Raw genomic sequence first — 144,179 nt, 5'->3', positions numbered from 1 at the left:
ATGTGTAGTATACCAGAGCATGGTTCCTGTGGCTGGGCTGAGGATGGCACCTGTAAACAAGTGTTTTATTGTCTAAACTGTTATTTGTATTTCTCTGTACCAGTAATTGGCAGGCAGAGATGGGTTACATGCTTACACTGCACACAACACACTACAGCGACATCTACTGACCGTAGTGGGAACTGCTCTAGGTAGTGTGGTAAGCTTGGAAGTTGCTAGAAGGGGGTGTGGTTATGCAGATAGGCCCCCTATATAAGGCTAGCTGTTGCAGAGCTGAGACAGGAGACAAGAGACCAGTGAGACAAGTGACCAGCTGTAGAGGGGATAACATCACCTCAGGAGATCACCACCGAGAGAGAAGCTGCTGAGGGGAACAAGGAGAAAGATCTTACACAGAGCAGCAAGAGAACAGACAGCTGGAGGTGAGAGAAAGAGAGACCCTGAGAGACAGTTTGTCAGGTGCCCCCTCAGGAAAGGGCCCGCACATATACAGTCAGTGGGAATCCTAAAGACAGACACCCAGTGGAGAGACTTGGCTTTAGGAGGGAGCCGAGTTAACTTAGGCCTCGGCACCCATCTTCCTGACATTCGGGGGGTAGGATTGACTAGGACCCCTGGATCCTCTGGGACCCGAAAGTTGTGGCCTAAGGCCCGGCCCAGTAACCTAAGCAGGAAGCTCCCTGGCAGACAGGGAGGGGAGAAGCAGACTCAAGCACCATTGGGAGAAGTCCACAGGATCACAGTGCTCACCAGCGTCCCACACGTACTGGCAGACCAGGACCTAAGGCAGGTCGTCTCTCTTCACACCACCAGGCTCTCACAAGTACAGTACCTCAGTCACAGCCGCCAGTATTCACCACTGTATGCTAAAGGACTGTATAACACCTGCAAGTCTTACAGTAAAGGAGTTGTTGTTACACTGCCTCCCTCCTTGTCTCCCTGTTGTCTGGTCCACCTGCACCACACCACCATCAAGGGCCATATTACCAGGCAGCAGTATTTTGGGGTTGGCCCCGGGGGAACTACAAGTCCACACCACCGACTACCTTACACACGGGTGCAGCCCCCCTACAGAAACCGCTGCAGCAGCCACAGAAGAGAGAGAGATACCAGGGAAGCGCCAGAGAGTCCCCCTGTACCTGCAGAAGCCCTCGTGCCCACCTGTGACCGTGACAAGTTCCAGCCATCCTGCAGGTATAGCACACTCTCCCCCTGCAGCCCTCAGTGCATCCCCTCACAGAGGAGCTCAGCGCCACACTACCAGGAGAGACTACCATCACCATCATCCTCTCCTCACTCCCCTCACTCTCTTCCCATTACCCCGGCTCGCTGCATAGTTCTCTTTTGGCGTCACGAACAGGATAGGCTGTGTGCCTGTCACAAAGTACCAACACCTCAGCTGTGAGAAAACTGCCCTCAAGTGTGTGCTAACCGCAAAAGAGGGGGAACCCTGTATCCACAGAGACTTTGACTGTATGCTGCTTATGTGAAAAGACTGCTAAAGTGTTTCTGCTACTGTTTTACTGAACTGTTTCGCCTGAGAGAAACTTTGCTTAAAAGAGGGGGAAGATGGAACCCATTTCCCTGTGTGTGGATTTGCAGATGTTCAGCATGGACCTTGCTTTATTGAAAGAGACTTTACAAGCCACCATGTTTGTTTCACTGTGCCACCTTTACTGTGCTCTCAGAGACTTTGCCACTATCCTAAAGAAGAAGGATTTGTTTGCTGCGTCACAGTCGCAGTGCACCGCCCCTCAAGGGGTTAACTACAGCTCCGCTGAAGCGCGGGAAAGAGTAAGTCCCGCCTCACCTCAGAGCAGCTACGCAGCACCACAACAGCAACGGTCGCCCGCCAAGTCTCCTAGAGGTCTGCACAGACAGCGCTTCCGGAGTCCACTGTGTGCCGCCATCTTGGGTGAGTCCGAGCCTCATAGGAAAAAGAGCGCCTCCGTCCCACACAGGAAGTGGGCGGAGCCTGGACCGCCCGGAAGAGGAGGGGGTTCAGTAGCGAGCAGCATGGCGAGCAAGCAGCAACCCGAGACAGGAGTTCACGCATCCGCCATGTCCGCCAACCCGGACGGCATGCCTGAGCCACAGCCTGCCCCACACTCCTCGGAGCAGGTCTGCATTAGTATGCCTCCGGATGCAGCGCTCGAGACAACAGACTCAAATGAGGCAGGGGCGCTAGAGGCTCCACAGTGCCAAGTTCCCGTCATCCCCTGGGAAGAAGGGGCCGCGATACAACCCCGGTTGATGGACGGTCGGCCACCGAGCCCGGAGGAATCCGTGATCCCTAAATGGTGCTTTGGGGACGAAGGCTGCCTGCAGCAGATCCTCACTGAGATCCGGGAAGCCAACACAGTCCAGGGGACCCAGCCCCGACAGCGGCCAAGCACCGACACCGACCAAAAGTATCGGCAGTTTTACCAAGAGAGAGTGGACCGAGAGCGGGAGATCCGCCAGAGGCTGAAGGAGCCCACCGAGAAGGACGCACGCCCCTTACGGCTGCAAGGGACTGTCCGTGAGTTCAGCCGGGACCGGGGGTATGGGTTTATTGAGGACAACCACGGGCCCAAGTGGTATTTTGTAAACCGGGCTTCGGTGAAACGCCCTGACCTGCCGGAACACTTGCACTCCCTGTTCCCAGGAGAACAGGTGGAGTTTACCCCCATGCTGGGACCCCGAGGGTGGTGGGCAGCGGGTGTCACCAGGGTACCGCCCCCACCTTATAGCGGCCTAGATGAGGACTGGTCAGAAGACCCCCACAGACCCTCCGTAGCCCTCCGAGAGACCCCAGAGGGCCTACGTCTGTTGCCGCTACCGCCCCCAGACTCTGATGAGAGTGCTCCCAGCGCCAGCACGGCTGAACCAGCGCCTTCTCCCCCTTCAGCCCCAGCAGTAGCTGCAGAAGCGGCTCCGCCTGCCCCGGTCCCTACTGTCCCAGCTCCAGCGGTACCCACCGTCACCCTAGAGGTACCACCTACGCAAGTAGAGGCCACCCTGGTGGTTGCACAGCCTGTGACCACCGCAACCTGGTCCACAAGCCCTCCGGGTGTCCGGGACGTCGCCACCACCACCATTGTGGAGGCGAATGCCACCTGGCATATGCACTTAGCGCCAGGAGTGAAGGTGCTCAGCGGTCCCAGCACTTCCACCGGAGAGGAGAAAGCAGTGCCTGCAGGGGTCTCGGCCGAGTCCTCCAGCCACACACCATCAGGAGTAGCAGCAGCACAGCTACCAGCGTTTGTGCCACTCCCACCAGGTGAAGAGCGACCACCCTTATCCAGCGCTAAGGGCAGAGCCGCCATCTTGGCTCTCTACAAGTTGCAGCAGCGCTGAGTTTGACTGAGGTACTTTTACCTACTGTTGGCAGGAATGCCCTAGTTACCTCAGGAACTACTACAAGTTAACTGTTTATTGCAACGTTTAAGAACTGTGCCTGGCATCTGCCATGATCCAAAATATGGTTTTATAAAGTTTTATAAGTGCTGCAACGTTCAAGTAAAAGTGCCTGGTCTTTGGACCATGAAAGTTTTGCACTAAAGTGCTATTGTTTGGGGGGTTATGTTTTTGTTGGGGTTTAGTGTGTTAAAAAGACACACATATGCCATGGACTGCCCACTCCAGTGTTCCACTTTAACTCAGAGACTCTAATGGACGCTACCCAGGTTAAGTGCCAAAGAGTTTTGTTTGCACTACTACACTGTTATTGCAGCCATGTGTATTATTTACTCAAAAGAACCACTCTAATATGGACGCTGTGCTAAGTGCCAATAGAGAGACTTTAGGAGTTCCCTGTTGGGCGGGAGCCCACTATGTTTACAAAATTGTTTGCACTATATTTGCCTATGTGCCTAACCAAACTTTTACACTTTTATACAGGTATGGTGCCTTTTATTTGTGTTTCCAGCTTTCATCCTCGCCCCAGCCCGTCGCCGAGGCCGGCTTATTTTTAGAGGGGGAATTATGTAGTATACCAGAGCATGGTTCCTGTGGCTGGGCTGAGGATGGCACCTGTAAACAAGTGTTTTATTGTCTAAACTGTTATTTGTATTTCTCTGTACCAGTAATTGGCAGGCAGAGATGGGTTACATGCTTACACTGCACACTACACAACAGCGACATCTACTGACCGTAGTGGGAACTGCTCTAGGTAGTGTGGTAAGCTTGGAAGTTGCTAGAAGGGGGTGTGGTTATGCAGATAGGCCCCCTATATAAGGCTGGCTGTTGCAGAGCTGAGACAGGAGACAAGTGACCAGCTGTAGAGGGAATAACATCACCTCAGGAGATCACCACCGAGAGAGAAGCTGCTGAGGGGAACAAGGAGAAAGATCTTACACAGAGCAGCAAGAGAACAAACAGCTGGAGGTGAGAGAAAGAGAGACCTTAAGAGACAGTTTGTCAGGTGCCCCCTCAGGAGAGGGCCAGCACATATACAGTCAGTGGGAATCCTAAAGACAGACACCCAGTGGAGAGACTTGGCTGTAGGAGGGAGCCGAGTTAACTTAGGCCTCGGCACCCATCTTCCTGACATTCGGGGGGGTAGGATTGACTAGGACCCCTGGATCCTCTGGGACCCGAAAGTTGTGGCCTAAGGCCCGGCCCAGTAACCTAAGCAGGAAGCTCCCTGGCAGACAGGGAGGGGAGAAGCAGACTCAAGCACCATTGGGAGAAGTCCACAGGATCACAGTGCTCACCAGCGTCCCACACGTACTGGCAGACCAGGACCTAAGGCAGGTCGTCTCTCTTCACACCACCAGGCTCTCACAAGTACAGTACCTCAGTCAAAGCCGCCAGTATTCACCACTGTATGCTAAAGGACTGTATAACACCTGCAAGTCTTACAGTAAAGGAGTTGTTGTTACACTGCCTCCCTCCTTGTCTCCCTGTTGTCTGGTCCACCTGCACCACACCACCATCAAGGGCCATATTACCAGGCAGCAGTATTTTGGGGTTGGCCCCGGGGGAACTACAAGTCCACACCACCGACCACCTTACACACGGGTGCAGCCCCCCTACAGAAACCGCTGCCGCAGCCACAGAAGAGAGAGAGATACCAGGGAAGCGCCAGAGAGTCCCCCTGTACCTGCAGAAGCCCTCGTGCCCACCTGTGACTGTGACAAGTTCCAGCCATCCTGCAGGTATAGCACACTCTCCCCCTGCAGCCCTCAGTGCGTCCCCTCACAGAGGAGCTCAGCGCCACGCTCAGGAGAGACTACCATCACCATCATCCTCTCCTCACTCCCCTCACAGAGGAGCTCAGCGCCACACTCAGGAGAGACTACCATCACCATCATCCTCTCCTCACTCCCCTCACTCTCTTCCCATTACCCCGGCTCGCTGCATATATATACTCCACCCCATATGTATATATACTCCCCCAATATGTATATATACTCCCCCAATATGTATATATACTCCCCCCATATGTATATATATACTCCACCCCATATGTATATATACTCCCCCTATATGTATATATACTCCACCCCCCCATATGTATATATACTCCCCCCATATGTATATATACTCCACCTCCCATATGTATATATACTCCCCCCATATGTATATATACTCCCCCCCAATATGTATATATACTCCCCCCATATGTATATATACTCCCCCCCATATGTATGTATACTCCCCAGGGATTTACGTTGTATTCAGGGATTTACGTTGTTCAGAAGGGACCGGGTGGGCAGGAGGAGGAGGAGTATGTCTGTATGTCAGAAATGATATTAAAGTGAGTGTAAAAGATGCAATAGTGGGCGATGACTGTGATGATGTGGAAGCATTATGGGTAGAACTACAGAAGGAGGTAAAGAGTGAAAAAATTATTCTTGGTGTAATCTATAGACCCCCCAACATTACTGAGGGGATAGATGGCAGCTGAATAGACAAATAGAGCGGGCTGCCCGGGAGGGGACAGTAGTGGTAATGGGGACAACTACCCAGATATAGATTGGGGTCACGGTTCAGCTAAAACCACAAAGGGGGGGAATTTCTTAACCTCCTGCAGGATAATTTTCTGGACCAGTTTGTGGAGGAGCCGACTAGAAGTGATGGCTGCCGGATCTGGTTATTTCTAACACCGCTGAGCTGGTTGGGGACGTCACTGTCCATGAACACCTGGGGAATAGTCACCACAATATTGGGACTTTTAGCTTAAAGTGTAGAAAAGAAAAACATGTCGGGACGGAAAAAACTCTTCATTTTAAAAGGGCCAATTTTCCTGGGTTAAGGGCAGAACTTCAGGGCATAGACTGGGAGCGGCTGCTGTCACATACGGATACTGATAATACATGGGAAATCTTCAAATCCACATTAAATAACTGTACTGCCAAATATATTCCTATGGGGAACAAATATAAAGGGTTAATATCCAATCCCACATGGCGACAACCGAGGTTAGAAGGGCTATAAATGAGAGAAAAGGGGCATTCAAAAAATACAGATCAGGGGGTCAGCTGTAGCCTTTAAACATTACAAAGAAGTCAACAAAACCTGTAAAAATGTAATAAAAGCAGCAAAAATTCACAATAAAAGGCAGGTAGCTATAGAAAGCAAAAGAAACCCCAAAAAATTCTTCAAATATATTAATGCAAAAAAAACCAAGGTCAGAGCATGTAGGACCCCTAAATAATGGGGGCGGGGAGGTAATAACTGGGGATCAGGAGAAAGCTGAGTTACTTCATGGCTTCTTCAGTTCTGTATATACAAAAGAGGATGGAGCTGTGGTGGGTGGGGCCAGTACTGAGGTGGGTGGGGCCAGTGCTGCTAACACATGTAATGTACTGAACTGGTTTACTATAGATTTGGTCCAAGATAAATTAAACAAACTCAATGTAACCAAAGCTCCAGGGCCTGATGGATTACACCCCAGAGTTCTTAGGGAACTCAGTTCTGTAATTTCTCTACCCTTGTATGAAATATTCCGTGATTCTTTGCTTACTGGTATTGTGCCGAGGGACTGGCGTAAGGCAAATGTAGTGCCGATCTTCAAAAAGGGCTCTAGGACTTCCCCAGGTAACTATAGACCCGTAAGCTTAACGTCCATTGTGGGGAAACTATTTGAGGGGCTTATAAGGGACTACATCCAGGAATATGTAGTGGTAATAGTATATAAGGGACTACATCCAGGAATATATAGGGGTAATAGTATATAAGGGACTACATCCAGGAATATATAGGGGGTAATAGTATATAAGGGACTACATCCAGGAATATGTAGTGGTAATAGTATATAAGGGACTACATCCAGGAATATATAGGGGGTAATAGTATATAAGGGACTACATCAAGGAATATGTAGTGGTAATAGTATATAAGGGACTACATCCAGGAATATATAGGGGTAATAGTATATAAGGGACTACATCCAGGAATATACAGGGGGTAATAGTATATAAGGGACTACATCCAGGAATATACAGGGGGTAATAGTATATAAGGGACTACATCCAGGAATATATAGGGGGTAATAGTATTATAGGTGATAACCAGCAGGGTTTTACTAAGGACAGAAGCTGTCAAACCAACCTAATATGTTTCTATGAAGAGGTAAGTAGAAGCCTGGATGGGGGGGGGGGGGCGCGGCTGTGGATATCGTGTACCTGGATTTTGCAGAAGTGTGTGACACAGTTCCTCATGGACGTCTGATGGGTAAGTTAAAGTCTATCGGTTTGGAAAATTTTATGTGTAACTGGATTGAAAACTGGCTTAATAATGGTCCCCAGAGAGTGGTGGTCAATGATTCCTACTCCGAATGGTCCCCGGTAATAAGTGGTGTACCCCAAGGGTCAGTACTGGGCCCTCTTCTGTTTAACTTGTTTATTAATGATATTGAGAATGGAATTAACAGCAATGTTTCTATCTTTGCAGATGACACCAAGCTTTGTAGTACAGTACAGTCTATGGAGGATGTGCAGATGTTACAGGCTTTGTAGTACAGTACAGTCTATGGAGGATGTGCAGATGTTACAGGCTTTGTAGTACAGTACAGTCTATGGAGGATGTGCAGATGTTACAGGCTTTGTAGTACAGTCTATGGAGGATGTGCAGATGTTACAGGCTTTGTAGTACAGTACAGTCTATGGAGGATGTGCAGATGTTACAGGCTTTGTAGTACAGTACAGTCTATGGAGGATGTGCAGATGTTACAGGCTTTGTAGTACAGTACAGTCTATGGAGGATGTGCAGATGTTACAGGCTGTGTAGTACAGTACAGTCTATGGAGGATGTGCAGATGTTACAGGCTTTGTAGTACAGTACAGTCTATGGAGAATGTGCAGATGTTACAGGCTTGTAGTACAGTACAGTCTATGGAGGATGTGCAGATGTTACAGGCTTTGTAGTACAGTACAGTCTATGGAGGATGTGCAGATGTTACAGGCTTTGTAGTACAGTCTATGGAGGATGTGCAGATGTTACAGGCTTTGTAGTACAGTACAGTCTATGGAGGATGTGCAGATGTTACAGGCTTTGTAGTACAGTACAGTCTATGGAGGATGTGCAGATGTTACAGGCTGTGTAGTACAGTACAGTCTATGGAGGATGTGCAGATGTTACAGGCTTTGTAGTACAGTACAGTCTATGGAGAATGTGCAGATGTTACAGGCTTTGTAGTACAGTACAGTCTATGGAGGATGTGCAGATGTTACAGGCTTTGTAGTACAGTACAGTCTATGGAGGATGTGCAGATGTTACAGGCTTTGTAGTACAGTCTATGGAGGATGTGCAGATGTTACAGGCTTTGTAGTACAGTACAGTCTATGGAGGATGTGCAGATGTTACAGGATGACTTAGACACACTGAGTGTTTGGGCGTCCACTTGGCAAATGAGGTTCAATGTGGATAAATGTAAAGTTATGCACCTGGGTACTAATAACCCACATGCATCATATGTCCTGGGGGGAGTTACACTGGTGCAGTCGCTGATGGAGAAGGATCTGGGTGTACTTGTAGATAATAGACTACAGAACAGTACACAATGTCAGTCAGCTGCTTCTAAGGCCAGTAGGATATTGTCATGCATTAAAACAGGCATGGACTCTGGGGACAGGGATATAATATTACCCCCCTATAAAGCTTTGGTGCGGCCCCATCTGGAGTCGCCGTCCAGTTTTAGAACCCGATTCATAAAAAGGACGTTCTAGAGCTGGAGAGGGTACAAAGACGGGCAACTAAACTAATAAGGGGAATGGAGCATCTTAGTTATGAGGAGAGATAATAGAATTACATTTGTTTAGTCTGGAGAAGAGACGTTTAAGGGGAGATATGATTAACTTATTTATATATATATAAATGGCCCCTACAAGAAATATGGGGAAAAGATGTTCCAGGTAAAACCCCCTCAAAGGACAAGGGGGCGCTGCCTCCGCCTGGAGAGACAAGGGGGCGCTGCCTCCACCCGGAGAGACAAGGGGGCGCTGCCTCCACCTGGAGAGACAAGGGGGCGCTGCCTCCGCCCGGAGAGACAAGGGGGCGCTGCCTCCGCCCAGAGATAAGGGGGCGCTGCCTCCGCCCGGAGAGACAAGCGGGCGCTGCCTCCACCCGGAGAGACAAGGGGGCGCTGCCTCCACCTGGAGAGACAAGGGGGGCGCTGCCTCCGCCCGGAGAGACAAGGGGGCGCTGCCTCCACCTGGAGAGACAAGAGGGCGCTGCCTCCGCCCGGAGAGACAAGGGGGCGCTGCCTCCACCTGGAGAGACAAGGGGGCGCTGCCTCCACCCAGAGAGAGAGACAAGGGGGCGCTGCCTCCACCTGGAGAGACAAGGGGGCGCTGCCTCCGCCCGGAGAGACAAGAGGGCGCTGCCTCCACCCGGAGAGACAAGGGGGCGCTGCCTCCGCCTGGAGAGACAAGGGGGCGCTGCCTCCACCCAGAGAGACAAGGGGGCGCTGCCTCCACCCAGAGAGACAAGGGGGCGCTGCCTCCGCCTGGAGAGACAAGAGGGCGCTGCCTCCGCCTGGAGAGACAAGGGGGCGCTGCCTCCGCCTGGAGAGACAAGGGGGCGCTGCCTCCACCTGGAGAGACAAGGGGGCGCTGCCTCCACCTGGAGAGACAAGGGGGCGCTGCCTCCGCCTGGAGAGACAAGGGGGGCGCTGCCTCCACCCAGAGAGACAAGGGGGCGCTGCCTCCGCCTGGAGAGACAAGAGGGCGCTGCCTCCGCCTGGAGAGACAAGAGGGCGCTGCCTCCGCCTGGAGAGACAAGGGGGCGCTGCCTCCACCTGGAGAGACAAGGGGGCGCTGCCTCCGCCTGGAGAGACAAGAGGGCGCTGCCTCCGCCTGGAGAGACAAGAGGGCGCTGCCTCCACCCGGAGAGACAAGGGGGCGCTGCCTCCGCCTGGAGAGACAAGGGGGCACTGCCTCCGCCTGGAGAGACAAGGGGGCGCTGCCTCCACCCAGAGAGACAAGGGGGCACTGCCTCCGCCTGGAGAGACAAGGGGGCGCTGCCTCCACCCAGAGAGACAAGGGGGCGCTGCCTCCGCCTGGAGAAAAAAAGGTTCAATCTCCGGAGGCGACAAGCCTTCTTTACCATGAGAACTGTGAATCTGTGGAACAGTCACCACAGGATCTGGTCACAGCAACAACAGGAGAGACAAGTTCTTAGACCAAAATAATATAGATGCATATGTATAGAACCTATCACCCCTCCCCCTTCCCTGTATGTATAGAACATATCACCCCTCCCCCTCCCCTGTATGTATAGTACTATCACCCCTCCCCCTCCCCTGTATGTATAGTACTATCACCCCTCCCCCTTCCCTGTATCCATCCCCTCCTTGGTTGAACTTGATGGACATGTGTCTTTTTTCAACCGTATTAACTATGTAACTATGTAACTATGTATATATACTCCCCCCCATATGTATATATACTCCCCCCATATGTATATATACTCCCCCATATGTATATATACTCCCCCCCATATGTATATATACTCCCCCCCCATATGTATATATACTCCCCCCCATATGTATATATACTCCCCCCTCCCATATGTATATATACTCCCCCCCATATGTATATATACTCCCCCCCTATGTATATATACTCCCCCCCCATATGTATATATACTCCCCCCATATGTATATATACTCCCCCATATGTATATATATACTCCCCCCCATATGTATATATACTCCCCCCCCATATGTATATATACTCCCCACCATATGTATTTATACTCCCCCTATATGTATATATACTCCCCACCATATGTATATATACTCCCCCTATATGTATATATACTCCACCCCCCCATATGTATATATACTCCACCTCCCATATGTATATATACTCCCCCCCATATGTATATATACTCCCCCCATATGTATATATACTCCCCACATATGTATATATACTCCCCCATATGTATATATACTCCCCCCCAATATGTATATATACTGCCCCCATATGTATATATACTCCACCCCATATGTATATATACTCCCCCTCCCATATGTATATATACTCCCCCTCCCATATGTATATATACTCCCCCTCCCATATGTATATATACTCCCCCCATATGTATATATATTCCCCCCATATGTATATATACTCCCCCTCCCATATGTATATATACTCCCCCATATGTATATATACTCCCCCTCCCATATGTATATATACTCCCCCTATATGTATATATACTCCACCCCCCCATATGTATATATACTCCACCTCCCATATGTATATATACTCCCCCCCATATGTATATATACTCCCTCCATATGTATATATACTCCACCCCCCCATATGTATATATACTCCACCTCCCATATGTATATATACTCCCCCCCATATGTATATATACTCCCCCCATATGTATATATACTCCACCCCATATGTATATATACTCCCCCCATATGTATATATACTCCCCCCATATGTATATATACTCCCTCCATATGTATATATACTCCCCCCATATGTATATATACTCCCCCCATATGTATATATACTCCCCCCCCTATGTATATATACTCCACCCCCCCATATGTATATATACTCCCACCCATATGTATATATACTCCCCCCATATGTATATATACTCCCCCTCCCATATGTATATATACTCCCCCCCATATGTATATATACTCCACCCTTATGTATATATACTCCCCCCATATGTATATATACTCCCCCCGATATGTATATATACTCCCCCCCATATGTATATATACTCCCCCCGATATGTATATATACTGCCCCTCCCATATGTATATATACTCCCCCATATGTATATATACTCCCCCCCATATGTATATATACTCCCCCCCATATGTATATATACTCCCCCCATATGTATATATACTCCCCCCATATGTATATATACTCCCCCCATATGTATATATACTCCCCCATATGTATATATACTCCCCCCATATGTATATATACTCCCCCCATATGTATATATACTCCCCCCCATATGTATATATACTCCCCCTCCTATATGTATATATACTCCCCGATATGTATATATACTTCCCTCATATGTATATATACTCCGCCAATATGTATATATACTCCCCCCATATGTATATATTCTTCCCTCATATGTATATATACTCCCCCCATATGTATATATACTCCCCACCATATGTATATATACTCCCCCCCTATGTATATATACTCCCCCCCATATGTATATATACTCCCCCCCATATGTATATATACTCCCCCCATATGTATATATACTCCCCCCCATATGTATATATACTCCCCACATATGTATATATACTCCCCCCCATATGTAAATATACTCCCACCCATATGTATATATACTCCCCCCATATGTATATATACTCCCCCTCCCATATGTATATATACTCCCCCTCCCATATGTATATATACTCCCCCTCCCATATGTATATATACTCCCCCCATATGTATATATATTCCCCCCATATGTATATATACTCCCCCTCCCATATGTATATATACTCCCCCATATGTATATATACTCCCCCTCCCATATGTATATATACTCCCCCTATATGTATATATACTCCACCCCCCCATATGTATATATACTCCACCTCCCATATGTATATATACTCCCCCCCATATGTATATATACTCCCTCCATATGTATATATACTCCACCCCCCCATATGTATATATACTCCACCTCCCATATGTATATATACTCCCCCCCATATGTATATATACTCCCCCCATATGTATATATACTCCACCCCATATGTATATATACTCCCCCCATATGTATATATACTCCCCCCATATGTATATATACTCCCTCCATATGTATATATACTCCCCCCATATGTATATATACTCCCCCCATATGTATATATACTCCCCCCCATATGTATATATACTCCACCCCCCCATATGTATATATACTCCCCCCCATATGTATATATACTCCCCCCATATGTATATATACTCCCCCTCCCATATGTATATATACTCCCCCCCATATGTATATATACTCCACCCTTATGTATATATACTCCCCCCATATGTATATATACTCCCCCCGATATGTATATATACTCCCCCCATATGTATATATACTCCCCCCGATATGTATATATACTGCCCCTCCCATATGTATATATACTCCCCCATATGTATATATACTCCCCCCCATATGTATATATACTCCCCCCCCATATGTATATATACTCCCCCCATATGTATATATACTCCCTCCATATGTATATATACTCCCCCCATATGTATATATACTCCCCCATATGTATATATACTCCCCCCATATGTATATATACTCCCCCCATATGTATATATACTCCCCCCATATGTATATATACTCCCCCCATATGTATATATACTCCCCCATATGTATATATACTCCCCCCATATGTATATATACTCCCCCCATATGTATATATACTCCCCCCATATGTATATATACTCCCCCATATGTATATATACTCCCCCCATATGTATATATACTCCCCACCATATGTATATATACTCCCCCCCTATGTATATATACTCCCCCCCATATGTATATATACTCCCCCCCATATGTATATATACTCCCCCCATATGTATATATACTCCCCCCCATATGTATATATACTCCCCACATATGTATATATACTCCCCCCCATATGTAAATATACTCCCACCCATATGTATATATACTCCCCCCATATGTATATATACTCCACCTCCCATATGTATATATACTCCCCCCCATATGTATATATACTCCACCCTTATGTATATATACTCCCCCCATATGTATATATACTCCCCCCGATATGTATATATACTCCCCCCGATATGTATATATACTCCCCCTCCCATATGTATATATACTCCCACCATATGTTTATATACTCCCACTCCCATATGTATATATACTCCCCCCGATATGTATATATACTCCCACCATATGTATATATACTCCCCCTCCCATATGTATATATACTCCCCCTATATGTATATATACTCCCCCTCCCATATGTATATATACTCCCCCTCCCATATGTATATATACTCCCCCCATATGTATATATACTCCACCCCATATGTATATATACTCCCCCCATATGTATATATACTCCACCTCCCATATGTATATATACTCCCCCCCATATGTATATATATACTCCACCCCATATGTATATATACTCCCCCCATATGTATATATACTCCCACCCATATGTATATATACTCCCCCCATATGTATATATACTCCCCCCCATATGTATATATACTCCCCCCATATGTATATATACTCCCCCCCATATGTATATATACTCTCCCCCCCATATGTATATATACTCCCCCTCCATATGTATATATACTCCCCCTCCATATGTATATATACTCCCCCCCATATGTATATATACTCAACCCCCCCATATGTATATATACTCCCCCCATATGTATATATACCCCCCCATATGTATATATACTCTCCCCCCCATATGTATATATACTCCCCCTCCATATGTATATATACTCCCCACCATATGTATATATACTCCCCCTATATGTATATATACTCCCCACCATATGTATATATACTCCACCCCCCCATATGTATATATACCCCCCCATATGTATATATACTCTCCCCCCCATATGTATATATACCCCCCCATATGTATATATACTCTCCCCCCCATATGTATATATACTCCCTCCCATATGTATATATACTCCCCCCATATGTATATATACTCCCCCTCCCATATGTATATATACTCCCCCCCATATGTATATATACTCCCCCGATATGTATATATACTCCACCCTTATGTATATATACTCCCCACCATATGTATATATACTCCACCCCATATGTATATATACTCCCCCCATATGTATATATACTCCCCCCGATATGTATATATACTCCCCCCATATGTATATACTCCCCCCATATGTATATATACTCCCCCCGATATGTATATATACTCCCCCCATATGTATATATACTCCCCCCGATATGTATATATACTCCCCCCGATATGTATATATACTCCCCCCCATATGTATATATACTCCCCCCGATATGTATATATACTCCACCCTTATGTATATATACTCCCCCCATATGTATATATACTCCCCCCGATATGTATATATACTCCCCCCCATATGTATATATACTCCCCCCGATATGTATATATACTCCACCCTTATGTATATATACTCCCCCCATATGTATATATACTCCCCCCGATATGTATATATACTCCCCCCCATATGTATATATACTCCCCCCGATATGTATATATACTCCCCCCGATATGTATATATACTCCCACCATATGTTTATATACTCCCACTCCCATATGTATATATACTCCCCCCGATATGTATATATACTCCCCCCCTATGTATATATACTCCCCCTCCCATATGTATATATACTCCCCCTCCCATATGTATATATACTCCCCCTCCCATATGTATATATATTCCCCCCATATGTATATATACTCCCTCTCCCATATGTATATATACTCCCCCCATATGTATATATACTCCCCCCATATGTATATATACTCCCCCCCATATGTATATATACTCCCCCTCCCATATGTATATATACTTCCCCCATATGTATATATACTCCCCCCCATATGTATATATACTCCCCCCCATATGTATATATACTCCCCCCATATGTATATATACTCCCCCCCATATGTATATATACTCCCCCTCCCATATGTATATATACTTCCCCCATATGTATATATACTCCCCCCCATATGTATATATACTCCCCCCCATATGTATATATACTCCCCCCATATGTATATATACTCCCCCCCATATGTATATATACTCCCCCTCCCATATGTATATATACTCCCCTCCCATATGTATATATATTCCCCCCATATGTATATATACTCCCCCTCCCATATGTATATATACTCCCCCCATATGTATATATAGTCCCCCCGATATGTATATATACTCCCCCCGATATGTATATATACTCCCCCCATATGTATATATACTCCCCCCATATGTATATATACTCCCCCCATATGTATATATACTCCCCCCCATATGTATATATACTCCACCCCCCCATATGTATATATACTCCACCTCCCATATGTATATATACTCCCCCCCATATGTATATATACTCCCTCCATATGTATATATACTCCACCTCCCATATGTATATATACTCCACCTCCCATATGTATATATACTCCCCCCCATATGTATATATACTCCCCCCATATGTATATATACTCCACCCCATATGTATATATACTCCCCCCATATGTATATATACTCCCCCCATATGTATATATACTCCCCCCATATGTATATATACTCCCCCATATGTATATATACTCCCCCATATGTATATATACTCCCCCCCATATGTATATATACTCCCCCCCCCCATATGTATATATACTCCCCCCCATATGTATATATACTCCCCCCATATGTATATATACTCCCCCTCCCATATGTATATATACTCCCCCCCATATGTATATATACTCCCCCCTTATGTATATATACTCCCCCCATATGTATATATACTCCCCCCGATATGTATATATACTCCCCCCATATGTATATATACTCCCCCCGATATGTATATATACTGCCCCTCCCATATGTATATATACTCCCCCATATGTATATATACTCCCCCCCATATGTATATATACTCCCCCCCATATGTATATATACTCCCCCCATATGTATATATACTCCCTCCATATGTATATATACTCCCCCCATATGTATATATACTCCCCCATATGTATATATACTCCCCCCATATGTATATATACTCCCCCCATATGTATATATACTCCCCCCATATGTATATATACTCCCCCCATATGTATATATACTCCCCCATATGTATATATACTCCCCCCATATGTATATATACTCCCCACCATATGTATATATACTCCCCCCTATGTATATATACTCCCCCCCATATGTATATATACTCCCCCCCATATGTATATATACTCCCCCCATATGTATATATACTCCCCCCCATATGTATATATACTCCCCACATATGTATATATACTCCCCCCCATATGTAAATATACTCCCACCCATATGTATATATACTCCCCCCATATGTATATATACTCCCCCTCCCATATGTATATATACTCCCACCATATGTTTATATACTCCCACTCCCATATGTATATATACTCCCCCCGATATGTATATATACTCCCACCATATGTATATATACTCCCCCTCCCATATGTATATATACTCCCCCTATATGTATATATACTCCCCCTCCCATATGTATATATACTCCCCCTCCCATATGTATATATACTCCCCCCATATGTATATATACTCCACCCCATATGTATATATACTCCCCCCATATGTATATATACTCCACCTCCCATATGTATATATACTCCCCCCCATATGTATATATATACTCCACCCCATATGTATATATACTCCCCCCCATATGTATATATACTCCCACCCATATGTATATATACTCCCCCCATATGTATATATACTCCCCCCCATATGTATATATACTCCCCCCATATGTATATATACTCCCCCCCCTATGTATATATACTCTCCCCCCCATATGTATATATACTCCCCCTCCATATGTATATATACTCCCCACCATATGTATATATACTCCCCCTATATGTATATATACTCCCCACCATATGTATATATACTCCACCCCCCCATATGTATATATACCCCCCCATATGTATATATACTCTCCCCCCCATATGTATATATACCCCCCCATATGTATATATACTCTCCCCCCCATATGTATATATACTCCCCCCCATATGTATATATACTCCCCCCATATGTATATATACTCCCCCTCCCATATGTATATATACTCCCCCCCATATGTATATATACTCCCCCCGATATGTATATATACTCCACCCTTATGTATATATACTCCCCACCATATGTATATATACTCCACCCCATATGTATATATACTCCCCCCCATATGTATATATACTCCCCCCGATATGTATATATACTCCCCCCATATGTATATATACTCCCCCCATATGTATATATACTCCCCCCGATATGTATATATACTCCCCCCATATGTATATATACTCCCCCCCGATATGTATATATACTCCACCCTTATGTATATATACTCCCCCCATATGTATATATACTCCCCCCGATATGTATATATACTCCCCCCCATATGTATATATACTCCCCCCGATATGTATATATACTCCACCCCTTATGTATATATACTCCCCCCATATGTATATATACTCCCCCCGATATGTATATATACTCCCCCCGATATGTATATATACTCCCCCCATATGTATATATACTCCCACCATATGTTTATATACTCCCACTCCCATATGTATATATACTCCCCCCGATATGTATATATACTCCCCCCCTATGTATATATACTCCCCCTCCCATATGTATATATACTCCCCCTCCCATATGTATATATACTCCCCCTCCCATATGTATATATATTCCCCCCATATGTATATATACTCCCCCTCCCATATGTATATATACTCCCCCTCCCATATGTATATATACTCCCCCCATATGTATATATACTCCACCCCATATGTATATATACTCCCCCCATATGTATATATACTCCACCTCCCATATGTATATATACTCCCCCCCATATGTATATATATACTCCACCCCATATGTATATATACTCCCCCCCATATGTATATATACTCCCACCCATATGTATATATACTCCCCCCATATGTATATATACTCCCCCCCATATGTATATATACTCCCCCCATATGTATATATACTCCCCCCCATATGTATATATACTCTCCCCCCCATATGTATATATACTCCCCCTCCATATGTATATATACTCCCCACCATATGTATATATACTCCCCCTATATGTATATATACTCCCCACCATATGTATATATACTCCACCCCCCCATATGTATATATACCCCCCCATATGTATATATACTCTCCCCCCCATATGTATATATACCCCCCCATATGTATATATACTCTCCCCCCCATATGTATATATACTCCCCCCCATATGTATATATACTCCCCCCATATGTATATATACTCCCCCTCCCATATGTATATATACTCCCCCCCATATGTATATATACTCCCCCCGATATGTATATATACTCCACCCTTATGTATATATACTCCCCACCATATGTATATATACTCCACCCCATATGTATATATACTCCCCCCATATGTATATATACTCCCCCCGATATGTATATATACTCCCCCCATATGTATATATACTCCCCCCATATGTATATATACTCCCCCCGATATGTATATATACTCCCCCCATATGTATATATACTCCCCCCGATATGTATATATACTCCACCCTTATGTATATATACTCCCCCCATATGTATATATACTCCCCCCGATATGTATATATACTCCCCCCCATATGTATATATACTCCCCCCGATATGTATATATACTCCACCCTTATGTATATATACTCCCCCCATATGTATATATACTCCCCCCGATATGTATATATACTCCCCCCGATATGTATATATACTCCCCCCATATGTATATATACTCCCACCATATGTTTATATACTCCCACTCCCATATGTATATATACTCCCCCCGATATGTATATATACTCCCCCCCTATGTATATATACTCCCCCTCCATATGTATATATACTCCCCCTCCCATATGTATATATACTCCCCCTCCCATATGTATATATATTCCCCCCATATGTATATATACTCCCTCTCCCATATGTATATATACTCCCCCCATATGTATATATTCTCCCCCCCATATGTATATATATTCCCCCCATATGTATATATACTCCCCCCATATGTATATATACTCCCCCCATATGTATATATACTCCCCCTCCCATATGTATATATTCTCCCCCCATATGTATATATACTCCCCCCATATGTATATATTCTCCCCCCCATATGTATATATATTCCCCCCATATGTATATATACTCCCCCCGATATGTATATATACTCCCCCCATATGTATATATACTCCCCCCATATGTATATATACTCCCCCCATATGTATATATACTCCCCCCCATATGTATATATACTCCCCCTCCCATATGTATATATACTTCCCCCATATGTATATATACTCCCCCCCATATGTATATATACTCCCCCCCATATGTATATATACTCCCCCCATATGTATATATACTCCCCCCCATATGTATATATACTCCCCCTCCCATATGTATATATACTTCCCCCATATGTATATATACTCCCCCCCATATGTATATATACTCCCCCCCATATGTATATATACTCCCCCATATGTATATATACTCCCCCCCATATGTATATATACTCCCCCCCATATGTATATATACTCCCCCATATGTATATATACTCCCCCCCATATGTATATATACTCCCCCTCCCATATGTATATATACTCCCCCTCCCATATGTATATATATTCCCCCCATATGTATATATACTCCCCCTCCCATATGTATATATACTCCCCCCATATGTATATATAGTCCCCCCGATATGTATATATACTCCCCCCGATATGTATATATACTCCCCCCATATGTATATATACTCCCCCCATATGTATATATACTCCCCCCCATATGTATATATACTCCCCCCATATGTATATATACTCCCCCCATATGTATACATACTCCCCCATATGTATATATATTCCCCCCCATATGTATATATAATTCCCCCCATATGTATATATACTCCCCACCATGTGTATATATACTCCCCCTCCCATATGTATATATACTTCCCCCATATGTATATATACTCCCCCCCATATGTATATATACTCCCCCCCATATGTATATATACTCCCCCCATATGTATATATACTCCCCCCCATATGTATATATACTCCCCCTCCCATATGTATATATACTCCCCCTCCCATATGTATATATATTCCCCCCATATGTATATATACTCCCCCTCCCATATGTATATATACTCCCCCCATATGTATATATAGTCCCCCCGATATGTATATATACTCCCCCCGATATGTATATATACTCCCCCCATATGTATATATACTCCCCCCATATGTATATATACTCCCCCCATATGTATATATACTCCCCCCCATATGTATATATACTCCCCCCATATGTATATATACTCCCCCCATATGTATACATACTCCCCCATATGTATATATATTCCCCCCCATATGTATATATAATTCCCCCCATATGTATATATACTCCCCACCATGTGTATATATACTCCCCCCATACGTATATATACTCCCCCTCACATATGTATATATACTTCCCCCATATGTATATATACTCCCCCTCCCATATTTATATATACTCCCCCCATATGTATATATACTCCCCCCATATGTATATATACTCCCCCCCATATGTATATATACTCCCCCTCCCATATGTATATATACTTCCCCCATATGTATATATACTCCCCCCCATATGTATATATACTCCCCCCCATATGTATATATACTCCCCCCATATGTATATATACTCCCCCCATATGTATATATACTCCCCCTCCCATATGTATATATACTCCCCCTCCCATATGTATATATATTCCCCCCATATGTATATATACTCCCCCTCCCATATGTATATATACTCCCCCCATATGTATATATAGTCCCCCCGATATGTATATATACTCCCCCCGATATGTATATATACTCCCCCCATATGTATATATACTCCCCCATATGTATATATACTCCCCCCATATGTATATATACTCCCCCCCATATGTATATATACTCCCCCCATATGTATATATACTCCCCCCATATGTATATATACTCCCCCATATGTATATATATTCCCCCCCATATGTATATATAATTCCCCCCATATGTATATATACTCCCCACCATGTGTATATATACTCCCCCCATACGTATATATACTCCCCCTCACATATGTATATATTCTCCCCCTCACATATGTATATATACTCCCCCCCAATATGTATATATACTCCCCCCATATGTATATATACTGCCCCCATATGTATATATACTCCCCCTCCCATATGTATATATACTCCCCACCATGTGTATATATACTCCCCCCATATATATATATACTCCCCCCATATGTATATATACTCCCCCCATATGTATATATACTGCCCCCATATGTATATATACTCCCCCCCATATGTATATATACTCCCCACCATGTGTATATATACTCCCCCCATATATATATATACTCCCCCCATATGTATATATACTCCCCCCATATGTATATATACTGCCCCCATATGTATATATACTCCCCACCATGTGTATATATACTCCCCCCATATATATATATACTCCCCCCATATGTATATATACTCCCCCCATATGTATATATACTGCCCCCATATGTATATATACTCCCCCCCATATGTATATATACTCCCCCCATATGTATATATACTCCCCCCCATATGTATATATACTCCCCCCATATGTATATATATATACTCCCCCCCATATGTATATATACTCCCCCCATATGTATATATACTCCCCCCATATGTATATATACTCCCCCTCCCATATGTATATATAATTCCCCCCATATGTATATATACTCCCCCCATATGTATATATACTCCCCCCATATGTATATATACTCCCCACATATGTATATATACTCCCCCCATATGTATATATACTCCCCACATATGTATATATACTCCCCCCATATGTATATATACTCCCCCCATATGTATATTTACTCCCCCCATATGTATATATACTCCCCCCCATATGTATATATACTCCCCCTCCCATATGTATATATTCTCCCCCTCACATATGTATATATATTCCCCCCATATGTATATATACTCCCCCCATATGTTAATATACTGCCCCCATATGTATATATACTCCCCCTCCCATATGTATATATACTCCCCCCATATGTATATATACTCCCCCCATATGTATATATACTCCCCACATATGTATATATACTCCCCCCATATGTATATATACTCCCCCCTATATGTATATATACTCCCCCCATATGTATATATACTCCCCCCATATGTAATATATACTCCCCCCTTCCATATGTATATATTCTCCCCCTCACATATGTATATATATTCCCCCCCATATGTATACTATACTCCCCCCATATGTATATATACTGCCCCTCATATGTATTAATACTACTCCCCCTCCCATATGTATATATACTCCCCCCCATATGTATATATACTCCCCCCATATGTATATATACTCCCCCATATGTATATATACTCCCACCTATATGTATATATACTCCCCCCCAATATGTATATATACTCCCCCATATGTATATATACTCCCCCCAATATGTAGTAGTTACTCCCCACCATTGTATATATATAACTCCCCCTCCCTATGTATATATACTCCCCCTCCTATATGTATAATAGTACTCCCCCGATATGTATATATACTTCCCAGCATATGTATATATACTGCCGCCAATATGTATATATACCTCCCCTCCATATGTAATATATCTCCTCATATGTATATATACTCCCCATATGTATATATACTCCCCCCAGATGTATATATACTCCCCCATATGTATATATACCTCCCCCCATATGTATATATACTCACCCCCATATGTATATATACTCACCCCCATATGTATGTACACTCCCCCCCCATATGTATATATACTCCCCCAATATGTATATATACTCCCCCCATATGTATATATACTCACCCCATATGTATATATAACTGCCCCCTGCATATGTATATATACTCCCCCTCCCATATGTATATATAGCTCCCCCATATGTATATATACTCCCCCCAATATGTATATATATACTCCCCCCATATGTATATATATTCCCCCCATATGTATATATACTCACCCCCATATGTATATATACTCCCCCTCCCATATGTATATATACTCCCCCCCATATGTATATATACTCCACCCCCCATATGTATGTATACTCCCCCCATATGTATATATACTCCCCCCCATATGTATATATACTCCCCCTCCCATATGTATATATACTCCCCCCCATATGTATATATACTCCCCCTGACATATGTATATATACTCCCCCTCCCATATGTATATATACTCCCCCCATATGTATATATACTCCCCCCATATGTATATATACTCCCCCCCATATGTATATATATTCCCCCCATATGTATATATACTCACCCCCATATGTATATATACTCCACCCCCCATATGTATATATACTCCCCCCATATGTATATATACTCCCCCCATATGCATATATACTCCACCCCCCCATATGTATATATACTCCCCCTCCCATATGTATATATACTCCCCCCCATATGTAAATATACTCCACCCATATGTATATATACTCCACCCCCCATATGTATATATACTCCGCCCCCCCATATGTATATATACTCCCCCCATATGTATATATACTCCCCCCCATATGTATATATATTCCCCCCCATATGTATATATACTCACCCCCATATGTATGTACACTCCCCCCCATATGTATATATACTCCCCCCCATATGTATATATACTCCCCCCCATATGTATATATACTCCACCCCATATGTATATATACTCCCCCCATATGTATATATACTCCCCCCATATGTATATATACTCCCCCCCATATGTATATATATTCCCCCCCATATGTATATATACTCACCCCCATATGTATGTATACTCCCCCCCATATGTATATATATTCCCCCCCATATGTATATATACTCCCCCCCATATGTATGTATACTCCCCCCCATATGTATATATACTCCCCCCCCATATGTATATATACTCCCCCTCCCATATGTATATATACCCCCCCATATGTATATATACTCCCCCCATATGTATATATACTCTCCCCCCCATATGCATATATACTCCACCCCCCCATATGTATATATACTCCCCCTCCCATATGTATATATACTCCCCCCCATATGTAAATATACTCCACCCATATGTATATATACTCCACCCCCCATATGTATATATACTCCGCCCCCCCATATGTATATATACTCCCCCCATATGTATATATACTCCCCCCCATATGTATATATACTCACCCCCATATGTATGTACACTCCCCCCCATATGTATATATACTCCCCCCCATATGTATATATACTCCCCCCCATATGTATATATACTCCACCCCCATATGTATATATACTCCCCCCATATGTATATATACTCCCCCCATATGTATATATACTCCCCCCCATATGTATATATTCCCCCCCATATGTATATATACTCACCCCCATATGTATGTATACTCCCCCCCATATGTATATATATTCCCCCCCATATGTATATATACTCCCCCCCATATGTATGTATACTCCCCCCCATATGTATATATACTCCCCCCCATATGTATATATACTCCCCCTCCCATATGTATATATACCCCCCCATATGTATATATACTCCCCCCATATGTATATATACTCTCCCCCCATATGTATATATACTCCCCCTCCCATATGTATATATACTCCCCCTCTCCTATGTATATATACTCCCCCTCTCCTATGTATATATACTCCCCCCATATGTATATATACTCCCCCCATATGTATATATACTCCCCCTCCCATATGTATATATACTCCCCCCATATGTATATATTCTCCCCCCATATGTATATATACTCCCCCCATATGTATATATACTCCCCCCATATGTATATATACTTCCCCCAATATGTATATATACTCCCCCCATATGTATATATAATTCCCCCATATGTATATATACTCCCCCCCATATGTATATATACTCCCCCTCCCATATGTATATATACTCCCCCTCCCATGTGTATATATACTCCCCCTCCCATATGTATATATTCTCCCCTTCCCATATGTATATATACTCCCCCCATATGTATATATACTCCCCCCATATATATATATATATACTCCCCCCATATGTATATATACTCCCCCCATATGTATATATACTCCCCCATATGTATATATACTCCCCACCATGTGTATATATACTCTCCCCCCATATGTATATATACTCCCCCCCCATATGTATATATACTCCCCCCATATGTATATATCCTCCCCCTCCCATATGTATATATACTCCCCCCATATGTATATATACTCCCCCTCCCATATGTATATATACTCCCCCCATATGTATATATACTCCCCCTGTACCACTGTCCTCTCTAATGTCCTGTACCACTGTCCTCTCTAATGTACTGTACCACTGTCCTCTCTAATGTACTGTACCACTGACCCCTCTAATGTCCTGTACCACTGTCCTCTCTAATGTACTGTACCACTGTCCTCTAATGTACTGTACCACTGTCCCCTCTAATGTACTGTACCACTGTCCTCTCTAATGTACTGTACCACTGTCCTCTAATGTCCTGTACCACTGTCCTCTCTAATGTACTGTACCACTGTCCTCTAATGTACTGTACCACTGTCCCCTCTAATGTACTGTACCACTGTCCTCTCTAATTTACTGTACCACTGTCCTCTCTAATGTACTGTACCACTGTCCCCTCTAATGTACTGTACCACTGTCCCCTCTAATGTACTGTACCACTGTCCTCTCTAATGTACTGTACCACTGTCCCCTCTAATGTACTGTACCACTGTCCTCTAATGTCCTGTACCACTGTCCTCTCTAATGTACTGTACCACTGTCCCCTCTAATGTACTGTACCACTGTCCTCTCTAATGTACTGTACCACTGTCCCCTCTAATGTACTGTACCACTGTCCTCTCTAATGTACTGTACCACTGTCTCCTCTAATGTACTGTACCACTGTCCTTTAATGTACTGTACCACTGTCCTCTAATGTACTGTACCACTGTCCTCTAATGTACTGTACCACTGTCCTCTCTAATGTACTGTACCACTGTCCTCTAATGTACTGTACCACTGTCCTCTCTAATGTACTGTACCACTGTCCTCTCTAATGTCCTGTACCACTGTCCTCTCTAATGTACTGTACCACTGTCCTCTAATGTACTGTACCACTGTCCTCTCTAATGTACTGTACCACTGTCCTCTAATGTACTGTACCACTGTCCTCTCTAATGTACTGTACCACTGTCCCCTCTAATGTACTGTACCACTGTCCCCTCTAATGTATTGTACCACTGTCCTCTCTAATGTACTGTACCACTGTCCTCTCTAATGTACCGTACCACTGTCCTCTAATGTACCGTACCACTGTCCCCTCTAATGTACTGTACCACTGTCCTCTAATGTACTGTACCACTGTCCTCTCTAATGTACTGTACCACTGTCCCCTCTAATGTACTGTACCACTGTCCTCTAATGTCCTGTACCACTGTCCTCTGTAATGTACTGTACCACTGTCCCCTCTAATGTACTGTACCACTGTCCTCTCTAATGTACTGTACCACTGTCCCCTCTAATGTACTGTACCACTGTCCTCTCTAATGTACTGTACCACTCTCCTCTAATGTACTGTACCACTGTCCTCTCTAATGTACTGTACCACTGTCCTCTCTAATGTACTGTACCACTGTCCCATCTAATGTACTGTACCACTGTCCTCTAATATACTGTACCACTGTCCTCTCTAATGTACTGTACCACTGTCCTCTAATGTACTGTACCACTGTCCTCTCTAATGTACTGTACCACTGTCCTCTCTAATGTACCGTACCACTGTCCTCTAATGTACCGTACCACTGTCCCCTCTAATGTACCGTACCACTGTCCTCTCTAATGTACTGGACCACTGTCCTCTCTAATGTACTGTACCACTGTCCTCTAATGTACTGTACCACTGTCCTCTCTAATGTACTGTACAACTATCCTCTAATGTACTGTACCACTGTCCTCTCTAATGTACTGTACCACTGTCCTCTCTAATGTACTGTACCACTGTCCTCTCTAATGTACCGTACCACTGTCCTCTAATGTACCGTACCACTGTCCTCTAATGTACCGTACCTCTGTCCTCTCTAATGTACCGTACCACTGTCCTCTCTAATGTACCGTACCACTGTCCTCTAATGTACCGTACCACTGTCCCCTCTAATGTACTGTACCACTGTCCTCTAATGTACTGTACCACTGTCCTCTCTAATGTACTGTACCACTGTCCCCTCTAATGTACTGTACCACTGTCCCCTCTAATGTACTGTACTACTGTCCTCTAATGTACTGTACCACTGTCCCCTCTAATGTACTGCACCACTGGCCTCTCTAATGTAATGTACCACTGTCCTCTCTAATGTACTGTACCACTGTCCCCTCTAATGTACTGTACCACTGTCCTCTAATGTACTGTTCCACTGTCCTCTAATGTACCGTACCACTGTCCCCTCTAATCTACTGTACCACTGTCCCCTCTAATGTACCGTACCACTGTCCTCTAATGTACCGTACCACTGTCCTCTCTAATGTACCATACCACTGACCCCTCTAATGTACTGTACCACTGTCCTCTCTAATGTACTGTACCACGGTCCTCTGTAATGTACTGTACCAGTCCTCTCTAATGTACTGTACCACGGTCCCCTCTAATGTACTGTACCACTGTCCCCTCTAATGTACTGTACCACTGTCCCCTCTAATGTACTGTACCACTGTCCCCTCTAATGTACTGTACCACGGTCCCCTCTAATGTACTGTACCACTGTCCTCTCTAATGTACTGTACCACTGTCCTCTCTAATGTACTGTACCACTGTCCTCTAATGTACTGTACCACTGTCCTCTAATGTACTGTACCACTGTCCTCTAATGTACTGTACCACTGTCCCCTCTAATGTACTGATGGGAGCTATACATAGGGGAGGAGAGGGGCTGATGGGAGCTATACATAGGGGAGGAGAGAGGGGCTGATGGGAGCTATACATATGGGATGAGAGAGGGGCTGATGGGGGCTATACATAGGGGAGGGGAGAGGGGCTGATGGGAGCTATACATATGGGATGAGAGAGGGGCTGATGGGGGCTATACATAGGGGAGGAGAGAGGGGCTGATGGGGGCTATACATAGGGGATGGGAGAGAGGGGCTAATGGGAGCTATACATAGGGGAGGAGAGGGGCTGATGGGAGCTATACATAGGGGAGGAGAGAGGGGCTGATGGGAGCTATACATAGGGGAGGAGAGAGGAGCTGATGGGAGCTATACATAGGGGAGGAGAGAGGGGCTGATGGGAGCTATACATAGGGGAGGAGAGAGGGGCTGATGGGAGCTATACATAGGGGAGGAGAGGAGAGAGGGGCTGATGGGAGCTATACATAGGGGAGGAGAGGGGCTGATGGGAGCTATACATAGGGGAGGGGAGAGGGGGCTGATGGGAGCTATACATAGGGGAGGAGAGAGGGGCTGATGGGAGCTATACATAGGGGAGGAGAGAGAGGGCTGATGGGAGCTATACATAGGGGAGGAGAGAGGGGCTGATGGGAGCTATACATAGGGGAGGAGAGAGGGGCTGATGGGAGATATACATAGGGGAGGGGAGAGGGGGGCTGATGGGAGCTATACATAGGGGAGGAGAGAGGGGCTGATGGGAGCTATACATAGGGGAGGAGAGAGGGGGCTGATGGGAGCTATACATAGGGGAGGAGAGAGGGGACTGATGGGAGCTATACATAGGGGAGGGGAGAGGGGGCTGATGTGAGCTATACATAGGGGAGGGGAGAGGGGCTGATGGGAGCTATACATAGGGGAGGAGGAGAGAGGGGGCTGATGGGAGCTATACATAGGGGAGGAGAGAGGGGCTGATGGGGGCTATAAGGTCACTCTCCCCTCCTCTCTCCCCCTCCTCTCTCTACCTCCTCCTGATCACTCTCCCCTCTTCTCTCTCCCCTCCTCTCTCCCCCTCCTCTCTCTACCTCCTCCCGGTCACTCTCCCCTCTTCTCTCTCCCCTCCTCTCTCTCCCTACTCCCGGTCACTCTCCCCTCCTCTCTCTCCCTCCTCCCGGTCACTCTTCCCTCCTCTTTCTCCCTCCTCCCGGTCACTCTTCCCTCCTCTTTCTTCCTCCTCCCGGTCACTCTCCCCTCCTCTCTCTCCTCCTCTCTCCCGGTCACTCTGCCCTCCTCTCTCCCCCTCTTCTCTCCCCCTCCTCCCGGTCACTCTCCTCTCTCTCTCTCCTCTCTCTCCCTCCTCCCAGTTACTCTCCCCTCCTCTCTCTTCTTCCTCTTTCCCGTCCTCTCTCTCCCTCCTCTCTACCTCCTTCCAGTCACTTTCCCCTCCTCTCTCTCCCTCCCTCCTCTCTCTCCCTCCTCCCGGTCACTCTTTCCCTTCCTCCTGGTCACTCTCTCCCTTCCTCTCTTTCCCTTCCTCCTGGTCACTCTCCCCTCTTCTCTCTCCCCTCCTCTCTCTCCCTCCTCCCGGTCACTCTCCCCTCCTCTCTCTCCTCCTCTCTCCCTCCTCCCGGTCACTCTCCCCTCCTCCTGGTCACTCTCCCCTCTTCTCTCTCCCCTCCTCTCTCTCCCTACTCCCAGTCTCTCTCCTCTCCTCTCTCTCCCTCCTCCCGGTCACTCTCCCCTCCTCTCTCTCCCTCCTCCCGGTCACTCTCCTCTCCTCTCTCCCCTCCTGTCTCTACCTCCTCCCAGTCACTCTTCCCTCCTCTCTGTACCTCCTCCCGCTCACTCTCCCCTCCTCTCTCCCCTCCTCTCTCTCCCTCCTCCCGGTCACTCTCCCCTCCTCTCTCTCCCCCTCCTCTCTTCCCTCCTCTCTCCCTCCTCCCGGTCACTCTCCCCTCCTCTCTCTCCTTCCTCTTTCCCGTCCTCTCTCTCCCTCCTCTCTACCTCCTCTCGGTCACTCTCCCCTCCTCTCTCTCCCTCCTCTCTACCTCCTTCCAGTCACTTTCCCCTCCTCTCTCTCCCTCCCTCCTCTCTCTCCCTCCTCCTGGTCTCTCTCCCCTCCTCTCTCTCCCTCCTCTCTACCTCCTCCCAGTCACTTTCCCCTCCTCACCCTCCCTCCTCTCTCCCCCTCCTCTCGGTCACTCTCCCCTCCTCCTCCTGGTCACTCTCCCCTCTTCTCTCTCCCTCCTCTGAGTCACTCTCCTCCTCTCTCCACCTCCACCTCCTCCCACTCACTCTCCCCTCCTCTCTCCCCCTCCTCCCAGTCACTCTCCTCTCCTCTCTCCCTCCTCCTGGTCACTCTCCCCTCCTCTCTCCCCCTCTTCTCTCCCCCTCCTCCCGGTCACTCTCCTCTCTCTCTCTCCCTCCTCCCGGTCACTCTCCCCTCCTCTCTCTCCTTCCTCTTTCCCGTTCTCTCTCTCCCTCCTCCCGGTCACTCTCCCCTTCTCTCTCTCCTACCTCTTTCCCCGTTCTGTCCCTCCCTCCTCTCTCTCCCTCCTCTCAGTCACTCTCCTCTCCTCTCTCTCCCTCCTCTCTTTCCGTCCTCCCGGTCACTGTCCCCTCCTTTCTCCCCCTCCTTCTGGTTACTATCCCCTCCTCTCTCTCCTCCTCTGCCCCTCTCTCTTCCTCCTCCTCTGCCCTCCCCTCTCCCCCTCCTCTCTCCCCTCCTCTCTCTCCTCCTCTCTTTCCCCTCCTCTCTCTCCCCCCCCTCCTCTCTCTCCCCTCTTCTCTCTCCCCCTCCTCCTCCTCTCTCCTTCTGCTCTCCCCCTTCTCTCTCCCTCCTCTCTCCCCCTCCTCTCTCTCCTCCTCTCTCTCTCCCTCCTCTCTCCCTCCTCACTCTCCCCCTCTCTCCCTCCTCCCGGTCACTCTCCCCTCCTCCTCTCTCCCTCCACCCGGTCACTCTCCCCTCCTCTCTCTACCTCCTCCCAGTCACTCTCCTCTCTCTCCCTCCTCCCGGTCACTCTCCCCTCCTCTCTCCCTCCTCCCGGTCACTCTCCCCTCCTCTCTCCCCCTCCTCCCGGTCACTCTCCCCTCCTCTCTCTCCTTCCTCTTTCCCGTCCTCTCTCTCCCTCCTCTCGGTCACTCTCCCCTCCTCTTTCTCCCTCCTCTCTACCTCCTCCCAGTCACTTTCCCCTCCTCTCTCTCCCTCCTCTACTCTCTCTCCCACTCCTCTCTCTCCCTCCTCTTGGTCACTCTCCCCTCCTCCCAGTCACTCTCCCCTCCTCTCTCTACCTCCTCCCACTCACTCTCCCCTCCTCTCTCCCCCTCCTCCCGGTCACTCTCCTCTCCCTCCTCCTCTCTCTCCCTCCTCTCTTTTCCTCCTCCCGGTCACTCTCCCCCCTTCTCTCTCCCCCTCCTCTCTCTCCCTCCTCTCTCTCCCGCTCCTCTATCTCTCCCTCCTCTCTCTCCCCCTCCTCTCTCTCTCCATCCTCTCTCCCCCCTCTCTCCCCCTCCTCTCTCTCCCTCCTCCTCTCTCTCTCCCCCTCCTCTCTCTCTCCCCCTCCTCTCTCTCCCTCCTCTCTCTCCCTCCTCTCTCTCCCATTTCTCCCTCCTCTCTCTCCCTCCTCTCTCTCTCCCTCCTCTCTATCCCTCCTCTCTCTCCCTCCTCTCTCTCCCTCCTCTCTCTCCCATCTCTCCCTCCTCTCTCTCCCGCTCCTCTCTCTCCCTCCTCTCTCTCTCTCCCTCCTCTCTCTCTCCCTCCTCTCTCTCTCCCTCCTCTCTCTCTCCCCCTCCTCTCTCTCCCTCCTCTCTCTCCCTCCTCTCTCTCCCATCTCTCCCTCCTCTCTCTCCCGCTCCTCTCTCTCTCCCTCCTCTCTCTCTCCCTCCTCTCTCTCCCTCCTCTCTCTCTCCCTCCTCTCTCTCCCATCTCTCCCATCTCTCTCCTCTCTCTCTCTCTCCCTCTCCTCTCCCTCCTCCTCTCTCTCTCTCTCTCTCTCTCCCTCCTCTCTCTCCCATCTCTCCCTCCCTCCTCTCTCTCCCATCTCTCCCTCCCTCCTCTCTCTCTCCCTCCTCCTCTCTCTCCTCTCTCTTCCTCCTCTTCTCTCTCTCCTCTCTCTTCTCTCCCCGCTCCCCCCTCTCTCTCTCCCCTCCTCTCTCTACCTCCTCCCACTCACTCTCCCCTCTCTCTCTCCCCCTCCTCTCTCTCCCTCCTCTCTCTCCCATCTCTCCCTCCTCTCTCTCTCCCTCCTCTCTCCCCCTCCTCTCTCTCCCATCTCTCCCTCCTCCCTCTCTCTCTCCCTCCTCTCTCCCTCCCTCCTCTCTCTCCCATCTCTCTCCTCTCTCTCCCTCCCATCTCTCCCTCCTCTCTCCCCCTCCTCTCTCTCCCATCTCTCCCTCCTCCCTCTCTCCCCCTCCTCTCTCTCTCCCTCCTCTCTCTCCCTCTCTCCTCTCTCCCTCCTCTCTCCCCCTCCTCTCTCTCCCCCTCCTCTCTCTCTCCCCCTCCTCTCTCTCTCTCCCTCCTCTCTCTCCCTCCCTCCTCTCTCTCCCTCCTCTCTCTCTCCCCCTCCTCTCTCTCCTCCTCTTCCCCTCTCTCTTCCTCCTCTCTCTCCTCTCTCCCCCTCCTCTCTCTCTCCCCCTCCTCTCTCTCTCCCTCCTCTCTCTCTCCTCTCTCTCTCTCCCTCCTCTCTCCCCCTCCTCTCTCTCTCCCCCTCCTCTCTCTCTCCCTCCTCTCTCTCTCTCCCTCCTCTCTCCCTCCCTCCTCTCTCTCCCTCCTCCTGGTCTCTCTCCTCTCCTCTCTCTCCCTCCTCTCTACCTCCTTCCAGTCACTTTCCCCTCCTCTCTCTCCCTCCCTCCTCTCTCTCCCTCCTCCTGGTCACTCTCCCCTCTTCTCTCTCCCCTCCTCTCTCCCTCCTCCGAGTCACTCTCCCCTCCTCTCTCCCCCTCTTCTCAACCCCTCCTCCCGGTCACTCTCCTCTCTCTCTCTCCCTCCTCCCGGTCACTCTCCCCTCCTCTCTCTCTTTCCTCTTTCCCGTCCTCTCTCTCCCTCCTCTCTACCTCCTCTCGGTCACTCTTCCCTCCTCTCTCTCCCTCCTCTCTACCTCCTTCCAGTCACTTTCCCCTCCTCTCTCTCCCTCCCTCCTCTCTCTCCCTCCTCCTGGTCTCTCTCCCCTCCTCTCTCTCCCTCCTCTCTACCTCCTCCCAGTCACTTTCCCCTCCTCTCCCTCCCTCCTCTCTCCCCCTCCTCTCGGTCACTCTCCCCTCCTCCTGGTCACTCTCCCCTCTTCTCTCTCCCTCCTCTGAGTCACTCTCCTCCTCTCTCCACCTCCACCTCCTCCCACTCACTCTCCCCTCCTCTCTCCCCCTCCTCCCAGTCACTCTCCTCTCCTCTCTCCCTCCTCCTGGTCACTCTCCCCTCCTCTCTCCCCCTCTTCTCTCCCCCTCCTCCCGGTCACTCTCCTCTCTCTCTCTCCCTCCTCCCGGTCACTCTCCCCTCCTCTCTCTCCTTCCTCTTTCCCGTTCTCTCTCTCCCTCCTCCCAGTCACTCTCCCCTTCTCTCTCTCCTACCTCTTTCCCGTTCTGTCCCTCCCTCCTCTCTCTCCCTCCTCTCAGTCACTCTCCTCTCCTCTCTCTCCCTCCTCTCTTTCCGTCCTCCCGGTCACTGTCCCCTCCTTTCTCCCCCTCCTTCTGGTTACTATCCCCTCCTCTCTCCCTCCTCCTCTGCCCCTCTCTCTTCCTCCTCCTCTGCCCTCCCCTCTCCCCCTCCTCTCTCCCCTCCTCTCTCTCCTCCTCTCTTTCCCCTCCTCTCTCTCCCCCCCTCCTCTCTCTCCCCTCTTCTCTCTCCCCCTCCTCCTCCTCTCTCCTTCTGCTCTCCCCCTTCTCTCTCCCTCCTCTCTCCCCCTCCTCTCTCTCCTCCTCTCTCTCTCCCTCCTCTCTCCCTCCTCACTCTCCCCCTCTCTCCCTCCTCCCGGTCACTGTACCCTCCTCCTCTCTCCCTCCACCCGGTCACTCTCCCCTCCTCTCTCTACCTCCTCCCAGTCACTCTCCCCTCTCTCCCTCCTCCCGGTCACTCTCCCCTCCTCTCTCCCCCTCCTCACGGTCACTCTCCCCTCCTCTCTCTCCTTCCTCTTTCCCGTCCTCTCTCTCCCTCCTCTCGGTCACTCTCCCCTCCTCTCTCCCCTCCTCTTTCTCCCTCATCTCTACCTCCTCCCAGTCACTTTCCCCTCCTCTCCTCTCTCTCCCACTCCTCTCTCTCCCTCCTCTTGGTCACTCTCCCCTCCTCCCAGTCACTCTCCCCTCCTCTCTCCCCCTCCTCCCGGTCACTCTCCTCTCCCTCCTCCTCTCTCTCCCTCCTCTCTTTTCCTCCTCCCGGTCACTCTCCCCCCTTCTCTCTCCCCCTCCTCTCTCTCCCTCCTCTCTCTCTCTCCCTCCTCTCTCTCCCTCCTCTCTCCCCCCTCTCTCCCCCTCCTCTCTCTCTCTCCCCCTCCTCTCTCTCTCCCTCCTCTCTCTCTCCCCCTCCTCTCTCTCCCTCCTCTCTCTCCCTCCTCTCTCTCTCCCTCCTCTCTATCCCTCCTCTCTCTCTCCCTCCTCTCTCTCCCTCCTCTCTCTCCCTCCTCTCTCTCCCTCCTCTCTCTCTCTCCCTCCTCTCTCTCTCCCTCCTCTCTCTCTCCCCCTTCTCTCTCCCTCCTCTCTCTCCCTCCTCTCTCTCCCTCCTCTCTCTCCCTCCTCTCTCTCCCGCTCCTCTCTCTCTCCCTCCTCTCTCTCTCTCCCTCCTCTCTCTCCCTCCTCTCTCTCTCCCTCCTCTCTCTCCCATCTCTCCCATCTCTCTCCTCTCTCTCTCTCTCCCTCTCCTCTCCCTCCTCCTCTCTCTCTCTCTCTCTCTCTCCCTCCTCTCTCTCCCATCTCTCCCTCCCTCCTCTCTCTCCCATCTCTCCCTCCCTCCTCTCTCTCTCCCTCCTCCTCTCTCTCTCCCTCCTCTCTCTCCTATCTCTCCCTCCTCCCTCTCTCTCCTCTCTCCCTCCCTCCTCTCTCCCTCCCTCTCTCCCTCTCTCCTCTCTCCCTCCTCTCTCTCCCCCCTCCTCTCTCTCCCCTCCTCTCTCTCCCATCTCTCCCTCCTCTCTCTCTCCCTCCTCTCTCTCCCCCTCCTCTCTCTCCCATCTCCTCTCTCTCCCTCCTCTCTCTCCCATCTCTCTCCTCTCTCTCCCTCCCATCTCTCCCTCCTCTCTCCCCCTCCTCTCTCTCTCCCTCCTCCCTCCCTCCCCCTCCTCTCTCTCTCCCTCCTCTCTCTCTCTCTCTCTCCCTCCTCTCTCTCCCCCTCCTCTCTCTCCCCCTCCTCTCTCTCTCCCCCTCCTCTTTCTCTCTCCCTCCTCTCTCTCTCCCTCCTCTCTCTCCCCCTCCTCTCTCTCTCCCCCTCCTCTCTCTCTCTCCCTCCTCTCTCTCTCCCTCCTCTCTCTCCTCTCTCCCCCTCCTCTCTCTCTCTCTCCCTCCTCTCTCTCTCCTCTCTCTCTCTCTCCCTCCTCTCTCCCCCTCCTCTCTCTCTCCCCCTCCTCTCTCATCCCTCCTCTCTCTCTCTCCCTCCTTTCTCTCTCCCTCCTCTCTCTCTCCCTCCTCTCTCTCCTCTCTCCCTCCTCCCGGTCACTCTCCCCTCCTTTCTCTCCTCCTCTCTCCCTCCTCCCGGTCACTCTCCCCTCCTCTCTCCCCCTCTTCTCAACCCCTCCTCCCGGTCACTCTCCTCTCTCTCTCTCCCTCCTCCCGGTCACTCTCCCCTCCTCTCTCTCTTTCCTCTTTCCCGTCCTCTCTCTCCCTCCTCTCTACCTCCTCTCGGTCACTCTCCCCTCTCCTCTCTACCTCCTTCCAGTCACTTTCCCCTCCTCTCTCTCCCTCCCTCCTCTCTCTCCCTCCTCCTGGTCACTCTCCCCTCTTCTCTCTCCCCTCCTCTCTCTCCTCCTCTCTCCCTCCTCCCGGTCACTCTCCCCTCCTCTCTCCCCCTCTTCTCAACCCCTCCTCCCGGTCACTCTCCTCTCTCTCTCTCCCTCCTCTCTCCCCTCCTCTCTCTCTCTCCCTCCTCTCTCTCTTTCCTCTTTCCCGTCCTCTCTCTCCCTCCTCTCTACCTCCTCTCGGTCACTCTCCCCTCCTCTCTCTCCCTCCTCTCTACCTCCTTCCAGTCACTTTCCCCTCCTCTCTCTCCCTCCTTCTGCTCTCCCCCTCCTCTCTCTCCTCCTCTCTACCCTCCTCCCAGTCACTTTCCCCTCCTCTCCCTCCCTCCTCTCTCCCCCTCCTCTCGGTCCTCTCCCCTCCTCCTGGTCACTCTCCCCTCTTCTCTCTCCCTCCCCCCTGAGTCACTTTCCTCCTCTCTCCACCTCCACCTCCTCCCACTCACTCTCCCCTCCTCTCTCCCCCTCCTCCCAGTCACTCTCCTCTCCTCTCTCCCTCCTCCTGGTCACTCTCCCCTCCTCTCTCCCCCTCTTCTCTCCCCCTCCTCCGGTCACTCTCCTCTCTCTCTCTCCCTCCTCCCGGTCACTCTCCCCTCCTCTCTCTCCTTCCTCTTTCCCGTTCTCTCTCTCCCTCCTCCCGGTCACTCTCCCCTTCTCTCTCTCCTACCTCTTTCCCGTTCTGTCCCTCCCTCCTCTCTCTCCCTCCTCTCAGTCACTCTCCTCTCCTCTCTCTCCCTCCTCTCTTTCCGTCCTCCCGGTCACTGTCCCCTCCTTTCTGCCCCTCCTTCTGGTTACTATCCCCTCCTCTCTCTCCTCCTCTGCCCCTCTCTCTTCCTCCTCCTCTGCCCTCCCCTCTCCCCCTCCTCTCTCCCCTCCTCTCTCTCCTCCTCTCTCTCCACTCCTCTCTCTCCCCCCCTCCTCTCTCTCCCCTCTTCTCTCTCCCCCTCCTCTCTCCTTCTGCTCTCCCCCTCCTCTCTCTCCTCCTCTCTCTCTCCCTCCTCTCTCCCTCCTCACTCTCCCCCTCTCTCCCTCCTCCCGGTCACTCTCCCCTCCTCTCTCTCCTCCTCTCTCCCTCCACCCGGTCACTCTCCCCTCCTCTCTCTACCTCCTCCCAGTCACTCTCCTCTCTCTCCCTCCTCCCGGTCTCTCTCCCCTCCTCTCTCCCTCCTCCCGGTCACTCTCCCCTCCTCTCTCCCCCTCCTCCCGGTCACTCTCCCCTCCTCTCTCTACCTCCTCCCAGTCACTCTCCTCTCTCTCCCTCCTCCCGGTCACTCTCCCCTCCTCTCTCCCTCCTCCCGGTCACTCTCCCCTCCTCTCTCCCCCTCCTCCCGGTCACTCTCCCCTCCTCTCTCTCCTTCCTCTTTCCCGTCCTCTCTCTCCCTCCTCTCGGTCACTCTCCCCTCCTCTCTCCCCTCCTCTTTCTCCCTCCTCTCTACCTCCTCCCAGTCACTTTCCCCTCCTCTCTCTCCCTCCTCTCCTCTCTCTCCCTCCTCTCTCTCTCCCTCCTCTCTCTCCCATCCTCCCAGTCACTCTCCCCTCCTCTCTCCCCCTCCTCCCGGTCACTCTCCTCTCCCTCCCTCCTCTCTCTCCCTCCTCTCTTTTCCTCCTCCCGGTCACTCTCCCCCCTTCTCTCTCCCCCTCCTCTCTCTCCCTCCTCTATCTCTCCCGCTCCTCTATCTCTCCCTCCTCTCTCCCCCCTCTCTCCCCCTCCTCTCTCTCCCTCCTCTCTCTCACTCCCTCCTCTCTCTCTCCCTCCTCTCTCTCTCCCTCCTCTCTCTCCCTCCTCTCTCTCCCATCTCTCCCTCCTCTCTCTCCCTCCTCTCTCTCTCCCTCCTCTCTCTCCCTCCTCTCTCTCTCCCTCCTCTCTCTCCCTCCTCTCTCTCTCTCCCCTCCTCTCTCTCCCTCCTCTCTCTCCCATCTCTCCCTCCTCTCTCTCCCGCTCCTCTCTCTCCCTCCTCTCTCTCTCCCTCCTCTCTCTCTCTCCCTCCTCTCTCTCTCCCCCTCCTCTCTCTCCCTCCTCTCTCTCCCATCTCTCCCTCCTCTCTCTCCCGCCTCTCTCTCTCCCTCCTCTCTCTCTCCCTCCTCTCTCTCCCATCTCTCTCCCATCTCTCTCTCCTCTCTCTCTCTCTCCTCTCCCTCCTCCTCTCTCTCTCTCCCTCCTCTCTCTCCCATCTCTCCCTCCCTCCTCTCTCTCCCATCTCTCCCTCCCTCCTCTCTCTCTCCCTCCTCCTCTCTCTCTCCCTCCTCTCTCTCCTATCTCTCCCTCCTCCCTCTCTCTCTCCTCTCTCTCTCTCCCTCCTCTCTCCCTCCCTCCTCTCTCTCTCCCTCTCCTCTCTCTCCCTCCTCTCTCTCCCCCTCCTCTCTCTCCCCTCCTCTCTCTCCCATCTCTCCCTCCTCTCTCTCTCCCTCCTCTCTCTCCCTCCTCTCTCTCTCCCTCCTCTCTCCCTCCCTCCTCTCTCTCCCATCTCTCTCCTCTCTCTCCCTCCCATCTCTCCCTCCTCCCTCTCTCTCTCCCTCCTCTCCCCCTACTCTCTCTCTCCCTCTTCTCTCTCTCTCCCCTCTCTCTCCCTCCTCCTGGTCTCTCTCCCCTCCTCTCTCTCCCTCCTCTCTCCCCCCCGCCTCTCCCTCCCCCTCCTCTCGTGCCCTCCTCTCCCTCTCCCTCCTCTCTCTCTCCCTCCTCTCTCTCCTCTCTCCCCCTCCTCTCTCTCCCTACTCCCAGTCTCTCTCTCTCCTCTCTCTCTCCCCTCCTCTCTCTCTCTCTCCCTCCCCTCCCCCCCCCCCCCTCTCTCTCTCTCTCTCCCTCCTCTCTCTCTCTCCTCTCTCTCCCCCTCCTCTCTCTCTCTCTCTCTCCCTCCTCTCTCCCCCTCCTCTCTCTCCTCCTCTCTCCCTCCTCCCGGTCACTCTCCCCTCCTCTCTCTCTTTCCTCTTTCCCGTCCTCTCTCTCCCTCCTCTCTACCTCCTCTCGGTCACTCTCCCCTCCTCTCTCTCCTCCTCTCTCCCTCCTCCCGGTCACTCTCCTCTCTCTCTCTCCCTCCTCCCGGTCACTCTCCCCTCCTCTCTCTCTTTCCTCTTTCCCGTCCTCTCTCTCCCTCCTCTCTACCTCCTCACGGTCACTCTCCCCTCCTCTCTCTCCCTCCTCTCTACCTCCTTCCAGTCACTTTCCCCTCCTCTCTCTCCTTCCTCTTTCCCGTCCTCTCTCTCCCTCCTCCCTCTCTCTCCCCTCCTCTCTCTCCCTCCTCTCTACCTCCTCCCAGTCACTTTCCCCTCCTCACCCTCCCTCCTCTCTCCCCCTCCTCTCGGTCACTCTCCCCTCCTCCTGGTCACTCTCCCTCTCCTCTCTCTCCCTCCTCTGAGTCACTCTCTCCTCTCTCCACCTCCACCTCCTCCCACTCACTCTCCCCTCCTCTCTCCCCCTCCTCCCAGTCACTCTCCTCTCCTCTCTCCCTCCTCCTGGTCACTCTCCCCTCCTCTCTCCCCCTCTTCTCTCCCCCTCCTCCCGGTCACTCTCCTCTCTCTCTCTCCCTCCTCCCGGTCACTCTCCCCTCCTCTCTCTCTTTCCTCTTTCCCGTCCTCTCTCCCTCCTCTCTACCTCCTCTCGTTCTCTCTCCCCTCCTCTCTCTCCCTCCTCTCTACCTCCTTCCAGTCACTTTCCCCTCCTCTCTCTCCCTCCCTCCTCTCTCTCCCTCCTCCTGGTCTCTCTCCTCTCCTCTCTCTCCCTCCTCTCTACCTCCTCCCAGTCACTTTCCCCTCCTCTCTCTCCCTCCCTCCTCTCTCTCCCTCCTCCTGGTCTCTCTCCCCTCCTCTCTCTCCCTCCTCTCTACCTCCTCCCAGTCACTTTCCCCTCCTCTCCCTCCTCTCTCCCCCTCCTCTCGGTCACTCTCCCCTCCTCCTGGTCACTCTCCCCTCTTCTCTCTCCCTCCTCCCGGTCACTCTCCCCTCCTCTCTCTCCCGCCTCCCGGTCTCTCTCCTCTCCTCTCTCCACCTCCTCTGAGTCACTCTCCTCTCCTCTCTCCACCTCCACCTCCTCCCACTCACTCTCCCCTCCTCTCTCCCCCTCCTCCCAGTCACTCTCCTCCTCTCTCCACCTCCACCTCCTCCCAGTCACTCTCCTCTCTCTCTCTCCCTCCTCCCGGTCACTCTCCCTCCTCTCTCTCTCTCCCTCCTCCCGGTCACTCTCCCCTTCTCTCTCTCCTACCTCTTTCCCGTTCTGTCCCTCCCTCCTCTCTCTCCCTCCTCTCAGTCACTCTCCTCTCCTCTCTCTCCCTCCTCTCTTTCCGTCCTCCCGGTCACTGTCCCCTCCTTTCTCCCCCTCCTTCTGGTTACTATCCCCTCCTCTCTCTCCCTCCTCTCTCTCTCCCTCCTCTCTCCCTCCCTCCTCTCTCTCCCATCTCTCTCCTCTCTCTCCCTCCCATCTCTCCCTCCTCCCTCTCTCTCTCCCTCCTCTCCCCCTCCTCTCTCTCTCCCTCCTCTCTCTCTCTCCCTCTCTCCTCTCTCCCTCCTCTCTCCCCCTCCTCTCTCTCCCCCTCCTCTTTCTCTCTCCCTCCTCTCTCCCCCCTCCTCTCTCTCCCCCTCCTCTCTCTCTCCCCCTCCTCTCTCTCTCCCCCTCCTCTTTCTCTCTCCCTCCTCTCTCTCCTCCCTCCTCTCTCTCCCCCTACTCTCTCTCTCCCCCTCCTCTCTCTCTCTCCCTCCTCTCTCTCTCCCTCCTCTCTCTCCTCTCTCCCCCTCCTCTCTCTCTCCCTCCTCTCTCTCTCTCCTCTCTCTCTCCCCCTCCTCTCTCTCTCTCTCTCCCTCCTATCTCCCCCTCCTCTCTCTCCCTCCTCTCTCTCTCCCTCCTCTCTCTCTCTCCCTCCTCTCTCTCCTCTCTCCCCCTCCTCTCTCTACCTCCTCCCGGTCACTCTCCCCTCCTCTCTCTCCTCCTCTCTCCCTCCTCCCGGTCACTCTCCCCTCCTCTCTCTCTTTCCTCTTTCCCGTCCTCTCTCTCCCTCCTCTCTACCTCCTCTCTCTCCCTCCTCTCTCTCCCGCCTCTCTCTCTCCCTCCTCCCGGTCACTCTCCTCTCTCTCTCTCCCTCCTCCCTCCCCGGTCACTCTCCCCTCTCTCTCTCTTTCCTCTTTCCCGTCCTCTCTCTCCCTCCTCTCTACCTCCTCTCGGTCACTCTCCCCTCTCCTCTCTACCTCCTTCCAGTCACTTTCCCCTCCTCTCTCTCCCTCCCTCCTCTCTCTCCCTCCTCCTGGTCTCTCTCCCCTCCTCTCTCTCCCTCCTCTCTACCTCCTCCCAGTCACTTTCCCCTCCTCTCCCTCCCTCCTCTCTCCCCCTCCTCTCGGTCACTCTCCCCTCCTCCTGGTCACTCTCCCCTCTTCTCTCTCCCTCCTCTGAGTCACTCTCCTCCTCTCTCCACCTCCACCTCCTCCCACTCACTCTCCCCTCCTCTCTCCCCCTCCTCCCAGTCACTCTCCTCTCCTCTCTCCCTCCTCCTGGTCACTCTCCCCTCCTCTCTCCCCCTCTTCTCTCCCCCTCCTCCCGGTCACTCTCCTCTCTCTCTCTCCCTCCTCCCGGTCACTCTCCCCTCCTCTCTCTCTTTCCTCTTTCCCGTCCTCTCTCTCCCTCCTCTCTACCTCCTCTCGGTCACTCTCCCCTCCTCTCTCTCCCTCCTCTCTACCTCCTTCCAGTCACTTTCCCCTCCTCTCTCTCCCTCCCTCCTCTCTCTCCCTCCTCCTGGTCTCTCTCCCCTCCTCTCTCTCCCTCCTCTCTACCTCCTCCCAGTCACTTTCCCCTCCTCTCTCTCCCTCCCTCCTCTCTCTCCCTCCTCCTGGTCTCTCTCCCCTCCTCTCTCTCCCTCCTCTCTACCTCCTCCCAGTCACTTTCCCCTCCTCTCCCTCCTCTCTCCCCCTCCTCTCGGTCACTCTCCCCTCCTCCTGGTCACTCTCTCCCCTCTTCTCTCTCCCTCCTCCCGGTCACATCTCCCCTCCTCTCTCTCCCTCCTCCCGGTCTCTCTCCTCTCCTCTCTCCACCTCCTCTGAGTCACTCTCCTCTCCTCTCTCCACCTCCACCTCCTCCCACTCACTCTCCCCTCCTCTCTCCCCCTCCTCCCAGTCACTCTCCTCTCCTCTCTCCCTCCTCCCAGTCACTCTCCTCTCCTCTCTCCCTCCTCCCGGTCACTCTCCCTCCTCTCTCTCTCTCCCTCCTCCCGGTCACTCTCCCCTTCTCTCTCTCCTACCTCTTTCCCGTTCTGTCCCTCCCTCCTCTCTCTCCCTCCTCTCAGTCACTCTCCTCTCCTCTCTCTCCCTCCTCTCTTTCCGTCCTCCCGGTCACTGTCCCCTCCTTTCTCCCCCTCCTTCTGGTTACTATCCCCTCCTCTCTCTCCCTCCTCTCTCTCTCCCTCCTCTCTCCCTCCCTCCTCTCTCTCCCATCTCTCTCCTCTCTCTCCCTCCCATCTCTCCCTCCTCCCTCTCTCTCTCCCTCCTCTCCCCCTCCTCTCTCTCTCCCTCCTCTCTCTCTCTCCCTCTCTCCTCTCTCCCTCCTCTCTCCCCCTCCTCTCTCTCCCCCTCCTCTTTCTCTCTCCCTCCTCTCTCTCTCCCTCCTCTCTCTCCCCTTCCTCTCTCTCTCCCCCTCCTCTCTCTCTCCCCCTCCTCTCTCTCTCTCCCTCCTCTCTCTCTCCCTCCTCTCTCTCCTCTCTCCCCCTCCTCTCTCTCTCCCTCCTCTCTCTCTCTCCTCTCTCTCTCCCCCTCCTCTCTCTCTCTCTCCCTCCTCTCTCCCCCTCCTCTCTCTCTCCCCCTCCTCTCTCTCTCTCTCCTCTCTCTCTCTCCCTCCTCTCTCTCTCCCTCCTCTCTCTCCTCTCTCCCTCCTCCCGGTCACTCTCCCCTCCTCTCTCTCCTCCTCTCTCCCTCCTCCCGGTCACTCTCCTCTCTCTCTCTCCCTCCTCCCGGTCACTCTCCCCTCCTCTCTCTCTTTCCTCTTTCCCGTCCTCTCTCTCCCTCCTCTCTACCTCCTCTCGGTCACTCTCCCCTCCTCTCTCTCCCTCCTCTCTACCTCCTTCCAGTCACTTTCCCCTCCTCTCTCTCCCTCCCTCCTCTCTCTCCCTCCTCCTGGTCACTCTCCCCTCCTCTCTCTCCTCCTCTCTACCTCCTCCCAGTCACTTTCCCCTCCTCTCTCTCCTCCTCTCTCCCCCTCCTCTCGGTCACTCTCCCCTCCTCCTGGTCACTCTCCCCTCTTCTCTCTCCCTCCTCTGAGTCACTCTCCTCCTCTCTCCACCTCCACCTCCTCCCACTCACTCTCCCCTCCTCTCTCCCCCTCCTCCCAGTCACTCTCCTCTCCTCTCTCCCTCCTCCTGGTCACTCTCCCCTCCTCTCTCCCCCTCTTCTCTCCCCCTCCTCCCGGTCACTCTCCTCTCTCTCTCTCCCTCCTCCCGGTCACTCTCCCCTCCTCTCTCTCTTTCCTCTTTCCCGTCCTCTCTCTCCCTCCTCTCTACCTCCTCTCGGTCACTCTCCCCTCCTCTCTCTCCCTCCTCTCTACCTCCTTCCAGTCACTTTCCCCTCCTCTCTCTCCCTCCTCCTGGTCTCTCTCCCCTCCTCTCTCTCCCTCCTCTCTACCTCCTCCCAGTCACTTTCCCCTCCTCTCTCTCCCTCCTCTCTCCCTCCACCTGGTCTCTCTCCCCTCCTCTCTCTCCCTCCTCTCTACCTCCTCCCAGTCACTTTCCCCTCCTCTCCCTCCTCTCTCCCCCTCCTCTCGGTCACTCTCCCCTCCTCCTGGTCACTCTCCCCTCTTCTCTCTCCCTCCTCCCGGTCACTCTCCCCTCCTCTCTCTCCCGCCTCCCGGTCACTCTCCTCTCCTCTCTCCACCTCCTCTGAGTCACTCTCCTCTCCTCTCTCCACCTCCACCTCCTCCCACTCACTCTCCCCTCCTCTCTCCCCCTCCTCCCAGTCACTCTCCTCTCCTCTCTCCCTCCTCCTGGTCACTCTCCCCTCCTCTCTCCCCCTCTTCTCTCCCCCTCCTCCCGGTCACTCTCCTCTCTCTCTCTCCCTCCTCCCGGTCACTCTCCCCTTCTCTCTCTCCTTCCTCTTTCCCGTTCTGTCCCTCCCTCCTCTCAGTCACTCTCCTCTCCTCTCTCTCCCTCCTCTCTTTCCGTCCTCCCGGTCACTGTCCCCTCCTTTCTCCCCCTCCTTCTGGTTACTATCCCCTCCTCTCTCTCCTCCTCTGCCCTCCCCTCTCCCCCTCCTCTCTCCCCTCCTCTCTCTCCCCTCCTCTCTCTCCCCCCCTCCTCTCTCTCCCCTCTTCTCTCTCCCCCTCCTCCTCCTCTCTCCTCCTGCTCTCCCCCTTCTCTCTCCCTCCTCTCTCCCCCTCCTCTCTCTCCTCCTCTCTCTCTCTCCCTCCTCTCTCCCTCCTCACTCTCCCCTCCTCTCTCTCTCTCCCTCCTCTCTCCCTCCTCACTCTCCCCTCCTCTCTCTCCTCCACTCTCCCTCCTCCCGGTCACTCTCCCCTCCTCTCTCTCCTCCTCTCTCCCTCCACCCGGTCACTCTCCCCTCCTCTCTCTACCTCCTCCCAGTCACTCTCCTCTCTCTCCCTCCTCCCGGTCACTCTCCCCTCCTCTCTCCCTCCTCCCGGTCACTCTCCCCTCCTCTCTCCCCCTCCTCCCGGTCACTCTCCCCTCCTCTCTCTCCTTCCTCTTTCCCGTCCTCTCTCTCCCTCCTCTCGGTCACTCTCCCCTCCTCTCTCCCCTCCTCTTTCTCCCTCCTCTCTACCTCCTCCCAGTCACTTTCCCCTCCTCTCCTCTCTCTCCCACTCCTCTCTCTCCCTCCTCTTGGTCACTCTCCCCTCCTCCCAGTCACTCTCCCCTCCTCTCTCTACCTCCTCCCACTCACTCTCCCCTCCTCTCTCCCCCTCCTCCCGGTCACTCTCCTCTCCCTCCCTCCTCTCTCTCCCTCCTCTCTTTTCCTCCTCCCGGTCACTCTCCCCCCTTCTCTCTCCCCCTCCTCTCTCTCCCCCTCCTCTCTCTCCCGCTCCTCTATCTCTCCCTCCTCTCTCTCCCCCTCCTCTCTCTCTCCCTCCTCTCTCCCCCTCCTCTCTCTCCCTCCTCCTCTCTCTCTCCCCCTCCTCTCTCTCTCCCTCCTCTCTCTCTCCCCCTCCTCTCTCTCTCCCTCCTCTCTCTCCCTCCTCTCTCCCCCATCTCTCCCTCCTCTCTCTCCCTCATCTCTCTCTCCCTCCTCTCTCTCTCTCTCCCTCCTCTCTCTCCCATCTCTCTCCCATCTCTCTCTCCTCTCTCTCTCTCCCTCCTCCTCTCTCTCTCTCTCCCTCCTCTCTCTCCCATCTCTCCCTCCTCCCTCTCTCTCTCCCATCTCTCCCTCCCTCCTCTCTCTCCCTCCTCTCTCTCTCCCTCTCCTCTCTCTCCCTCCTCCTCTCTCTCTTCCTCCTCTCTCTCCTATCTCTCCCTCCTCCCTCTCTCTCTCCCTCCTCTCTCTCCCCCTCCTCTCTCTCCCCTCCTCTCTCTCCCATCTCTCCCTCCTCTCTCTCCCTCCTCTCTCTCTCTCCCTCCTCTCTCTCCCCCTCCTCTCTCTCCCATCTCTCCCTCCTCCCTCTCTCTCTCCCTCCTCTCTCCCTCCCTCCTCTCTCTCCCATCTCTCTCCCTCCCATCTCTCCCTCCTCTCTCCCCCTCCTCTCTCTCTCCCTCCTCCCTCTCTCCCCCTCCTGTCTCTCTCCCTCCTCTCTCTCTCTCCCTCCTCTCTCTCCCTCCTCCCTCTCCCTCCTCGCTCTCTCCCACCTCTCTCTCCCTCCCCTCTCTCTCTCCCCCTCCTCTTTCTCTCCCCCTCCTCTCTCTCTCCCCCTCCTCTCTCTCTCCCTCCTCTCTCTCCCCCTCCTCTCTCTCTCTCCCTCCTCTCTCTCCTCTCTCCCCCTCCTCTCTCTCCCTCCTCTCTCCCTCCTCCTCTTCTCTCTCCCATCTCTCCCTCCTCTCTCTCCCTCCTCTCTCTCCCATCTCTCCCTCCTCTCTCCCTACTCCTCTTCTCTCTCCCATCCCTCTCTCTCCCTCCTCTCTCCCTCCTCTCTCTCTCCCACCTCTCTCCCCCTCCTCTCTCTCCCACCTCTCTCTCTCCCACCTCTCTCCCCCTCCTCTCTCTCCCACCTCTCTCTCCCTCCTCTCTCTTCTCTCTCCCATCCCTCTCTCTCCCTCCTCTCTCTCTCCTCTCTCCCTCCTCTCTCTCTCTCCCACCTCTCTCCCCCTCCTCTCTCTCCCACCTCTCTCTCCCATCTCTCCCTCCTCTCTCTCCCTCCTCTCTCTCCCATCTCTCCCTCCTCTCTCCCTCCTCCTCTTCTCTCTCCCATCCCTCTCTCTCCCTCCTCTCTCTCCCTCCTCTCTCCCTCCTCCTCTCCTCTCCTCTGTGCAGTGAGCGGCCCCCAGTGGTGACTGCTGGTATCGCCGCCTGGTTCGGGGCCCCTTGAAACCGCCTGTGGCTTCCATGTTTGTATCGCAGCTGAACTCCATGTTGTAAGAAAGTTTCCAGCGATTTCCCGCTGTGTAGTTTCCCTCCGTCCCGGCGCCCCCCGGACCCCCCGGACCCCTCATGCCTCCCGGAGCCCGCCGCTGCTGAGGGGCCACAGCCGGGGGAGTGATGGACAGCCCGGCCTCCATATTCACCCAGGTCAGCCGAGAGGAGGCCAGCGCCGCCCTGCAGGAGAAGGGTGAGTGCCCGCGGGGGGCCCGGGGGGGAGGGGTGCGGGGGGGCCCGGGGGGGAGGGGGAGGGGTGCGGGGGGGGGGGGCCCGGGAGGGGGGGGGAGGGGTCAGACATCTCGCCTCATATACCACAGGCTGTGAAAGAGTTAACTGGATCAACACACATGTAAAGGGGAAGGTTTGACGGCTAAGGGGGCGTGGCCTGGAAGGTGTCCCCTCCCCCCTCCTCTCTGGTGACATCCGGGCCATCAGGTCTCTTGTTATATGGGGGTGACCCTTAGTGACCCCAGGATTAGTCATTATACTGGTACCACGACCTCTGACCCCGGAGTGAAAACATGAACCTGATCACTGTAGATTCTATTAGACCCCATTATATATCCCATAGGACCCCGCTATATATCCCATAGGACCCCGCTATATATCCCATAGGACCCCGCTATATATCCCATAGGACCCCGCTATATATCCCATAGGACCCCGCTATATATCCCATAGGACCCCGCTATATATCCCATAGGACCCCATTATATATCCCATAGGACCCCGCTATATATCCCATAGGACCCCGCTATATATCCCATAGGACCCCATTATATATCCCATAGGACCCCATTATATATCCCATAGGACCCCATTATATATCCCATAGGACCCCGCTATATATCCCATAGGACCCCACTATATATTACATAGGACCCCATTATATATCCCATAGGACCCCATTATATATCCCATAGGACCCCATTATATATCCCATAGGACCCCATTATATATCCCATAGGACCCCATTATATATCCCATAGGACCCCGCTATATATCCTATAGGACCCCGCTATATATCCTATAGGACCCCGCTATATATCCTATAGGACCCCGCTATATATCCTATAGGACCCCATTATATATCCCATAGGACCCTGCTATATATCCCATAGGACCCCATTATATATCCCATAGGACCCCATTATATATCCCATAGGACCCCATTATATATCCCATAGGACCCCATTATATATCCCATAGGACCCCATTATATATCCCATAGGACCCCGCTATATATTCCATAGGACCCCATTATATATCCCATAGGACCCCATTATATATCCCATAGGACCCCGCTAAATATCCCATAGGACCCCGCTATATATCCCATAGGACCCCATTATATATCCCATAGGACCCCGCTATATATCCCATAGGACCCCATTTTATATCCCATAGGACCCCGCTATATATCCCATAGGACCCCATTATATATCCCATAGGACCCCATTATATATCCCATAGGACCCCACTATATATCCCATAGGACCCCATTATATATCCCATAGGACCCCATTATATATCCCATAGGACCCCGCTATATATCCCATAGGACCCCATTATATATCCCATAGGACCCCGCTATATATCCCATAAGACCCCGCTATATATCCCATAGGACCCCACTATATATCCCATAGGACCCCATTATATATCCCATAGGACCCCATTATATATCCCATAGGACCCCGCTATATATCCCATAAGACCCCGCTATATATCCCATAGGACCCCGCTATATATCCTATAGGACCCCGCTATATATCCTATAGGACCCCATTATATATCCCATAGGACCCCGCTATATATCCCATAGGACCCCATTTTATATCCCATAGGACCCCATTATATATCCCATAGGACCCCATTATATATCCCATAGGACCCCATTATATATCCCATAGGACCCCGCTATATATCCTATAGGACCCCGCTATATATCCCATAGGACCCCATTATATATCCCATAGGACCCCATTATATATCCCATAGGACCCCATTATATATCCCATAGGACCCCATTATATATCCCATAAGACCCCGCTATATATCCCATAGGACCCCGCTATATATCCCATAGGACCCCATTATATATCCCATAGGACCCCGCTATATATCCCATAAGACCCCGCTATATATCCCATAGGACCCCGCTATATATCCTATAGGACCCCGCTATATATCCTATAGGACCCCATTATATATCCCATAGGACCCCGCTATATATCCCATAGGACCCCATTTTATATCCCATAGGACCCCATTATATATCCCATAGGACCCCATTATATATCCCATAGGACCCCGCTATATATCCTATAGGACCCCGCTATATATCCCATAGGACCCCATTATATATCCCATAGGACCCCATTATATATCCCATAGGACCCCATTATATATCCCATAGGACCCCATTATATATCCCATAAGACCCCGCTATATATCCCATAGGACCCCGCTATATATCCTATAGGACCCCGCTATATATCCCATAGGACCCCATTATATATCCCATAGGACCCCGCTATATATCCCATAGGACCCCATTATATATCCCATAGGACCCCGCTATATATCCCATAAGACCCCGCTATATATCCCATAGGACCCCGCTATATATCCTATAGGACCCCGCTATATATCCTATAGGACCCCATTATATATCCCATAGGACCCCGCTATATATCCCATAGGACCCCATTTTATATCCCATAGGACCCCATTATATATCCCATAGGACCCCATTATATATCCCATAGGACCCCATTATATATCCCATAGGACCCCGCTATATATCCTATAGGACCCCGCTATATATCCCATAGGACCCCATTATATATCCCATAGGACCCCATTATATATCCCATAGGACCCCATTATATATCCCATAGGACCCCATTATATATCCCATAGGACCCCATTATATATCCCATAAGACCCCGCTATATATCCCATAGGACCCCGCTATATATCCTATAGGACCCCGCTATATATCCCATAGGACCCCATTATATATCCCATAGGACCCCGCTATATATCCCATAGGACCCCATTATATATCCCATAGGACCCCGCTATATATCCCATAGGACCCCATTATATATCCCATAGGACCCCATTATATATCCCATAGGACCCCGCTATATATCCCATAGGACCCCATTATATATCCCATAGGACCCCGCTATATATCCCATAGGACCCCATTATATATCCCATAGGACCCCGCTATATATCCCATAGGACCCCGCTATATATCCCATAGGACCCCATTATATATCCCATAGGACCCCGCTATATATCCCATAGGACCCCATTATATATCCCATAGGACCCCGCTATATATCCCATAAGACCCCGCTATATATCCCATAGGACCCCGCTATATATCCCATAGGACCCCGCTATATATCCCATAGGACCCCATTATATATCCCATAGGACCCCATTATATATCCCATAGGACCCCGCTATATATCCCATAGGACCCCGCTATATATCCCATAGGACCCCATTATATATCCCATAGGACCCCGCTATATATCCCATAGGACCCCGCTATATATCCCATAGGACCCCATTATATATTCCATAGGACCCCGCTATATATCCCATAGGACCCCATTATATATCCCATAGGACCCCGCTATATATCCCATAGGACCCCATTATATATTCTATAGGACCCCGCTATATATCCCATAGGACCCCATTATATATCCCATAGGACCCCGCTGTATATCCCATAGGACCCCGCTATATATCCCATAGGACCCCATTATATATCCCATAGGACCCCATTATATATCCCATAGGACCCCATTATATATCCCATAGGACCCCATTATATATCCTATAGGACCCCGCTATATATCCTATAGGACCCCATTATATATCCCATAGGACCCCGCTATATATCCCATAAGACCCCATTATATATCCCATAGGACCCCGCTATATATCCCATAGGACCCCATTATATATCCCATAGGACCCCGCTATATATCCCATAGGACAGTGATTTTCAACTAGTGTGCCGCGGGGAAAGTTTCCCAAACTATGGTGCCCCTGTGAAACAGGAGAGAAACATGGGGATGGGGGAGAGAAACAGCGGAGAGAAGTTTGGTGGAGAGAAGTTTGGTGGAGAGAAGTTTGGTGGGGAGAAGCACAGGAGAGAAGCACGGGTGAGAGAAGCAGGGGGGAGAGAAGCACAGGAGAGAAGCACGGGGGAGAGAAGCACGGGGGAGAGAAGCACGGGTGAGAGAAGCAGGAGGGAGAGAAGCAGGGGGGAGAGAAGCACGGGGGAGAGAAGCACGGAGGAGAGAAGCACAGGAGAGAAGCATGGGGGAGAGAAGCACAGGAGAGAAGCATGGGGGAGAGAAGCACAGGAGAGAAGCACGAGGGAGAGAAGCACAGGAGAGAAGCACGAGGGAGAGAAGCACAGGAGAGAAGCACGAGGGAGAGAAGCACAGGAGAGAAACATGGGGATGGGGGAGAGAAACAGCGGAGAGAAGTTTGGTGGAGAGAAGTTTGGTGGAGAGAAGTTTGGTGGAGAGAAGCACGGGGGAGAGAAGCACAGGAGAGAAGCACGGGGGAGAGAAGCAGGAGGGAGAGAAGCAGGGGGGAGAGAAGCACGGGGGAGAGAAGCACGGGGGAGAGAAGCAGGAGGGAGAGAAGCACAGGTGAGAGAAGCAGGGGGGGAGAGAAGCAGGGGGGAGAGAAGCACGGGGGAGAGAAGCACAGGAGAGAAGCACGGGGGAGAGAAGCAGGAGGGAGAGAAGCACAGGTGAGAGAAGCAGGGGGGAGAGAAGCAGGGGGGAGAGAAGCACGGGGGAGAGAAGCACAGGAGAGAAGCACGGGGGAGAGAAGCAGGAGGGAGAGAAGCACAGGTGAGAGAAGCAGGGGGGAGAGAAGCACAGGAGAGAAGCACGGGGGAGAGAAGCACAGAGGAGAGAAGCACAGGAGAGAAGCATGGGGGAGAGAAGCACAGGGGAGAGAAGCACGAGGGAGAGAAGCACGAGGGAGAGAAGCACAGGAGAGAAGCGCAGGAGAGAAGCACGAGGGAGAGAAGCACAAGAGAGAAGCACGAGGGAGAGAAGCACAGGAGAGAAGCACGGGGGAGAGAAGCACAGGAGAGAAGCAGGGGGGAGAGAAGCACAGGAGAGAAACATGGGGATGGGGGAGAGAAACAGCGGAGAGAAGTTTGGTGGAGAGAAGTTTGGTGGAGAGAAGCAGGGGGGAGAGAAGCACGGGGGAGAGAAGAACAGGAGAGAAGCAGGAGGGTGAGAAGCACAGATGAGAGAAGCAGGGGGGAGAGAAGCACAGGAGAGAAGCACGGGGGAGAGAAGCACGGAGGAGAGAAGAACAGGAGAGAAGCAGGAGGGTGAGAAGCACAGATGAGAGAAGCAGGGGGGAGAGAAGCACGGGGGAGAGAAGAACAGGAGAGAAGCAGGAGGGTGAGAAGCACAGATGAGAGAAGCAGGGGGGAGAGAAGCACAGGAGAGAAGCAGGGGGGAGAGAAGCACAGGAGAGAAGCACGGGGGAGAGAAGCACGGGGGAGAGAAGCACGGAGGAGAGAAGCACAGGAGAGAAGCATGGGGGAGAGAAGCACAGGGGAGAGAAGCACGAGGGAGAGAAGCACAGGAGAGAAGCACGAGGGAGAGAAGCGCAGGAGAGAAGCACAGGAGAGAAGCACGAGGGAGAGAAGCACAGGAGAGAAGCACAGGAGAGAAGCACAGAAGAGAAGCAGGGGGAGAGAAGCACAGGAGAGAAGCAGGGGGGAGAGAAGCACAGAAGAGAAGCATGGGGGAGAGAAGCACAGGAGAGAAGAAGTGGGGAGAAGTATGGTGGAGAGAAGAAGTGGGGAGAAGTATGGTGGAGAGAAGTATGGTGGAGAGAAGTATGGTGGAGAGAAGTAGGAGGGAGAAGAAAACAGGCCCAGGTTTCACACTAAGTGAGTATAAATACATTTAGAATCTATATTATTAACTATGTATAATATGTCCTGTTTTAGTGTCATTTTGTGCCATTTTGGTTGGTGGTGTGCCCCAGGATTGTTTAAGTAAAAAAAGTGTGCCGCGGCTCAAAAAAGGTTGAAAATCACTGCCATAGGACCCCGCTGTATATCCCATAGCACCCCGCTATATATCCCATAGGACCCCATTATATATCCCATAGGACCCCATTATATATCCCATAGGACCCCGCTATATATCCCATAGGACCCCATTATATATCCCATAGGACCCCGCTATATATCCCATAGGACCCCATTATATATCCCATAGGACCCCGCTATATATCCCATAGGACCCCATTATATATCCCATAGGACCCCGCTATATATCCCATAGGACCCCATTATATATCCCATAGGACCCCGCTGTATATCCCATAGGACCCCATTATATATCCCATAGGACCCCATTATATATCCCATAGGACCCCGCTGTATGTCCCATAGGACCCCATTATATATCCCATAGGACCCCGCTGTATGTCCCATAGGACCCCATTATATATCCCATAGGACCCCGCTATATATCCCATAGGACCCCATTATATATCCCATAAGACCCCGCTATATATCCCATAGGACCCCATTATATATCCCATAAGACCCCGCTATATATCCCATAGGACCCCGCTATATATCCCATAGGACCCCATTATATATCCCATAGGACCCCATTATATATCCCATAGGACCCCGCTATATATCCCATAGGACCCCGCTATATATCCTATAGGACCCCGCTATATATCCTATAGGACCCCATTATATATCCCATAGGACCCTGCTATATATCCCATTGGACCCCGCTATATATCCCATAGGACCCCGCTATATATCCCATAGGACCCCATTATATATCCCATAGGACCCCATTATATATCCCATAGGACCCCACTATATATCCCATAGGACCCCATTATATATCCCATAGGACCCCATTATATATCCCATAGGACCCCATTATATATCCATAGGACCCCGCTATATATCCCATAAGACCCCATTATATATCCCATAGGACCCCGTTATATATCCCATAGGACCCCATTATATATCCCATAGGACCCCATTATATATCCCATAGGACCCCATTATATATCCCATAGAACCCCGCTATATATCCCATAGGACCCCATTATATATCCCATAGAACCCCGCTATATATCCCATAGGACCCCATTATATATCCCATAGGACCCCATTATATATCCCATAAGACCCCGCTATATATCCCATAGGACCCCACTATATATCCCATAGGACCCCGCTTTATATTCCATAGGACCCCGCTATATATCCCATAGGACCCCATTATATATCCCATAGGACCCCGCTATATATCCTATAGGACCCCGCTATATATCCTATAGGACCCCGCTATATATCCCATAGGACCCCATTATATATCCCATAGGACCCCATTATATATCCCATAGGACCCCGCTATATATCCTATAGGACCCCGCTATATATCCCATAGGACCCCGTTATATATCCCATAGGACCCCATTATATATCCCATAGGACCCCGCTATATATCCCATAGGACCCCATTATATATCCCATAGAACCCCGCTATATATCCCATAGGACCCCATTATATATCCCATAGGACCCCATTATATATCCCATAGGACCCCGCTATATATCCCATAGGACCCCATTATATATCCCATAGGACCCCATTATATATCCCATAGGACCCCGCTATATATCCCATAGGACCCCATTATATATCCCATAGGACCCCATTATATATCCCATAGGACCCCATTATATATCCCATAGGACCCCGCTATATATCCCATAGGACCCCGCTATATATCCCATAGGACCCCATTATATATCCCATAGGACCCCGCTATATATCCCATAGGACCCCATTATATATCCCATAGGACCCCATTATATATCCCATAGGACCCCGCTATATATCTCATAGGACCCCATTATATATCCCATAAGACCCCGCTATATATCCCATAGGACCCCGCTATATATCCCATAGAACCCCGCTATATCCCATAGGACCCCGCTTTATATTCCATAGGACCCCGCTATATATCCCATAGGACCCCATTATATATTCCATAGGACCCCATTATATATCCCATAGGACCCCGCTATATATCCCATAGGACCCCATTATTTATTCCATAGGACCCCATTATATATTCCATAGGACCCCGCTATATATCCCATAGGACCCTGCTATATATCCCATAGGACCCCATTATATATCCCATAGGACCCCGCTATATATCCCATAGGACCCCGCTATATATCCCATAGGACCCCATTATATATCCCATAGGACCCCGCTATATATCCCATAGGACCCCGCTATATATCCCATAGGACCCCGCTATATATCCCATAGGACCCCGCTATATATCCCATAGGACCCCATTATATATCCCATAGGACCCCGCTATATATCCCATAGGACCCCGCTATATATCCCATAGGACCCCGCTATATATCCTATAGGACCCCATTATATATCCCATAGGACCCCGCTATATATCCCATAGGACCCCATTATATATCCCATAGGACCCCGCTATATATCCTATAGGACCCCGCTATATATCCTATAGGACCCCATTATATATCCCATAGGACCCCGCTATATATCCCATAGGACCCCATTATATATCCCATAGGACCCCGCTATATATCCTATAGGACCCCGCTATATATCCCATAGGACCCCATTATATATCCCATAGGACCCCGCTATATATCCCATAGGACCCCATTATATATCCCATAGGACCCCATTATATATCCCATAGGACCCCATTATATATCCCATAGGACCCCGCTATATATCCCATAGGACCCCGCTATATATCCTATAGGACCCCATTATTTATTCCATAGGACCCCATTATATATCCCATAGGACCCCGCTATATATCCCATAGGACCCCGCTATATATCCTATAGGACCCCGCTATATATCCTATAGGATCTTGCTTTAGGTCCAATAAGGGGTCGCTCTAGATGCAGAAAGATCTCCACCGTGTTGCCTTTCCTAACCTGTGGTCTCAGGATATGTATAGGTGTCTGGGTGGTCCCCACAATGCTGCCTGTCCTGACCCGGGGTCTGGGTGGTGCCCACAATGCTGCCTGTCCTGACCCGGGGTCTGGGTGGTCCCCACAATGCTGCCTGTCCTGACCCGGGGTCTGGGTGGTCCCCACAATGCTGCCTGTCCTGACCCGGGGTCTGGGTGGTCCCCACAATGCTGCCTGTCCTGACCCGGGGTCTGGGTGGTCCCCACAATGCTGCCTGTCCTGACCCGGGGTCTGGGTGGTCCCCACAATGCTGCCTGTCCTGACCCGGGGTCTGGGTGGTCCCCACAATGCTGCCTGTCCTGACCCGGGGTCTGGGTGGTCCCCACAATGCTGCCTGTCCTGACCCGGGGTCTGGGTGGTCCCCACAATGCTGCCTGTCCTGACCCGGGGTCTGGGTGGTCCCCACAATGCTGCCTGTCCTGACCCGGGGTCTGGGTGGTCCCCACAATGCTGCCTGTCCTGACCCGGGGTCTGGGTGGTCCCCACAATGCTGCCTGTCCTGACCCGGGGTCTGGGTGGTCCCCACAATGCTGCCTGTCCTGACCCGGGGTCTGGGTGGTCCCCACAATGCTGCCTGTCCTGACCCGGGGTCTGGGTGGTCCCCACAATGCTGCCTGTCCTGACCCGGGGTAATGGACGCTGAGCCTTTCCCTCATTAATATGGTTCTACGTTGCTCATAGTCCTGTGACCGCCCCGCGCAGGATGTGTACCCATCATCCAGTCTGTCAGGATCATACGTGCTGCCGCCACCAGACAATGACATGATGGCTGCAGAATGACACCGGGGTCTCTTATTGCATCACATCAGCCCCACGTACTGAATTACAGCTCAGGAAACGCACAATGGCCGACCCATCCTGCCGCTAATCTACAACTCTGCTCAGCGACTACAAACTCCTATCTGTGCAGGAGAAATCATTGTGGCTACAAACTGTCAGTGACTAATGTGTCCGAGCGAAACAGAAAGTAACACGTCCTGCGGCGAGAATATAAGATCTGTGCGCCACGCGTCAGAGGAGAAAGTGACAACTTTGACCTCATCAAAGATGCTATACACTGTATAATAGAGAGGAGCGAACCTGGAGCAGCTGGAGTCCATCCCAACCCAAGTGTTCGGCATTTGATTAGCAGGGGCGGCTGAACTTGGATAAGCCCTCAGGCTATGTGGAAAACCTGGATAAAGTCATCGGCTGTATCCATGTTTTCCAGATAATCTTAGAGTTTTATCCAAGTTCAGCAGCTGCAGCTAATCAAATGCCGAACGATCGGGTTCGGATGGACTCCAGCTGCTCCAGGGATGCTCATCTCTAGTGTATAATCATACACTTCTACTAATGACTTCTATTATATACTATTATAATACTACCCCTATATACAGGAATATAACTATTATAATACTGCTCCTATATACAGGGATATAACTACTATAATACTGCTCCTATATACAGGAATATACTACTATAATACTGCTCCTATATACAGGAATATACTACTATAATACTGCCCCCTATATACAGGGATATAACTATTATAATACTGCTCCCTATATACAGGAATATACTACTATAATACTGCTCCTATATACAGGAATATAACTACTATAATACTGCTCCTATATACAGGAATATACTACTATAATACTGCCCCCTATATACAGGAATATAACTACTATAATACTGCTCCTATATACAGGAATATACTACTATAATACTGCTCCTATATACAGGAATATAACTACTATAATACTGCTCCTATATACAGGAATATACTACTATAATACTGCTCCCTATATACAGGAATATACTACTATAATACTGCCTCTATATACAGGAATATACTACTATAATACTGCTCCTATATACAGGAATATAACTACTATAATACTGTTCCTATATACAGGGATATAACTACTATAATACTGCTCCTATATACAGGAATATACTACTATAATACTGCTCCTATATACAGGAATATAACTACTATAATACTGCCCCTATATACAGGGATATACTACTATACTACTGCCCCTATATACAGGAATATAACTACTATAATACTGCTCCTATATACAGGAATATACTACTATAATACTGATTCTATATACAGGAATATAACTACTATAATACTGCTCCTATATACAGGGATATAACTACTATAATACTGCTCCTATATACAGGAATATACTACTATAATACTGCTTCTATATACAGGAATATACTACTATAATACTGCTCCTATATACAGGAATATAACTACTATAATACTGCTCCTATATACAGGAATATAACTATTATAATACTGCTCCTATATACAGGAATATACTACTATAATACTGCCCCCTATATACAGGAATATACTACTATAATACTGCTCCTATATACAGGAATATACTACTATAATACTGCCCCCTATATACAGGGATATACTACTATAATACTGCTCCTATATACAGGAATATAACTACTATAATACTGCTCCTATATACAGGAATATACTACTATAATACTGCTCCTATATACAGGGATATAACTACTATAATACTGCTCCTATATACAGGAATATAACTATTATAATACTGCTCCTATATACAGGAATATACTACTATAATACTGCTCCTATGTACAGGGATATAACTACTATAATACTGCTCCTATATACAGGAATATACTACTATAATACTGCTCCTATATACAGGGATATAACTACTATAATACTGCTCCTATATACAGGAATATAACTACTATAATACTGCTTCTATATACAGGAATATACTACTATAATACTGCCCCCTATATACAGGAATATACTACTATAATACTGCCCCTATATACAGGAATATAACTACTATAATACTGCTCCTATATACAGGAATATAACTATTATAATACTGCTCCTATATACAGGAATATACTACTATAATACTGCTCCTATGTACAGGGATATAACTACTATAATACTGCTCCTATATACAGGGATATACTACTATAATACTGCTCCTATATACAGGGATATACTACTATAATACTGCTCCTATGTACAGGAATATACTACTATAATACTGCTCCTATATACAGGAATATACTACTATAATACTGCTCCTATATACAGGGATATAAATACTATAATACTGCCCCCTATATACAGGAATATACTACTATAATACTGCTCCTATATACAGGAATATAACTACTATAATACTGCTCCTATATACAGGGATATACTACTATAATACTGCTCCCTATATACAGGAATATACTACTATAATACTGCTCCTATATACAGGAATATAACTACTATAATACTGCCCCCTATATACAGGAATATAACTACTATAATACTGCTCCTATATACAGGAATATACTACTATAATACTGCTCCCTATATACAGGGATATAACTACTATAATACTGCTCCTATATACAGGAATATACTACTATAATACTGCTCCTATATACAGGGATATAACTACTATAATACTGCTCCTATATACAGGAATATACTACTATAATACTGCTCCTATATACAGGAATATAACTGCTATAATACTGCCCACTATATACAGGAATATACTACTATAATACTGCCCCCTATATACAGGAATATAACTACTATAATACTGCTCCTATATACAGGAATATACTACTATAATACTGCTCCTATATACAGGAATATACTACTATAATACTGCTCCTATATACAGGGATATACTACTATAATACTGCCTCCTATATACAGGAATATACTACTATAATACTGCCCCTATATACAGGAATATACTACTATAATACTGCTCCTATATACAGGAATATAACTACTATAATACTGCTCCTATATACAGGGATATAACTACTATAATACTGCTCCTATATACAGGAATATAACTACTATAATACTTCTATATACAGGGATATAACTACTATAATACTGCTCCTATATACAGGGATATAACTACTATAATACTGCTCCTATATACAGGAATATACTACTATAATACTGCTCCTATATACAGGAATATACTACTATAATACTGCTCCTATATACAGGAATATACTACTATAATACTGCTCCTATATACAGGATTATACTACTATAATACTTCTCCTATATACAGGGATATACTACTATAATACTGCTCCTATATACAGGGATATAACTACTATAATACTGCTCCTATATACAGGAATATACTACTATAATACTGCTCCTATATACAGGAATATACTACTGTAATACTGCTCCTATATACAGGGATATACTACTATAATACTGCTCCTATATACAGGAATATACTACTATAATACTGCTCCTATATACAGGAATATAACTACTATAATACTGCTCCTATATACAGGAATATAACTACTATAATACTGCTCCTATGTACAGGAATATAACTACTATAATACTGCTCCTATATACAGGGATATAACTACTATAATACTGCTCCTATATACAGGAATATACTACTATAATACTGCTCCTATATACAGGAATATACTACTATAATACTCCTCCTATATACAGGAATATACTACTATAATACTGCTCCTATATACAGGGATATAACTACTATAATACTGCTCCTATATACAGGAATATACTACTATAATACTGCTCCTATATACAGGAATATACTACTATAATACTGCTCCTATATACAGGAATATACTACTATAATACTGCTCCTATATACAGGAATATACTACTATAATACTGCTCCTATATACAGGAATATACTACTATAATACTGCCCCTATATACAGGGATATAACTACTATAATACTGCTCCTATATACAGGTATATACTACTATAATACTGCACCTATATACAGGAATATACTACTATAATACTGCTCCTATATACAGGAATATACTACTATAATACTGCTCCTATATACAGGAATATAACTACTATAATACTGCTGCTATATACAGGAATATAACTACTATAATACTGCTGCTATATACAGGAATTTACTACTATAATACTGCTCCTATATACAGGAATATACTACTATAATACTGCCCCTATATACAGGGATATAACTACTATAATACTGCTCCTATATACAGGAATATACTACTATAATACTGCTCCTATATACAGGAATATACTACAATAGTGCTGCTATATACAGGAATATACTACTATAATACTGCTCCTATATACAGGGATATAACTACTATAATACTGCTCCTATATACAGGAATATACTACTATAATACTGCTCCTATATACAGGAATATACTACTATAATACTGCTCCTATATACAGGAATATACTACTATAATACTGCTCCTATATACAGGATTATACTACTATAATACTTCTCCTATATACAGGGATATACTACTATAATACTGCTCCTATATACAGGGATATAACTACTATAATACTGCTCCTATATACAGGAATATACTACTATAATACTGCTCCTATATACAGGAATATACTACTGTAATACTGCTCCTATATACAGGGATATACTACTATAATACTGCTCCTATATACAGGAATATACTACTATAATACTGCTCCTATATACAGGAATATAACTACTATAATACTGCTCCTATATACAGGAATATAACTACTATAATACTGCTCCTATGTACAGGAATATAACTACTATAATACTGCTCCTATATACAGGGATATAACTACTATAATACTGCTCCTATATACAGGAATATACTACTATAATACTGCTCCTATATACAGGAATATACTACTATAATACTCCTCCTATATACAGGAATATACTACTATAATACTGCTCCTATATACAGGGATATAACTACTATAATACTGCTCCTATATACAGGAATATACTACTATAATACTGCTCCTATATACAGGAATATACTACTATAATACTGCTCCTATATACAGGAATATACTACTATAATACTGCTCCTATATACAGGAATATACTACTATAATACTGCTCCTATATACAGGAATATACTACTATAATACTGCCCCTATATACAGGGATATAACTACTATAATACTGCTCCTATATACAGGTATATACTACTATAATACTGCACCTATATACAGGAATATACTACTATAATACTGCTCCTATATACAGGAATATACTACTATAATACTGCTCCTATATACAGGAATATAACTACTATAATACTGCTGCTATATACAGGAATATAACTACTATAATACTGCTGCTATATACAGGAATTTACTACTATAATACTGCTCCTATATACAGGAATATACTACTATAATACTGCCCCTATATACAGGGATATAACTACTATAATACTGCTCCTATATACAGGAATATACTACTATAATACTGCTCCTATATACAGGGATATAACTACTATAATACTGCTCCTATATACTGGGATATAACTACTATAATACTGCTCCTATATACAGGAATATACTACAATACTGCAGTGATTGGAGATCACCATTCTGAGCGGTGACAATGTGATGGCTGATCTCCGGGATTATCAGCCTATTTGTGATCATGAACGCCGATGGGTCATGTGACTGCTATGCTGCTTTCTTATGTACCTCCTTCTCCCCCTTCCCCCAGGTGTGCACAGCTCCTCATCCTCCAAGAAGCCACCAAGACGAAGCATCTTCCACTCTCTGTTCTGCTGCCTGTGCCAGGAAACTGAGCCCCAACCTGTGAATAACAACGCCCCCCTCCTAACCGAGGAGAATGGATCGCTCCAAAAGGTGAGAAACAGAAAGCAGAATAGTGAGTGCAGCTCTGGAGTATACATTACTGATCCTGAGTTACATCCTGTATTAATGTATATACACAGTGACCCCACCAGCAGAATAGTGAGTGCAGCTCTGCAGTAGGGGATCTGCAGTCTGTTATGGTGTCGGACTGTATTGTGAGCTTGTGCTTTGTGTTGGACTGGTTGTCATATATCTGACGCTGTTATGAAATCCCCCATTTACCATAATGTTGCACATTTCTCCAGGGTCCATCTAAGGGTCTTATTAGAGGGCCTGTATACGAGTGCCACTATAACACGGGCAGGAAGTACTGTATATGTGTGTGTATATATGTGTTTATATATATATATATATATATATATATATATATATATATGTATGAGCGGCAGCTTTTACACGAAGCGGCAGCTGTTACACAGAGTGGCAGCTATTACACGGAGCAGCCATTACACGGAGCGGCAGCTATTACACGGAGCGGCAGCTATTACACGGAGCAGCTGTTACACGGAGCGGCAGCTATTACCCGGAGCGACAGCTATTACACGTTGCCGCAACTATTACATGAAGCAGCTACTACACGGAGCGGCAGCTATTACACGAAGTAATTATTACACGGAGCGGCAACTAATACACGGAGCAGTTATTACACGGAGCGGCAGCTATTACACGGAGCGGCAGCTATTACACGGAGCGGCAGCTATTACAAGGAGCGGCAGCTATTACACGGAGAATCTGTTACACGGACCGGCAGCTATTACCCAGAGCAGCTGTTACACGGAGCGGCAGCTATTACACGGAGCGGCAGCTATTACAAGAAGCGGCAGCTATTACACGGAGCGGCAGCTATTACACGGAGCGGCAGCTATTACACGGAGCAGCAGCTACTACCCAGAGCGACAGCTATTACACGGAGCGGCAACTATTACATGAAGCAGCTACTACACGGAGCGGCAGCTATTACACGGAGCAGTTATTACACGGAGCGGCAGCTATTACACGGAGCAGTTTTTACACGGAGCGGCAGCTATTACATGGAGCGGCAGCTATTACAAGGAGCGGCAGCTATTACAAGGAGCATCTGTTACACGAAGCGGCAGCTATTACCCAGAGCAGCTGTTACACTGAGCGGCAGCTATTACACGGAGAGGCAGCTATTACAAGGAGCGGCAGCTATTACACGGAGCAGCTACTACACGTAGCGGCAGCTATTACGCGGAGTGGCAGCTATTACAAGAAGTGGCAGCTATTACACGGAGCGGCAGCTATTACAAGAAGCAGCAGCTATTACACAGAGCAGCTACTACATGAAGCGGCAACTAATAAACGGAGCAGCTGTTAGAGCGGCAGCTATTCCAAGGAGCGGCAGCTATTCCAAGGAGCGGCAGCTAATACACGGAGCGGCAGCTAATAAACGGAGCAGCCGTTAGACAGAGCGGCAGCTATTACACGGAGCGGCAGCTATTACACGAAGCAGCCGTTAGACAGAGCGGCAGCTATTACACGGAGTGGCAACTAATAAACGGAGCAGCTGTTAGAGCGGCAGTTAATACACGGAGCAGCTATTACACAGAGCGGCAGCTATTACACGGAGCTGCAGCTATTACACGGAGCTGCAGCTATTCCAAGGAGCGGCAGCCATTCCAAGGAGCGGCAGCCATTCCAAGGAGCGACAGCTAATAAACGGAGCAGCTGTTAGACAGAGCGGCAGCTATTACACGGAGCGGCAACTAATAAACGAACCAGCTGTTAGAGCGGCAGCTAATACACGGAGCAGGTAATACACGGAGCAGGGAGCGGCAGCTATTCCAAGGAGCGGCAGCTATTCCAAGGAGCGGCAGCCATTCCAAGGAGCGACAGCTAATAAACGGAGCAGCTGTTAGACAGAGCGGCAGCTATTACACGGAGCGGCAACTAATAAACGAACCAGCTGTTAGAGCGGCAGCTAATACACGGAGCAGGTAATACACGGAGCAGGGAGCGGCAGCTATTCCAAGGAGCGGCAGCTATTCCAAGGAGCGGCAGCTAATACACGGAGTGGCAGCTAATAAACGAAGCGACAGCTAATACACGGAGCGACAGCTAATACACAGAGCCGCAGCTAATACACGGAGCGACAGCTAATACACGGAGCGGCAGCTATTACATGGAGCAGCTGTTAGACAGAGCGGCAGCTATTACATGGAGCAGCTGTTAGAGTGGTATTACACGGGCCGATGGGGGCCAATAATACCTGTAAATGAACAGCGATCTGCTAGATCGTTACTCGTTTACTGGACCTATTACACGGCCCGATAATTGTTAAACAAGGGCTGCAGGGACATTGTTACCGATGTCCTTGCAGCCCTTGCTTAACTATAAAATTTTCCTATCCACATTCCAGGGCTGCTGCTGTCTTCTTCTCCACGGGTCCCGCGCGCTTTAACTTCAGAGTGGCCTGTCAGCTAACAGGCCGCTCAGCCAATCACAGGCCGGGACCGCCACGGCCTGTGATTGGCCAGGCGGTCTGTCAGCTAACAGGCCACTCCGAAGCTAGAGCGCGCAGGACCCGGGGAGAAGAAGACCGCAGCAGCAGCCCTGTAATGTGGATAGGTAATGTATATCGTCAGTCACCGGCTGCACACCGCTATTACACGTAGCGGTGTGCAGTCGCGCCCGACGAAAATAGGTCCAAACCTATATCAGCAATCATCGGCTGATCGTTGTATTTATTACATGGAGCTATAATTGGCCGAATCGGGCCGATTTGGCAGATTATCGTTCCGTGTAATAGTACCCTTAGGCAGAGCGGCAGCTATTACATGGAGCGGCAGCTAATACACGGAGCGGCTATAACACAGAGCAGCTGTTAGAGCGGCAGCTATTACACGGAGCGGCAGCTATTTCACGGAGCGGCTATAACACGGAGCAGCTGTTAGAGCGGCAGCTATTACATGGAGCGGCAGCTATTACATGGAGCGGCAGCTATAACACGGAGCGGCAGCTGTTCCATGGGGCGGCAGCTATTACAAGGAGCGGCAGCTATTACATGGAGCTGCAGCTATTACATGGAGTAGCTGTTCCACGGAGGGGCAGGTATTACACGGAGCGGCAGCTATTACACGGAGCAGTACTTAGTCTGATAATCAGCAGATTATCGCTGTGTTTTTGGGTCCTTCGGTTAACGTTCCTATAGCTCCTCCTAATGGTGCGCTCTTCTTAATACCTGAAGTGGATCTAGCAGTAAGCAGAAGTATAAATCCTTCCTTTATAGTCCACATGCAGCTTTGTCACAAAAACTACCATGTATGGAACTAGCGTGACAGTACAGGGTCATGTGATGTAATACTGGGGGTAACCAGCAGGGACACTAGTGATGTAATATTGGGGGTAACCAGCAGGGACACTAGTGATGTAATACCGGGGGTAACCAGCAGGGACACTAGTGATGTAATACTGGGGATAACCAGCAGGGACACTAGTGATGTAATACTGACTGTAACCAGCAGGGACACTAGTGATGTAATACTGACTGTAACCAGCAGGGACACTAGTGATGTAATACTGACTGTAACCAGCAGGGACACTAGTGATGTAATACTGACTGTAACCAGCAGGGACACTAGTGATGTAATATTGGGGGTAACCAGCAGGGACACTAGTGATGTAATACCGGGGGTAACCAGCAGGGACACTAGTGATGTAATATCGGGGGTAACCAGCAGGGACACTAGTGATGTAATACTGACTGTAACCAGCAGGGACACTAGTGATATAATACTGACTGTAACCAGCAGGGACACTAGTGATATAATACTGACTGTAACCAGCAGGGACACTAGTGATGTAATACTGGGGATAACCAGCAGGGACACTAGTGATGTAATACTGACTGTAACCAGCAGGGACACTAGTGATGTAATACTGACTGTAACCAGCAGGGACACTAGTGATGTAATACTGACTGTAACCAGCAGGGACACTAGTGATGTAATACTGGGGATAACCAGCCGGGACACTAGTCATGTAATACCGGGGATAACTAGCAGGGACACTAGTGATGTAATACTGACTGTAACCAGCAGGGACACTAGTGATGTAATATCGGGGGTAACCAGCAGGGACACTAGTGATGTAATACCAGGGGTAACCAGCAGGGACACTAGTGATGTAATACTGACTGTAACCAGCAGGGACACTAGTGATGTAATACCGGGGATAACCAGCAGGGACATTAGTGATGTAATACTGGGGATAACCAGCAGGGACACTAGTGATGTAATACTGACTGTAACCAGCAGGGACACTAGTGATGTAATACTGGGGATAACCAGCAGGGACACTAGTGATGTAATACTGACTGTAACCAGCAGGGACACTAGTGATGTAATACTGGGGATAACCAGCAGGGACACTAGTGATGTAATACTGACTGTAACCAGCAGGGACATTAGTGATGTAATACCGGGGATAACCAGCAGGGACATTAGTGATGTAATACCGGGGGTAACCAGCAGGGACACTAGTGATGTAATACCGGGGATAACCAGCAGGGACACTAGTGATGTAATACCGGGGATAACCAGCAGGGACATTAGTGATGTAATACCGGGGGTAACCAGCAGGGACACTAGTGATGTAATACCGGGGATAACCAGCAGGGACATTAGTGATGTAATACCGGGGGTAACCAGCAGGGACACTAGTGATGTAATACCGGGGGTAACCAGCAGGGACAATAGTGATGTAATAAACTCCTCCCATGTAGAGCACCAAGTATCTGCTGCAGGAGGTGAAGCCGCAGGACGCCGGGAGGATCTGCGTGGTGATCGATCTGGATGAGACGCTGGTTCATAGCTCGTTCAAGGTAATTTGTGATCAGTTACAGCGACCGCGGCCATCCGGGTGTCCGGTATCCATATCTGCTGTCTGGCAGTGCTGATCACCTGGCTCTGGAGCAGGTACCGGGCCCCTGGCAGTGCTGATCACCTGGCTCTGGAGCAGGTACCGGGCCCCTGGCACTGCTGATCACCTGGCTCTGGAGCAGGTACCGGGCCCCTGGCAGTGCTGATCACATGGCTCTGGAGCAGGTACCGGGCCCCTGGCAGTGCTGATCACCTGGCTCTGGAGCAGGTACCGGGCCCCTGGCAGTGCTGATCACCTGGCTCCGCAGTAGGTACCGGGCCCCTGGCAGTGCTGATCACCTGGCTCCGCAGTAGGTACCGGGCCCCTGGCAGTGCTGATCACATGGCTCCGCAGTAGGTACTGGGCCCCTGGCAGTGCTGATCACATGGCTCTGGAGCAGGTACCGGGCCCCTGGCAGTGCTGATCACCTGGCTCTGGAGCAGGTACCGGGCCCCTGGCAGTGCTGATCACATGGCTCTGGAGCAGGTACCGGGCCCCTGGCAGTGCTGATCACCTGGCTCTGGAGCAGGTACCGGGCCCCTGGCAGTGCTGATCACATGGCTCTGGAGCAGGTACCGGGCCCCTGGCAGTGCTGATCACCTGGCTCTGGAGCAGGTACCGGGCCCCTGGCAGTGCTGATCACCTGGCTCTGGAGCAGGTACCGGGCCCCTGGCAGTGCTGATCACCTGGCTCCGCAGTAGGTACCGGGCCCCTGGCAGTGCTGATCACCTGGCTCCGCAGTAGGTACTGGGCCCCTGGCAGTGCTGATCACATGGCTCCGCAGTAGGTACCGGGCCCCTGGCAGTGCTGATCACCTGGCTCTGGAGCAGGTACCGGGCCCCTGGCAGTGCTGATCACCTGGCTCCGCAGTAGGTACTGGGCCCCTGGCAGTGCTGATCACATGGCTCCGCAGTAGGTACCGGGCCCCTGGCAGTGCTGATCACATGGCTCCGCAGTAGGTACTGGGCCCCTGGCAGTGCTGATCACATGGCTCCGCAGTAGGTACCGGGCCCCTGGCAGTGCTGATCACATGGCTCTGGAGCAGGTACCGGGCCCCTGGCAGTGCTGATCACCTGGCTCTGGAGCAGGTACCGGGCCCCTGGCAGTGCTGATCACATGGCTCTGGAGCAGGTACCGGGCCCCTGGCAGTGCTGATCACCTGGCTCTGGAGCAGGTACCGGGCCCCTGGCAGTGCTGATCACCTGGCTCCGGAACAGGTACCGGGCCCCTGGCAGTGCTGATCACCTGGCTCCGGAACAGGTACCGGGCCCCTGGCAGTGCTGATCACATGGCTCCGCAGCAGGTACCGGGCCCCTGGCAGTGCTGATCACCTGGCTCCGGAACAGGTACCGGGCCCCTGGCAGTGCTGATCACATGGCTCCGCAGCAGGTACCGGGCCCCTGGCAGTGCTGATCACCTGGCTCTGGAGCAGGTACCGGGCCCCTGGCAGTGCTGATCACCTGGCTCCGCAGCAGGTACCGGGCCCCTGGCAGTGCTGATCACCTGGCTCCGCAGCAGGTACCGGGCCCCTGGCAGTGCTGATCACCTGGCTCTGGAGCAGGTACCGGGCCCCTGGCAGTGCTGATCACTTGGCTCTGGAGCAGGTACCGGGCCCCTGGCAGTGCTGATCACATGGCTCTGGAGCAGGTACCGGGCCCCTGGCAGTGCTGATCACATGGCTCTGGAGCAGGTACCGGGCCCCTGGCAGTGCTGATCACATGGCTCCGCAGCAGGACCTCTGGCAGCGCTGATGGCAGTTCCCCACATGACCTGTGCAGAGGGGTGGCGCTGTTCTCATCTGTGTTTCCCTCTTTTGCAGCCGGTCAGTAACGCCGACTTTATCATTCCGGTAGAAATCGATGGAACGGTCCATCAGGTAAATGGCGGCTCTATCGTCCCTCCTCTGTGTTCGTCCTTCAGGGAGGACGCGGCGGCCATACTGCAGCCTGGCATCCATCTCCCCACCGGTCGCTGCTAGCTTCAAGTAATCCAGGATAGGCTGCGCTCTCACCTCTCAGCCTTTTCTCGGTTACTTGTGGTCAGCCACGGCCACAAACCACCAGAAGAGGCAGAATCCTGCGCTTCAGAGCTGGAATCTCCTGTCACCAGGCTGTTCTCACTAGTTACCCCAGGTAGGAATCCAGTGGCCTGGCTGCTCCTCCCCTCCTGGCTACTCCTCCCCTCCCAGATGCTCCTCCCCTCCCAGATGCTCCTCCCCTTCCACCTTCTCAACCTTTCCACCCCATACCCACACAGGTTCATATAGCTCCTCCCCTCCTGGCAGGGTCCTGTAACTCCTCCCCTCATGGCAGGTTCCTATAGCTCCTCCCCTCCTGGCAGGCTCCTATAGATCCTCCCCTCCTGGCTGGCTCCTGTAGCTCCTCCCCTCCTGGCAGGCTCCTGTAGCTCCTCTCCTCCTGGCAGGCTCCTGTAGCTCCTCCCCTCCTGGCAGGTTCCATGGCTCCTCCCCTCCTGGCAGGTTCCTATAGATCCTCCCCTCCTGGCAGGCTCCTGTAGCTCCTCCCCTCCTGGCAGGCTCCATGGCTCCTCCCCTCCTTGCAGCTTCCTATAGCTCCTCCCCTCCTGGCAGGCTCTATGGCTCCTCCCCTCCTTGCAGCTTCCTATAGATCCTTCCCTCCTGGCAGGCTCCTGTAGCTCCTCCCCTCCTGGCAGGCTCCTGTAGCTCCTCTCCTCCTGGCAGGCTCCTGTAGCTCCTCCCCTCCTGGCAGGTTCCATGGCTCCTCCCCTCCTGGCAGGTTCCTATAGATCCTCCCCTCCTGGCAGGCTCCTATAGATCCTCCCCTCCTGGCAGGCTCCTGTAGCTCCTCCCCTCCTTGCAGGTTCCTATAGATCCTCCCCTCCTGGCAGGCTCCTGTAGCTCCTCCCCTCCTGGCAGGTTCCTATAGATCCTCCCCTCCTGGCAGGCAGTTATAATGGTGTCAGAGGGATATATACTGACCGGGGTCACAGCTAGAATACAGAGGGATAGGGAGGAGATATAACATCACAGCTAGAGTACAGGAGGGAGAGGGGAGGAGCTATAACATCACAGCTAGAGTACAGGAGAGAGAGGGGAGGAGCTATAACATCACAGCTAGAGTACAGGAGGGAGAGGGGAGGAGCTATAACATCACAGCTAGAGTACAGGAGAGAGAGGGGAGGAGCTATAACATCACAGCTAGAGTACAGGAGAGAGAGGGGAGGAGCTATAACATCACAGCTAGAGTACAGGAGAGGGGAGGAGCTATAACATCACAGCTAGAGGATCGGGAGAGGGGAGGAGCTATAACATCACAGCTAGAGTACAGGAGAGAGAGGGGAGGAGCTATAACATCACAGCTAGAGTACAGGAGAGGGGAGGAGCTATAACATCACAGCTAGAGTACAGGAGGGAGAGGGAGGAGCTATAACATCACAGCTAGAGTACAGGAGAGAGAGGGGAGGAGCTATAACATCACAGCTAGAGTACAGGAGAGAGAGGGGGGGAGCTATAACATCACAGCTAGAGTACAGGAGAGAGAGGGGAGGAGCTATAACATCACAGCTAGAGTACAGGAGAGAGAGGGAGGAGCTATAACATCACAGCTAGAGTACAGAAGGGAGAGGGGAGGAGCTATAACATCACAGCTAGAGTACAGGAGAGGGGAGGAGCTATAACATCACAGCTAGAGTACAGGAGAGGGGAGGAGCTATAACATCACAGCTAGAGGATCGGGAGAGGGGAGGAGCTATAACATCACAGCTAGAGTACAGGAGGGAGAGGGAGGAGCTATAACATCACAGCTAGAGTACAGGAGGGAGAGGGGAGGAGCTATAACATCACAGCTAGAGGACCGGGAGAGGGGAGGAGCTATAACATCACAGCTAGAGTACAGGAGAGAGAGGGGAGGAGATATAACATCACAGCTAGAGTACAGGAGAGGGGAGGAGCTATAACATCACAGCTAGGGTACAGGAGGGAGAGGGGAGGAGCTATAACATCACAGCTAGAGTACAGGAGAGAGAGGGGAGGAGCTATAACATCACAGCTAGAGTACAGGAGAGAGAGGGGAGGAGATATAACATCACAGCTAGAGTACAGGAGAGGGGAGGAGCTATAACATCACAGCTAGGGTACAGGAGGGAGAGGGGAGGAGCTATAACATCACAGCTAGGGTACAGGAGAGAGAGGGGGGGAGCTATAACATCACAGCTAGGGTACAGGAGGGAGAGGGGAGGAGCTATAACATCACAGCTAGAGTACAGGAGAGGGGAGGAGCTATAACATCACAGCTAGAGTACAGGAGAGGGGAGGAGCTATAACATCACAGCTAGAGGATCGGGAGAGGGGAGGAGCTATAACATCACAGCTAGAGTACAGGAGGGAGAGGGGAGGAGCTATAACATCACAGCTAGAGTACAGGAGGGAGAGGGGAGGAGCTATAACATCACAGCTAGGGTACAGGAGGGAGAGGGGAGGAGCTGTAACATCACAGCTAGAGTACAGGAGAGAGAGGGGAGGAGCTATAATATCACAGCTAGGGTACAGGAGAGAGAGGGGAGGAGCTATAACATCACAGCTAGAGTACAGGAGAGAGAGGGGAGGAGCTATAACATCACAGCTAGAGTACAGGAGGGAGAGGGGAGGAGCTATAACATCACAGCTAGGGTACAGGAGGGAGAGGGGAGGAGCTGTAACATCACAGCTAGAGTACAGGAGAGAGAGGGGAGGAGCTATAACATCACAGCTAGAATACAGAGGGAGAAGGGAGGAGATATAACATCACAGCTAGAGTACAAGAGGGAGAGGGAGGAGCTATAACATCACAGCTAGAATACAGAGGGATAGGGAGGAGATATAACATCACAGCTAGGGTACAGGAGGGAGAGGGGAGGAGATATAACATCACAGCTAGAGTACAAGAGGGAGAGGGAGGAGCTATAACATCACAGCTAGAGTACAGGAGGGAGAGGGGAGGAGCTATAACATCACAGCTAGGGTACAGGAGGGAGAGGGGAGGAGCTATAACATCACAGCTAGGGTACAGGAGGGATAGGGGAGGAGCTATAACATCACAGCTAGGGTAAAGGAGAGGGGAGGAGCTATAACATCACAGCTAGAGTACAGGAGGGAGAGGGGAGGAGCTATAACATCACAGCTAGAGTACAGGAGAGGGGAGGAGCTATAACATCACAGCTAGAGTACAGGAGAGGGGAGGAGCTATAACATCACAGCTAGAGGATCGGTAGAGGGGAGGAGCTATAACATCACAGCTAGAGTACAGGAGGGAGAGGGGAGGAGCTATAACATCACAGCTAGAGTACAGGAGGGAGAGGGGAGGAGCTATAACATCACAGCTAGAGTACAGGAGAGAGAGGGGAGGAGCTATAACATCACAGCTAGAGTACAGGAGAGGGGAGGAGCTATAACATCACAGCTAGAGTACAGGAGAGGGGAGGAGCTATAACATCACAGCTAGAGGATTGGGAGAGGGGAGGAGCTATAACATCACAGCTAGGGTACAGGAGAGGGGAGGAGCTATAACATCACAGCTAGGGTACAGGAGGGAGAGGGGAGGAGCTATAACATCACAGCTAGGGTACAGGAGAGGGGAGGAGCTATAACATCACAGCTAGAGGAGAGGGGAGGAGCTATAACATCACAGCTAGAGGATCGGGAGAGGGGAGGAGCTATAACATCACAGCTAGGGTACAGGAGGGAGAGGGAGGAGCTATAACATCACAGCTAGAGTACAGGAGGGAGAGGGAGGAGCTATAACATCACAGCTAGAATACAGAGGGATAGGGAGGAGATATAACATCACAGCTAGAGTACAGGAGGGAGAGGGAGGAGCTATAACATCACAGCTAGAGTACAGGAGAGAGGGGAGGAGCTATAACATCACAGCTAGAATACAGGAGGGAGAGGGAGGAGCTATAACATCACAGCTAGGGTACAGGAGGGAGAGGGGAGGAGATATAACATCACAGCTAGAGTACAGGAGGGAGAGGGAGGAGCTATAACATCACAGCTAGAGTACAGGAGAGGGGAGGAGCTATAACATCACAGCTAGAGTACAGGAGGGAGAGGGGAGGAGCTATAACATCACAGCTAGGGTACAGGAGGGAGAGGGGAGGAGCTATAACATCACAGCTAGGGTACAGGAGGGAGAGGGGAGGAGCTATAACATCACAGCTAGGGTACAGGAGGGAGAGGGGAGGAGCTATAACATCACAGCTAGAGTACAGGAGGGAGAGGGGAGGAGCTATAACATCACAGCTAGAGTACAGGAGGGAGAGGGGAGGAGCTATAACATCACAGCTAGAGTACAGGAGGGAGAGGGGAGGAGCTATAACATCACAGCTAGAGGACCGGGAGAGGGGAGGAGCTATAACATCACAGCTAGAGTACAGGAGAGAGAGGGGAGGAGCTATAACATCACAGCTAGGGTACAGGAGGGAGAAGGGAGGAGCTATAACATCACAGCTAGAGTACAGGAGGGAGAGGGGAGGAGCTATAACATCCCAGCTAAGGGAGAGGGGAGGAGCTATAACATCACAGCTAGAGTACAGGAGGGAGAAGGGAGGAGCTATAACATCACAGCTAGGGTACAGGAGGGAGAAGGGAGGAGCTATAACATCACAGCTAGAGTACAGGAGAGAGAGGGGAGGAGCTATAACATCACAGCTAGGGTACAGGAGAGGGGAGGAGCTATAACATCACAGCTAGAGGATCGGGAGAGGGGAGGAGCTATAACATCACAGCTAGGGTACAGGAGAGGGAAGGAGCTATAACATCACAGCTAGGGTACAGGAGAGGGGAGGAGCTATAACATCACAGCTAGAGTACAGGAGGGAGACGGGAGGAGCTATAACATCCCAGCTAAGGGAGAGGGGAGGAGCTATAACATCACAGCTAGGGTACAGGAGAGGGGAGGAGCTATAACATCACAGCTAGAGTACAGAAGGGAGACGGGAGGAGCTATAACATCCCAGCTAAGGGAGAGGGGAGGAGCTATAACATCACAGCTAGAGTACAGGAGGGAGAGGGAGGAGCTATAACATCACAGCTAGAGTACAGGAGAGAGAGGGGAGGAGCTATAACATCACAGCTAGAGTACAGGAGGGAGAGGGGAGGAGCTATAACATCACAGCTAGAGTACAGGAGGGAGACGGGAGGAGCTATAACATCACAGCTAGGGTACAGGAGAGGGGAGGAGCTATAACATCACAGCTAGGGTACAGGAGAGGGGAGGAGCTATAACATCACAGCTAGAGTACAGGAGGGAGAGGGAGGAGCTATAACATCACAGCTAGGGTACAGGAGAGGGGAGGAGCTATAACATCACAGCTAGAGTACAGGAGGGAGAGGGGAGGAGCTATAACATCACAGCTAGAGTACAGGAGAGAGGGGAGGAGCTATGACATCACAGCTAGAGTACAGAAGGGAGAGGGGAGGAGCTATGACATCACAGCTAGAGTACAGGAGAGAGAGGGGAGGAGCTATAACATCACAGCTAGAGTACAGGAGGGAGACGGGAGGAGCTATAACATCACAGCTAGAGTACAGGAGGGAGAGGGAGGAGCTATAACATCACAGCTAGGGTACAGGAGAGGGGAGGAGCTATAACATCACAGCTAGAGTACAGAAGGGAGAGGGGAGGAGCTATAACATCACAGCTAGGGTACAGGAGAGGGGAGGAGCTATAACATCACAGATAGGGTACAGGAGAGGGGAGAAGCTATAACATCACGGCTAGGGTACAGGAGGGAGAGGGGAGGAGCTATAACATCACAGCTAGGGTACAGGAGAGGGGAGGAGCTATAACATCACAGCTAGAGTACAGGAGGGAGAGGGGAGGAGCTATAACATCCCAGCTAAGGGAAAGGGGAGGAGCTATAACATCACAGCTAGGGTACAAGAGGGAGAGAGGAGGAGCTATAACATCACAGCTAGAGGACCGGGAGAGGGGAGGAGCTATAACATCACAGCTAAAGTACAGGAGGGAGAGGGGAGGAGCTATAACATCACAGCTAGGGTACAGGAGGGAGAGGGGAGGAGCTATAACATCACAGCTAGAGGACCGGGAGAGGGGAGGAGCTATAACATCACAGCTAGAGTACAGGAGGGAGAGGGGAGGAGCTATAACATCACAGCTAGAGGACAGGGAGAGGGGAGGAGCTATAACATCACAGCTAGGGTACAGGAGGGGGATGGGAGGAGCTATAACATCACAGCTAGGGTACAGGAGGGAGAGGGGAGGAGCTATAACATCACAGCTAGAGGATCGGGAGAGGGGAGGAGCTATAACATCACAGCTAGAGTACAGGAGGGAGGGGGGAGGAGCTATAACATCACAGCTAGGGTACAGGAGGGAGAGGGGAGGAGCTGTAACATCACAGCTAGAGTACAGGAGAGAGAGGGGAGGAGCTATAACATCACAGCTAGAGGACAGGGAGAGGGGAGGAGCTATAACATCACAGCTAGGGTACAGGAGAGGGGAGGAGCTATAACATCACAGCTAGAGTACAGGAGGGAGAGGGGAGGAGCTATAACATCACAGCTAGAGTACAGGAGAGAGGAGGAGCTATAGCATCACAGCTAGGGTACAGGAGGGGGAGGGGAGGAGCTATAACATCACAGCTAGGGTACAGGAGGGAGAGGGGAGGAGCTATAACATCACAGCTAGAGGACAGGGAGAGGGGAGGAGCTATAACATCACAGCTAGAGTACAGGAGGGAGAGGGGAGGAGCTATAACATCACAGCTAAGGGAGAGGGGAGGAGCTATAACATCACAGCTAGGGTACAAGAGGGAGAGAGGAGGAGCTATAACATCACAGCTAGAATACCGGGAGAGGGGAGGAGCTATAAAATCACAGCTAGAGTACAGGAGGGAGAGGGGGAGGAGCTATAACATCACAGCTAGGGTACAGGAGGGGGAGGGGAGGAGCTATAACATCACAGCTAGAGGACCGGGAGAGGGGAGGAGCTATAACATCACAGCTAGAGTACAGGAGGGAGAGGGGAGGAGCTATAACATCACAGCTAGAGTACAGGAGGGAGAGGGGAGGAGCTATAACATCACAGCTAGAGGACAGGGAGAGGGGAGGAGCTATAACATCACAGCTAGGGTACAGGAGAGGGGAGGAGCTATAACATCACAGCTAGAGTACAGGAGGGAGAGGGAGGAGCTATAACATCACAGCTAGGGTACAGGAGAGGGGAGGAGCTATAACATCACAGCTAGAGTACAGGAGGGAGAGGGGAGGAGCTATAACATCACAGCTAGAGTACAGGAGAGAGGGGAGGAGCTATGACATCACAGCTAGAGTACAGAAGGGAGAGGGGAGGAGCTATGACATCACAGCTAGAGTACAGGAGAGAGAGGGGAGGAGCTATAACATCACAGCTAGAGTACAGGAGGGAGACGGGAGGAGCTATAACATCACAGCTAGAGTACAGGAGGGAGAGGGAGGAGCTAAAACATCACAGCTAGGGTACAGGAGAGGGGAGGAGCTATAACATCACAGCTAGAGTACAGAAGGGAGAGGGGAGGAGCTATAACATCACAGCTAGGGTACAGGAGAGGGGAGGAGCTATAACATCACAGATAGGGTACAGGAGAGGGGAGGAGCTATAACATCACGGCTAGGGTACAGGAGGGAGAGGGGAGGAGCTATAACATCACAGCTAGGGTACAGGAGAGGGGAGGAGCTATAACATCACAGCTAGAGTACAGGAGGGAGAGGGGAGGAGCTATAACATCCCAGCTAAGGGAAAGGGGAGGAGCTATAACATCACAGCTAGGGTACAAGAGGGAGAGAGGAGGAGCTATAACATCACAGCTAGAGGACCGGGAGAGGGGAGGAGCTATAACATCACAGCTAAAGTACAGGAGGGAGAGGGGAGGAGCTATAACATCACAGCTAGGGTACAGGAGGGAGAGGGGAGGAGCTATAACATCACAGCTAGAGGACCGGGAGAGGGGAGGAGCTATAACATCACAGCTAGAGTACAGGAGGGAGAGGGGAGGAGCTATAACATCACAGCTAGAGGACAGGGAGAGGGGAGGAGCTATAACATCACAGCTAGGGTACAGGAGGGGGATGGGAGGAGCTATAACATCACAGCTAGGGTACAGGAGGGAGAGGGGAGGAGCTATAACATCACAGCTAGAGGATCGGGAGAGGGGAGGAGCTATAACATCACAGCTAGAGTACAGGAGGGAGGGGGGAGGAGCTATAACATCACAGCTAGGGTACAGGAGGGAGAGGGGAGGAGCTGTAACATCACAGCTAGAGTACAGGAGAGAGAGGGGAGGAGCTATAACATCACAGCTAGAGGACAGGGAGAGGGGAGGAGCTATAACATCACAGCTAGGGTACAGGAGAGGGGAGGAGCTATAACATCACAGCTAGAGTACAGAAGGGAGAGGGGAGGAGCTATAACATCACAGCTAGAGTACAGGAGAGAGGAGGAGCTATAGCATCACAGCTAGGGTACAGGAGGGGGAGGGGAGGAGCTATAACATCACAGCTAGGGTACAGGAGGGAGAGGGGAGGAGCTATAACATCACAGCTAGAGGACAGGGAGAGGGGAGGAGCTATAACATCACAGCTAGAGTACAGGAGGGAGAGGGGAGGAGCTATAACATCACAGCTAAGGGAGAGGGGAGGAGCTATAACATCACAGCTAGGGTACAAGAGGGAGAGAGGAGGAGCTATAACATCACAGCTAGAATACCGGGAGAGGGGAGGAGCTATAAAATCACAGCTAGAGTACAGGAGGGAGAGGGGAGGAGCTATAACATCACAGCTAGGGTACAGGAGGGGGAGGGGAGGAGCTATAACATCACAGCTAGAGGACCGGGAGAGGGGAGGAGCTATAACATCACAGCTAGAGTACAGGAGGGAGAGGGGAGGAGCTATAACATCACAGCTAGAGTACAGGAGGGAGAGGGGAGGAGCTATAACATCACAGCTAGAGGACAGGGAGAGGGGAGGAGCTATAACATCACAGCTAGGGTACAGGAGAGGGGAGGAGCTATAACATCACAGCTAGAGTACAGGAGAGGGGAGGAGCTATAACATCACAGCTAGAGTACAGGAGAGGGGAGGCGCTATAACATCACAGCTAGGGTACAGGAGAGGGGAGGAGCTATAACATCACAGCTAGAGTACAGGAGAGGGGAGGAGCTATAACATCACAGCTAGAGTACAGGAGAGGGGAGGCGCTATAACATCACAGCTAGGGTACAGGAGGGAGAGGGGAGGAGCTATAACATCACAGCTAGGGTACAGTAGGGAGATGGGAGGAGCTATAACATCACAGCTAGAGGATTGGGAAAGGGGAGGAGCTATAACATCACAGCTAGAGTACAGGAGGGAGGGGGGAGGAGCTATAACATCACAGCTAGGGTACAGGAGGGAGAGGGGAGGAGCTATAACATCACAGCTAGAGTACAGGAGAGAGAGGGGAGGAGCTATAACATCACAGCTAGAGGAGAGGGGAGGAGCTATAACATCACAGCTACAGTACAGGAGAGGGGAGGAGCTATAACATCACAGCTACAGTACAGGAGAGAGGGGAGGAGCTATAACATCACAGCTAGGGTACAGGAGGGAGAGGGGAGGAGCTACAACATCACAGCTAGGGTACAGGAGAGGGGAGGAGCTATAACATCACAGCTAGGGTACAGGAGAGGGGAGGAGCTATAACATCACAGCTAGAGTACAGGAGGGAGAGGGGAGGAGCTATAACATCACAGCTAGAGTACAGGAGGGAGAGGGGAGGAGCTATAACATCACAGCTAGAGTACAGGAGGGAGAGGGGAGGAGCTATAACATCACAGCTAGAGTACAGGAGGGAGAGGGGAGGAGCTATAACATCACAGCTAGGGTACAGGAGGGAGAGGGGAGGAGCTATAACATTACAGCTAGGGTACAGGAGGGAGAGGGGAGGAGCTATAACATCCAAGCTAGGGTACAGGAGAGAGAGGGGAGGAGCTATAACATCCAAGCTAGGGTACAGGATGGAAAGGAGAGGAGCTATAACATCACACCTAGGGTACAGGAGAGGGGAGGAGCTATAACATCACAGCTAGAGGATCGGGAGAGGGGAGGAGCTATAACATCACAGCTAGGGTACAGGAGAGGGGAGGAGCTATAACATCACAGCTACAGGATCGGGAGAGGGGAGGAGCTATAACATCACAGTCTGGGTTTAGGGTGTCAGTTAATGAACCCCGGTCCTGGCACTTGTAGTCCCCCCCCTTCCTTAGATCCCAGGGGACCCCTCTGTTACCACTCTGCGGGATTCCTTCTGTTGTCCATTGCTCCCTCCCACCCGGGGTCTTGATCTTTCCCCCCAGGTTTACGTGTTGAAGCGGCCGCACGTGGATGAGTTCCTGAGGCGGATGGGGGAAATGTTCGAGTGCGTCCTCTTCACCGCAAGCCTGGCAAAGGTGAGCTATAAGTGTGAAGCTGTAGAAGGGGAATTCCCCTAAAAAATCTGTCCTAGAATGACACTGAGGGGGCCCCAGCAGCGCGGCTCCCCCCATCACATCCCTCAGTGGAGCCTTCCATAAATCTCTCACACATCAGAAATATGCAAAAAGCTTGGTGGAGCCTCAGAACACCGGACTAGTCACATATCCCTCCAGGGAAGGACCTAGCAAAGGGGTGGCCACTGTGCGGAGGCCACCAGCACCACTGGTAAGGGGACCACCAACACCACCGATACGGGGACCACCAACACCACCACCACAGAGACCACCAACACCACCACCACCACAGAGACCACCAACACCACCATTACGGGGACCACCAACACTACCGGTACAGGGACCACCAACACTACCGGTACAGGGACCACCAACATCACCGATACAGGGACCGCCAACACCACCAGCACAGAGACCACCAACACCACTGTCACGGGGACCATCAACACCACCATTACGGGGACCACCAACACCACCGGTACGGGGACCACCAACACCACTGCTACGGAGATCACCAACACAACAGTCACGGAGACCACCAACACCACCACCACAGAGACCACCAACACCACTGTCACGGGGACCACCAACACCACCATTATGGGGACCATCAGCACCACCATTACGGGGACCACCAACACTACCGGTACAGGGACCACCAACACCACCGATACGGGGACCACCAACACCACCGTCACGGAGACCACCAACACCACCGTCACGGAGACCACCAACACCACCGTCACGGAGACCATCAACACCACCGTCACGGAGACCACCAACACCAACGTTGTGGAGACCACCAACACCACCCTCACAGGGACCACCAACACCACAGTCACGGGGACCACCAACACCACCATCACAGGGACCACCAACACCATCGGTACGGGGACCACCAACACCACCGTCACGAAGACCACCAACACCTCCGTCACGGGGACCATCAACACCACCATTACGGGGACCACCAACACTACCGGTACAGGGACCACCAACACCACCGGTACGGGGACCACCACCACAGAGACCACTAACACCACTGTCACGGGGACCACCAACACCACCGGTGCGGGGACCACCAACACCAACGTTGCGGAGACCACCAACACCACCTTTACAGGGACCACCAACACCACCGTCACAGGGACCACCAACACCACCGTCACGGAGACCACCAACACCACCGTGACGGAGACCACCAACACCACTGTCTTGGGGACCACCAACACCACCATCACAGGGACCACCAACACCATCAGTACAGGGACCACCAACACCACCGTCACGAAGACCACCAACACCTCCGTCACGGGGACCACCAACACCATCGGTACGGAGACCACCAACACTACTGGCACGAAGACCACCAACACCATTCAGTCAATATTGTATTGAGCGCTGTTACAGTGATCAGTTTATTCATTCAGAAAATAAAGGGCAAAAGGTTTAGGTACCATATAGATGATGGGGGGCAGTATAGATGATGGGGGGCAGTATAGATGATGGGGGGGTAGTATAGATGATAGGGGGGTAGTATAGATGATGGGGGGCTTTATAGATGATGGGGGGCAGTATAGATGATGGGGGCAGTATAGATGATGGGGGGGGCAGTATAGATGATGGGGGGCTTTATAGATGATGGGGGGCATTATAGATGATAGGGGGGTAGTATAGATGATGGGGTAGTATAGATGATGGGGGGCAGTATAGATGATCGGGGGGTAGTATAGATGATGGGGGGCAGTATAGATGATGGGGGGGCAGTATAGATGATGGGGGGCAGTATAGATGATGGGGGGTAGTATAGATGATGGGGGGCAGTATAGATGATGGGGTAGTATAGATGATGGAGGGCAGTATAGATGATGGGGACAGTATAGATGATGGGGGGCAGTATAGATGATCGGGGGGTAGTATAGATGATGGTAGGCAGTATAGATGATGGGGGGGGCAGTATAGATGATGGGGGGGCAGTATAGATGATGGGGGGTAGTATAGATGATAGGGGGGCAGTATAGATGATAGGGGGGCAGTATAGATGATGGGGGGCTTTATAGATGATGGGGGGCAGTATAGATGATAGGGGGGTAGTATAGATGATGGGGGCAGTATAGATGATGGGGGGCAGTATAGATGATGGGGGGGGCAGTATAGATGATGGGGGGGCAGTATAGATGATGGGGGGGCAGTATAGATGATGGGGGGCAGTATAGATGATGGGGGGGCAGTATAGATGATGGGGGGCAGTATAGATGATGGGGGGCAGTATAGATGATGGGGGGGCAGTATAGATGATGGGGGGGTAGTATAGATGATGGGGGGCAGTATAGATGATAGGGGGGTAGTATAGATGATGGGGGGGCAGTATAGATGATGGGGGGGCAGTATAGATTATGGGGGGCAGTATAGATGATGGGGGGCAGTATAGATGATGGGGGGCAGTATAGATGATGGGGGGGCAGTATAGATGATGGGGGGGGCAGTATAGATGATAGGGGGGTAGTATAGAGATGGGGGGTAGTATAGATGATGGGGGGCAGTATAGATGATGGGGGGGCAGTATAGATGATGGGGGGGCAGTATAGATGATGGGGGGGGGGCAGTATAGATGATAGGGGGGTAGTATAGAGATGGGGGGCAGTATAGATGATGGGGGCAGTATAGATGATGGGGGGGGGCAGTATAGATGATGGGGGGGCAGTATAGATGATGGGGGGTAGTATAGATGATAGGGGGGCAGTATAGATGATAGGGGGGCAGTATAGATGATGGGGGGCTTTATAGATGATGGGGGGCAGTATAGATGATAGGGGGGTAGTATAGATGATGGGGGCAGTATAGATGATAGGGGGGTAGTATAGATGATGGGAGGCAGTATAGATGATGGGGGGTAGTATAGATGATGGGGGGTAGTATAGATGATAGGGGGGCAGTATAGATGATGGGGGGTAGTATAGATGATAGGGGGGCAGTATAGATGATAGGGGGGCAGTATAGATGATGGGGGGCAGTATAGATGATGGGGGGCAGTATAGATGATAGGGGGGTAGTATAGATGATGGGGGCAGTATAGATGATGGGGGGGTAGTATAGATGATGGGGGGCAGTATAGATGATGGGGGGGCAGTATAGATGATGGGGGGCAGTATAGATGATGGGGGGGCAGTATAGATGATAGGGGGGCAGTATAGATGATGGGGGGCTTTATAGATGATGGGGGGCAGTATAGATGATAGGGGGTAGTATAGATGATGGGGGCAGTATAGATGATGGGGGGCAGTATAGATGATGGGGGGCAGTATAGATGATGGGGGGGGCAGTATAGATGATGGGGGGGGCAGTATAGATGATAGGGGGGGTAGTATAGAGATGGGGGGCAGTATAGATGATGGGGGCAGTATAGATGATGGGGGGGGGCAGTATAGATGATGGGGGGCAGTATAGATGATGGGGGGTAGTATAGATGATGGGGGCAGTATAGATGATGGGGGGGGGGGCAGTATAGATGATAGGGGGGTAGTATAGAGATGGGGGGCAGTATAGATGATGGGGGCAGTATAGATGATGGGGGGGTAGTATAGATGATGGGGGGCAGTATAGATGATGGGGGGCAGTATAGATGATGGGGGGGCAGTATAGATGATGGGGGGCTTTATAGATGATGGGGGGGCAGTATAGATGATAGGGGGGTAGTATAGATGATGGGGGCAGTATAGATGATAGGGGGGTAGTATAGATGATAGGGGGGTAGTATAGATGATGGGGGCAGTATAGATGATAGGGGGGTAGTATAGATGATGGGGGCAGTATAGATGATGGGGGGGCAGTATAGATGATAGGGGGGTAGTATAGATGATGGGGGCAGTATAGATGATAGGGGGGTAGTATAGATGATGGGGGGCAGTATAGATGATGGGGGGGCAGTATAGATGATGGGGGGCTTTATAGATGATGGGGGGGCAGTATAGATGATAGGGGGGTAGTATAGATGATGGGGGCAGTATAGATGATAGGGGGGTAGTATAGATGATGGGGGGCAGTATAGATGATGGGGGGCAGTATAGATGATGGGGGGGCAGTATAGATGATGGGGGGGCAGTATAGATGATGGGGGGCAGTATAGATGATAGGGGGGTAGTATAGATGATGGGGGGGCAGTATAGATGATGGGGGGGCAGTATAGATTATGGGGGGCAGTATAGATGATGGGGGGCAGTATAGATGATAGGGGGGTAGTATAGATGATGGGGGGCAGTATAGATGATGGGGGGCAGTATAGATGATGGGGGCTCCCGCACTCTCTTACACGGTCTCCTCTTCCTCGCAGTACGCTGATCCAGTTGCTGATCTTCTGGATAAGTGGGGAGCCTTTCGCGCCCGCCTCTTCCGTGAATCCTGCGCCTTCCATCGGGGGAATTATGTGAAGGACCTGAGCCGGCTGGGCCGGGAGCTGAACAAGCTGGTGATCGTGGACAACTCCCCGGCGTCCTACATCTTCCATCCCGATAACGCGGTACGCCCCATAGTGATGGAGGCCATAAAGGGGGGCTCTGAGGTCTGACAGCAAGCAGAGATATTAAATATCAAACCCAATATGTCTGACAGCTGAGGGTTTGTTACAGTTGCATCCAGCTGTGCACAGGTTGTGTGTGGTTGTGTCTGCAGCTCCGCCGCCGTTCCGGAGGATGAGGATGTCACTGACCATGTATGGTAGCCGCCCATGTATGGTATGGTTACATCATCAGGGCTCCTGGGGGCCGGATCTCCATGTGATACACCCCGAGAGTCCAGACTGCTGAGACTGGATCACACTGGAAGAACCCTGCAGCTGTGAGAAGACAGTAGGGGGCGCTGTGTGGCGGGCAGTAAGAGAATGTCTTGTCCCCGCAGGTGCCCGTAGTTTCCTGGTTTGATGACATGAGCGACACGGAGCTGCTGGACCTCATTCCCTTCTTTGAGAAGCTGCGCGGCGTGGACGATGTGTACAGCGTTCTAAGGCAGCGGCGGACAGCCAGCTAATGACTGCCACTGGTGGGCGGGGCTCAGACCTGGGCAGGGGCTGAATGTGGGCGGGGCTTCTGGGCTGGGACTGAATGTGGGCGGGGCTTCTCCTAGGCTGATGCTGAATGTGGGTGGGGCTTCTGCCCGTGTCTGCTCAGACCCAGGCAGGGACTGAATGTGGGCGAGGCTTCTAAGCCTGCTCACACCTGGGCTGGGACTGAATGTGGGTGGGGCTTTTCCTGTGCCTTCTCACACCTGGGCTGGGACTGAATGTGGGCGGGCTTCTCCTGGGCTGGGACTGAATGTGGGCGGGGCTTTTCCTGTGCCTTCTCACACCTGGGCTGGGACTGAATGTGGGCGGGCTTCTCCTGGGCTGGGACTGAATGTGGGCGTGCTTCTCCTGGGCTGGGACTGAATGAGGGCAGGCTTCTCCTGGGCTGGGACTGAATGTGGGCGTGCTTCTCCTGGGCTGGGACTGAATGAGGGCAGGCTTCTCCTGGGCTGGGACTGAATGTGGGCGGGGCTTTTCCTGTGCCTGCTCACACCTGGACTGGGACTGAATGTGGGCGGGCTTCTCCTGGGCTGGGACTGAATGTGGGCGTGCTTCTCCTGGGCTGGGACTGAATGTGGGCGGGGCTTTTCCTGTGCCTGCTCACACCTGGACTGGGACTGAATGTGGGCGTGCTTCTCCTGGGCTGGGACTGAATGTGGGCGTGCTTCTCCTGGGCTGGGACTGAATGTGGGCGTGCTTCTCCTGGGCTGGGACTGAGTGTGGGCGCGGCTTCTCCTGGGCCTGCTTACACCTGGGCTGGGACTGAATGTGGGCGGGGCCTCTATGCCAAGTCGGCACCGGATTCAGCCTTGGGGTAATCACGGCCAGGTCCGTTCTGCCGGTATATTTGCACCAACAAAAACTGGGACTGAGTGTGGGCTGGGACTGAGTGTGGGCGGGGCTTCTCCTGGGCTGGGACTGAATGTGGGCGTGCTTCTCCTGGGCTGGGACTGAGTGTGGGCGCGGCTTCTCCTGGGCCTGCTTACACCTGGGCTGGGACTGAATGTGGGCGGGGCCTCTATGCCAAGTCGGCACCGGATTCAGCCTTGGGGTAATCACGGCCAGGTCCGTTCTGCCGGTATATTTGCACCAACAATTTGCATTTTTTAAATTTGTAATGGAAATTCAAAAATTAATGATTTAATTTTTTTATCTAAGAATTTGCACCAGTTTTATCAAGTATTTGGGTGTGAGGGGGGCCGCCCCTGGGAAAGTGTTGATGCTGTGCAGGGGGTATATTTTGTGCTGGTCACATTTGCGGTCGGTGCTTGGTGGGCAACACCTTTATTTAATGTAACAAAGACCCCACCCCGGAAATCGGTCGCTCCCCCCTCATTTACAGACGTATATCAGTGGGGAATCCCGAGCAGGGAAGAGCAGGGGCTGGAGCAATATGCTGTAAAATCTCAGGGACCAGAGGACAGGTCCAATCCCGGGGATGGCGGCGGCTCCTCTGATCCCGGGGATGGCGGCGGCTCCTCTGATCCCAGGGATGGCGGCGGCTCCTCTGATCCCAGGGATGGCGGCTTAGTCAGGTTGAGGTTTCGGGGGTGTTTCAGGGTGATGGGCAGCAGTACGAGACACAATATTGATTCCCTTCCCTTTAGCTTTGTGCCTTATATGTGGGGGCCCCCCGCAGAGGTCACGCACCGGGGCCATACACCCTTCAGGGCTGGGACTCGTTAAGTGTCCTTGTCCTCCAGAGGGGTGATTTGGGGCGGGACCTCCCACACTCCGGACCTTGGTCATGTGACTGGGTGTTTATGCACTCAATATGGCTGCCATCTTGTTAAGTGAATTGATATACTGTCCGGAAGAACTTGGAGCGCAGCTCTTGCTGCTGTTTGTGCCTTCTTATTGCCTTGTGATTTCCAGGTGGAGGATCAGACATTAAACCATTTGCCTTAAATCTCTGGGTGGCCACAATGACCAGCACCCCCAGCCTCCCCTGAGAGGAGTAGTCCTGACCTGCACACTTTCCTGCAGGCTACTCACCATATTACCAGCTGTGTAATGTGAGGAAAGAAGCCGCCATTGTTATATGCCGCCTCACCACCGGGGGCAGCACCAGGAAAAACATGGCTTCCTTTTACTAAATTGGAACCTTATAATTATGTATATGTGTATGTATGATGTTATAGCAACGCGGCCGGGATCAGTATCCCCCCTCCACACCCCCACCCCCATCCTCTCCCCCCTCCACACCCCCATCCTCTCCCCCCTCCACACCCCCACCCCCATCCTCTCCCCCCACAACCCCCCTCCCCCCCCCACAACCCCCCTCCCCTCACAACCCCCCTCCCCTCTCCCCCTTCCCCCCTCCACACCCCCACCCCCATCCTCTCCCCCCTCCACACACCCCCACCCTCTCCCCCCTCCACACCCCCACCCTCTCCCCCCTCCACCCCCTCCCCCCTCCACACCCCCACCCTCTCCCCCCTCCACCCCCATCCTCTCCCCCCTCCACACCCCCACCCCCATCCTCTCCTCCCTCCACACCCCCACCCCCATCCTCTCTCCCCTCCACACCCCCATCCTCTCCCCCCTCCACACCCCCACCCCCATCCTCTCCCCCCTCCACACCCCCACCCCCATCCTCTCCTCCCTCCACACCCCCACCCCCATCCTCTCCCCCCTCCACACCCCCATCCTCTCCCCCCTCCACACACCCCCACCCTCTCCCCCCTCCACACCCCCACCCTCTCCCCCCTCCACACCCCCATCCTCTCCCCCCTCCACACCCCCACCCCATCCTCTCCTCCCTCCACACCGCCACCCCCATCCTCTCCCCACCCCCATCCTCTCCCCCCTCCACACCCCCACCCCCATCCTCTCCTCCCTCCACACCCCCACCCCCATCCTCTCCCCCCTCCACACCCCCATCCTCTCCCCCTCCACACACCCCCACCCTCTCCCCCCTCCACACCCCCACCCTCTCCCCCCTCCACACCCCCACCCTCTCCCCCCTCCACACCCCCACCCTCTCCCCCCTCCACACCCCCATCCTCTCCCCCCTCCACACCCCCACCCCCATCCTCTCCTCCCTCCACACCGCCACCCCCATCCTCTCCCCCCTCCACACCCCCATCCTCTCCCCCCTCCACACCCCCACCCCCATCCTCTCCTCCCTCCACACCCCCACCCCCATCCTCTCCCCCCTCCACACCCCCATCCTCTCCCCCCTCCACACACCCCCATCCTCTCCCCCCTCCACACACCCCCACCCTCTCCCCCCTCCACACCCCCACCCTCTCCCCCCTCCACACCCCCACCCTCTCCCCCCTCCACCCCCATCCTCTCCCCCCTCCACACACCCCCACCCTCTCCCCCCTCCACACCCCCACCCTCTCCCCCCTCCACCCCCATCCTCTCCCCCCTCCACACCCCCACCCCCCTCCACCCCCCCACCCCTCTCCCCTCTCCCCCTTCCCCCCTCATCCTCTCCCCCCCTCCACACACACCCTCCTCTCTCTCCACACACCCCATCCTCTCTCTCCACAACCCCCCTCCCCCCATCCTCTCCCCCCTTCACACCCCGCATCCTCTCTCTCTCCACAACCCCCCATCCCCCCCAGTCATCTTCCCCCTTCCCCTCCCCCCCACCCCCCCCCCCCCAGTCCTCTTCCCCTCCCCCCCACCCAGGGCCGGCTCCAGCTTTTTGTGGGCCCTTGGGCGACAGAGCCTCGGCGGGCCCCTTTGAGGAGCAAATCTTGGAGAGACAGGCGAGGAAAGATTTGCAGCAGAAGAAACATGCGGCTGCTGCATATCTTTCTCCTCCTGTATCTCCTGATCTCTGCAGTAGTCAGGACGACTACTACTACTATATATCATGCTGGTGCTGCTAGTTCTCTAGTATACAGCTCCTTCTGTGTGTGTGTGTGTGTGTGTGTGTGTATATACATACACACACACAGAGCAGGAGCTGTATACTAGAGAACTAGCAGCACCAGCATTATATATATATACACACACACACTGTATATCACTGCAGGGCCTGTATATAGGAGAACTAGAGGTCTCACCATGTTCATATGATAGATAGGAGATAGGGAAATAGATAGATAGATAGGAGATACAGATATCTAGTTGTTTTGTGTATAGAGGTCCTGCCGTAATATATATATATATATATATATATATATATATATATATATCCTGCTGTAATAGATATAGATATATTACAGCAGGACTTCTATACACAAAACAAGTAGAAGAACCAGCACATACAGGACACTTAGTTTGCAGAGCCTACCTGCTGCCCTCTATCAGGTCATGTGTCCGATCACATGACCCGTGACATCATCAAAGGTCCTTCAGACTCAAAGGTCCTCTTTCCTACTCGGCTGTAGGGAAGATTTGTGATGGAAGACAGGTGCTCGGGGGCCCCAGTATGGATCGGCGGGCCCCTAACTGTCACATGCGGCCTCTAGGGGCCCAGTCCCCTTTGTTACTACACTTTTTTTTCTTTTTTACTAACAAAAAAAATGTAGCAACAAACGGGAGTGGGCCCCTAGAGGAGCTGGGGGCCCCGGCATTTGCCCTACTTAGCCGGGTGCTGACGCCGGCCCTGCCCCCACCCTCTCCCCCTACCCCCATCCTCTCCCCCCCCTCCACACGCCTGTCCCCTCCCCCCATCCCCTCTCTCCACACCCCCCTCGTCCCCTCCCCCAAGGCCACTGTCATCCAACTGTAAAAAGCACCTTACACTTTAAGAAGACTGCCCTGACATTGGAATGTTAAAGGGGCACCCCAGTCCAGAGGGGGGCGGAGTATTGCTGACCTGAGCCAGGCCCCGCCCTGTCAGCAGTTTGGGCAGTTTTCTGCTGTCATTTGCAGTACAGTGTTGAGTATGAGACCACACCCCTCCTAATGGACCCTAATGACCAATCAGAGACTGGGGCAGGGTCACATGACCTGACGGGGTGTAACGCTCTGCAGCTTGTGGCCACCAATATGCCTGAGTGTTATTTTTTTATGATATTATATATTTTCATTGTATAACTGTGGGAGCAACGGGGGGGGGGGGGGGGGGGGGGGGAGGGGCTCCTCCTCGTACAGGACCCGGCTGGGGACAACCATGAGGAGGAGGATGATAAGTGCCGTACAGGACCCGGCTGGGGACAACCATGAGGAGGAGGAGGGGGAGGATGATAAGTGCCGTACAGGACCCGGCTGGGGACAACCATGAGGAGGAGGATGATAAGTGCCGTACAGGACCCGGCTGGGGACAACCATGAGGAGGAGGATGATAAGTGCTGTACAGGACCCGGCTGGGGACAACCATGAGGAGGAGGATGATAAGTGCCGTACAGGACCTGGCTGGGGACAACCATGAGGAGGAGGAGGAGGAGGATGATAAGTGCCGTACAGGACCCGGCTGGGGACAACCATGAGGAGGAGGATAATGAAGATGATGATTATAATAATGATGATGATGATAATGATGATAAGTGCCTTCCTCTTCTCTGTGTGATTTACTACAAAAACTGTAAAATCTTGAAATGATAAAAACCAACAAAACTAAAGAGAAATGACAACCTGCGTCTGTCTGATTATGTCCTAATATATACAGCACATTATATACATATATACACCATACAGCACATTATATACATATATCAGACAGCACATTATATACATATATACCATACAGCACATTATATACATATATACCATACAGCACATTATATACATATATACACCATACAGCACATTATATACATATATCATACAGCACATTATATACATATATACCATACAGCACATTATATACATATATCATACAGCACATTATATACATATATACCATACAGCACATTATATACATATATACCATACAGCACATTATATACATATATCATACAGCACATTATATACATATATACCATACAGCACATTATATACATATATCATACAGCACATTATATACATATATACCATACAGCACATTATATACATATATCATACAGCACATTATATACATATATACCATACAGCACATTATATACATATATCATACAGCACATTATATACATATATACCATACAGCACATTATATACATATATACCATACAGCACATTATATACATATATATACCATACAGCACATTATATACATATATACCATACAGCACATTATATACATATATACCATACAGCACATTATATACATATATCATACAGCACATTATATACATATATACCATACAGCACATTATATACATATATCATACAGCACATTATATACATATATACCATACAGCACATTATATACATATATACCATACAGCACATTATATACATATATCATACAGCACATTATATACATATATCATACAGCACATTATATACATATATACCATACAGCACATTATATACATATATCATACAGCACATTATATACATATATACCATACAGCACATTATATACATATATACACCATACAGCACATTATATACATATATCATACAGCACATTATATACATATATACCATACAGCACATTATATACATATATACCATACAGCACATTATATACATATATCATGCATTATGCAAACAGTCTGTTGTAGGCCAGCTCACCTGCCGCGGTATCGCCCTCGGTGCACGGTAAGACCCGGAGCCAGGGTCACAGCATACAAAGAGGACAAGTCCAGCACCAAAATCCCATAAAGCTCGGTCTTTATTGTAATTCTTCACCCAGGTGCAGTGAATAAAAAAGTTTACGCGTTTCAACGCTTCTCGCGCCTTGTTCACAACTTAAACAGACTGGATGCAAACCCCATATCTCTATTTAAGGGGCGGCATCATACATCTCATGTTACACAATCAGTTAAAAACACTTGATATCACATGTTTAAAAGCCTTTGTAACGTCAAGGTAGAGAAGTTAACTCTCACAGGGAAAGTCACAGAGCAGCGATTAACTCATTAGATGCTGTGAGTCACATTATTTGGTTACACCTAAAAAAAGAGAATATGTGTGCAAGAACTGGTGGGCATAACGCAGGTGGGCATAACGCAGGTGGGCATAACGCAGGTGGGCATAACGCAGGTCGGCATAACGCAGGTGGGCATAACGCAGGTGGGCATAACGCAGGTGGGTATAACGCAGGTGGGCATAACGCAGGTGGGCATAACGCAGGTCGGCATAACGCAGGTGGGTATAACGCAGGTGGGTATAACGCAGGTCGGCATAACGCAGGTGGGCATAACGCAGGTCGGCATAACGCAGGTGGGTATAACGCAGGTGGGCATAACGCAGGTGGGCATAACGCAGGTGGGTATAACGCAGATGGGCATAACGCAGGTCGGCATAACGCAGGTGGGCATAACGCAGGTCGGCATAACGCAGGTGGGCATAACGCAGGTCGGCATAACGCAGGTGGGTATAACGCAGGTGGGTATAACGCAGGTCGGCATAACGCAGGTGGGCATAACGCAGGTCGGCATAACGCAGGTGGGTATAACGCAGGTGGGCATAACGCAGGTGGGTATAACGCAGGTGGGTATAACGCAGGTCGGCATAACGCAGGTGGGCATAACGCAGGTCGGCATAACGCAGGTGGGTATAACGCAGGTGGGCATAACGCAGGTGGGCATAACGCAGGTGGGTATAACGCAGGTGGGCATAACGCAGGTCGGCATAACGCAGGTGGGCATAACGCAGGTCGGCATAACGCAGGTCGGCATAACGCAGGTGGGCATAACGCAGGTGGGCATAACGCAGGTCGGCATAACGCAGGTGGGTATAACGCAGGTGGGCATAACGCAGGTCGGCATAACGCAGGTCGGCATAACGCAGGTCGGCATAACGCAGGTCGGCATAACGCAGGTGGGTATAACGCAGGTGGGCATAACGCAGGTGGGCATAACGCAGGTCGGCATAACGCAGGTGGGTATAACGCAGGTCGGCATAACGCAGGTCGAGGTCACTCACTTCCAAAGACACTTTAGTAGATTAGGGTTAGATCATGTCTAGAATTGAGACCCTCTGGAGTTCTTGTTCCCAATCTAAAAATCCAGAAGGATTCTCTATTCAGCAGCTTGTGCCGTAAGGAACCCCCCCCCCCCCCCCTCTTTTTAAGGGAAGATTTTTTCAATGGCCACAATTTTTGGGGGCTGTACATTGCCGGCATGAACCTCTCTGAAGTGTCTGGTTAGAGATGATCCATTCCCCATCTGATATGTGTTTTCTGATTCTCATCTTCAGGCTGGTGGATGGACATTGCCCGCTGTACAAGTGGCCACAGAAACCACAAATCTTGTCTTACAATTCATGTCGCTTTGTATATTATATGTGTTGCCATTTGAGCATGACGTTACTTTAGAAACTGCAGTGTGTGAACATGTTCTACATCACTTATAAGACCCCTTCACTTCCAGCCAAGGGCGGGCTGGGCCGGGGGGCAGGGTGGCATCTGCCCCCCCGGGCCGGTCTTCCCCAGTGCAGTATGGGTTGGAGATCTCAGGGCCGCCCTGCAGCTTCTCTCCGTCCCAGCGCTCTTTTCAGAGTGTTGAGAGGCCGGACTGTTCTGCGAGCCACCGTTGAAGCCCCTCCCCCGACATGACGTCATGCCACGCCCCCTTAGCAGACCCCTATGCTTTTAAAGGGGTTGTCCGGCGAAAAAAAATTATTCACAGAATAACACACATTACAAAGTTATACAACTTTGTAATGTATGTTATGTCTGTGAATGGCCCCCTTCCCCGTGTTTCCCCCCACCCACGCTAGACCCGGAAGTGTGGTGCATTATACTCACCGCATGTCGTGTCGTCCACGGTCTCCGATCGTCAGCAGTGACGTCTTCTTCGGGAGCTTGGCGGATCTTCCCGAATGCCGGCCGCCCTCTGCAGCGTCATCCGAAGCTCAGCCGCGATTGGCTGAGCATAACTGTGCTCAGCCAATCGCGGCTGAGCGGCTGATGACGCGGCTGACGATCGGAGACCGTGGTCGGCACGCGACAGGTAATGTATAGCGCACCACACTTCCGGGTACACGGGTGGGGGTGGTGGGACACGGGGAAGGGGGCCATTCACAGACATAACATACATTACAAAGTTGTATAACTTTGTAATGTGTGTTATTCTGTGAATAATTTTTTTCCGCTGGACAACCCCTTTAACTAAAGCAGGGGTGGGGAACCTTTTCCATGTCGAGGGCCGGTCGGGCATTAATAAAATCATTCGAGGGCCGCATACCGTGCGCGGCAGTTAGTAGCGGGGGTTTGCAGCACCCAGGACAAGGCATAGTATTGTTCCCCTAGTGCCCCTGCTATTGTAGTTAACCCCCAGTGATGCCCCTTGTAGTCTAGTTAACCCCCAAGTCATGTCCCTGGTAGCCTAGTTAACCCCCATCAGGCATGTCCCTGGTAGCCTAGTTATTCCCCCCCCCATCAGTCATGTCCCTGGTAGCCTAGTTGTCCCCCCCATCAGTCATGTCCCTGGTAGCCTATTTGTCCCCCCCCCCCATCAGTCATGTCCCTGGTAGCCTAGTTATTCCCCCCCCCATCAGTCATGTCCCTGGTAGCCTAGTTATCCCCCCCCATCAGTCATGTCTCTGGTAGCCTAGTTGTCTCCCCCATCAGTCATGTCCCTGGTGGCCTAGTTATCCCCCCATCAGTCATGTCCCTGGTAGCCTAGTTGTCCCCCCATCAGTCATGTCCCTGGTAGCCTAGTTGTCCCCCCCCATCAGTCATGTCTCTGGTAGCCTAGTTGTCCCCCCCATCAGTCATGTCCCTGGTGGCCTAGTTGTCCCCCCCCCCATCAGGCATGTCCCTGGTAGCCTAGTTATTCCCCCCCCCCCATCAGGCATGTCCCTGGTAGCCTAGTTAACCCCCATCAGGCATGTCCCTGGTGGCCTAGTTGTCCCCCCCCCCCATCAGGCATGTCCCTGGTAGCCTAGTTATTCCGCCCCCCCCCATCAGGCATGTCCCTGGTAGCCTAGTTAACCCCCATCAGGCATGTCCCTGGTAGCCTAGTTGTCCCCCCCCCATCAGGCATGTCCCTGGTAGCCTAGTTAACCCCCATCAGGCATGTCCCTGGTAGCCTAGTTATTCCCCCCCATCAGTCATGTCTCTGGTAGCCTAGTTATTCCCCCCATCAGGCATGTCCCTGGTAGCCTAGTTGTCCCCCCCATCAGTCATGTCCCTGGTAGCCTAGTTGTCCCCCCCCCCCCATCAGTCATGTCCCTGGTAGCCTAGTTGTCCCCCCCCCCATCAGTCATGTCCCTGGTAGCCTAGTTGTCCCCCCCCCATCAGTCATGTCCCTGGTAGCCTAGTTGTCCCCCCCCATCAGTCATGTCCCTGGTAGCCTAGTTGTCCCCCCCATCAGTCATGTCCCTGGTAGCCTAGTTGCCCCCCCCCCCCCATCAGTCATGTCCCTGGTAGCCTAGTTGTCCCCCCCCCATCAGTCATGTCCCTGGTAGCCTAGTTGTCCCCCCATCAGTCATGTCCCTGGTAGCCTAGTTTGTCCCCCCATCAGTCCTGTCCCTGGTAGCCTAGTTGTCCCCCCCCATCAGTCATGTCCCTGGTAGCCTAGTTGTCCCCCCCCCCCCATCAGTCATGTCCCTGGTAGCCTAGTTGTCCCCCCCCATCAGTCATGTCCCTGGGATCCTAGTTAACCCCCAAATAAAAAAATAAACATCCCACTCACCTTACCTCCGCTCCCACGCAGTCCAGGTCCTCTTCTCTCCCAGGTCCTCTGTGCCGGTCTTCTCCTGCAGGCGGCGCGCGATGAAATGACGTCATCGCGCGCGGCCCGCAAGAGACTAAAGACACGCGCCGCTCTGCTGGGGAAGAAGCCGGCACAGACAGCATCCTCCGGTGTCCGACAGCTGTCACAGACACCGGAGGATGCGGTGTATGCCGGCTTCTTCCCCAGCAGAGCGGCGAGCATCACAGGGGAGCTGCGGGCCGCGGGCCGCATCGGGAGGTCTCAGGGGCCGGATGCGGCCCGCGGGCCGGAGGTTCCCCACCCCTGAACTAAAGCCTATGAGGCTTATAGTTAAAAGCAAAGTGCTGTTCTTTCTCCCTCCGGCCACTAGAGGCCGCTCTGTCCCCCCAGCTGTCACTCCTACAGCCTGGATAGGGAGCCGGAAGACACAGAAGATGGTGGTCTGCAGGGAGCCAGGTAATTACTGTACAGGGGAGGCCTACAGAGCAATCCCTGCAGCCCCTCTATCCCTCCCCACACACAGCATCCCCTGCAGCCCCCCCATCCCCACACACACAGCATCCCCTGCAGCCCCCCCATCCTCCACACACAGCATGCCCTGCAGCCCCCCTATCCTCCCACACACAGCATCCCCTGCAGCCCCCCCATCCTCCCACACACAGCATCCCCTGCAGCCCCCCCATCCCTACACACAGCATGCCCTGCAGCCCCCCTATCCTCCCACACACAGCATCCCCTGCAGCCCCCCCATCCTCCCACACACAGCAGCTCCTGCAGCCCCCCATCCCCCACACACAGCATGCCCTGCAGCCCCCCTATCCTCCACACACAGCATCCCCTGCAGCCCCCCTATCCTCCACACACAGCATGCCCTGCAGCCCCCCTATCCCCCCACACAGCATGCCCTGCAGCCCCCCCCATCCTCCACACACAGCATCACCTGCAGCCCCCCCATCCTCCCACACACAGCATCCCCTGCAGCCCCCCCATCCCCCCACACACAGCATCCCCTGCAGCCCCCCCATCCTCCCACACACAGCATCCCCTGCAGCCCCCCCATCCTCCCACACACAGCATCCCCTGCAGCCCCCCCCATCCTCCCACACACAGCATCCCCTGCAGCCCCCCCATCCTCCCACACACAGCATCCCCTGCAGCCCCCCCATCCTCCCACACACAGCATCCCCTGCAGCCCCCCATCCTCCCACACACAGCATCCCCTGCAGCCCCCCCATCCTCCCACACACAGCATCCCCTGCAGCCCCCCATCCTCCCACACACAGCATCACCTGCAGCCCCCCCATCCTCCCACACACAGCATCCCCTGCAGCCCCCCCATCCTCCACACACAGCATCCCCTCCATCCTCCCACACACAGCATGCCCTGCAGCCCCCCTATCCCCCACACACAGCATCCCCTGCAGCCCCCCCATCCTCCCACACACAGCATGCCCTGCAGCCCCCCCATCCTCCCACACACAGCATGCCCTGCAGCCCCCCTATCCCCCACACACAGCATGCCCTGCAGCCCCCCTATCCTCCACACACAGCATCACCTGCAGCCCCCCCATCCTCCCACACACAGCATGCCCTGCAGCCCCCCTATCCCCCACACACAGCATCCCCTGCCGCCCCACATCCTCCCACACACAGCATGCCCTGCAGCCCCCCTATCCTCCACACACAGCATCCCCTGCAGCCCCCCCATCCTCCCACACACAGCATGCCCTGCAGCCCCCCCATCCTCCCACACACAGCATGCCCTGCAGCCCCTCTATCCCCCACACACAGCAGCTTCTGCAGCCCCCCATCCCCCCACAGCATCCCCCCTAGCCCCCCACAGCATGCCCTGCAGCCCCCTATCCCCCACACACAGCATGCTCTGCAGCCCCCCTATCCCACACACAGCATGCCCTCCATCCTCACACACACAGCATCCCCTGCAGCCCCCCTATCCCCCACACACAGCATCCCCTGCAGCCCCCCCATCCTCCCACACACAGCATCACCTGCAGCCCCCCCATCCTCCCACACACAGCATCACCTGCAGCCCCCCCATCCTCCCACACACAGCATCCCCTGCAGCCCCCCCATCCTCCACACACAGCATCCCCTCCATCCTCCCACACACAGCATGCCCTGCAGCCCCCCTATCCCCACACACAGCATCCCCTGCAGCCCCCCCATCCTCCACACACAGCATCCCCTCCATCCTCCCACACACAGCATGCCCTGCAGCCCCCCTATCCCCCACACACAGCATGCCCTGCAGCCCCCCTATCCCACACACAGCATGCCCTGCAGCCCCCCTATCCCCCACACACAGCATCCCCTGCAGCCCCCCTATCCTCCACACACAGCATGCCCTGCAGCCCCCCTATCCTTCACACACAGCATGCCCTGCAGCCCCCCCATCCTCCCACACACAGCATGCCCTGCAGCTCCCCTATCCCCCACACACAGCAGCTCCTGCAGCCCCCCTATCCCCCCACACAGCATGCCCTGCAGCCCCCCCATCCTCCCACACACAGCATCACCTGCAGCCCCCCCCATCCTCCCACACACAGCATGCCCTGCAGCCCCTCTATCCCCCCCACACAGCAGCTCCTGCAGCCCCCCCCCCATCCCCACACACACAGCATCCCCCCACAGCATCCCCCCTATCCCCCCACACAGCATGCCCTGCAGCCCCCCCATCCTCCCCCACACAGCATCACCTGCAGCCCCCCCATCCTCCCACACACAGCATGCCCTGCAGCCCCCCCATCCTCCCACACACAGCATGCCCTGCAGCCCCTCTATTCCCCCCACACAGCAGCTCCTGCAGCCCCCCCCATCCCCACACACACAGCATCCCCCCACAGCATCCCCCCCATCCTCCCCCACACAGCATCACCTGCAGCCCCCCCATCCTCCCACACACAGCATGCCCTGCAGCCCCCCCATCCTCCCACACACAGCATGCCCTGCAGCCCCTCTATTCCCCCCACACAGCAGCTCCTGCAGCCCCCCCCCCCATCCCCACACACACAGCATCCCCCCACAGCATCCCCCCTATCCCCCCACACAGCATGCCCTGCAGCCCCCCCATCCTCCCCACACAGCATCACCTGCAGCCCCCCCATCCTCCCACACACAGCATGCCCTGCAGCCCCCCCATCCTCCCACACACAGCATGCCCTGCAGCCCCTCTATCCCCCCCACACAGCAGCTCCTGCAGCCCCCCATCCCCCCACAGCATCCCCCCTAGCCCCCCACTGCATGCCCTGCAGCCCCCCCATCCCCCCACACACAGCATCCCCTGCAGCCCTTCTATCCCCCACACACAGCATGCCCTGCAGCCCCCCCCCCATCCCCACACACACAGCATCCCCAACGGCACCCCTTCATCCCACACACACAAAGCATGTTCCCCCATCTTTCACAGTATCCCAAGGCCATCCATTCCCTTCCCCCCACCAACCAAGGGCAGCAGCCACACAGGATCAGAGGAGGATAAAGCAGGAACCAGAACAGGTGAGAACTACAACCCCCAGCATGTCCTCCTAACAGTTCATGGTGGGAGTTGTAGTTTTGCAGTCTGTGGACATTCAGGTGCAGGACTACAATCCCCATGAAGCCCTATTGGCAAATCATAATGGGAGTTGAAGTTCTGCAACAGATTAGAGGTTGACACAGTGTAGGAGAGGGGAAGCTGTGGCACAGCAGTACTACATCCCCCAGCATGGTGTATAGGGTAGGCTGTAGAACTACATCTCCCAGCATGATCCTGTGTGGCTGTGGTAGAACAACAGTATGTGTGTATGTTATTTTGTTTACTATTATTTTTACTAATAGGGGGTGCGGACATGAGGGGGAAGGAGAATTGAACTATGGGTGAAGGATCGCCCATACCCACGGGGGGGGGGGGGTGCATTTTGGCAGCAAAAGTGATCATGTGAAGTGAAAAGTGAACTATGGTGAAAATACAGAAACCCCAGTTTCCCACCATCTTATACTCAGTATGATGGAGGTCACCCAGCTTTCCCACCATCTTATACTCAGTATGATGGAGGTCACCCAGCTTTCCCACCATCTTATACTCAGTATGATGGAGGTCACCCAGCTTTCCCAGCATCTTATACTCAGTATGATGGAGGTCACCCAGCTTTCCCACCATCTTATACTCAGTATGATGGAGGTCACCCAGCTTTCCCAGCATCCTATACTCAGTATGATGGAGGTCACCCAGCTCTCCAGCATCTTATACTCAGTATGATGGAGGTCACCCAGCTTTCCCACCATCTTATACTCAGTATGATGGAGGTCACCCAGCTTTCCCAGCATCTTATACTCAGTATGATGGAGGTCACCCAGCTTTCCCAGCATCTTATACTCAGTATGATGGAGGTCACCCAGCTTTCCCAGCATCTTATACTCAGTATGATGGAGGTCACCCAGCTTTCCCACCATCTTATACTCAGTATGATGGAGGTCACCCAGCTTTCCCAGCATCTTATACTCAGTATGATGTGATCACCCAGCTTTCCCACCATCTTATACTCAGTATGATGTGATCACCCAGCTTTCCCAGCATCTTATACTCAGTATGACGGGGGTCACCCAGCTTTCCCACCATCTTATACTCAGTATGATGTGATCACCCAGCTTTCCCACCATCTTATACTCAGTATGACGGGGGTCACCCAGCTTTCCCACCATCTTATACTCAGTATGATGTGATCACCCAGCTTTCCCACCATCTTATACTCAGTATGATGTGATCACCCAGCTTTCCCACCATCTTATACTCAGTATGATGTGGTCACCCAGCTTTCTCACCATCTTATACTCAGTATGATGGAGGTCACCCAGCTTTCCCACCATCTTATACTCAGTATGATGGAGGTCACCCAGCTTTCCCACCATCTTATACTCAGTATGATGGAGGTCACCCAGCTTTCTCACATCTTATACTCAGTATGATGGAGGTCACCCAGCTTTCTCACCATCTTATACTCAGTATGATGGGGTCACCCAGCTTTCCCACCATCTTATACTCAGTATTATGGAGGTCACCCAGCTTTCCAGCATCTTATACTCAGTATGATGGAGGTCACCCAGCTTTCCTACCATCTTATACTCAGTATGATGGAGGTCACCCAGCTTTCCCACCATCTTATACTCAGTATTATGGAGGTCACCCAGCTTTCCAGCATCTTATACTCAGTATTATGGAGGTCACCCAGCTTTCCAGCATCATATACTCAGTATGATGGAGGTCACCCAGCTTTCCCACCATCTTATACTCAGTATTATGGAGGTCACCCAGCTTTCCCAGCATCTTATACTGAGTATGATGGAGGTCACCCAGCTTTCCAGCATCTTATACTCAGTATTATGGAGGTCACCCAGCTTTCTCACCATCTTATACTCAGTATGATGGGGGTCACCCAGCTTTCCCAGCATCTTATACTCAGTATGATGGAGGTCACCCAGCTTTCCCAGCATCTTACACTCAGTATATTATGGTCACCCAGCTTTCCCACCATCTTATACTCAGTGACTGGTAGCCTCGGGGAGCTGTATAGTATATCTATACTGTGCAGCTGGAAACCATATCACCACAATTGTGCTAATTGGTTCCCTATAAAGGAGCACTCCAGCCCTTACCTATTATTACCCTCCTTACATCAGTGCAGGGACGGTAGATGGCCGCCCGGGCCTGTACTTCTTCCAGCAGTGATGTTCCATCATTTCGGGTAACGTCTCCTTCCCTTCTGGACATTTGTGACAGGGGATCCCCACTGCTCTGTGTGAAGGGGCCAGAGGTCACCTTGTCAATGTAAGTCTATGGGACTATGGTTCCGTGTCAGCGCTGAGCCGTCCCATAGACTTATACAGGAAAGTGACTTCCGACCCCTTCACAGCGAGCAGGAGGAAATCCCTGGTCACAAATGATTGGAAATGTGTTATCCAAAGTGTCAGAACATTGCTGCTGGAGGACTTACAAGTCCGGGCTGCCATCTACCTTCCCTGCACTCATGTGGGGGGGGGGGGGGACCGTAATAATAGGTAAGGGCCAGAGTGTTCCTTGAAGGATGGGCCAGTAGCCGGCTACTCATGGGCCAGTGCTGTGTGCTTGCCCCCCAGGCTAAAATCTGCCAGCCAGCCCCTGCTTCCAGCCATGTTTGTGCTCTTGGTCTTTACCATAGAGAGAGGGGGATGGAGACCTTCCTATTGTGGGGCCTGCGGGATACTACTTTTACTCCACCTTCCGTCATTTTCTGTAGTTTATTGTCCGGCCACAGCAATGGTAAGTGTGTGTGTTATTATTTTACTTATTCTGGGAAACTGCTTTACTATCTGCGGTGACAAAGACGACTTGTGTATTTAGTGATCTCTTCTCCTGTCTGATGCATCTTCACTTAGCAGATCTTCTCTGCTGATCTGTGCTGCTCTCTGTCCGCCTGAATCTCGCATGTCCTGTCTAAATGCTCTTTCTCTCAATCTATCTTGTAATTTCTTCAACTCTGTATTGTATATATTCGGAACGCTGCAATTTCTTTTCAGTCTCAGGCATTCCCCATATGGGATGTTGCGGATGACGTGTGGTGGGTGACATGAATTCGCCATAAGATGGCATTGCCCGCACAGTCTTTGCGATATGGCAAACTATGAACACAATTGTTCTCCATGTCCGCCACCAGACCGACATCTAGAAAGGGAATCTCGCTACCTCCAAAAATGATGTGAATTTTAGACCATATCCATTATTATTAAGATACTCTGTAAATAAATGGAAATTTTCCTTTGAGTCCATTCACACTAGCACCAAATCGTCAATATAACGACCAATCCACCGGATATGCTTCAAAAATTCATCATCATCTGTGAATATGTATTTTTCTTCTAAGCAGGCCATCACGATATTTGCTAAAGATGGTGAAAATTTGGCTCCCATCCTCACTCCTTGTATTTGTAAATAAAATTGTTCATTAAACACAAAATAATTATGGCTTAATAGAAAATCTGTAGCCATAATGATGAATTCTGTATTCTAATGATGTTACAGCAATTTCTCTAGGAATGGAAAGATATAAAGCCACCACATCCATTGTGGCTAGCTTCCATCCATCCATTGTGGCTAGCTTCCATCCATCCATTGTGGCTAGCTTCCATCCATCCATTGTGGCTAGCTTCCATCCATCCATTGTGGCTAGCTTCCATCCATCCATTGTGGCTAGCTTCCATCCATCCATTGTGGCTAGCTTCCATCCATCCATTGTGGCTAGCTTCCATCCATCCATTGTGGCTAGCTTCCATCCATCCATTGTGGCTAGCTTCCATCCATCCATTGTGGCTAGCTTCCATCCATCCATTGTGGCTAGCTTCCATCCATCCATTGTGGCTAGCTTCCATCCATCCATTGTGGCTAGCTTCCATCCATCCATTGTGGCTAGCTTCCATCCTTCACACCAACCAGAATTATTCATGATGTTCAATACAAGTTTGGTATCTCTGACATGAGAGGGGGTTACTGTAACCAAAGGTTGTAGCTAGTGATCCACCCATGAGCCCAATCGCTCTCCCATAGAGCCGATCCCGGCTACTATGGGTCTCATGGGGGAGGGGAAATACCTTTGTGCACTTTTGGTAGTGAATGGAAGGTAGGGATAACTGGATCATCCACCAGCAGATAATCTGCCATCTTTTGGGTGATGGCTCCCATTATCACACCATCCTCCACTAGCCGCCTGGGTTTAGTCTGGAAAGATTTAGTGGGGCCAGAAGGTAGTTTGCGATAGGTTTTTGGATCTGAGAGCATTTCTCCATTGAGCTTCTCATAAAGACCTGAGTCCAGCAACACTCCCGCTCCACCTTTGTCTGCATTGCGAATAGTGAGATATTTGTTATTTTTTATCATTTAAAGTTTTATTTTATTTTCAATAAGAACAACAAACAAAGGACGTTGAGTCCCGTTTAAGACATAAACCACGTAGAAACACAATAACAAGGCAATATGCAAGCAGTATAAATCAAGGCTAATAGCCGAACAAGTATAGTTGGTACCTGACAGGGCCATAAAACCTGGCTAGAAGGTGATAATTGCATGAATTTAGCAATAACTTAAAAAGAAAAACTTTGTCATGAGAAATTAGACATAGTGACACAAAAAGACAAGGACAAGAAGACACAGACACTGGGGGGGGAGGGGAGGGGATGTTGTTAGCTGAATAACTTGCATTTATAATGACATTCATTATGTTAAACATTTCGGCCGTGCCTACCAGTAGGGCGATGAGAATGGACCACGCGAGGGGAGGACAGCTCCCATGTTGAAAAGAGCAGGATTGTTCTATAAGAATCGGTGGAACGAAAGAGCAACCACGGGCTCCAGGTGGCTGTGTACTTCTTTACAGCTGTCGGGGTGACCGCAATAAGATTCTCCATATCATGTATTTGGGCAATTTCAGCGAACCAATCATCTAATGTTGGGGGCTCCGTGGATCTCCACCGTCGGGGTAGCACTGTCTTCGCTGCCTGCAGGAGATGTCTAGCTAAGGACTTCTTGAAACGGGATTGGGCAGTGGGAAACATATATAACAGCACCGCTTCTGGGGTGTTGGGGATAAGGATACCTGTGACATTGTGTATGGTGCGTAGGATAGTCGACCAGTATCCCCGTAGCCGCGGGCACGTATACCATACATGCGACATGGTCCCCCCAGCCTCTTCACATCGCCAGCACACATCAGGTACCGTGGGATACCACTTATGGAGAAGAGAGGGGACACGATACCATCGGGAGATGATTTTGTAACTAGTTTCTTGTGATTTGCACGCCAGTACTGCCTTGTGGGATAGAAAAAAGGCCTTAGACCATTGCTGTGGCGTAAAGCTTTTTCCCAACTCTGTCTCCCAGGCCGAGCAGAAAGACGGTAAGTGCCGAGAACCTGAGGACACTAACTGTTGGTATACCACAGAGATGATGTGTGGAGGACAGGGAAGGGACACGTATAGATGTTCGAAATCTGTCAGTTCCTGGTGCAAAGTGTGCGTGCGTTTAGTAGTGGAGTAAAAATGTTGCAATTGAGCATATTCAAAGGAGTGCTTTACGGTAGGTGGGGTCGTATCCAGGATCGCTGACAGGGGTAATAGGGCGCCTTGTTTAAGTACCTGATGGAAACGGAGGACCTTGTCGGCTGGGAGCCCTAAGAAAGATGAGGAAAGTCCCGGTGCAAACTGTGGGTTGTGTGTTATGGGGGTCAACGGTCCGTGTTTCCGGAGCAGGGGGTGGAATTTGCCTGCCAAGTGTAGGGAGGCTAACGTATGTCGAGTAACGTAGGACAAGGCGGTGTCATCTCGCAGGGAGGGTGACCAGGTCCAAGGGAGGGCGGAGAGGGGCCTGGGGCACTGTGCCTGCGCTAGTTGAACCCATAACTTAGAATTAGAATGATGGACCATGTCCAATATACGAGCATGTACACAGGCCAGGTAGTATAAGCGGCAATCTGGCAGACCAACCCCGCCCGCAGCCTTAGAGCGAGACAAGGTCTCTCGCCTAATCCTGGGACGACCCCTGGACCACACGAAAGAGGTGAAACAGCGTTGCACTCGTTTCCAGAAGGAAATGGGGATGTGGATGGGGATGGTCTGCAGCAAATACAGAAGCCGAGGCATTAAAGTCATTTTCAAGATATTGATTCTCCCGAACCAAGAGAATTCTTTCTTGTTCCAGGTGTCAAGATCCTTGGTAAAGCGGGCCAGCAAGGGGAGGAAATTTACCTCAAACAGTTGGGAAAGAGTGGGGGGGATGCGGATACCCAGGTACGTGATGCCAGACGTAGGCCACGCAAATGGGAAGTTGGATTGAATGGTACTAACCAATGTGGGGTCCAGGGACACGTTCAGGGCTTCAGATTTGGAGAGATTGATTTTAAAGTTGGACCAGGTTCCAAACTGTTCCAACCGAGCCATCAGGGCGGGGAGGGCTACATGCGGATTAGTAACATAGACAAGAAGGTCATCCGCAAAGGCTGAGCATTTATACTCCCGGTTCCCGATGCGGATACCCGTGATATCTGGGTCGGAACGAATCAAGGCTAATAAATTCTCCATGATTAAGGCGTACAGGAGGGGGGATAAAGGGCATCCTTGCCTGGTGCCATTAAAAATGGAGAAGGGGGCTGAGAACATCCCATTCACCTTCAATTGAGCCGAGGGGTTCTGGTATAACGCCAGTATTTTAGTAAGGAAAGAGGGGCCGATTCCAACCTGTTGCAGGGTTTGTGTCAGGGAGGGCCACGAATTCCTATCGAAAGCCTTTTCGGCATCTAGGGAGAGGATCATTAGAGGAATGTGGCGCGTTCGCGCATAGTGGATAATATCCAGAGTTTTGGGAGTTATAGGGAGGAATAATATGCGTGGAAGGTGGATGCTATTTCCGAGCTATGATGCGTGAGTTGGTGTGCGGAATTCCTGATGCAACCGATGTGCATTTGTGCCATCCGATTCTTCAAGGCTCTGGCCAACATGCGCCCACACTTATTGCCGTATTCATAAAATTTACTACGGCAAGTTTGGAGAAGTCGCCCCCAGGACGCTTCAAGGAGGCGCTTAACCTCCGAGCGGGCAACTTGCAAGTCCCGTAATATAGGTAGGGACAGGGCACGCTTATGGGCCAGCTCCAGGGAAGAAACCTTGGCAAGTGCCTTTTGCAGGGAGATGGCCTTCGCTTTTTTAAGCCTGGAGCCGTGCTTTATAAGCACTCCCCGGAGCACACATTTAAGCGCCTCCCATTGAATAATGGGGGAGGTTGTGTCCGCTGCATGGTCAGTGCGAAAATGCATTATAGTTTGCTTCAGATCAGCTAAACATACTGTATCCAGAAGCAAAGACTCATTTAAACGCCAGGACCCCGCAGTCTTCGATAGGAACGGTAGGGTAAGGGAGCAGAAGACAGGGGCGTGATCCGACCATAGTATGTTGCCTATGGAGGCAGTCGCCAACCACGGCAATGCACTATGTTGGATGAGGATATGGTCAATACGGCTGTATGTCCCATGTGGATTAGAAAAAAAGGTATAATCTCGGTCCGCAGAATGCATCAAGCGCTAGGCATCATAAAGTTGTAGTTGGAGCAGGGCTTTTTTGACTTTTTTTAATCGCTGGGTACGAAAAACTAGAGCGGCCTGTGGAATTGTCCAAGGACGGGTCTAATGTGAGATTAAGGTCTCCGCAGAAGAGCACGGTCCCCCTGACTAAGGGGAGGGATAGATCAATTAGGTTCAGGAGGAAAGCAATTTGGTCTTGGTTCGGGGCATAAGTGTTAATTATGGTAAAGATATGGCCACTAATGGAGAGGGTAAGTATCAGGTATCGTGCCGCTGGGTCCGTCGTGCAGGATAGTATTTGACATGGCAGGGACTTGTGTATAGCTAGGGCCACACCCTTGGTTCTAGAATCAGGGTTATTGGCGAAGAACCATTGTGTATAGTGTCTGTCGCGGATCGTGGGTGCATGGCCTGTTTTAAAGTGCGTCTCCTGTAAGCAGAGTATATGTACCTTCCGGCGGTGGAAATGGTGGAGAACCTGCGATCTTTTCCGGGGCGTGTTCAATCCCCTCGCGTTGTAGGTTGCTACGTGTAAATCCGCCATTCAGGAAAGATGTAGGTAGGCACTGCCGAAGACCTCCAGGGAATGTCCGGGACTGGGATATGAAATGAGACAGAGAAAATCAGGGTGGGGGAGACACAGACAAACAGGGGTGCACACAAAGACAACAACAGCAGTAAAGGCAAAACTGCAGCGTATACTCTAAGAACCTCAAACTGAGTACTACCAGGCCCGGAAATGTCCAGGCTGGGTTTCCCATCTATTGGGGGGAAGAGACAGCTAAGCATGTAAAGGCATAGACCTAAGGCTCCCTCCCAGACCCAGATGATGAAATGCAAACAAATTACAGGCATAACTCGGCTGAAAATCATAGAAACTGATTAAACAATAACGGGGGTAGCTACAGGGCTAGAGACGAGATGCTGTCCATGGCTCAGGGAAGGCGGGCTCGGGAGCCAGCGTGGGCTGGGGAGTGAGAGGGAGAAGCCGGGGCAGGTCGGGGGCCATCTCGCCTGGAGGATCGGGGCCCCACGGGCGTCGAGTTGGGAGATCGGGGCGAGAAAGGCCTTTTGGTGCTCCTGGAGGAGGTCAGTAGCGAGGGCCACTCAGGTATGGAGATGTTGGTGATGTTTAAATCTCATAGAAATCCCGGGATGTCTTCTGGCGCGCGCAGGGTGAGGGACCGACCATTCAAGCGCACAATGAGGGCGAAGTGGAATCCCCAGCGGAAGGGGATATTACGGTCACGTAGGATGTCCAACACCGGGCGGAGAGTGGCCCTTTGGGCCAAGGTGTGTCGGGAGAGGTCCTGTAGGATAAGCAGATGCACTCCTCTGTAGGTGACATTGCGTCGGCGCCGGGCTCTCAGGAGGATTTCTTCTTTAGTAGAGTAAAAGTGGACGCGGCAGATGACATCCCTGGGTCTCTGGTTGTCTCGGCTAGGGGGCCATAGTGCCCTATGCGCTCTGTCTATCTCGATATGCGTATTAGGTGGCTACTCCAGGAGGTCATTAAAGATGGTGGACAGCACCGCAAATAGATCAGAGGAAGGCACAGATTCTGGGAGGCCGCGGATCCTGAGATTATTGCGCCTGTTGCGGTTTTCATGTCTATGCGGTCTATGTGTTGTTGCAGGACAAACAGCTGATCAGAATGTGATTGCACATCGTGTTGAAGGGCTAGCAGAGTTGTGGAGGTAGTCTCCTGCGCAGTTTCCAATACATCTACTTTAGATGAGACCGTTGTGAGTTCAGCACGAAATTGCGCAAATTCATGTTTACATTCAAGTAGTAGTTGCTTGGCCAGAGTGGAAATGTCGGTTTTAGTAGGAAGGGACTGGGTAAGAGCCCTGAGATCCGCCAGGGACACCGGCCTATTGTCATCCAGTACTGAGGGGCGGCTGGCAGTCAGTGGAAATGGCAAGTCAGGGACCCCAGAGGTAGCAGATTGGGAGCAAACCCTGAAAATAGGGGGGGTGCCCTGCAGGGAAGAAGGTACGTCCGGCAGCCTCCTAGGTGACAATATTCGGCCGTGAGATGAGACAGCAGTGGCCGGTGCGTGGATGAGGGCAACCGTGTGGGTTACAGCCGCCGTGGTATGCGGGGGCGAGCTTCCCCAAGAGGATCCTGTGGACCAGTGGGACGAGGAGGCCGGAGAGAGCCCCCCTTGAGCAGGTTGGGGTAAGGGCAGGGGGTCCCCCAGCTGGGTTTGAGCAGGCATTGGGGGTGCGAACCATGGGTTGTGCTCCGCGCCGCCGTCCCATGGTACTGTCTGGGGGTTGAGGCCTGGTGTGGCAGTAGGCGGCAAGGCCGCAGTAGTAGGCTCGATGGGGGGGTCGGCCTGGGAGCGGCGCGGCGGTAGTGCCACAGATAGGGGGGCACAGTGCGGGGTCTCCGTTGAGGGAGGGGGTACCTGCCGGACACTCTGGTCAGTGTCCTCCCGCTGCCGCCGCTCCTCCGGCTCGCTCTGGGTCTGCTGCGCGCCGCTCGGCCTAGGATCAAGATGGCCGCCGAAGGTCCATAGTTGGTCACGCCCCTCCCGATATTTGTTATTTTTTAACTCTTTTAGAGCTATTCGCTCTCCCTTGGTTAAATTATGGTATGTGTGGTGCAGCGTTGTTGCTGACTCCAGGTCTGTTAGATCCTTCTCCACCAACTCCTGAAACCTGTCCAGAGCCTCGCAACGTGAAGCCACTGGGTAGAACTCAGGATTAGCTGTCACAAAGGACGCAGCATGTGAACTGTCCTCTACTATGGATTCTGCAGCTAGACTATGCAAAGAGAGAATCGACATTTGTTCATTTATATCATTAGACATATTCACAGGATACATATTACCAACATTAGAGGTTATTTTTGTTCCTTTTTCATTATCAAAAAAATGTGCAGCACATACAGCACATTATATACATACATATATATATATATACCATACAGCACATTATATATAGATATATACCTTTTCTCCCCTCTTCCCTTATAGATGCCCCCCTCCCTTCCTCCCCTTATAGATGGCCCCTTCTCCCCCCCTCCCCTTATAGATGGCTCCTTCTTCTCCCCCCTTATAGATGGCTCCTCTGTGTATTCCTCCTTAAAGATGTCCCCCCTCTTATAGGTGGCCCCCTCTCCCCCCTCTTATAGGTGGCCCTCCCCATCCCCTTATAGATGGCCCCCCTTATAGATGCCCCCCTCTCCCCCTTATAGATTGGCCCCCTCTTCTCCCCCTTCCCTTATAGATAGCCCCCTCTTCTCCCCCTCCCATTATAGAAGGCCCTCTCTTCTCCACCTCCCCTTATAGATGGCCGCTCTTCTCCCTCTCCCCTTATAGATGGCCCCTCTTCTACCCCCCTTATAGATGTCCCCCTCCCCTTATTGAAGCCCCCTCTTCTCCCCTTCCCTTATAGATGGCCCCCTCGCCCCCCCCCTTATCGATTGCCCCCCTCTTCTCCCCCTTATAGATGGGCCCCCTCTCCCCCTCCCTTTATAGATGCCCCCCTCTCCTCCCCCCCTTATAGATGGCCCCCTCTTCTCCCCCCATTATAGATGGCCCCCTCTTCTCCCCCCATTATAGATGGCCCCCTCTCCGCCTCCCTTTATAGATGGCTCCTCTTCTCCCCCTCCCCTTATAGATTGCCCCCTCCCCAACCCCCTATCTTTATAGATGCCCCCCTCCTCCCCCCTCCCCTTGTAGATGGTCCCTCTCCCCCCCTTATAGTTGGCCTCATCTTCCCCTCCTTATAATTGGCACCCTTTCCCCCCTTATAGATTTCCTCCTCTTCTCCCCCCCTTATAGATGGCCCCCTCCCCTAATAGATGGCCCCTCTCCTTATAGATGGCCCCCTTTTCCCCCCTCCCCTTATAAATGGCCCCTTCTCCCCCCTCCCCTTATAGATGGTCCCCTCTTCTCCCCCTCCCCTCCCTCTCCCCTTATTGATGGCCCACTCTCCCCCCTTATAGATGGCCCCCTCTTTCATCCCCTATAGATGACCCCCTGTTCTCCCCATCCCCTTAAAGATGGCCCCCTCTTCTCCCCCCCTTATAGATGGCCCCCTCTTCTCCCCCTTATAGATGCCCCCCTCTTCTCCCCCCTTATAGATGCCCCCCTCTTCTCCCTTATAGATGGTCCCCTTTCCCCCCCTCCCTTATAGATGGTCCCTTCCCCCCCCCACCCTCATAGATGGCCCCCTCTTTCCCCCCACCCTCATAGATGGTCCCCTTTCCCCACACCCTCATAGATGGCCCCTCTTTCCCCCCACCCTCATAGATGCCCCCCTCTTCCCCCCCACCCTCATAGATGCCCCCCTCTTCCCCCCACCCTCATAGATGCCCCCCTCTTCCCCCCCCCCTCATAGATGCCCCCCTCTTTCCCCCACCCTCATAGATGCCCCCCTCTTACCCCCCCCCTCATAGATGCCCCCCTCTTTCCCCCCACCCTCATAGATGCCCCCCCACCCTCATAGATGCCCCCTCTTACCCCCACCCTCATAGATGCCCAGTCTTACCCCCACCCTCATAGATGCCCCCTCTTCCCCCCACCCTCATAGATGCCCCCTCTTCCCCACACCCTCATAGATGCCCCCTATTTCCCCCCACCGTCATAGATGCCCCCTCTTCCCCCCACCCTCATAGATGGTCCCCTTTACCCCGACCCTCATAGATGCCCCCTCTTTCCCCCCCACCCTCATAGATGCCCCCCCCCTCTTTCCCCCCACCCTCATAGATGCCCCCCTCTTCCCCCCCACCCTCATAGATGCCCCCTCTTTCCCCCCACCCTCATAGATGCCCCCCTCTTCCCCCCCACCCTCATAGATGCCCCCCTCTTCCCCCCCACCCTCATAGATGCCCCCCTTTTCCCCCCCACCCTCATAGATGGTCCCCTTTGCCCCCACCCTCAGATGCCCCCCCTCTTTCCCCCCACCCTCAGATGCCCCCCTCTTTCCCCCCACCCTCATAGATGCCCCCTCTTTCCCTCCACCCTCATAGATGCCCCCCTCTTCCCCCCACCCTCATAGATGCCCCCCTCTTTCCCCCACCCTCATAGATGCCCCCCTCCTTCCCCCACCCTCATAGATGCCCCCCTCTTTCCCCCCACCCTCATAGATGCCCCCCTCTTCCCCCCACCCTCATAGATGCCCCCTCTTCCCCCCACCCTCATAGATGCCCCCTCTTTCCCCCCACCCTCATAGATGGTCCCCTTTGCCCCCACCCTCAGATGCCCCCCTCTTTCCCCCCACCCTCATAGATGCCCCCTCTTTCCCCCCACCCTCATAGATGCCCCCCTCTTCCCCCCCACCCTCATAGATGGTCCCCTTTGCCCCCACCCTCAGATGCCCCCCCTCTTTCCCCCCACCCTCAGATGCCCCCCTCTTTCCCCGCACCCTCATAGATGCCCCCTCTTTCCCCCCACCCTCATAGATGCCCCCCTCTTTCCCCCCACCCTCATAGATGCCCCCCTCCCTCATATATGCCCCCCTCTTTCCCCCCCACCCTCATAGATGCCCCCCTCTTCCCCTCACCCTCATAGATGGTCCCCTTTCCCCCACCCTCATAGATGCCCCCCTCTTCCCCTCACCCTCATAGATGGCCCCTCTTTCCCCCCACCCTCATAGATGCCCCCCTCCTCCCCCCCACCCTCATAGATGCCCCCCTCTTTCCCCCCACCCTCATAAATGCCCCCCTCTTTCCCCCCACCCTCATAGATGCCCCCTCTTTCCCCCCACCCTCATAGATGCCCCCTCCTTCCCCCCCACCCTCATAGATGCCCCCCACCCGCTTTCCCCCCACCCTCATAGATGCCCCCCTCCCTCATATATGCCCCCCTCTTTCCCCCCCACCCTCATAGATGCCCCCCTCCCTCATATATGCCCCCTCTTCCCCCCCCCCACACTCATAGATGCCCCCCTCTTCCCCCTCACCCTCATAGATGCCCCCTCTTTCCCCCCACCCTCATAGATGGTCCCCTTTGCCCCCACCCTCATAGATGGACCCCTTAACCCCCACCCTCATAGATGCCCCCCTCTCCCCCCCACCCTCAGATGCCCCCCTCTCCCCCCCACCCTCAGATGCCCCCCTCTTTCCCCCCCACCCTCATAGATGCCCCCCTCTTTCCCCCCACCCTCATAGATGGTCCCCTTTCCCCCCACCCTCATCGATGCCCCCCTCTTCCCCCCACCCTCATAGATGCCCCCCCTTCCCCCCCTCATAGATGCCCCCCTCTTTCCCCCCACCCTCAGATGCCCCCCCCTCATAGATGCCCCCCTCCTTCCCCCACCCTCATAGATGCCCCCCCTTCCCCCCCACCCTCATAGATGCCTCCCTCTTTCCCTCCACCCTCATAGATGCCCCCTCTTTCCCCCCACCCTCAGATGCCCCCCCCCCTCATAGATGCCCCCCTCCTTCCCCCACCCTCATAGATGCCCCCCTTCCCCCCCCTCATAGATGCCCCCCTCTTTCCCCCCACCCTCATAGATGCCCCCCTTCCCCCCCCTCATAGATGCCCCCCTCTTTCCCCCCACCCTCATAGATGCCCCCCTCTTTCCCCCCACCCTCATAGATGCCCCCCTCTTTCCCCCCACCCTCATAGATGGTCCCCTTTCCCCCACCTTCATAGATGCCCCCCTCTTTTCCCCCACCCTCATAGATGCCCCCCTACTTCCCCCCACCTTCATAGATGCCCCCCCTCTTTCCCCCCACCCTCATAGATGCCCCCCTACTTCCCCCCACCTTCATAGATGCCCCCCCCTCTTTCCCCCCACCCTCATAGATGCCCCCTCTTTCCCCCCACCCTCATAGATGCCCCCCTCTTCCCCCCCACCCTCATAGATGGTCCCTCTTCCCACCCTCATAGATGCCCTCCCCTCCCCCCCCTCATAGATGCCCCCCTCTTCCCCCCCACCCTCATAGATGCCCCCCTCTTCCCCCCACCCTCATAGATGCCCCCCTCTTACCCCCCACCCTCATAGATGCCCCCCTCTTCCCCCCCACCCTCATAGATGCCCCCCTCTTCCCCCCCCACCCTCATAGATGCCCCCCTCTTTCCCCCCACCCTCATAGATGCCCCCCTCTTCCCCCCCACCCTCATAGATGGTCCCTCTTCCCACCCTCATAGATGCCCTCCCCTCCCCCCCCTCATAGATGCCCCCCTCTTACCCCCCACCCTCATAGATGCCCCCCTCTTCCCCCCCCCCCTCATAGATGGTCCCTCTTCCCACCCTCATAGATGCCCTCCCCTCCCCCCCCCCCCCTCATAGATGCCCCCCTCTTTCCCCCCACCCTCATCGATGCCCCCCTCTTCCCCCCACCCTCATAGATGCCCCCCTCTTCCCCCCCCTCATAGATGCCCCCCTCTTTTCCCCCACCCTCAGATGCCCCACCCTCATAGATGCCCCCCTCCTTCCCCCACCCTCAGATGCCCCACCCTCATAGATGCCCCCCTCCTTCCCCCACCCTCATAGATGCCCCCCTTCCCCCCACCCTCATAGATGCCTCCCTCTTTCCCCCCACCCTCATAGATGCCCCCCTCTTTCCCCCCACCCTCAGATGCCCCCCCCCTCATAGATGCCCCCCTCCTTCCCCCACCCTCATAGATGCCCCCCTTCCCCCCCCCCCTCATAGATGCCCCCCTCTTTCCCCCCACCCTCATAGATGCCCCCCTCTTTCCCCCCACCCTCATAGATGCCCCCCTTCCCCCCCCACCCTCATAGATGCCCCCCTTCCCCCCCCTCATAGATGCCCCCCTCTTTCCCCCCACCCTCATAGATGCCCCCCTCTTTCCCCCCACCCTCATAGATGCCCCCCTCTTTCCCCCCACCCTCATAGATGGTCCCCTTTCCCCCACCCTCATAGATGCCCCCCTCTTTCCCCCACCCTCATAGATGCCCCCCTCTTTCCCCCCACCCTCATAGATGCCCCCCTCTTTCCCCCCACCCTCATAGATGCCCCCCCTCTTTCCCCCCACCCTCATAGATGCCCCCCTCTTTCCCCCCACCCTCATAGATGCCCCCCTCTTTCCCCCACCCTCATAGATGCCCCCCTCTTCCCCCCCACCCTCATAGATGGTCCCTCTTCCCACCCTCATAGATGCCCTCCCCTCCCCCCCCCCTCATAGATGCCCCCCTCTTCCCCCCCACCCTCATAGATGCCCCCCTCTTCCCCCCACCCTCATAGATGCCCCCCTCTTACCCCCCACCCTCATAGATTCCCCCTCTTCCCCCCCACCCTCATAGATGCCCCCCTCTCCCCCCCCCCTCATAGATGCCCCCCTCTTTCCCCCCACCCTCATAGATGCCCCCCTCTTTCCCCCCACCCTCATAGATGGTCCCTCTTCCCACCCTCATAGATGCCCTCCCCTCCCCCCCCTCATAGATGCCCCCCTCCTTACCCCCCACCCTCATAGATGCCCCCCTCTTCCCCCCCACCCTCATAGATGGTCCCTCTTCCCACCCTCATAGATGCCCTCCCCTCCCCCCCCTCATAGATGCCCCCCTCTTTCCCCCCACCCTCATCGATGCCCCCCTCTTCCCCCCACCCTCATAGATGCCCCCCTCTTCCCCCCCCTCATAGATGCCCCCCTCTTTCCCCCCACCCTCAGATGCCCCACCCTCATAGATGCCCCCCTCCTTCCCCCACCCTCATAGATGCCCCCCTTCCCCCCCACCCTCATAGATGCCTCCCTCTTTCCCCCCACCCTCATAGATGCCCCCCTCTTTCCCCCCACCCTCAGATGCCCCCCCCCTCATAGATGCCCCCCTCCTTCCCCCACCCTCATAGATGCCCCCCTTCCCCCCCCCTCATAGATGCCCCCCTCTTTCCCCCCACCCTCATAGATGCCCCCCTTCCCCCCCCTCATAGATGCCCCCCTCTTTCCCCCCACCCTCATAGATGCCCCCCTCTTTCCCCCCACCCTCATAGATGCCCCCCTCTTTCCCCCCACCCTCATAGATGGTCCCCTTTCCCCCACCTTCATAGATGCCCCCCTCTTTCCCCCCACCCTCATAGATGCCCCCCTCTTTCCCCCCCCCTCATAGATGCCCCCCTACTTCCCCCCACCTTCATAGATGCCCCCCCTCTTTCCCCCCACCCTCATAGATGCCCCCCTCTTTCCCCCACCCTCATAGATGCCCCCCTCTTCCCCCCACCCTCATAGATGCCCCCCTCTTCCCCCCCACCCTCATAGATGGTCCCTCTTCCCACCCTCATAGATGCCCTCCCCTCCCCCCCCTCATAGATGCCCCCCTCTTCCCCCCCACCCTCATAGATGCCCCCCTCTTCCCCCCACCCTCATAGATGCCCCCCTCTTAGCCCCCACCCTCATAGATGCCCCCCTCTCCCCCCCCCCTCATAGATGCCCCCCTCTTTCCCCCCACCCTCATAGATGCCCCCCTCTTCCCCCCCACCCTCATAGATGGTCCCTCTTGCCACCCTCATAGATGCCCTCCCCTCCCCCCCCCTCATAGATGCCCCCCTCTTCCCCCCCACCCTCATAGATGGCCCCTCTTACCCCCCACCCTCATAGATGCCCCCTCTTCCCCCCCACCCTCATAGATGCCCCCCTCTTCCCCCCCACCCTCATAGATGCCCCCCTCTTCCCCCCCACCCTCATAGATGCCCCCCTCCTTTCCCCCCACCCTCATAGATGCCAGCCTCTTCCCCCCCACCCTCATAGATGCCCCCCTCTTCCCCCCCACCCTCATAGATGCCCCCCTCCTTTCCCCCCACCCTCATAGATGCCCCCCTCCTTTCCCCCCACCCTCATAGATGCCCCCCTCCTTCCCCCCACCCTGCAGGCTGATAAAAAAACAAAACTTAACTCACCTGACATCGCGCTCCCACGTTGATCCTCACTCCTTCGGTCTGTCCCCGGCTGCTGAGCGGCTGCCGGGAGTGTTGCGTCTTATCCCCGGCAGCGCGCGCATCCCAGAGCCGGACTCGGTCCGGAGCCGGACTCTTGTGACTGCAAGCAAAACAATGCTTAAGGTCACAAGAGTGATTGATCGGGAGGGCCCCGCGGGCCCCTTCGTGCAGCGACCCGGTAGCTACGCCACTGGTCGGGGTGACGGTAAGGAGGGGATGGGGTGGGGTTAGGGTGACAGTGAGGAGGGGTCAGGGTGACGGTGAGGAGGGGTCAGGATTTTCGCTGTTCACAATCTTTTGGGTCCAGAGGTCGCTGGGTGTTTGAGGTGACAGATAAGAGGCTCATAAATGACGGTAGTAATTGGGGTAATGGTGGTTAATATTTACCAGCTGCTCATCAGCTCATCTGTGGTTTATGACAGGTTACATGGAGCGCACATTCAGCATCACATGAAGGAGGCGCCACTTCCCCATCACTGCAACAATATCTAATCATATAACAGCCTAGACTCCAAGAACATGGCGGATGAGAGGGCCCAGACTCCAAGGACATGGTGCATGAGGGGGCCCAGACTCCAAGGACATGGTGCATGAGGGGGCCCAGACTCCAAGGACATGGTGCATTAGGGGGCCCAGACTCCAAGGACATGGCGGATGAGAGGGCTCAGACTCCAAGGACATGGTGCATGAGGGGGCCCAGACTCCAAGGACATGGTGCATGAGGGGGCCCAGACTCCAAGGACATGGTGCATGAGGGGGCCCAGACTCCAAGGACATGGTGCATGAGGGGGCCCAGACTCCAAGGACATGGTGCATTAGGGGGCCCAGACTCCAAGGACATGGTGCATGAGGGGGCCTAGACTCCAAGGACATGGTGCATGAGGGGGCCCAGACTCCAAGGACATGGTGCATGAGGGGGCCCAGACTCCAAGGACATGGTGCATGAGGGGGCCCAGACTCCAAGGACATGGTGCATGAGGGGGCCTAGACTCCAAGGACATGGTGCATGAGGGGGCCCAGACTCCAAGGACATGGTGCATGAGGGGGCCCAGACTCCAAGGACATGGTGCATGAGGGGGCCCAGACTCCAAGGACATGGCGGATGAGAGGGCTCAGACTCCAAGGACATGGCGGATGAGAGGGCCCAGACTGTACAGCCCCTTACTGACTCCCGTAGGAGAGATGGTCCTACACAGAGAAAAATCTCTCTAAAGCTTTCAATACCAGTGACGCTCTCACACGACAACATCCACTTCTCCACCTCAGCCTTCCTGGACTTGACCGGTCCTAGTCCACAGGTGTAGTGCCCCTATGTGCCACCTGGATAGCCCTGTGCATGTGGCCTTCATTAATGGTATAGCTCTCAAGCCGGCGTCTCGCATGGACGTGCTGCTCTCTTCTCCACCCATGGCCCAATACACCAAGGAGAACTTGGGGATGGTTTTATTCGGAGTCCTTATTCCCTGCTGGGGTCGGGTTCCTCCTCATGTGGACTTTCCCTTTGGCTCTACGACTTGGAGGGTCCTATGAGCCTCACAAAGGATGGGGAGTCCCGCCCTGTTGGGGCCACATGATTCATGATTACACGCCCCCCTTCCTGGGCTATACCCAGCCCCCTAGGCACCTTCACCACAGTTATTCTTTCGGATACTGAAGACAAGTGGAACTGGCTGGGTTTTGGTTCGGCTGAAGTCAGGGCTGTCACTATTGCGCTGCCTCTCTGTGCCGGGTCCAGGGAGTTTGAATTGCGAAGCTCTGACTCTTTCTGTGGGGGGGGGGGGGGTTCACTCCAGTCTTTCTGTCTTCCGGCTTTGACTGCTCCTGTGTCCACTAAAGGGTGCTGCCATTTTGGTGGTCTGGATGGTTGGAGGTTGCGTCATGTGATAAACTCGTGGTCCGCGCATGCTAGCGTTCAGATTATTTTCTGCAGGCTGCATGCATTTATGTGGGTATATAGGGTATCATACGGGTATGTAGAGTATTATACGGGCATGTAGGACATTATGTACACCTGACCTGGAGACAAGAGCGGTGCTGTCTCTTGAGGAAAGCGGCCATGTTCTTGTATTGCTGGAGAACCACTTTAATGTATGTCTTGTCTGCAGATCTTCTCCAGGGAGGGGTCAGGTGGCACAGCCTCAGTCGGGTGGAAGACAACAGCTAAGCGGAAGATGTTAACTTGAGTCTACAGGCTAGGGCTGAGACAAACAGTCGCCTGATGGACAGGGATCCCTAAAGTGTCACGACTGACGTTCCTTACCAGCCGACAAGGAAGAACCAGATATCCAGGATGTGGTTATTTGGGTCGAGCAGTCCGTTGGTGGCCTTAGACAGTCTGTTGATGGACTGAAGGAATCCCTGCAGCACAGCAGCAAATGTGTTAGAAGAAGTGACTCTCCTACACGTGTGTCTCCTGCAGAGCCAGAATACACCGTGATGGATGAGGTTGGATCTTGGTCCTCAGAGGAAGAAGTATTGGATGCCGAAAGATGTTATTTCCTGGCGGACAGAGCATCTAAGCTGATGAAAGCAGTTACATCCCAGAACCAGCCAGGAGAGGACAGTGAGAGACCCTCTACTTCTAGAGAGCAGAGAGCTTTTGGTCTTGAAGACTCTGTCCTCAGTATGAGGAAAGCTGAATGGCGAAAGCCTGAGTAGGCTGCGGTTCCTTCCCGCAGGTTCGAGTCTCTTTATGTCTTGGCCGAGGAAAGTCCAAGGTCTGGATGCCGGCACCTAAGGTTGATGTAGCTATTGCTAAGCTGTCTAAAAGAACCTTGGTGCTGGCAGAAGATGGATCCAGTCTAAAGGATCCAATGGATGGCAGCATAATGAAGGCCTTCAAAAGGGCATATTCTGCTGCCACGGCTCAAAGTGCCTATTCCATTTGCTTATATGAGGTGGGCAAAGCCCTAAGGACATGGCGTATGAAGGTCCAGGAGGACATTGAGCATGACGTCAATTGGGAGACTATTTTGTCTTCCTTTAACCACATAAATATGGCTATAGATTGCGATGCCTCTTCTGAAAAGGGGGAGACTTGTTGCGAGGTCCATGTCGCTTGGCACTGGAGGCCAGAGGGCCTTGTGGTTGAGACCCTGCACAGGTCCCTGCAAGTACTTTCTTCCAGGCTGCTTGTTTGGTGAGGAGCTAGACAAGTTAGAATCAGAGGACATTTCAGAGGGAGAGAGCGCTGCAGAGAACTAGACAGTTTTGGAAAATAGCTTTCTGCATCAAGGGAGAACTCTGACTTCTTCAGTCCAAGGATCTTCCTTTAGGTTACAAACCCACTTGCCGGATCTGCAGCGAGTCTCCATGCTGCGTTTTTGCAGGGAGACTCGCTGCAGATCCCGGCCCTATACTTTCAATAGCAGAGAAACTCGCAGCAGGGATGTACATCTGCAGCCCTATTAACCCCCCGGCCGCCGGACATTATACATTACCCGGTCCCCGTTCCTGCTTGCTTCGGGGCTCCCGGTGTCTTCACGGCCCGCCCGGCCAATCAGTGCGCTGCGGCGGGGCAGCGCACTGATTGGCCAGGCGGAACGTGCCGGGAGCCGCTGAAGCAAGCAGGAGCCGGGGTCAGGTAATGTATATCGCCCCCGGCCGCACGATCGCCCCCAGCCCCGCAGCCCCCGGCCGCATGATGGCCCCCAGCCCCGCAGCCCCCGGCCGCATGATCGCCCGCAGCCCCCGGCCGCACGATCGCCCCCAGCCCCGCAGCCCCCGGCCGCACGATCGCCCCCAGCCCCGCAGCCCCCGGCCGCATGATCGCCCGCAGCCCCCGGCCGCACGATCGCCCCGCAGCCCCTGGCCGCACGATCGCCTGCAGCCCTGCAGCCCCCGACCGCACGATCGCCCCCAGCGGCCGGGGGCTGGGGGCGATCGTGCGGCCGGGGGCTGGGGGCGATCGTGCGGCCGGGGTCGATCGTGCGGCCGGGGGCTGCGGACCGGGGGCGATCGTGCGGCCGGGGGCTGGGGGCGATCGGCGCTGCAGGGGGGCGTGCAGGATATACATTACCTGATCCCGGCTCCTGCTTGCTTCAGCAGCTCCCGGCACGTTCCGCCCGGCCAATCAGTGTGCTGCCCCGCCACAGCGCACTGATTGGCCGGACGGGCCGTGAAGACACCGGGAGCCCCGAAGCAAGCAGGAACGGGGACCGGGTAATGTATAATGTCCGGCGGCCGGGGGGTTAATGGGGCTGCAGATGTACATCCCTGCTGCGAGTTTCTCTGCTATTGCAAAGTATAGGGCCGGGATCTGCAGCGAGTCTCCCTGCAAAAACGCAGCAAGGAGACTCGCTGCAGATCCGGCAAGTGGGTTTGTAGCCTTAGGTATAATCACAGCTTTGTTTGTATTCACCAAGGTGGTGGTATCCTCGGTAGAAGCGGAGACTCCAGGGAATGAGACTTATTCCTCACCTGGACAATTGGCTCATCATGGCAGCTGTGGCAGACCTCCTAGACACGCAGGTCCGTAATATTCAGCAATTTCTTCAGCCCCTAGGATGGATAGTAAACACCGACAATACAGATCTTGTTCCGTCAACGTCCAAAACCTTCTTAGGTTTCATTATCGACAAGGTGCAAATGAGCTGGTGTCTTTCTCCACAGAGAAGAGTGAGGATACTGAGGGGGTGCAAGTTTCCATCAACTCCCAGACAAGTGTCCCTAAGAACCCTGAGGTTCCTGGGGTTATTGTCCTCCACAAAGGATGCCGTTCCATGGACACTGGCACATTGCAGCTGGAAGTCCTGAGCGCTTGGGACCATAGACTTGTCATCCATAGACTCCAGATGGGTCTTCTCTGTCAGGGGCAGAACATCTGCTCATCTGGGTTGTCCACAATGGCACACTTCCATCCTGTCTCGTGACTAACACCGGCCACATATCATTCCCCTGCATGGTCTGCCGTCCCACATTGGCTCCAATCAGTAGACTTCACTTCCAGGTTCTAGAGGGCGCTCTGCTCACTACTAAGGACTGACTTGGACTACTCCTTGGCAGGGGTTATAAACAGAAGTTCCCTGGGACAGATAACCCTGATATTATTCTTATAGCCCTTAGCAGGGGTGACTACTCCCCACCGGTGCCCTGAAAGAAGGGGGCGCCTGCTGATGTAAACAGTTCAAGTCACTTAATGGGGGGGTAGTTTGTGTATGGCTAGGGGGATGGGGGTAGTTGTGTGTATGGCTGGGGGGGTGGCTGTATGTATAGCTGGGGGGTAGCTGTATGTATAACTGGGGGGTAGCTGTATGTATGGCTGGGAGGGGGTAGTTGTGTGTATGGCTGGGGGGTTGCTGTATGTGTGGCTGGGGGTAGTTGTATGTATGGCTGGGGTGGGTAGCGGTATGTATGGCTGGGGGGGTAGCTGTATTTATGGCTGGGGGTGGTAGCTGTATGTATGGCTGGGGGGGTAGCTGTATGTATGGCTGGGGGATGGGGGTAGTTGGGTGTATGGCTGGGGGGGTGGCTGTATAGCTGGGGGGGTAGCTGTATGTATAACTGGGGGGTAGCTGTATGTATGGCTGGGAGGGGGTAGTTGTGTGTATGGCTGGGGGGTTGCTGTATGTGTGGCTGGGGGTAGTTGTATGTATGGCTGGGGGGGGTAGCTGTATGTATGGCTGGGGGTGGTAGCTGTATGTATGGCTGGGGGGGGAGTTGGGTGTATGGCTGGGGGATGGGGATAGTTGTGTGTATGGCTGAGGGAGGGGGTAGTTGTGTGTATGGCTGAGGGAGGGGGTAGTTGTGTGTATGGCTGAGGGAGGGGGTAGTTGTGTGTATGGCTGAGGGAGGGGGTAGTTGTGTGTATGGCTGGGGGGGTGGTTGTATGTATGGCTGGGGGGGTGGCTGTATGTATGGCTGGGGGGTAGCTGTATGTATGGCTGGGGGGTAGTTGTATGTATGGCTGGGGCTGGGTAGCTGTATGTATGGCTGGGGGGGTAGTTGTATGTATGGCTGGGGGGTATGTATGTATGGCTGGGGGGTAGTTGTATGTATGACTGGGGGGGTTAGCTGTATGTATGGCTGGGGGGGTTAGCTGTATGTATGGCTGGGGGGTAGCTGTATGTATGGCTGGGGGGTAGCTGTATGTATGGCTGGGGCTGGGTAGCTGTATGTATGGCTGGGGGGGTAGTTGTATGTATGGCTGGGGGGGTTAGCTGTATGTATGGCTGGGGGGTAGCTGTATGTATGGCTGGGAGGTAGCTGTATGTATGGCTGGGGGGGTAGTTGTATGTATGGCTGGGGGGTAGCTATATGTATAGCTGGGGGTAATTGTATGTATGGCTGGGAGGGGGTAGTTATGTGTATGGCTGGAGGTAGCTGTATGTGTGGCTGGGGGGTAGCTGTATGTGTGGCTGGGGGGGTAGCTGTATGTATGGCTGGGGGGTTGCTGTATGTGTGGCTGGGGGTAGTTGTATGTATGGCTGGGGTGGGTAGCTATATGTATGGCTGGGGGGTAGCTTTATGTATGGCTGGGGGGTAGTTGTATGTATGGCTGGGGGGTAGTTGTATGTATGGCTGGGGGGTAGCTGTATGTATGGCTGGGGGGTAGCTGTATGTATGGCTGGGAGGGGGTAGTTGTGTGTATGGCCGAGGAAGGGGGTAGTTGTGTGTATGGCTGAAGGAAGGGGGTAGTTGTGTGTATGGCTGAAGGAAGGGGGTAGTTGTGTGTATGGCTGAGGGAGGGGCTAGTTGTGTGTATGGCTGAGGGAGGGGCTAGTTGTGTGTATGGCTGAGGGAGGGGCTAGTTGTGTGTATGGCTGAGGGAGGGGCTAGTTGTGTGTATGGCTGAGGGAGGGGGTAGTTGTGTGTATGGCTGAGGGAGGGGGTAGTTGTGTGTATGGCTGAGGGAGGGGGTAGTTGTGTGTATGGCTGGGGGGGTGGCTGTATGTATGGCTGAGGGAGGGGGTAGTTGTGTGTATGGCCTTTGGTACATGGCCATGGCAGGTGTAGGCCTCATTCACACTACATCATGGGGCTGCAGACTTTATAGAGAGTATTTATAGGACACCTCCCTCGGCGGAGATAAGGACTGGACTCTGTCTTCTCTGCCATAAACCTCACCCCGCCCGGACATTCACCTGGTACCAGGCAGCACAGGGAGTGCCGGCAGGAGACGTCCATCCAATGGACCAACTGCGGGGGAGGAATCTCTACCCATCTGTATCCTATGTCTCATCCTGCCGATACCTGTATGTCCCCCCCCCAGCTACACTGTGCAGCACCTCATCTCATCGGATCCCACCCAAACAATAGGCCAACAAGGAACCCCCCCAGACACCCTACACACACACCCTACACACACACCCTACACACACACCCCACACACCCTACACACACACCTAACACACCCTACACACACCCCACACACCCCACACACACCCTACACACACACACCACACACACACCCCACACACACCCTACACACACCCCACACACCCTACACACACACCTAACACACCCTACACACACCCCACACACACCGCCCACACACACCCTACACACACCCTACACACACACCCCACACACCCTACACACCCTACACACACACCCCACACACACCCCACACACCCTACACACACACCCAACACACACCCCACACACACACCCTACACACACCCCACACACACACACCCCCCACACACCCCACACACACACCCCACACACACCCTACACACACACCCCACACACCCTACACACACCCTACACACACACCCCACACACCCTACACACACAAACACACACCCCACACACACACCTACACACACACCCTAAACACACAACCCACACACCCTACACACACCCCACACACCCTACACACACCCTACACACACCCCACACACCCTACACACCCTACACACACCCTACACACACACCTAACACACCCTACACACACCCTACACACACACCTAACACACCCTACACACACCCCACACACCCTACACACACACCACACACCCTACACACACCTAACACACCCCACACACCCTACACACACCCCACACACCCAACTCACACCCCACACACACCCAACTCACACACCCCACACACCCTACACACACACCCCACTCACACACCCCACACACACCCCACACACCCTACACACACACCCTACACCCTACACCCCCCCCCACACACACCCTACACACACACCTAACACACCCTACACACACCCCACACACACACCCCACACACCCTACACACACCCCACACACCCTACACACACCCCACACACACACCCCACACACACCCAACTCACACCCCACAGACTCAACCACTCACACACCCCACAGACACAACCACTCACACACCCCACACACACCCAACTCACACACCCCACACACACCCAACTCACACACCCCACACACACCCTACACACACCCCACACACACCCAACACACACACCCCACACACCACACACCTCCACACACCCCACACACACACCTAACACACCCTACACACACCCCACACACCCTACACACACACCCTACACACACCCCCCACACACCCAACTCACACCCCACACACACCCAACTCACACACCCCACACACACCCCACACACACACACACACCCCACACACCCACACACACACCCCACACACCCCACACACCCCCAACACACACACCTCCAACACACACCACCCACACCACACACACACCACACACCCAACCAACCCATCACACAACACATCACACCACCAACACATCACACCCCCCCACACCACACACACACCACACTACACACAAAACCACCCACACACACACACACCACCCACACACACCACCACACCACCCAAACCACCCCCACACACACACACCCACACCACACACACACACACAGCACAACACACACACCAGCACCACCCAAAAGCACCACCTACAAACACCCACCCAACCAACACACACACCACACAAACACCCACACACACCACCACACAAACCCCACCACAGTCCAGACACACCCACAACCACCACACACCACACACAAACAACACACCACCACAACAAACACCCCAAAACACCACACACAACCAACCCACCCAACACACACACACACACACAAACCACCCAAAACCAGCACACCCACCACAAAACCAAACACACCCCACACACACCCTACACACACACCCCACACACACCCAACTCACACACCCCACAGACACAACCACTCACACACCCCCCACACACACCCTACACACACCCCACACACACCCAACTCACACACACCACACACACCCTACACACACCCCACAGACACAACCACTCACACACCCCACACACACACCCCACACACATACACCAAACAGACACAACCACACACACACACACACACACACACACCACACAACCCCCCCCACACACCCCACACACACCACACACCCCACACACCCCACACCCCCCACGTGCACACACACCCTCACAGACCAACCACTCACACACCCCCACACACACACCCACAGACACAAACAACCCCCCCCCCCACCACACACACACACACCCACACACATACACCCCACAAGCACAAACACACCCCACACCCCCACAGACACAACCACAGACACACCCCCACACAAACACCCCCACACCTTCACACACACCTCACAGACACAACCACTCACACACACCCCACACACAAATCCCCCCACACACACACAGCCCCAACCCACAAACACACATCCTGCAAACATCCCCCCACATGCACCACACACACACAATCCCCCCCCACACACACACACCATGTGTCCAACAAGAAGACAAAACACACCAGTCCACATATATATTCTCCCACACACCAGCCACATATATATCCCCCCACACACCAGCCACATATATATCCCCCCCACACCAGCCACATATATATCCCCACACACCAGCCCACATATATATCCTCCCCCACACACCAGCCCACATATATATCCCCCCACACACCAGCCACATATATATCCCCCACACACCAGCCCACATATATATCCCCCCACACACACCAGCCCACATATATATCCCCACACACACCAGCCACATATATATCCGCCCACACACACCAGCCCACATATATATCCCCCCCCCCACACCAGCCCACATATATATCCCCCCCACACACCAGCCCACATATATATCCCCCCACACACCAGCCCACATATATATCCCCCCACACACACCAGCCCACATATATATCCCCCCCACACACCAGCCCACATATATATCCCCCACACACACCAGCCCACATATATATCCCCCCACACACCAGCCCACATATATATCCCCCCACACACCAGCCACATATATATCCCCCCACACACCAGCCCACATATATATCCCCACCATACACCAGCCACATATATATCCCCCCACACACCAGCCACATATATATCCCCCCACACACCAGCCCACATATATATCCCCCCCACACACCAGCCACATATATATCCCCCCACACACCAGCCCACATATATATCCCCCCACACACCAGCCACATATATATCCCCTCACACACCAGCCCACATATATATCCCCCCACACACCAGCCACATATATATCCCCCACACACCAGCCCACATATATATCCCCCACACACACCAGCCACATATATATCCCCCCACACACACCAGCCCACATATATATCCCCCCACACACACCAGCCCACATATATATCCCCCCACACACACCAGCCACATATATATCCCCCCCCACACACCAGCCACATATATATCCCCCCACACACCAGCCCACATATATATCCCCCCACACACACCAGCCCACATATATATCCCCCCACACACACACCAGCCCACATATATATCCCCCCACACACCCAGCCACATATATATCCCCCCACACACCAGCCCACATATATATCCCCCCCACACACACCAGCCCACATATATATCCCCCCACACACACCCCCACATATATATCCCCCCCACACACACCAGCCACATATATATCCCCCCACACACACCAGCCCACATATATATCCCCCCACACACCAGCCACATATATATCCCCCCACACACACCAGCCCACATATATATCCCCCACACACACCAGCCCACATATATATCCCCCCACACACACCAGCCACATATATATCCCCCCACACACCACCAGCCACACTATATATCCCCCCACACACACCAGCCACATATATATCCCCCCCACACACCAGCCCACATATATATCCCCCCACACACACCAGCCCACATATATATCCCCCCCACACACCAGCCACATATATATCCCCCCACACACCAGCCCACATATATATCCCCCCACACACACCAGCCCACATATATATCCCCCCACACACACCAGCCACATATATATCCCCCCCCACACACCAGCCCACATATATATCCCCCCACACACCAGCCACATATATATCCCCCCACACACCAGCCACATATATATCCCCCCACACACACCAGCCCACATATATATCCCCCCCACAACACCAGCCACATATATATCCCCCCACACACCAGCCCACATATATATCCCCCCCCACACACCAGCCACATATATATCCCCCCCACACACCACCCCACATATAATATCCCCCCACACACACCAGCCACATATATATCCCCCCCACACACCAGCCACATATATATCCCCCCCCACACCCCAGACCCCCATATGATATCCCCACACACCACCAGCCCCACATATATATCCCCCCACCCACACCAGCCCAATATATATCCCCCCCACACACACCAGCCACATATATATCCCCCCACACACCAGCCCACATATATATCCCCCCACACACACCAGCCACATATATATCCCCCCCCACACACCAGCCCACATATATATCCCCCCACCACAACAGCCCCACATATATATCCCCCCACACACCAGCCACATATATATCCCCCCCACAACACACCAGCCCACATATATATCCCCCCACACACACCAGCCACATATATATCCCCCCCACACACACCAGCCACATATATATCCCCCACACACACCAGCCCACATATATCACTCACCACACACACCAGCCCACATATATATCCCCCCACACACACCCGCCCACATATATATCCCCCCCCCACACCCACCAGCCCACATATATATCCCCCCACAAACACACCAGCCACATATATAATCCCCCCCACACACCAGCCACATATATATCCCCCCACACACCAGCCCACATATATATCCCCCCCACACACCAGCCCACATATATATCCCCCCACACACACCACCCACATATATATCCCCCCACACACCAGCCCACATATATATCCCCCCACACACCAGCCACATATATATCCCCCCCCCACACCAGCCCACATATATATCCCCCCACACACCAGCCCACATATATATCCCCCCACACACACCAGCCACATATATATCCCCCCCACACACACCAGCCACATATATATCCCCCCCACACACCAGCCACATATATATCCCCCCACACACACCAGCCACATATATATCCCCCCACACACACCACCCACATATATATCCCCCCACACACACCAGCCCACATATATATCCCCCCACACACCAGCCACATATATATCCCCCCACACACACCACCCACATATATATCCCCCCACACACACCAGCCACATATATATCCCCCCACACACACCAGCCCACATATATATCCCCCCCACACACCAGCCCACATATATATCCCCCCACACACCAGCCCACATATATATCCCCCCACACACACCAGCCACATATATATCCCCCCACACACACCAGCCACATATATATCCCCCCACACACACCAGCCACATATATATCCCCCCACACACCAGCCACATATATATCCCCCCACACACACCAGCCACATATATATCCCCCCCACACACCAGCCCACATATATATCCCCCCACACACCAGCCACATATATATCCCCCACACACACCAGCCACATATATATCCCCCCACACACACCAGCCACATATATATCCCCCCACACACACCAGCCACATATATATCCCCCACACACACCAGCCCACATATATATCCCCCCCACACACCAGCCCACATATATATCCCCCCACACACACCAGCCCACATATATATCCCCCCACACACCAGCCCACATATATATCCCCCACACACACCAGCCACATATATATCCCCCCACACACACCAGCCACATATATATCCCCCCACACACACCAGCCACATATATATCCCCCCACACACCAGCCCACATATATATCCCCCCACACACACCAGCCACATATATATCCCCCCACACACCAGCCCACATATATATCCCCCCACACACCAGCCACATATATATCCCCCCACACACACCAGCCACATATATATCCCCCACGACACCAGCCCACCCCACATATAATCCCCCACACACACCAGCCACATATATATCCCCCCCACACACCAGCCCACATATATAACCCCCCCCCACCACCAGCCACATATATATCCCCCCACACACCAGCCCACATATATATCCCCCCACCACACACCAGCCACATATATATCCCCCCACACACACCAGCCCACAATATATATCCCCCACACACACCAGCCACATATATATCCCCCTCCCCCAACACACAGCCACATATATATCCCCCCACACACCAGCCCCATATATATCCCCCCCACACACACCAGCCCACATATATATCCCCCCCACACACACCAGCCACATATATATCCCCCCCACACACACCAGCCACATATATATCCCCCCCACACACCAGCCACATATATATCCCCCCCCCACACCAGCCCACATATATATCCCCCCACACACCAGCCACATATATATCCCCCCACACACCAGCCCACATATATATCCCCCCACACACACCAGCCACATATATATCCCCCCACACACACCAGCCACATATATATCCCCCACACACACCAGCCACATATATATCCCCCCACACACACACCAGCCACATATATATCCCCACACACACCAGCCCACATATATATCCCCCCACACACACCAGCCACATATATATCCCCCCACACACACCAGCCCACATATATATCCCCCCACACACCAGCCACATATATATCCCCCACACACACCAGCCCACATATATATCCCCCCACACACCAGCCACATATATATCCCCCCACACACCAGCCACATATATATCCCCCCACACACACCAGCCCACATATATATCCCCCCACACACCAGCCACATATATATCCCCCCACACACACCAGCCACATATATATCCCCCCCACACACACCAGCCCACATATATATCCCCCCCACACACACCACCCCACATATATATCCCCCACACACACCAGCCACATATATATCCCCCCCCCACACACCAGCCACATATATATCCCCCCCACACACCAGCCCACATATATATACCCCCACACACACCAGCCACATATATATCCCCCCCACACACCAGCCACATATATATCCCCCCACACACACCAGCCACATATATATCCCCCCCACACACCAGCCACATATATATCCCCCCACACACCAGCCACATATATATCCCCCCACACACCAGCCACATATATATCCCCCCACACACACCAGCCCACATATATATCCCCCCCACACACCAGCCACATATATATCCCCCCCCACACACCAGCCCACATATATATCCCCCCCACACCAGCCACATATATATCCCCCCCCACACCAGCCACATATATATCCCCCCCACACACCAGCCCACATATATATCCCCCCACACACCAGTCACTATATATCCCCCCCCACACACCAGCCACATATATAGATCCCCCACACACACCGCCCACATATATATCCCGCCACACACACCACCCACATATATATCCCCACCACTACACCACCACATATATATCCCCACACACAACACAGCCACATATATATCCCCCCCACACACCAGCCCACATGTATATCCCCCCACACACACCAGCCACATATATATCCCCGCCCCACACACCAGCCACATATATATCCCCCCCACACACCAGCCTACATATATCTCCCCCCACACACCAGCCCACATATATATCCCCCCCCCACACACCACCCACATATATATCCCCCCCACACACCAGCCCACATATATATCCCCCCACACACACCAGCCACATATATATCCCCCCACACACCAGCCACATATATATCCCCCCACACACCAGCCACATATATATCCCCCCCACACACCAGCCACATATATATCCCCCCCACACACCAGCCCACATATATATCCCCCCCACACCAGCCACATATATATCCCCCCCCACACACCAGCCCACATATATATCCCCCACACACCAGCCCACATATATATCCCCCCCACACACCAGCCACATATATATCCCCCCACACACACCACCCACATATATATCCCCCCACACACACCACCCACATATATATCCCCCCACACACCAGCCACATATATATCCCCACACACACCAGCCACATATATATCCCCCCCACACACCAGCCCACATATATATCCCCCCACACACACCAGCCACATATATATCCCCCCCCACACACCAGCCACATATATATCCCCCCACACACCAGCCTACATATATATCCCCCCACACACCAGCCCACATATATATCCCCCCCACACACCACCCACATATATATCCCCCCCACACACCACCCACATATATATCCCCCCACACACACCAGTCACATATATATCCCCCCCACACACCAGCCACATATATATCCCCCCACACACCAGCCACATATATATCCCCCCACACACCACCCACATATATATCCCCCCACACACACCAGCCACATATATATCCCCCCCACACACACCAGCCACATATATATCCCCCCACACACACCAGCCCACATATATATCCCACACACACCAGCCACATATATATCCCCCACACACACCAGTCACATATATATCCCCCCCACCCACCACCCACATATATATCCCCCCCACACATACCAGCCACATATATATCCCCCCACACATACCAGCCACATATATATCCCCCCCACACATACCAGCCACATATATATCCCCCCACACACACCACCCACATATATATCCCCCCACACACACCAGTCACATATATATCCCCCCCACACACCACCCACATATATATCCCCCCCACACACACCAGCCACATATATATCCCCCCACACACACCAGCCACATATATATCCCCCCCACACACCAGCCACATATATATCCCCCCACACACCAGCCACATATATATCCCCCCCACACACACCAGCCACATATATATCCCCCCACACACCACCCACATATATATCCCCCCCCCACACACCAGCCACATATATATCCCCCCACACACCACCCACATATATATCCCCCCCACACACACCAGCCACATATATATCCCCCCAACACACCAGCCACATATATATCCCCCCCCACACCACCAGCCCACATATATATCCCCCCCCACACACCAGCCACATATATATCCCCCCCACCGGCCCACATATATATCCCCCCACACACCAGCCACATATATATCCCCCCCACACACCAGCCCACATATATATCCCCCCCACACACACCAGCCACATATATATCCCCCCACACACACCATCCCACATATATATCCCCCCACACACCACCACCACATATATATCCCCCACCACACAGCCACATATATATCCCCCACACACCAGCCCACATATATATCCCCCCACACACACCACCCACATATATATCCCCCCCACACACCAGCCACATATATATCCCCCCACACACACCAAACACATATATATCCCCCCACACACACACCAGCCACATATATATCCCCCACACACACCAGCCACATATATATCCCCCCCACACCACCAGCCACTATATATCCCCCACACACAACCAGCCCACATATATATCCCCCCACCACACACACCAGCCACATATATATCCCCCCACACACACCAGCCCACATATATATCCCCCACACACACCAGCACATATATATCCCCCCCACACACACCAGCCACATATATATCCCCCCCCCACACCAGCCACATATATATCCCCCACACACACCAGCCACATATATATCCCCCCACACACACCAGCCACATATATATCCCCCACACACACCAGCCACATATATATCCCCCCACACCACCCAGCCACATATATATCCCCCACACACACCCCCCCACATATATATTCCCCCCACACACACCAGCCCACATATATATCCCCCACACACACCAGCCCACATATATATCCCCCCCACACACACCAGCCACATATATATCCCCCCACACACACCAGCCCACATATATATCCCCCACACACACCAGCCACATATATACCCCCCCACACACCAGCCCACATATAAATCCCCCCACACACCAGCCACATATATATCCCCCCACACACACCAGCCCACATATATATCCCCCCACACACACCAGCCACATATATATCCCCCCCACACACACCAGCCACATATATATCCCCACACACACCAGCCCACATATATATCCCCCCACACACACACCAGCCACATATATATCCCCCCACACACACCAGCCACATATATATCCCCCACACACACCAGTCACATATATATCCCCCCCACACACACACCAGCCACATATATATCCCCCCACACACACACCAGCCACATATATATCCCCCACACACACCAGCCACATATATATCCCCCCACACACACCAGCCACATATATATCCCCCACACACACCAGCCACATATATATCCCCCCACACACACACCAGCCACATATATATCCCCCCACACACACCAGCCACATATATATCCCCCACACCAGCCACATATATATCCCCCCCACACACACCAGCCACATATATATCCCCCCACACACCAGCCCACATATATATCCCCCACACACACCAGCCACATATATATCCCCCCCACACACACCAGCCACATATATATCCCCCCACACACACCAGCCCACATATATATCCCCCCACACACACCAGCCCACATATATACCCCCCCACACACCAGCCACATATAAATCCCCCCACACACCAGCCACATATATATCCCCCCACACACACCAGCCCACATATATATCCCCCCCACACACACCAGCCACATATATATCCCCCCCACACACCAGCCACATATATATCCCCCACACACACCAGCCCACATATATATCCCCCCCACACACCACCCCACATATATATCCCCCCCACACACACCAGCCACATATATATCCCCCCACACACACCAGCCACATATATATCCCCCCACACACACCAGTCACATATATATCCCCCACACACACACCAGCCACATATATATCCCCCCACACACACCAGCCACATATATATCCCCCCCACACACCAGCCACATATATATCCCCACACACCAGCCCACATATATATCCCCCCCACACACACCACCCACATATATATCCCCCCCACACACACCAGCCACATATATATCCCCCCCACACACCAGCCACATATATATCCCCCCCCCACACCAGCCCACATATATATCCCCCCCCACACACCAGCCACATATATATCCCCCCACACACACCAGCCACATATATATCCCCCCACACACCAGCCACATATATATCCCCCCCCACACACCAGCCACATATATATCCCCCCACACACCAGCCCACATATATATCCCCCCACACACCACCCACATATATATCCCCCCCACACACACCACCCACATATATATCCCCCCCACACACCACCCACATATATATCCCCCCCCCACACCACCCACATATATATCCCCCCCACACACACCAGCCACATATATATCCCCCCACACACCAGCCCACATATATATCCCCCCCACACACCAGCCACATATATATCCCCCCCACACACCAGCCACATATATATCCCCCCCACCACACCAGCCACATATATATCCCCCACACACACCAGCCACATATATATCCCCCCACACACACCAGCCACATATATATCCCCCACACACCAGCCCACATATATATCCCCCCCACACACACCAGCCACATATATATCCCCCCACACACAGCCACATATATATCCCCCCACACACCCAGCCACATATATATCCCCCACACACACCAGCCACATATATATCCCCCCCACACACCAGCCACATATATATCCCCCCACACACACCAGCCACATATATATCCCCCCACACACCAGCCACATATATATCCCCCCCACACACCAGCCACATATATATCCCCCCACACACCAGCCACATATATATCCCCCCACCAGCCCACATATATATCCCCCCACACACACCAGCCACATATATATCCCCACACACACCAGCCCACATATATATCCCCCCACACACACCAGCCACATATATATCCCCCCACACACCAGCCCACATATATATCCCCCACACACACCAGCCACATATATATCCCCCCCACACACCAGCCCACATATATATCCCCCCACACACCAGCCACATATATATCCCCCCACACACCAGCCCACATATATATCCCCCCCCCACACACCAGCCACATATATATCCCCCACACACACACCAGCCACATATATATCCCCCCCACACACCAGCCACATATATATCCCCCCCACACACCAGCCACATATATATCCCCCCCACACACCAGCCCACATATATATCCCCCCACCAGCCCACATATATATCCCCCCACACACCAGCCACATATATATCCCCCCACACACCAGCCACATATATATCCCCCCACACACCAGCCACATATATATCCCCCCCACACACACCAGCCACATATATATCCCCCCCACACACACCAGCCACATATATATCCCCCCACACACCAGCCCACATATATATCCCCCCACACCAGCCCACATATATATCCCCCACACACACCAGCCACATATATATCCCCCCACACACCAGCCACATATATATCCCCCCACACACCAGCCACATATATATCCCCCACACACCAGCCCACATATATATCCCCCCCACACACCAGCCACATATATATCCCCCCCACACACACCAGCCCACATATATATCCCCCCCACACACCACCCACATATATATCCCCCCACACACCAGCCCACATATATATCCCCCCCCACACACCAGCCACATATATATCCCCCCACACACACCAGCCACATATATATCCCCCCCCACACACACCAGTCACATATATATCCCCCCACACACCAGCCCACATATATATCCCCCCACACACACCAGCCACATATATATCCCCCCACACACCAGCCACATATATATCCCCCCACACACCAGCCACATATATATCCCCCCCCACACACACCAGCCACATATATATCCCCCCCACACACCAGCCCACATATATATCCCCCCACACACACCAGCCACATATATATCCCCCCCACACACACCAGCCACATATATATCCCCCCACACACACACCACCCACATATATATCCCCCCACACACCAGCCCACATATATATCCCCCCCACACACCACCCCACATATATATCCCCCCACACACACCAGCCACATATATATCCCCCCCACACACACCACCCCACATATATATCCCCCCCACACACACCACCCCACATATATATCCCCCCCACACACACCAGCCCACATATATATCCCCCCACACACACCAGCCCACATATATATCCCCCCACACACACCAGCCACATATATATCCCCCCCACACACACCAGCCACATATATCCCCCCACACACACCAGCCACATATATATCCCCCCACCAGCCCACAATATATATCCCCCCCACCAGCCACATATATATACCCCCACAACACCAGCCCACATATATATCCCCCCACACACACCAGCCACATATATATCCCCCACACACACACCAGCCACATATATATCCCCCCACCAGCCACATATATATCCCCCCACACACACACCAGCCCACATATATATCCCCCCACACACACCAGCCACATATATATCCCCCCACACACACCAGCCCACATATATATCCCCCACACACACCAGCCACATATATATCCCCCCACCAGCCCACATATATATCCCCCCACCAGCCCACATATATATCCCCCCACACACCAGCCACATATATATCCCCCCCCACACACCAGCCACATATATATCCCCCCACACACACACCAGCCACATATATATCCCCCCACACACACACCAGCCACATATATATCCCCCCACACACCAGCCCACATATATATCCCCCCACACACCAGTCTACATATATATCCCCCCACACACCAGCCACATATATATCCCCCCACACACCCGCCACATATATATCCCCCCACACACACCAGCCACATATATATCCCCCCCACACTACCAGCCACATATATATCCCCCCCCACAACACCACCCCACATATATATCCCCCCACACACCAGCCCACATATATATCCCCCCACACACCAGCCCACATATATATCCCCTCACACACACCAGCCCACATATATATCCCCCCACACACACCAGCCCACATATATATCCCCCCACACACCAGCCCACATATATATCCCCTCACACACCAGCCACATATATATCCCCCCCACACACCAGCCACATATATATCCCCCCACACACACCAGCCACATATATATCCCCCACACACACCAGCCCACATATATATCCCCCCACACACACCAGCCCACATATATATCCCCCCACACACACCAGCCACATATATATCCCCCCCACACACCAGCCACATATATATCCCCCACACACACCAGCCACATATATATCCCCCCACACACACCAGCCCACATATATATCCCCCCACACACACCACCCCACATATATATCCCACACACACACCAGCCACATATATATCCCCCCACACACCAGCCCACATATATATCCCCCACACACACCAGCCCACATATATATCCCCCCCACACACCAGCCACATATATATCCCCCCACACACACCAGCCACATATATATCCCCCCACCACACCAGCCACATATATATCCCCCCACACACCAGCCACATATATATCCCCCCACACACCAGCCACATATATATCCCCCCCACACACCAGCCCACATATATATCCCCCCACACACACCAGCCCACATATATATCCCCCCACACACACCAGCCCACATATATATCCCCCCACACACACCAGCCACATATATATCCCCCCCACACACCAGCCCACATATATATCCCCCCACACACACCAGCCACATATATATCCCCCCCACACACCAGCCCACATATATATCCCCCCACACACACCACACACATATATATCCCCCCACACACACCAGCCCACATATATATCCCCCCACACACACCAGCCACATATATATCCCCCCCCACACACCAGCCACATATATATCCCCACACACACCAGCCCACATATATATCCCCCACCAGCCCACATATATATCCCCCCCACACACACCAGCCCACATATATATCCCCCCACACACCAGCCCACATATATATCCCCCCACACACCAGCCCACATATATATCCCCCCACACACCAGCCCACATATATATCCCCCCCACACACCAGCCTACATATATATCCCCCACACACACCAGCCCACATACATATATATCCTCCCCCCACACACCAGCCACATATATATCCCCCCACACACCAGCCACATATATATCCCCCCCCACACCAGCCCACATATATATCCCCACACACACCAGCCACATATATATCCCCCCCACACACACCAGCCCACATATATATCCCCCCACACACACACCAGCCCACATATATATCCCCCCCACACACCATCCCACATATATATCCCCCCACACACACCAGCCCACATATATATCCCCCCCACACACCAGCCCACATATATATCCCCCCCACACACCAGCCACATATATATCCCCCCCCCCACACACCAGCCCACATCATATATCCCCCCCACACACCAGCCACCATATATATCCCCATCCCCCACACACCAGCCCACATATATATCCCCCCCCACACCACCAGCCACATATATATATCCCCCACACACCAGCCCACATATATATCCCCCCACACACCAGCCAACATATATATCCCCCACACACCAGCCCACATATATATCCCCCCCACACACACCAGCCCACATATATATCCCCCCACACACCAGCCCACATATATATCCCCCCCACACACCCCAGCCACATATATATCCCCCCCACACACCAGCCACATATATATCCCCCCACACACCAGCCCACATATATATCCCCCCACACACACCAGCCACATATATATCCCCCCCACACACCAGCCCACATATATATCCCCCCACACACACCAGCCACATATATATCCCCCCACACACACCAGCCCACATATATATCCCCCACACACACCAGCCACATATATATCCCCCACACACACCAGCCCACATATATATCCCCCCCACACACCAGCCCAAATATATATCCCCCCACACACCAGCCACATATATATCCCCCCCACACACCAGCCCACATATATATCCCCCCACACACACCAGCCCACATATATATCCCCCCACACACCAGCCACATATATATCCCCCCACACACACCAGCCCACATATATATCCCCCCTCACACACCAGCCCACATATATATCCCCCCCACACACCAGCCCACATATATATCCCCCCCCACACACACCAGCCCACATATATATCCCCCCCACAACACACCAGCCACATATATATCCCCCCCACACACCAGCCCACATATATATCCCCCCACACACCAGCCCACATATATATCCCCCACCACACACCAGCCCACATATATATCCCCCTCACACACCAGCCACATATATATCCCCCCACACACCAGCCACATATATATCCCCCCACACACCAGCCACATATATATCCCCCCCACACCAGCCCACATATATATCCCCCACACACACACCAGCCACATATATATCCCCCCCCACACACCAGCCCACATATATATCCCCCCACACACCAGCCCACATATATATCCCCCCACACCACCAGCCCACATATATATCCCCCCCACACACCAGCCCACATATATATCCCCCCACACACCAGCCCACATATATATCCCCCCCACACACCAGCCCACATATATATCCCCCCCCACACACCAGCCCACAATATATATCCCCCCACACACCAGCCACATATATATCCCCCCACACACACCACCCACATATATATCCCCCCACACACCACCCACATATATATCCCCCACACACACCAGCCACATATATATCCCCCCACACACACACCAGCCACATATATATATCCCCCCCCCCACACCAGCCCACATATATATCCCCCCACACACCATCCCACATATATATCCCCCCACACACACCACCCACATATATATCCCCCCCACACCCACCCACATATATATCCCCCCACACACCAGCCCATATATATCCCCCACACACACCAGCCCACATATATATCCCCCCACACACACCAGCCCACATATATATCCCCCACACACACCACCCACATATATATCCCCCCCACACACCAGCCCACATATATATCCCCCCACACACACCAGCCACATATATATCCCCCCACACACACCAGCCCACATATATATCCCCCCACACACCAGCCACATATATATCCCCCCACACACCAGCCACATATATATCCCCCACACACACCAGCCCACATATATATCCCCCACACACACCAGCCCACATATATATCCCCCCACACACCAGCCCACATATATATCCCCCCACACACCAGCCACATATATATCCCCCCACACACCAGCCACATATATATCCCCCACACACCAGCCACATATATATCCCCCCACACACACCAGCCACATATATATCCCCCCACACACCAGCCACATATATATCCCCCCACACACCACCCACATATATATCCCCCCCACACCAGCCCACATATATATCCCCCCCACACCAGCCCACATATATATCCCCCCACACACCAGCCCACATACATATATATCCCCCCCACACACCAGCCCTACATATATATCCTCCCCCCCACACACCAGCCCACATATATATCCCCCCCACACACCAGCCACATATTATATCCCCCACACACCCAGCCACATATATATCCCCCCCACACACCAGCCACATATATATCCCCACACACACCAGCCACATATATATCCCCACACACACCAGCCCACATATATATCCCCCCCACACACCAGCCACATATATATCCCCCCCCACACACACCAGCCCACATATATATCCCCCCCACACACCAGCCCACATATATATCCCCCCCCACACACCAGCCCACATATATATCCCCTCACACACACCAGCCCACATATATATCCCCCACACACACCAGCCACATATATATCCCCCACACACCAGCCCACATATATATCCCCCCCACACACACCAGCCACATATATATCCCCCACACACACCAGCCACATATATATCCCCCCACACACACCAGCCACATATATATCCCCCCACACACCAGCCCACATATATATCCCCCCACCAGCCCACATATATATCCCCCCACACACACCAGCCACATATATATCCCCCCCACACACCAGCCCACATATATATCCCCCCACACACCAGCCCACATATATATCCCCCCCACCAGCCCACATATATATCCCCCACACACACCACCCACATATATATCCCCTCACCACACACAGCCACATATATATCCCCCCACACACACCAGCCACATATATATCCCCCCACACACACCAGCCACATATATATCCCCCCACACACACCACCCCACATATATATCCCCCCACACACCAGCCCACATATATATCCCCCCCACACACCAGCCACATATATATCCCCCCACACACCAGCCCACATATATATCCCCCCACACACACCAGCCCACATATATATCCCCCCACACACACCACCCCACATATATATCCCCACACACACACACCAGCCACATATATATCCCCCCCACACACCAGCCCACATATATATCCCCCCCACACACACACCACATATATATCCCCCCCACACACCAGCCACATATATATCCCCCCCACACACCAGCCACATATATATCCCCCCCACACACACCAGCCCACATATATATCCCCCCCCACACACCAGCCCACATATATATCCCCCCCCCACACACCAGCCCACATATATATCCCCCACACACCAGCCCACATATATATCCCCCCACACACACCAGCCACATATATATCCCCCCACACACACCAGCCCACATATATATCCCCCCCACACACCAGCCACATATATATCCCCCCCACACACCAGCCCACATATATATCCCCCCACACACACCAGCCCACATATATATCCCCCCACACACACCAGCCACATATATATCCCCCCACACACACCAGCCACATATATATCCCCCCCACACACACCAGCCCACATATATATCCCCCCCACACCAGCCACATATATATCCCCCCACCAGCCCACATATATATCCCCCCACACACACAGCCACATATATATCCCCCCACACACACCAGCCACATATATATCCCCCCCACACAC

At 52.1% G+C, this 144,179-nt stretch overlaps 1 protein-coding gene across 2 annotated transcripts; it reads left to right on the top strand.

Annotated features, from left to right (window-relative positions):
• The first annotated feature begins 47,567 nt into the window (after window positions 1–47,567).
• On the top strand, window positions 47,568–86,920 carry CTDSP1 (CTD small phosphatase 1). 2 transcript variants are annotated; one of them, XM_069982263.1, is made up of 7 exons: window positions 47,570–47,974; window positions 63,467–63,612; window positions 68,366–68,464; window positions 70,322–70,378; window positions 80,854–80,946; window positions 85,316–85,501; window positions 85,879–86,920. In XM_069982263.1, the coding sequence occupies exons 1-7, from the start codon at window positions 47,905–47,907 to the stop codon at window positions 86,005–86,007; spliced, it is 780 nt and encodes a 259-aa protein (XP_069838364.1). In that variant the 5' UTR covers window positions 47,570–47,904; the 3' UTR covers window positions 86,008–86,920. The 2 variants fall into 2 exon arrangements, with proteins under 2 accessions (XP_069838365.1, XP_069838364.1); XM_069982264.1 differs by lacking the exon at window positions 68,366–68,464 and having other exon boundaries at window positions 47,568–47,974.
• Window positions 86,921–144,179: the final 57,259 nt, after the last annotated feature.

The sequence above is a fragment of the Dendropsophus ebraccatus genome, chromosome 9 (assembly GCF_027789765.1).
Source record: "Dendropsophus ebraccatus isolate aDenEbr1 chromosome 9, aDenEbr1.pat, whole genome shotgun sequence".
In the NCBI taxonomy this organism is placed as follows: domain Eukaryota; kingdom Metazoa; phylum Chordata; class Amphibia; order Anura; family Hylidae; genus Dendropsophus; species Dendropsophus ebraccatus.
Note: the sequence above shows the minus strand (reverse complement) of the source record. Positions and strands in the feature narration are given on the sequence as shown.

Coding starts and splice junctions, on each gene's coding strand:
- CTDSP1 (XM_069982263.1), top strand. CDS start 47,905: ATGGACAGCCCGGCCTCCATATTCACCCAGGTCAGCCGAGAGGAGGCC. Junction 70,379..80,853: donor TCGATGGAACGGTCCATCAG/GTAAATGGCGGC, acceptor CTTTCCCCCCAG/GTTTACGTGTTGAAGCGGCC. Junction 80,947..85,315: donor TCACCGCAAGCCTGGCAAAG/GTGAGCTATAAG, acceptor TCTTCCTCGCAG/TACGCTGATCCAGTTGCTGA.